Raw genomic sequence first — 144,179 nt, 5'->3', positions numbered from 1 at the left:
CTTTTTGCTCGAATTTATTTAATAATAGATTAAATAAACTTTGCGTGGCAAAAGGCCCATAACCTGTTAAAGAGTGCAGAGCAAACGCGTGTTACCTCGGTGAGAGTACCAAAAGGAAGGAAGCAAGTTTATTAAATATGAACTTAGCTTCTATTAATAATGACATCTGTCAATACTAAGTACTAGAAATACACAGGGCGTGTCGCATATTTAATTATAAAAATTTCTTCTCAACAATTATGAACTACCTGAGCGGTCGACAATCATCGGCATTATTTCGAGGTAAAACATCGAAACTTAGGAAAATTAAACAAAGGGTTCCACAGGGCGGTGTCCTCTCCCCGTTACTGTTTAATTTCTATATCTCCAAACTTCCTCAACCACCAGATGGAATTTCTGTTACCTCCTACGCAGATGATTGTACGATAATGACATCGGGCACTGGCATCGATGACATGTGTTCGAAAGTGAACAGCTACCTCCCCGAACTTTCTCGCTTCTTCTCTGCCAGGAGCCTGGCACTCGCACCCACTAAATCCACGGCGACCCTTTTTACCAATTGGACGAAGGAGTACAGACTAAGTCTTAACATTCATGTCGATGGCACACCAATTCCGACAGTCAATAATCCCAAGATTTTGGGAGTCACATTTGACAGTCTGTACTCCTTCACTGCACACACGACTGCGATAGTCACTAAAGTACAGAGCCGCAACAAAATCTTCAAGTCGCTAGCCGGTAGCACTTGGGGAAAGGACAAAGAAACGTTGCTGGCTACTTACAAGACTATCAGCCGACCGGTCATACATTAAGCAGCACCGGTATGGTCGCCTGGATGCAGTGACACGCAGCAGAGGAAGCTGCAGACGTGCCAGAACGCTGCACTCCGAACAGCAACAGGATGTCTCTTGATGTCACCAATTACAAACCTTCACAGTGAGGCCATTATGCTGCCTATTAAGGAAATCGCCCATGTAGTCACTTGCTGGAAGCAGAACCGCCCCCTAGGTGCATCAAGAGATCATTCCTATAACACGTCGACGAACTCAATCCATATACAGACCAGACTGCGGACGCAAACAGTTTTAGACACGCTCTAAACGCCATTCACAGTGGAATTATCAACACCTTCATTGACTCCCTTCCAGTGAATGGCGTCCTTGGAACCAAACCACCACCTATAGCAGACGAAGAGCTCGGGTTGCCACGTGAAACCAGAGTGACCCTTGCGCAACTTGAATCTGGATATTGTAGCAGGTTAAACTCCTACTTATCCAGACTGAACCCCGACATACAAAATACATGTCCCACACGCAACTAGTCCCTGCATGATTCTAACCACCTCTTTGCATGCCCAACGAACCCTACTCATCTAACACCCCTTTCCCTTTGGTCCAACCCTGTCGAAACAGCACGTTTCCTGGGCCTACCGTTAGATAATTTCGACGACAACTAGATTTATGCTCTTCTTTTCAGGCAGGGATAGATCACCGCTACAACAATAACAGAGACTCGAGAGTGAGAAGCAGCCGACTATTATGTAAAGGATAAATCCGAATGGCATGGATATCCACGGCAGCGTATGGTAGAAGCAGTTATGGGGGGTTACCCTGTAAGGCGTTACGAATAGAAATGCGTTACGAAAGTGAATTGCGTTGCGAAGGTAAATCGGTACTCTGTAAAACTTTCGAATTGTAGATAATATTGTACTGTTTTTTCGTTAACAGAATTCAAAAACAAGAATTATTATTCTTATCAACTGAAGAGCTCTAAAGGCCTAGTGTTGTTGTAAAAAGTAGAAGCTAATGATATCAAAGAAGCCCTTGAAGAATGCGGCTTTGTGGTAAATATCTTCAATAGAAATAAAATCCCACAACCAATGTTTAAAATTCAATTGTTGCCAAACTCTAATCCAATAAAATAGAATGAAACACACCCAATATACAATTTAAAATATTTACTCCATTGTAGAATTACCGTTGAAGAACCTCATAACAGAAATGGTCCGGTACAATGCGCTAACTGCCAAAAGTATGGGCATACCAAATCTTATCGCACTCTATGCAGTGTTTGTGTGGTATGTGGTGATTTACACCCAACATCAAAATGTGCTCTTAAAAAAGAGGATACAAATAAAAAATGCAGTAATTGTGGAGGAAATCACACAGCTAACTACAGGGGCTGCCCTGTATATAAAGACTTGAAATCAAAATTGTCACTGGGAATTCAAGCTCGTCGTAACCAAATGATGAATATCCCTCGTAACGAAAATGTAGAATTTACAGACCAGAGTTCGAAACCTGGTTATTCTAAAAATATCCTTGTCCAGGGAAGCTATGCAAATGTGGTAAAAGGCAACGCTGTGCAAATGCAACAACCGCAAAATCCACCAAAGGGAGGTATTGAAAATAGGATTCTAAATCTAACTCAATGTATGACACAATTCATGTCTACCATGCAAAACATGATCCAAGATTTGATCAAATCTCAAGACCAAATGTTACAAACCTTATTAACCAAAAAATTAGTATACTAAATATTTGTATATGGAATGCCAACGGTGTAAACCAACACAAACTGTAGTTAATACGATTTCTGACTGAAAAAAACATAGATGTTATGCTGCTATCAGAAACTCATTTAACAAATAAAAACAATTTCTTTATAGCGGGATATAGACTTCATGTTACAAATCATCCAGATGGAAACGCGCACGGTGGAACAGCAGTATTGGTTAGAAATTGGCTAAACCACCATGATTTAGAACTTTAGGTGGTGATTACAATGCAAAACACATGTACTGGGTACAAAAAAAGAGACTTGCTGTAGTCAAAAATATAGATAGATCGCTAATAAAAGTAGATACATGTATTGACTTATGTTCTGATCGTTCTCCTGTACTTATAAAGTTATGCGAACAGCCCATGATAGTTGAGCCAAAAGTATCTCTAACACCTTTTAAAACTAACTGGTTGAAATATAGAAAATATATCAGTAGCCACATTAATATCGATTTAAAAGTAAATACAGCTGTCTTGGCAACACCTAAAAGAAACGTTAAGGTTTTTAGAAACATGACTTGTAATGAAATAGAAAAGCTTGTAAATGAGAAAAGGCAAGCGAGACGTGAATGGCAGTTAAGTCGTTAAACTCTGCGTCAACTAAAATCGGCTGTACGTAAGTTAAAAAAGCACTTAAACGCGATGAAGAATACAATACTGAAAGTTATATAAAGACCTGTGTCCAAATTATTATTAACCCAAACGATTACCCTCCTCCCGCCCAACCGACGCGTGGGGCGCAGTCCGCATACGAGCGGAATTTGCCGAGTCTAGAAAGGCAAGAGATTTTTAAGCGTCCGGTTCTCAAACTGCTCAGCTACAGAAAAAACATTTCAACAGCTGAGAATTAAAAATTTATAAAAACAAAAAGTTAAAAATTTCTGAATATTACTTATTAAGAGAAGACAAAATAGTTTTTTTGATGCTAAATATTGAGTCAGATGGATCAAATGTGCTGGAATGCGAATTAAAATCATGACATATTCGGCAGAATGGTTCATTTAACTCAAAATTTGTTCTAGAAGATTTTAGAAATAATGGTCTAAACTGCCTGGATGAATGCAATGGGACATTAAACTTAATATCAGACAAAAGGAATGAACTACAAACTAAACCATTCAGAAGTTTTACTAGGAAAATTATACCTAGCATTTCTCTGCGACTAGTGAGTGTGGGAAGATTTATAAGTTTTAAACGACTAGTATACGGGGGAAGATTCAATCTTGAATCCCAATGTAAGTGGCCTAAAGCAAAAAGTAAAAATTGTTTTTGAACGGACTCAAGCTTATCAGAATGGGATTGATAGCTAGGATTCCATACCACAGAACCATACTCCAATATAGGCCTTACCAATGTTGTAAAAAGAATTTTAGTAATATACGGATCACTAAATTCTTTAGACCAACGTTTAACAAAGCTAAGAGCACCTTTAGCTTTTAAGACAATTGAATTTACATGAGAATTAAAATTTAGTTTAGGGTCCATATTAACTTCTAAATCAACAAAGCTAAAAACTTGCTCTAAACTGAAGTTATTTATTACATAGGGGGAAAGATCAACAGTTCTACGGGAAAAGCACATCGTTTTACATTTTTTAAGATTCAGTGGCATATCATTTTTGTGACACCAAGTAACTAAATTATTTAAATCCGATTGCAACTCAGTCCTTTCGTTATGAGAAGTATATGATTTAAAAAGTTTTACATCATCCGCATATAATAAAATTTCTGAAAACTTAATTACTGAAGGTATATCATTGATGAACAACAAGAACAGAATCGGGCCGAGATGACTACCCTGTGGAACCCCTAAAGTGACACTAATTGAATCGGATAATGTATTATTAAATAAAACTTGTTGTTTTCTGTTAGTAAGATATGAGGATACCCATTCAAGAAGTCTTGGTTGAAAACCAAGAAGATTCAGTTTTTGCAAAAGAATTGAGTGGTTTACTCTATCGAATGCTTTACTAAAGTCTGTATATATAACATCAGTATTCTTATTATCCCTAAAACCCATTGACACATGGTTTACAAATTCAAGCAAGTTTGTTACTGTAGATTTCCCTTTACAAAATCCATGCTGAGAGAATGAAATTAAAGGAGAGATTAAGAATGTTATTTGGTCAGTGACAATAGCTTCAAAAAGTTTGGGTATAGCTGACATTTTAGCTATCCCCCTATAGTTCTCAACAGATGATCTAACTCCACTTTTATGCAAAGGTAATATAAAAGAGTTTTTCCACATTGACGGAAAAATACCTTGTTTAAGAGATAGGTTAAAAGGCTTAGTTAAGGGCAGATAGATATATTTTGCGCAAAAGAAAGCTTGAGGGAATCATATCAGGGCCATATTTAAACGAATTTTTAACGTAACTAAATAATTTAAGACATCTGTGTCAGAAATAATTGGTGTATTAATTACAATACTCGGACATAACACTTGATGATATGGCACATTCATAGGGTAGTTTGAACAATAATTGGATTTGAAGAATTAGAAATAATATATTAGAAATAATATAATTGTCACATGACATTGTTGATTTATATTTCATCGCGGACGGAAAATTTGAAATCCTGCGTTTGGAGTTAACGAAACCATAAAACAATTTCGGATTACGAATAATATTATTTTTTACTTTGATTATGTAGTTTTTATAACATTTTTTGTTAAGTTCCTCAAACACGAGCTTTTTTATTTTTTAATGTACATAGCTCATTCGAATACCACAAATTTGAACTTTTTCTTTTGATAATAAAACATTTCGGAATAAATCTTTTAAAAATATTAAAAATTGTTTCATTAAAATGTGATACATTTAATTCAATATTACCACTATAATCAGGCCAAGTCAATTTAGAAAGTTCACAATTAATCGTTTTGAAGTTAGCTTTCGCAAAGTTGAACCGAGAACAAAGGTCCTTTTTGTTGCATACAAGTAATTCGTCTATGATTTCGATATTAATTTCCAAGGCAGGGTGATAAGAGTCCTCTGGCAAAACTAAAGGATCAGATCGGACCACAGAAACTGTTGAAGTATTATCAACATAGACCAAATCTAAGAATTTACCAAACTTGTTCGGAATTAAGTTAATTTGGTTAAGACCCATCCCAGACATTTCTTCCAAAAACTCATTAAAGCTTAAACGAGTGCAAAAAGGGGTAATGCAATCGTCAACAGATTTCCAAGGTACACACGGTAAATTGAAATCGCCTAGAACAATTATGTAATCAGTATTCTTAGCAATTGAAAAAACATTATTTATTAAAGAAGCATGCTGCGTATATACAGATAAGTCCGATTGAGGCGGAATATAAGATAAAGTTAGATAAATAGAACATTTATTAATACAAATTCGAATGCACTTAAATTCAATAAAGTCCGCATGAGGAACTTCTACTTCTTCAGATGGAATTGAAGAATGTATAGCAACGCCAATCTTGAAAGAAGATATGTTTCTTTCGTATTTAAAGTTAAATTTTCTGACATCAATATCAATATCGTTAATTTTTAATTTCGACGAGATGTAAAACTTTATATCTTCGATTGTGGTATCCGAAGCGAATCTCGAAACGAAAATTGATTTTCGTTGAGGTATTACTACCAAATTTTTTACCACAAACTCAGAGTTAATAGGAGGCGGATCCTGAATAGTTTTCCGCTTAAGGTTATCGTTAATTGTTTTCGGAGGATTAAGCACTTTTGAAGAGGAAGGCTTCTCTCCTTGAGGGCAAGGAGATGAGAGATTAATAAGGTCTAATTTCACCGGTGACATACTTTTTACGGACAAAGTGGCAGGTTCTTCATTAGACGGACGTTTACGTTTTGATGAAGGCTTAGCATTATCATCTTGATCATTTAGGCATTTAAATGATTGAAACAACACTTCATAATGCTTAAATTTTTCTGTAAGGTTTTGATGTTCTCGACCGATTTCTTTAAAATTATTGCGCGCCTGTTTAAAAACTTTAAATAATTCAATATCTGTCGGTCTACACTTTAAGCACGACCAGCGCAGACCCTTTCCATTGAGAATAGAATCTAAGATTCTACCTGTCAATCCAGCACATTTAAGATGGGCAAGCCCGTCACAAAGCCAACAAGAAACAAAACGATCAGAATCGCCTTTAATAGTACAATTCGGAAAATTGCAAGTCATTATGAAAAAAAATTTAAATTGAAGGAAAAAACAAAATAGTAAATAATAATAAAAATTAAAATATGATATAATAGTAAATAGATAGCAAAGATAGTTATACTGAATTAGCCGAGATCACAACCAATATAATAGTGAGCAGTTTGAGAAGCACTGAGCCACTTAAAAATAACACGCAAACAGCTGTGAGCAAAAATGAAAGAAAAAAAGACGAATCAAAAGAAAAAGAGCAAATTAAAACAAAAACAATATGCAATCGCACAAACAATTGCAAAGTAGGAAATAAAATTGATAATTGATAACAACAACAAATGATTTAAAAGACTCGACACCAGAATTTAAGAAAATAGTTAAAATACAATTAAAATTTAAATATAACACAAAAGCAAATTAGCACATATACTTAGCTTTAGACACTTATTAAAAGTAAACTTTATTTAATTATATTAATAAATTTAAGCACAAATTCAAGAACCGAGAAAAAATTAATTTCACAGTTTGACGTGTTGCCAGATCTAGCAAGAAAAACTCCCTTTGGAAAGCCCAAGAGTCTTTTAAGCCACCAGTAGATTCCAACATGCCTATAAGACATTTGAATGGTAATTGGGCGCGTAGTAATGAGGAAAAGGCAAATTGCTTTGCAAATCACCTAGAAAGGGTATTTCAACCCAATGGTCCAAAAAACAATTTTAAGTTGCCAACTTTGCCCAATATCGCAAACGAGTCAAGCGTGTCTATTAGGACGTCTACTTATGAAATTACCAAGATCCTAAAAGAGCTAAATCCGAAAAAGTCTTCAGGACACGATAATATTACTCCGAAAATGTTAATTGAGTTGCCAAATATTGCTATATCAGTGCTCTCTTTGCTCTTTAATGCAATTCTTGGTTTCGGGTACTATCCAATTTCGTGGAAAAAGTCGCAGATCATCATGATAGATAAACCTGGAAAAGACTTAACACAACCGTCTTCCTACAGACCAATAAGTCTCTTACCCTGTCTTTCCAAAATATTCGAAAAAGTTTTACTATCAAAAATGTCTCCTTTCCTCCACGAAAATAATATAATACCAACCCACCAATTCGGGTTTCGTGCTAAACATGGCACAGTAGAGCAAGTGAATAGAATTACAAACGTAATCAGGAAGGCATTCGAGCACAGAGAGTACTGTTCAGCTATTTTTTTCGATGTAGCTCAGGCGTTCGATAAGGTCTGGCATGAAGGCTTTTTATGGAAAATCAAAAACGTTTTACCTTACGATTTGCATAAAACATTGGAGTCATATTTAAGAAATAGGAAATTTACAGTTAGAGTAGCAGATTTCATATCAGAAGAACGAGCAATAAGGGCCGGTGTACCTCAGGGCAGTGAATTAGGCCCTACTCTGTCCACTTATGCGGATAACACAGCCCTAGTAAACCGTAACAAATGCCCCATTAGAGCATGAAGAGTGTTAGACGAGCACTTAACTTTTGTTGAAGAATGGCTAGCCAACTGGCGTATAAATATTAATGAGCTAAAATGCAAGCATGTTACATTTTCTCTAAGACCGGGAACATGTCGGACAGTTAAAATAAACAATGTACTAATACCCTAAGCGAATGAAGTAACTTATCTTGGGATTCACCTGGATCGAAGGCTCACGTGGCGGAAACATAAAGCGAGTAAAGTAACTTGTATGAAGTTATGAGCAGCAAATTTTAATTGGCTTCTAAGCAAAAATTCTAAACTTATCCTAGACAACAAAGTCCTGTTATGCAATCATAACACCGATTTGGATGTATGGTATTCAACTGTGGGGTACGACCTGTGCAACCAATATTGATATAATTCAGAGATTCCAATCTAAATGCTTAGAACAATAACGGGTTCACCATGGTACATGCGTAATGAAAATATCCATAAGGATCTTGATATTCCTATGGTAAAGAAGGAAATAGAGGACAGCAGAAAGAAATATATTTCTAAACTTCGTGAACATCCAAACCCATTGGCAAATGTCTTGGTAATATTGAAATAAAGAAATATTAAAAAAAAAATAGATTTTCAAAACAGTTTACATTACTGACAGAAAAATTAGAATGAAAACAAATTCAAAAGCAGAAAAGTCAAACACGTAAGGAAAGGCAAAGTTTGGGTGTAACCGAACATTTTATGCTATCATGTATGTGATTGGCGTTGCAACCGTTTAGCCGGTTATAGCCGAATCGACGATAGTGCGCCACCTGTCTCTCTCCTTCGCAGTTCGGCGCCAGTTGGAGATCCCAAGTGTAACCAGGTCGCTCTCCACCTGGTCCCTCCAACGGAGTGGAGGCCTTCCCCTTCCTCGGCTTCCTCCGGCGGGTACTGCATCGAACACTTTCAGGGCTGGAGTGTTTTCGTCCATTCGGACAACATGACCTAGCCAGCGTAGCCGCTGTCTTTTTATTCGCTGAACTATGTCTATGTCGTCGTATAACTCGTACAGCTCATCGTTCCATCGTCTGCGGTATTCGCCGTTGCCAATGTTCTGAGGACCATAAATCTTGCGCAAAATTTTCCTCTCGAAAACTCCTAGTGTCGTCTCATCTGATGTTGACATCGTCCAAGCTTCTGCACCGTAAAGCAGGACGGGAATGATAAGCGACTTGTAGAGCTTGATTTTGGTTCGTCGAGAGAGGACTTTACTGTTCAATTGCCTACTCAGTCCAAAGTAGCACCTGTTGGCAAGAGTTATTCTGCGCTGGATTTCGAGGCTGACATTGTTCGTGTTGTTGATACTGGTTCCCAGGTATACGAAATTATCTACGACCTCGAAGTTATGACTGTCAACAGTGACGTGGGAGCCAAGACGCGAATGCGCCGACTGTTTGTTTGATGACAGGAGATATTTCGTCTTGTCCTCATTCACCTCCAGACCCATTCGCTTCGCCTCCTTATCCATGCGGGAAAAAGCAGAACAAACGGCGCGGTTGTTGCTTCCGATGATATCAATATCATCGGCGTACGCCAGGAGCTGTACACTCTTGTAGAAGATTGTACCTTCTCGGTTTAGCTCTGCAGCTCTTATAATTTTTTCCAGTATCAGGTTAAAGAAGTCGCACGATAGAGAGTCACCTTGTCTGAAACCTCGTTTGGTATCGAACGGCTCGGAGAGGTCCTTCCCAATCATGACGGAGCTTTTGGTGTTGCTCAACGTCAATTTACACAGCCGTATTAGTTTTGCGGGGATACCAAATTCAGACATCGCGGCGTAAAGGCAACTCCTTTTCGTGCTGTCGAAAGCAGCTTTAAAATCGACAAAAAGGTGATGTGTGTCGATCCTCTTTTCTCGGGTCTTTTCCAAGATTTGGCGCATGGTGAATATCTGGTCAGTTGTCGATTTTCCAGGTCTAAAGCCACACTGATAAGGTCCAATCAGTTTGTTGACGGTGGGCTTTAGTCTTTCACACAATACGCTCGATAGAACCTTGTATGCGATATTTAGGAGGCTGATCCCACGGTAATTGGCGCAGATTGTGGGATCTCCCTTTTTAGGGATTGGGCAGAGCACACTGAGATTCCAATCGTGAGGCATGCTTTCTTCCGACCATATTCTGCAAAGAAGCTGATGCATGCACCTTATCAGTTCTTCGCCGCCGTATTTGAATAGTTCTGCCGGTAATCTATCGGCCCCCGCTGCTTTGTTGATCCCACGGTAATTGGCGCAGATTGTGGGATCTCGCTTTTTATGGATTGGGCAGAGCACACTGAGATTCCAATCGTCAGGCATGCTTTCTTCCGACCATATTCTGCAGAGAAGCTGATGCTATCATATTATTATATATTGTAAAACTCATAGACTGGGAGATATTGTTTTGGATATAGAATTCAAAATAGTAGGTTAGGTTAGGTTTATAGGCAGATCTCTGCAAAAACAGAAGATCTCACTTAGACAGCCTGGCGCTGTCCATTGTGATACCAATAAAACTCCCTGTGGATCACAGACCTTTAAGATTCAGCAAATCTCTTGGAATCCGTTACAAATTGCTTATGACGTTTAATGTCGATCGTAGATCGGGTTCAACCAGCTGAATGATACCTTGGCCGATCGCTGTAGCTGTGCAGGTATAACGCCGGGGACTTGAAAGGTTTGAAAGAGTTCAACGACCAGGTTAGGTGGCGATCATCCAGAAGGTTTTCGAAGGCATTTTCGCCCCCTTGAAGCTCTCCAAGGGATGCTCTTTCCGCTGATTGGTTTCTTGGGAAATGAACATCCAAAAGTGAAAAAGAGTTTAGTGACTCCTCACTGCTCGATGTCCACTCACCAGCACCATTTCTCAAGTAACCCACGGATATTAGGCTCTTGGACAGAATGCGTCTAAATCTAAAGGACTCCTGGCAGCCCTCCACGCTTTCGCAATAGGCTCTCCAATAAGACCGTTTGGCAAGTCTTCATTTCAGGGTTAAAAATGGCAAGTCCCACCTTATACAAAGCGTCTTCGACTTGAAGATCTGAGCTCCGAAAGTTCCGACGTCCACCAAAGAGGTTTCCCTTTGTCTTTCAGAGATCTCATACAGGAACTTTCAAGGGCCATCCTGCACCCAGAACTGAAAACTTCGACACACTCATCAATCACGTTGGCGGAGAGAACTGAGTCTCGTGGGGGCTCGACCGGAAGATCTGAACGAAGCTTCCTACAATATAGATCCCAATTAGTATTCCTAAGGTTCCTAAAAGGTTTGCGGACTGGACAAGCTCTATCCAGGTTGAAACTGATATACCTATGGTCCGTAAAGGAGTGATCATTGAGAACCTTCCATTCCGAGATCAAAGGTACGATGCCCCAAGATACTAGGGTAAAGTCAAGGACTTCCTCCCTGCCCGCAGTCACGAACGTAGGTGAGTTCCCCCTATTGCATTAAAATAAGTCAACACTAATTACAAAATAAAAGAGCGACTCACCTCTAACGTTTATGTCCGAGCTTCCCCAGACATTATGTCTTGCGTTGGCGTCCGGGCAAATATCTTACATCAATATTTTTAACTATAACAATACTTTGTTAACTGTTATATAATGTTTTAAAGTCATATAAAATCGTTCTTACTATAATTCTTAGATTTTACATTTAACAACGTTTATCTATCGTACATTTATTCTTAAATTACTATTTGATTTCTATGACGTACTTTTACAATTTGTATACCTGCAGTAGTAGTTTAAAGTTCTATATCAAGCAGAGAACTAAAAAATGTTTCTTCGAGAGTATAACTTATTGTAGTCCCTTTAGACTTATCAAATGTTAAAATCTCCAGCGATTACGACATTACATTATACATAATGAAGTTCTGCAATTAAACCTCTTAAAATACAAAAAGAAGTACTAGAAGATTAATGTTGGACCAATTAAACAATCGAAGAGACGACAGAGAGACATCCGGATTTCAACTTTTATCGTCATCCTGGATGCGCTCCGTGATTATTCTCTAAAACCAAAAATTATAAGAAAATACGTAAAAAACAAACAATTTAAAAATTGCATTAAGCCAAGCGTTAGTCAAAACAAAAAAAATCACAAAAAAGAAAGTGTACAAACAATAATAAATACTAAATAACAAATTCTAAGTGGGAGAAAATAAACAATAACATGAGCGCTGCGCAGCCTCACCAACAAAGCCGTAGGCATTCACTGAAGCCTACTTTAGCTTTGTCGAGCCTGCAAAACCAGCTCCTGCCAACAAACAAGACAAAGGCGAGAAGGATGAGTCATCACAGCGATCAACTGAGCAGCACCCGAAGCAGAGCTTAGAAACAACAGAGAACGGCAGTCAACAACAGCCGGCAACAAACATGAACGCACGCAAAAATGTCCATCTGTTCAGATTGGCATTGACCGCTACGTCAATATTAAAAGGAAATTAAGTCCTGTGAAGTCAGCGGTCTCTTCTTCTTCTTGACTGGCGTAGACACCGCTTACGCGGTTATAGCCGAGTCCAAAACAGCGCGCCACGTATCCCTCCTTCTGGCAGTTTGGCGCCAATTGGTTATACCAAGCGTAGCCAGGTCCCTCTCCACCTGGTCCTTCCATCGGAGTGGAGGTCTCCCTCTTCCTCGGCTTCCACCAGCGGGTACTGCATCGAATACTTTCAGAGTTGGAGCACTTTCATCCATTCGAACAACATGACCTAGCCAGCGTAGCCGCTGTTTTTTTATTCGCTGGACTATGTCTATGTCGTCGAATAACACATACAGCTCATCGTTCCATCGTCTGCGGTATTCGCCGAGTCCAAAACAGCGCGCCACGTATCCCTCCTTCTGGCAGTTTGGCGCCAATTGGTTATACCAAGCGTAGCCAGGTCCCTCTCCACCTGGTCCTTCCATCGGAGTGGAGGTCTCCCTCTTCCTCGGCTTCCACCAGCGGGTACTGCATCGAATACTTTCAAAGTTGGAGCACTTTCATCCATTCGAACAACATGACCTAGCCAGCGTCTATGCTGTTGTTTTATTCGCTGGACTATGTCTATGTCGTCGAATAACACATACAGCTCATCGTTCCATCGTCTGCGGTATTCGCCGTTGCCAATGTTTAGAGGACCATAAATCTTGCGCAAAACCTTTCTCTCGAAAACCCCAAGAGTCGTCTCATCGGATGTTGTCATCGTCCACGCTTCTGCACCGCAAAGTAGGACGGGAATGATGAGGGACTTGTAGAGTTTGGTTTTTGTTCGTCGAGAGAGGACTTTATTGTTCAATTGCCTACTTAGTCCATAGTAGCACCTGTTGGCAAGAGTGATTCTGCGTTGGATTTCCAGGCTGACATTGTTATTGCTGTTAATGCTGGTTCCCAGGTAGACGAAATTATCTACAACTTCAAAGTTATGACTGTCAACAGTGACGTGGGAGCCAAGACGTGAATGCGCTGACTGTTTATTTGATGACAGGAGATATTTCGTCTTGTCCTCGTTCACCACCAGACCCATACGCTTCGCTTCCTTATCCAGTCTGGAAAAAGCAGAACTAACGGCGCGGGTTTTGTTTCCAATGATATCGATATCATCGGCGTACGCCAGTAGCTGTACACTCTTGTACAAGATTGTACCTTCTCTATTTAGCTCTGCAGCTCTTATAATTTTTTCCAGCATCAAGTTAAAGAAGTCACACGATAGTGAGTCACCTTGTCTGAAACCTCGTCTGGTATCGAACAGCTCGGAGAGGTCCTTCCCGATCCTGACGGAGCTTTTGGTGTTGCTCAACGTCAGTTTACACAGCCGTATTAGTTTTGCGGGGATACCAAATTCAGACATCGCGGCATAAAGGCAACTCCTTTTCGTGCTGTCGAAAGCAGCTTTAAAGTCGACAAAAAAATGGTGTCTGTCGATCCTATTTTCACGGGTCTTCTCCAAAATTTGGCGCATGGTGATTATCTGGTCTGTTGTTGTTTTTCCAGGTCTAAAGCCACACTGAGAAGGTCCAATCAGTTTGTTGACGGTGGGCTTTAGTCTTTCACACAGTACGCTCGACAGAACCTTATACGCGATGTTGAGGAGGCTTATCCCACGGTAATTGGCGCAAATTGTGGGATCTCCCTTTTTCTGTATTGGGCAGAGTACACTGAGAGTCCAATCGTCAGGCATGCTTTCTTCCGACCATATTCTGCAAAGAAGCTGATGCAAGCACCTTATCAGCTCTTCGCCGCCGTATTTGAATAGCTCGGCCGGTAATCCATCGGCCCCCGCCGCCTTATTGTTCTTCAAGCGGGTAATTGCTATTCGAATTTCTTCACGGTCGGGCAATGGAACATCTGCTACATCATCGTCGATTGGGGAATCGGGTTCGCCATCTCCTGTTGTTGAACTTTCACTGCCATTCAGCAGGCTGGAGAAGTGTTCCCTCCACAAACTCAGTATACTCTGGTCATCAATAACTAGATCACCTCTGGGGGTCCTACAGGAGTGTGCTACGGTCTTGAAACCTTCAGTTAGTCGCCGGATATTTTCGTAAAATTTTCGAGCATTACCCCTGTCGGCCAGCTTGTCAAGCTCTTCATACTCAAGCATTTCGGCCTATTTCTTTTTTTGTCTGCAAATGCGTCTCGCTTCCTTTCTCTCGAAAACCCCAAGAGTCGTCTCATCGGATGTTGACATCGTCCACGCTTCTGCACCGCAAAGTAGGACGGGAATGATGAGGGACTTGTAGAGTTTGATTTTTGTTCGTCGAGAGAGGACTTTACTTTTCAATTGCCTACTACTCTAGTACTTACTTAGTACTAGATTCCAGCATAAGAAAATCCATTAAGCTACTTGGCTGTTCCCGGATCAAATCACTCGCAACCAGATCGATCATGTTGTGATAGATGGACGAGTGTTTCTGATGTGCGTACGCTTCGTGGTCCCAACATCGACTCGGTCCACTATCTTGTAGCAGATAAAATACGCACCCGCCTCTGTGTAGAAAAGAGCACACGTCAACAAACACAAGGAAGGTTCGACATCGAGAAGCTGCAATCACAACCGACAGCCGAACGATTTTCTACTCGACTTGCACTCCTGCTCTCTGAGAGCACTCATCAGCATCTCGGTATAAGGGAGCTGTGGAACGGCATATCAAACTCCTTACGTACAGCTGCAACCGAAACCATTAGTTTTCGGAAAAGCCAAAAAAATAGCTGGTACGATGAGGAGTGCCGTCTCGCAGCGGAGAGAAAACAGACTGCCTACCTCGACCACAACACGTGCGGGATGGGATAGATACCGAGAGCTGAAGAGGGAAGCGAGACGCATCTGCAGACAAAAAAAGAAAGAGGCCGAAATGCGTGAGTACGAAGAGCTTGAGAAGCTGGCAGACGGAGGTAATGCTCGAAAATTTTATGAAAAAATGAAGCGACTTAACGAAGGTTTCAAGACCGGAGCATCCTCATGTAGAGACCAAGGTGGTAATCTGGTAACCGATGTCCAGGGCATACTGGGATTATGGAGGGAACACTTCTCCGACCTGCTGAATGGCAGTGAGAGTACAACACCAGGAGATGGCGAACCCGATCCCCCAATCGATGACGATGGAACAGATGTTCCATTACCCGACCATGAAGAAATTCGAATAGCAATTACCCGCTTGAAGAACAGCAAAGCAGCGGGGGCCGATAGATTACCGGCAGAACTATTCAAATACGGCGGCGAAGAACTGATAAGGTGTATACATCAGTTTCTTTGCAAAATATGGTCGGAAGAAAGCATGCCCGACGATTGGAATCTCAGTGTGCTCTGCCCAATCCATAAAAAGAGAGATCCCACAAACTATGCCAATTACCTTGGGATAAGCTCCTAAATATCGCCTATAAGGTTCTATCGAGCGTACTGTGTGAAAGACTTAAGCCCACCATCAACAAACTGATTGGACCTTATCAGTGTGGCTTTAGACCTGGAAAATCAACAACCGACCAGATATTCACCATGCGCCAAATCTTGGAAAAGACCCGTGAAAATAGGATCGACACACACCACCTTTTGTCTACGAATATATTTTATTTTAATTATTTCTAACCAACTATAAATATTTTTCAGGCATCGGGTGATGTACAACAAATTACATCGTACTTTTGGAGTAGCAGTTTCACTTTGGATCTACACAATGGATAGTTAACAATTAATAGAGCTCAAAAAAACAATATTGAGGCACCGAAGTTGCTCATCTTGCTTCTGATAGTCAACATTAATTATTAAGCTGAACTTACAATTTATCATTTTCAATATTATGATTAGGCGTGTTGTATTTGACCACCACAAGTTAATAGCTAAATCATGGACATATAAAACGCATTTAGCTTATTTCATATCTTCGCTTAAAAATGAGTTGTGTTGGCAATGCGGGCCCGAACTCTCAGCTGAAATGTAATATATTTGAAAAAAAGTTGAATTTATAAATCAAATTCCCTTTTGTTTACCGCTTTTCTATAATATTCTGATCTTTTAAGAAATCTACAATCATTATTAGATCCGGGATGTTAAAAATAAATATGAATAAAGTTCTATAGAATTTAAAATTTTGGTTTGTTTACATTTTTATATGTCAAAATGGGGTTTCTCGCTATTGCCAACTACTTGTTTTTGGAAAAAACCAAACTATTGTGAATGAAAAAAACGATGAACTGGCAATGCCTCTAGTTCAATATACAAGCTATGATAGCTTATGACAAGCCAACATAATTATGATGGCTAAATCTTCCATTTGGTATCCCTGCAAAACTAATACGGCTATGTGAGCTGACGTTGAGCAACACCAAAAGCTCCGTCAGGATCGGGAAGGACCTCTCCGAGCCGTTCGATACCAAACGAGGCTTCAGACAGGGTGACTCACTATTGTGCGTCTTCTTCAATCTCTTGCTGGAAAAAATAATACGAGCTGCAGAACTAAATAGAGAGGCTACAATCTTCTACAAGAGTGTACAGCTCCTGGCGTATGCCGATGATATTGATATCATCGGAAGCAACAACCGCGCCGTTTGTTCTGCGTTTTCCAGACTAGATAAAGAAGCGAAGCGTATGGGTCTGGTGGTGAATGAGGACAAGACGAAATATCTCCTGTCATCAAACAAACAGTCAGCGCACTCGCGTCTTGGCTCCCACGTCACTGTTGACAGTCATAACTTTGAAGTTGTAGATAATTTCGTCTACCTGGGAACCAGCATTAACAACACCAAAAATGTCAGACTTGAAATCCAACGCAGAATCACTCTTGCCAACAGGTGCTACTTTGGCAATTGAAAAGTAAAGTCCTCTCTCGACGAACCAAAATCAAACTCTATAAGTCGCTCATTATTCCCGTCCTGATGTATGGCGCTGAAGCGTGGACGATGACAACATCCGATGAGACGACTCTTGGGGTTTTCGAGAGAAAGGTTTTGCGCAAGATTTATGGTCCTCTAAACATTGGCAACGGCGAATACCGCAGACGATGGAACGATGAGCTGTACGATTTATACGACGACATTGACATAGTTCAGCGAATAAAAAGACAGCGGCTACGCTGGCTAGGTCATGTTGTACGGATGGAAGAAAACACTCCAGCTCTGAAAGTATTCGATGCAGTACCCGCTGGAGGAAGCCGCGGAAGAGGACGACCTCCACTCCGGTGGAAAGGCCAAGTGCAAAGTGACCTGGCTTCACTTGGTGTTTCCAGTTGGCGCCAAAAACCAAAAAGGAGGAATGAGTGGCGCGCTCTGGTGGATTCGGCTATAATCGCTTAAAGCGGTTCCTACGCCAAATATATATATATATAAATCTTCCATACAAAATAAGCTAATAGCTTAATTTGCAGGTCAAATAAAACACGCCTATTGTTAATTTATAAATTTTTAACATTCGCAGTAGCAGTTTATTAATTTAAATGTAGAATATTGTTTAATTAGCGTTTATATACAAATGAATATACGAATATTTGTAACAATCGTAATAGTAGTGAAATTAAATTTGTATTGTATAACAACACAAACATTCAATACTTATAACTTTTGAGAAATTGTAAATTATAAAAATTTAATAATTAATACTAACTTTACATAAATGATAGCACCAAAAAAGTTTGTAAAAATGAAAGTTTGTACTGAGATGCTAATATTTAAAAATTAATCTGTAATATAATAATTATTAAAAATGTAAAATACCATACTAATTTATAAATGTAAATACCTCATACAATTAAATAAATCAAAATAAAAATAAAATAACAATTTAAGCTTTGTCATTTATAAACGAAAAAGTTGGTGACCTATAGAATGAATCTGGGAGACCTTGAACCAAATTTAAGTAACGAGACGGTGACCCAACCAATGACTAATAAAGTTACTTCCTGTGAGTTAGGGGTGACACTGAAAATGGAAAATCAAACAAGATGGCTCATTAAATAAAAAACTTTTACAGAGGACTCTGCTAACCACAGAGTGACATGTGTCTTTCCTAAACAATAGAAAAATTAGAGCAGAAAGACATATGCAGCATTTGCACCAAAATCAATGAGAGAGAGCGAGCAAGATAATTACACCGACATGCAGTAAAAGAGGATAAATGGTAACTTTTTTCCTGCTGCTATAAAAAGAGAGACCAATAAAAATCAGAGGCTTTTTTAACTGATAACCGATGGACCATAAGATAAGTAACTCTACCCGTCTTGCAGGGCTTAAGAACTCTTATTAAAATGTAAATATTTAATAAAATAAAATAAAAACAAGTAAGGAAGGGCTAAATTCGGGTGTCACCTAACATTATATACTCTCGAAATTATTTATTTAAATATAACAAATAATTTGACTCACATATTCGGCATATGTATGGTAGAAAGTCCATTGAAAGTTTGAAAACCCTAATATTAAGTATATGGGAGATAAATGAAGTTATGACTCGATTTCACTCATTGTTGGTACGGAGACATATTATTAGAAGAAACATATTCCCTCAAAATTTCTTCAAAATATTTGAGCGACTTAACTATAATTTCGGCAAAAAAATTTTAAAAGCACTGAGGTCCACATATTCGATATATAGGGTCTTGAAAACTTATGGACCAATTTCGACAATTTTTAGAAGGGCGATGCCACTCTTTAAATATAGTATTTTTTGCAAAGTTCTGTGCCGATAGCTTCACTAGTACTAACTTTATATATTGTAATGTAAAAAATTCAGACCGACTTCAGAGTTCTTGTACAGTATACTCTCGAAAAGTAAATTCTCAGAAAGTAAATAATCGCGGAAAAGTTAATCACCTTTAAGATTACACATGCACCTCGAAAAAGTAAATTTTTTAATTTACTTTTCAGAGAGTGTGATAAAAAATTCGAAACGAAGCAAGCAGCGTTTTTTTTATGATGTTGCAAAAACACTTACTCTCTTGTTTATCGCGTCTTTTTAGTAAATAAACTCTCCTACTTGATCCACTGGTTTAAAAATGAAAACGATGCAAATCAGGTGTCAGACTTTTTGAATTGTCGTACAAAAATGGTCAGAAAATATATTGCAAAAGAAAAAAAACAAAAGAATATTCAAGATTTTTTCTCTTCATAGTAAATACATATGTATGTATGTAAATGTAAATATGTTTTTCATGTAAATCCATATGTTTTATTGAAGCAAATAAATAAATGAATTTTTTAAGTTTAAAAATGCATTTAATATTATAAAAACAGATAATTTATGTCTATATTTGGAAAAGTAAATTATTCGAAAAAGTAAATTACCGAAAATTCCAATCGATTTACTTTTCGAGAGTATACTGTATATAGGAAGTAGGCGTGGTTATGAACCGATTTAGAATATGTTCACAAACATATCTTTGGGAGGCTAGGAAGATATTATGAACCGAATTTCATTGAAATTGGTCGAGTAGTTTCGGAGAAATGGTTTTTGACACATAAGTGGGCGGAACCACGCCCATTTAAAATTTTTTATACCATTTTGAGTGCAGCTCTTCTGTACCTTATTTATAATGCAATTTAAGGGTTCTGGTGGTTTTCCTTACTGAATTAAAGCATTTTTAGTAGTTTTCAACATAACCTTTGTATGGGAGGTGGGCGTGGTTATAATCCGATTTCCCCCATTGTTGGACTGTATAGGGTAGTACCTAACAGAAACGACTCTATTTTCCTTGATATAGCTTAAGTAGTTTGCGAGATATGTACAAAAATCTTAGTAAGGGCGGGGCCACGCCCACTTCCCCAAAAAAATTACATCCACATATGACCCTTCATAGTGCGATCCTTCATACCAAATTCAACAGCTTAATTTATGGCTGAGTTATAGCTTTTTATATGTTTTCGGTTATTGCCATTTTGTGGGCGCGGAAGTGGTTCGATTACTCCCATACTTAACTTAACTTTCTTATGGTGCCAAGAAATACGTCTTCCAAGTTTCATCGAGATATCTCAATTTATACTCAAGTTACAGCTTGCACGGAAGGACGGACAGACAAACATCCGTATTTGGACTTTACTCGTCACCATGATCATTTTGATATATATAACCCGTATCTAACTCGTTTAGTTTTCGGTCTTACAACAAACCCTATAAACAAAACTATGATACTCTCGTAGCAACTTTGTTGCGAGAGTATAATAAACAACATACCTATGTATGTGAACGTTTTTCTGCTCGTATTAGAATGACAAATCTGTAAACCAGTGGTTTATTTATCAATTAAAAGTTTACAAACAGAATAAAAATTCATTCGTACAATCAACGCATTTATGCTGGAAAAACCTTTTTTGTTAAAAAATAAATGTTCGTTTACAAATGGTAAATAGCTGCATGAGGGCCATTAATAGTTACATCCTATCACTCCTGGTATTCCAAATTCTTGCACATAATGAAGTTTTTCTTTTCTGGAATCCACTGCTGATATTTGAAGCTTAATCTACTTCGGACACAAATTATTTTCTAAAACATTAATCATGTCGAATAAAATTTTTTATCCGGTGCTTCTACCCAAACTTACCTCCAATTTTATTAAAGTAGGTATGGATGTTTCTCTGACTAAAGGTATAAATTCATTGATTATTTTTAAAAATGCATGAATTGAATTTCACTTGAATTTCCACACGAAAGAAAAATTCGTATCATGAATTTCGAGTGAATGAAAACTTAAATTCGCACTTAAGCATTCCGTCACAAATGTTTTGCTTTGTTTTTTAATTTATTTGAAGATTCTGTTTATAAAGCCAACTGTTTTAGTATAAAAGCATATCTTTATCCAGTATTATCCACACAAGTTTAAGTGCTGACCAGAATTGCTTACAATTTTTCTTCGATCAGAAGAATCTTGCGGCGACCAGCGCTTGGCCATCTTAGCTCAGCACAACTGTCCATTAGAAAATCATATGAAGATATGTAGCGATCCTACTTGTTCCTATTATACTCTGGTTAAGACTGACGTACCTAGCCTTGTCAACTCATCAGCCTTACAATTTCCTGGAATTTTTCAGAGCATTTGAAAGTAGTAGGCCGGTGTGACGCCATGTTTTTTTTAACCTGTGCTTTGAAATTCGGTGACTAATATTTCTCGGAACTTTTACACAGGCTTCTGAACTATATTTTCTAGTACTTAATCGAAGATTTCTTATTACCGATAATAATTATTTTTATATTTTAACACAATTTTAACAATTATTATATACTCTTCAAAGTTGCCATACTTTTATTTTAGAAGTTTTTTCTGGAAAAAATTTAAATAACTTAATTTTTTGGCCTTCTAACTAGATGTAACCCATTAAATACGACGGTTATAAACTCGTACATATATTTTATGCAACCGAAATATTTCCAATATATACATATAAAATCTGACTTTCGGAAAATATGGAAGAAATAGCGCAAACACCTCATCAAGGCAAGCAAGTTTTGACGATATCAGCGGAGGTAACAGATGATGGAAGGCGAAAAAGACATCGTTGCGGAGTTTACGATTCCGAACAGAAAACTACAAACTCCAGGAAGAAGGCCGAACTTGTAACTACTTATTGCGCACAATGTCCGCGTGGTCCTCTTTCATGTCTCGATAATTTTCAGTAAATACATTGATAGAATACAGTCTTGTTTTTGTTTCTCGAAATGAATTACATTTTCTTATAATAAGTTTTGTATTATTTGTATACTCTCGCAACATGTTGCAAAGAGTTTTGTTCACATAACGTTTGTTTGTAAGTCAGAATTGAAATTCAGATATCTGTCTGTCCGTCCGTCTGACTGTCCGTGCAACGGATAACTTGAGTAAAAATTAAGATATCTTGAAAAAACTTTGTATACATGTTCCTTGGGGCTGTGAGAGGGTTGCTATTGAAAATGTACGAAATCGGTCTATTTACACGTTCACAAAATGAAGAAGAAAACATATTAAATGTAATAACTAAGCCATAAATAAAGTTTTGAAAGTAGTATTTGGCACAGAGGATCGCACTTGGGAATGAGATATTTGTTTTTTTTTTATGTGGAAGTGGCTGCACCTGTAAATAGGTTTATATCTCGCAAACCACTAAAGCTATATAAACCAAACTTTGTGCAGTTATTTCCCTTATGTACCCCATTAAATATTATCAAATTAGTTGGAATCGGATAATAACCACGCCTATCTCCCATATATAGGTTATGTAGAAAATTATTTAAAAAAATGCCAGTTAGAAGCTGCACTCAGTAATTGAAATAAAATTTAAGTGGGCATGGCGTCGCCCATTTTTGCGTAAACACTATATCTCAGAAACTGCTTGTCCGATTTCAATGAGATTCGGTACTTAATATTATTTTGTCATCTTGATATTACAGATAGAAAATGGGTTCACAACCGCGGATGTCGAACATGAAGAATTCAGTGCCTAAGTGTAATCATCCCTCCAGCTCCCGTATACCAAATTATAGGTTTTTAAAAAATACGTTGGGCTTCATTCATTATACATCGGTTGATATTTGAAATAACTTATTCAACTTAAGTGAGCGTATATTCTTGTAGATAATGTAACTTGGTGGTGAAAATTAGTGTAATCGGTTCAGGAATTACTTCAGCGCTTATTTAAAATATATGATTATTTTGGCTATTCTAGTGGACTTTATGACGAATATATGGGTTAAATTATGTTTTGTAGCCTCGACAGACGGCAGCGATAATCTACATTAGCGGACTTGATTTGCTTTAACTTGCGCATATCACTCATTTTAATGCAGATCAGTAATACACAAAAATTTCGTGCATTTAGCTGAATTCTCCAAATTTGAGCTGGCAATGCTGCCTAAAATTACCGACTTTTGCTTTTGTTATTATGAGTGCTTATTGATACAAAGAAGAAGAAGAACGAAATTATTATGTTTTTTTTGCTAATTAAATTATGTGCAAATATATTAACAATAACTAATTTTAATGTTTTTAGATGGCAGAAAGCAAACAGAGAACAGTTTCAACAACAACAACGATAACCAGCGACGAATATGTGCTGATAGATTTTTCAATCAACTGTCTAAACGCACAAGTCTGCCGTCTATTACCATAAAATTTCTATGCGCATCAATAGCCTAGACATACGGCAGAGTTCATTCGGATTAACTGCGCTTTTAATCTGTTCAAAATATGTAGGTGACAGACGGCAGCAAAGCGAGTTATAAACTCCCATAAACAACTGATTGGCAATAATATTTCCATTTTGGTAAAATAAAATTGGATAGAAAGCAAATATTGGGTTGATAGTTGCACTTAGTACAAAATCACTAATTACTAAACAAATATACATAAATACTTTATTATTAGATCTTCCATTTTAGAGAAAATGAACTATTTCATTGTATGCGTATGTTTTTGTTTACATTTAATTGAAAAACAGCTTTCAGTATCTCATATTTTCATTCACAATAGGTTAAAAGCGGCCATGTTTAACAATGTTGCCAACGAAAATGCCACAAACACCCACTAACTCTCTAAAATTTTGAGGATTAAATGGGTGCTATGTTATGTTCCCACAGACGCTAATCACCGAGGTTTAGGTTATTGAGACGTTTAACTCACTAAACCGCTGGATTTAACAAGATTTCGCCATACAAAAATGACACTTCATAATCACTTTACCGAAGCGATTTGAAGCTGAACTACTCTAAATCACCCTATGCGACTCTGATTTTGCGCCATCTGTTGGTCACATTTGTTTAATCGCAGCTGATTTGGACACTACAAACTGTCAAAGTGAAAAAAATAAACACACAATTTTAAAATAAGAGAAAGTAACAGACAAAAGTTAAAATCAAAAAACAAAAAAGTGCAAATAAATATAAATAAAATTATAAAATAAAACAAAATAATGGCAACATGCATAAAAAAGAAACGTGTGGTTTGGAGTGAGGCTGCCGAGGCCGATTTAATTCAGCTGTGGCAAGAAAAAATGCCACAGCTTCGTTCTGCAAGGAAGAACAGCCACATATATGAGGAGATGTCCTGTGCCATGGTATATGTTGGCCATATATATACCGCGCAGGAAATAAAAATAAAATTACATAATTAATTACAAACAAATACAGGTAGGTAATAAATTATGCAGTAAACGTATGTACATCATTGAGTATTATTTTTTATAATTTTAGGCAAGAGAAACAAAAAATTGGACCATCGGGTGGCTCCCCGAGTACATGGAAATTGTACGAAGCGGTACACCAAGCGGTAGGCGGCTACAAGAGCTTTTTTTCCGCCGAGCTTGTGGAGGACAGGGTAAGTTTTAAATGTATTGGAGGTTCCATAATTCGAAATGAAAAACGTTTATGGAATGTTTTTATGCTTTTATTTGTTTGCACAAAGTTTTTAATATGTATGCATATTTTCAGGTGATATGGAGGCGATTTACCTGGAGGAAGAAATAGAAGGGGAGTCGCCGCTCCCGAGCCCTGACGTTGGCCCTTCTACATCGGGTAGCTCGACTCGGCCATCGTCAAATGAGGCTAGTAGGAAGAAAAAAACGGCTGTGATGGTAATGGAGGAGATGCGGGACGATTTCTAAAGGCGACTGAGGCGATGAAGGAAGCCGATGAAAAGCGTCTGGACATGTTACACATGTATGTGAACGATGTCAGAGAAATGAAGGACGCTTTCATCGACTTCCTTCGTCGCCAAAACTAGATTTAAGTAGAAATTAAGTTTTAGTTTTAAGATATGTAAATAAAAAATGTAAATGAATTTAAAAAACTAATATAAATTTAAGTTTTAGTTTTAAGATATGTATATGTGTGAATTTAAAAAATGAAGATAAATTTAAGTTTTAGTTTTAAGATATGTAAATAAAAATGTAAATGAATTTAAAAAATGAAGATAAATTTAAGTTTTAGTTTTAAGATACATACATATGTAAATAAATGAAAATGAATTGTCAATGAATAAATGAATATAATAAAAAGAATGTATGAATTGGAAAATATTAATATAAATAAACTTAAGAAATGTATATATTATATATATGTATATAAAATTTAGAAATATTGGTTTTTTTGTAGTGGAATAAATAAAAAAATAATTTCAAATAATTACTGACCGAAATATGAAACAAACGCTTGTCTTATTTCCTCTGCTCTTGTGTTAACATTTCCACAAACGTAAGAGACGTTTTCTGGGAACTGTCGAGTTTCGTTTTCGATTTGTTGTGATGCAATCCACTTTTCATTAATTTCATCATTTTCAAACGCAGCACGTTTTGATAACAGCTCTCGTGTTGACCATGTGGTTATCCAAGCCTTTGCCAACGCGTCTAAACCTTGCCTTTAAACGACCGAAAGCATTCTCCACCACTCTTCGACATTTCGAGAGAACATAGTTAAATTTTTTTTTTATCCGAAGGTTGGTTTACACAAAAAGGGTAGGGTTTCTTCAAATGTTCATCTAATTTGAACGCAGAGTCGCCCAATAAAACTACTAGAACATTAATTGACGAAATTTGTCTACTCATGTCTTAAAATAAACTAGATTGTGCCAACTGGCGTTTTAAAGATGAACTCTCAAATATTGAAGAGTCATTACAACGGCCTGGACTACCAACGTTGATGTATATAAAGCGGCATCTATAACATTAAAGAAATACATTAGGTGTTAAAAGAGCTTCATGAAAATACTTACCTTGCATCTACTAAAGCCAAAAGAACTGTGGAATACCAGCCTTTGTAATTGTAGTAGTCAACAGCATCTTCTGCTGCTGGGCGAACTCCTATATGACAACCATCTAAAACTTAAAAATATATAAAAAGTCCATCGGTAAAAATTTAACCTATTACCTATAGCTCCTAACACTTGAGGGAAACCCAAAACCATTTATATACTCCCGCACTTGAAATTCGTTCATTGGGAATTTCTTCAAATACAATGGCCACAAACATCGCCAGACTTCATGGCAGAACTCAATTAGAATGGAGCAGACAGTGCTTTTACCAATTCCGAACATATTTCCAATTGTTCGGTATTCTGCAGAAGCGCCAAGAGCATATAAAGCAATAGCAATGCGTTTTTCTAATTGAATTGTTTTCCGGTAGTTCTTCTCCAAGCCTTTCAACATAATGCACAATTTATTGAATGATTTGCGCTTCATTCGCTTTTACAGAATGCATCTGAATTCATCTGACAATCGACTTCCCAAAACATTTGGCCACGAGTGTGAATTATATACACATTATAATTAAACGAATTACATTATAATATGCACATATAATACCAATATTTACATACACATGTATGTACCTTCATCCAAATAGACCTTGCTGAATTTGCTCCATGTAGACTACCCATTTTGAGTATTATGTGTGCATGCAACAAACGTTTCATTGCTAGGCGGTTCAAATCAAACAATTCCTCAATTATTTCCATTGAGTGGAGAATATTTATAAAAAAAAGACAATTTTTATAACAAAGTACGACATTACAATATTTTCCTTTAATAAATATTTGGTGTTTATGCCTGAATGTCAAAAACAGCTGATTCGTAAATCTCCAACGGCAGTGAGAACATTGTATTAATTATTAATTACATTGAGTGTAATTTAATTACTTCAATTTTTCTGTGGGAACATAATATTAGAAAACGGAGTCTGAGAATTAACCCCGATTAAAGCAGTTAATCCAAATTAATGCCGCGGTCTGTCAGGGGTATAGCACTTCTCAATGTCCATTAATTTTGCTCGTATGTGTCTGGTGTGTCTGGTATTATGTCAATAAAATTAATATGTTTGGTTACACTAGAACATAGCCCTGCCTTACTTGTTAAATATAGTGTTTTACTATAGAATAATTTTTTTTTTAAATCTTTTAAAATACCTTTTTTTTAATCTACTTACTAGATTATAGATATTAAAAAATAAATTAAAACTAAGTGCGAAGTAACGAATATCAACTTACTTTGTCGCTAACCACTCTTAAAATACGCGATATTTGGAAAATCGGAAGAGCGGTTCCACTGCTGAAACCTGGGAAACCCGCCAACCAAGGGGAGTCTTATCGCCCAATAACTCTCCTTTCCCCAGTAGTGAAGACACTTGAGGCCTTGCAGAACATCAACATCGTTTCCGTAAAGTGCACAGCACTTAGCGTCATAATCGCCCAGATAGTTCATGGTCTTAATCAAAAACCACCCTGTAAGATAACCGTCCTAATGGCGTTGGACCTGTCAAAAGCTTTTGACACGGTCAACTTAACAACGCTACTAGAAGAACAAACAACACTTTCTCCGGGGCTGAAGAGATGGATTAAGAACTACCTGAGCGGTCGGCAATCATCCGTATTATTTCGAGGTAAAACAGCTAAAGAGCTGAAGAGGGAAGCGAGACGCATTTGCAGACAAACAAAAAGAGGCCGAAATGCGTGAGTAGGAAGAGCTTGACAAGCTGGCCGACAGGGGAAATATTCGAAAATTTTACGAAAAGATACGGCGACTAACTGAAGGTTTCAAGACCGGAGAACACTCCTGTAGGACACCCAGAGGTGATCTAGTTATTGATGACCAGAGTATACTTAGTTTGTGGAAGAGCCTGCTAAATGGCGCTTGAAGAACAAAACAAAGTGGCGGGGGCCGATGGATTGCGGGCCGAGCTATATAAATACGGCGACGAAGAACTGATAGGGTGCATGCATCAGCTTCTTTGCGGAATATGGTCGAAGAAAGCTTGCCCGACGATTGGAATTTCAGTGTACTCTGCCCAATCCACAAAAAGGGAGACCCCACAATCTGCGCCAACTATCGTGGGATAAGCCTCCTTAACATCGCTTATAAGGTTCTATCGAGCATACTGTGTGAAAGACTAAAGCCCACCGTCAACAAACTGGTTGGACCTTTAGGAGCTGCCTTTATGCCGCGATGTCTGAATTTGGTATCCCCACAAAACTAATACGGCTGTATAAGCTGACGTTGAGCAACACCAAAGGCTCCGTCAGGATCGGGAAGGACCTCTCCTCGATACCAAACGAGGTTTCAGACAAGGTGACTCACTCTCGTGTGATTTCTTTAACCTGATGCTGGAAAAAATAGTACGAGCCGCAGAGCTAAATAGAGAAGGTACAATATTCTATAAGAGTGTACAGCTGCTGGCGTACGCCGATGATATCGATATCATTGGAAACAACACCACCGCCGTTAGTTCTGCTTTTTCCCGCCTGGATAGGAAAGAGAAGCGAATGGGTGAACGAGGGCATAACGAAATATCTCCTGTCATTAAACAAACAGTCAGCGCATTTGCGTCTTGGCTTCCACGTCACTGTTGACAGTCATAACTTTGAAGTTGTAGATAATTTCGTATACCTAGGCACCAGCATCAACACCGATAATAATGTCAGCCTTGAAATCCAACGCAGAATCACTCTTGCCAACAGGTGCTACTATGGACTGAGTAGGCAAAAAGTAAAGTCCTCTCTCGATAAACAAAAACTAAACTCTACAAGTCCCTCATCATTCCCGTCCTACTTTATGGTGCAGAAGCGTGGACGATGTCAACATCCGATGAGACGGAACTAGGAGTTTTCGAGAGAAAGGTTTTGCGGAAGATTTATGGTCCCTTAAACATTGGCAACGGCGAATACCGCAGAAGATGGAATGATGAGCTGTATGTGTTTTCCGACGACATAGACGTAGTCCAGCGAATAAAAAGACAGCGGCTACGCTGGCTAGGACATGTTGTTCGAATGGACGAAAGTGCCCCAGCTCTGAAAGTTTTCGATGCAGTACCCACTGGTGAAAGCCGAGGAAGAGGGAGGCCTCCACTCCGATGGAAGGACCAGGTGGAGAAGGACCTGTCTTCACTTGGTATTACCAATTGGCGCCAAACTGCCAAAAGGAGAGATGCGTGGCGCGCTGTTGTGGAGTCGGCTATCACCGAGTAACGGCTGTCTACGCCAGTCAAGAAGAAGAAAACATCTAAACTCAGGAAAATTAAACAGGTGGTTCCACAGGGCAGTGTCCTCTCCCCGTTACTGTTTAATTTCTATATTTTTAAACTTCCTCAACAACCAGAGGTTATTTCAGTTAACTCCTACTCAGATGATTGTACGATAATGACGTCGGGCACTGGCGTCGATGACATGTGTTCGAAAGTGAACAGTTACCTCCTCGAACTTTCTCGCTTCTTCTCTGCGAGGAGCCTGGCACTCGCACCTGCCAAATCCTCGGCGACCATCTTTTCCAACTGGACGAAGGAGTACAGACTAAATCTTAATATTCACGTCGATGGAACACCAATACCGAATGTGAATAATCCCAAGATTTTGGTTGTCACATTTGACAATCTGCACTCCTTCACTCCAAACACGACCGCGATATTCACTTAAGTACAGAGCCGCAACAAAATGCTGAAGTCGCTAGCCGGTAGTACTTGGGGAAAGAGCAAAGAAACGTTGCTGGCCACTTACAAGGCTATCGACCGGCCGGTCGCAAATTACGCAGCACCGGTATGGTCGCCTGGATGCAGTGGCACGCAGCAGAGGAAGATACAGACGTGTCAACGAGAGGCCATTATGCTGGATGGATAATCGTTACTACAACAACAACAACGAATATCAACTTTTACGCTGACGGTGTGACAAAGTTAGTACAATCACTCATAATTTAGTTCAGTTAACTATTCATTTTTTTTTAAACAGTATCGTCCACGACCCCCTGCATATTATATTTCCAATTTATTTTAAAACTTTTCTTTATTGTTCTCATTCCGTTTTTATTTTAATCAAATATAAGTATGAACAATATAAAATATATATCTTAGCATTTATATTTACAAAAGCATCCATATCATAAGAGGATATTTTTCAATTCGCGGTTATTTTCAAACAATTCCTTTACACCAGTTCAATTTCATAGAGAAAATGTTATGGGTAGAAAAAGAACATTTATTTAATCAAACATGTTTGTTTCACTCTACCATTTATGGTAATTACATGTACAAAACGTTCTCTCTATTTCTATAATTAATGTTCTAAAATGTGTTTTGCTTTCCCCCTCCAATAACAAATTATTGCATATAACCTTCAAATATTTATTTAATTATTTATTATTCAATGTAGAAATAAAAGCATACATTTTAACTAGAATTATTTATAAAGTTCTTAGAAAATAAAATCGAAAGCATTTCAATTGTATTAGGCATACTCCACTTAATTTGATCCATACTTTTGTTTGTAGTACCATTGATTAAGTTTTTTTGATCTAAACATACAGGGCACAATTTCTCATTTGAATTGTGTTCTACACATTCTAAATGGAAAGCGTGTTGGCATAAAAAATATATGGAAGGCAAACTCAACTTACATTTACAAATAACACATACACTTTTCCTGATCTCAATGGGACGCAATCTAAAACTAGATAAGAAATCAATAAATCCTCGCAAAGAATTAACCATTACTTTAACTTCATTACGAGATTTTATTTTGTGATCATATATTTTTTTGCGAAAAAGTTGCTTTAAGTGAATTACTTTAAAATTTGTTCGTACTGATATTCCTTGAACTATTAGTAGTATATTTTGTCTATTTTCATTCAGCATTTTACTTGTTATACGATCTATATGATCCTTTGCGATATGGGAGCTACATTTCTCTATTTCTATTGTCTGCAAATTAATATTTTTATTCATAACATATGTTTTCGTCAGATTGAAGGGTATATCTGAATCACAACACTTAATGGAATACTTTAAATGCATTTGTAACAACTTTATATTGTCATTTAAATAAATAACGCCCGGCCAGAACGAATAGTTTACCAAAGTTATTAAAACTTGTTCTGAATATGCGGTAAAATTATTTTGTAAAAAAATTAATATTTCTGAAATATCTTTGCGTTCACTGTACCAATCAATCAAATGCAATTCTAGGAGAACGCCAAATACTACCATTTTGTTACTGAATGTCATAAAGTATTCTAAAAATTCAATACAAATTTCTTGAGTATTAATTAAAGGAGCTATATAACGTACAGGATTTTTAGTCAACTTAATCGACTTAAAAATAGTCTTCCAATGTTTCGAAATTGTCATAGGAGGATTTGTTATTATCTCATAATACAAATCATCCTCATAGGAGTCCGACAATGTAGTTATTGTTAAATCACAAAAATATTTTTTTGAAAATTCATTTTCATAACATATTTCATCCGTAATAGTCTTATATCTTAAATTATTTCTTGTATTACAACTCCTCAAAAGATCCTTTTGTGAACTTGAAGCATTAACAATATTTATCAAATCATTCATATAAAGCGATAAGTGATAACTGTACTTTGAATTTAAGAGTCGTTTTATAATGAAGTAAGAATCTATGTGACCTATTGTTTCTTTGTATTTATTTGTTGCAGATATTATGTCTCCTTTAGAAAGCAAGTAATCCCCAAAATTCAACAAAACACATCCAAAGAAATTTCTTTTTTCCTCATCAATAATGCTTAGAGCAAGATCATAAAAATTACTACTAATTAACACCTGCAATTTGTTTTGAAGACTTCGTTCCTTAGTAATGTATATGGTATTTCCGAATATTATATAGCATGAGATTTCATTGGTTACAAATATATGTTTGTTCGAGTTTGGAATTTCTTTTTGGAAAACAATAGCTCTGTTGTTGATATCTATTATTATAAGATAATTTCGGCAATTGTCTTCAGATTCCATCAACATGACAACATTTTGATTTAGACAACCAATAACTTTTTTCCTTCCCCCAATGGCATAACAGGGACCTCTTCCATCAATTGTGAAACAATAAAGTGCATCCTCTCTCCCAATCAAAAAAAATGAATTTTCAGAGTTATGAAGAATTGAGCAGGAACTGACAGTTGTTGAAAAATATTCTAAATTTTGTTCGACACTAATATTATTACCCAATATATCATATACACAGACTTTTTCTTCCGAGCATACAAACAAGTAAAGGTAATCTTTTTTATGTTGAAATTCAATACCTAAAATGCTACATTTGCCGGTTGAAATGCACAAGAAATTTGGCGTCATATCCTGATTTATAACCGATCTATGAATTAATAAATTTCCATTATCCAATCCAATAGAAATACATAACAAATGATCTTTTAGTAAGCATGTTCGGACTGTAGTTACACGTCCTTTATGGTTTAAAACTGCTGAAGCTACACATGGAGCGCCATCGCGCTTGTTAAGTATTGCTATGTTTAATACATCTACACGAATTTTCCTAGAAGTTTGGTCGTCAGCTACTAAAACCAGGAATTCGTTATTAGTTGTGAGAGCGCAGAATCGAACATCAGAGCATTGATAACGAAAACTTATTGTCCAAGAGTTTCTGAAGCAAACATGAATTACTCCCAACACTTCACAGAAAATATAGATGTTTCCATTGGCACAATGCGCAATTATTTCCGATTGTACGTCAACGTTACAACATCTAGAGAGCAACAAAAAGTCGAAAAACTCACAGCTCTTCCACTCATGTACAATCATAATTTATCGCACTTGGATTTTATTGCAAAACAATTTAGCAAACTTTTTAAGTTTATTTCTTAAACAATACAGAAAAAATTATATTATAATTAAGAAACAGAATTGATTATAAAGAGTGCTTTGTTCTGAAATTTAACCATTCATAATTGAAAAGTCGATATACGAATATAAAATATTCAAAGCGTATACCTAATTCTGCGTCTACAAAGAGCATATAATGGTTAATCAGAAGGGTCGTCTTTAGTATACTATCCCAGGTTTTCGAGGATAATAGTATGTTTACATATTAAAACGATCTCGTTCTAATATTATGTTCCCATATTCGCTAATCACCGAGGTTTAGGCTGTTGAGACGTTTAACTCACTAAACCGCTGGATTTAACAAGATTTCGCCATACAAAACTAACACTTCATAATCACTTTACCGAAGCGATTTGAAGCTGAACTACTCTGAATCACCCTATGCGACTCTTATTTTGCGCCATCTGTTGGTCACATTTGTTCATTCAGAACTGCTTTTCACTACAAACTGTCAAAAAATGTCATAGCTTCGGTCAACAGCTGCGAAGAGTGTTTGTTTACAGTTAGTTGGTGCTGGCTGCTGCAGGCTTTCAGAAGAAGAAGAGTACCAACCGTATTATTTTTTAAAATTTACCAATATAATATGGAATAGATTACTTGGGAAGATATTTAAAACTAAAGTCCCAACAATAAAAATAATTATTTTTAATAATAACTCATAATTTGGGTTTTCATAGTTTCACTAGCTAACAGCACAGAAACACTCTTACGTATATGAGTCAAAAACAGCTGATTTGATAATCTCCAACGGCAGTGAGAACGGTATAGTTTTGTGAAGCGTTTAAATGTAACACTCTTACAATAAGAGTACAACACCAGGAGATGGCGAACCCAATCCCCCAATCGATGACGATGGAACAGATGTTCCATTACCCGACCATGAAGAAATTCGAATAGCAATTACCCGCTTGAAGAACAACAAAGCAACGGGGGCCGATAGATTACCGGCAGAACTATTCAAATACGGCGGCGAAGAACTGATAAGGTGCATGCATCAGCTTCTTTGCAGAATATGGTCGGAAGAAAGAATGCCTGACGATTGGAATCTCAGTGTGCTCTGCCCAATCCGTAAAAAGGGAGATCCCACAATCTGCGCCAATTACCGTGGGATCAGCCTCCTAAATATCGCGTACAAGGTTCTATCGAGGGTACTGTGTGAAAGACTAAAGCCCACCGTCAATAAACTGATTGGACCTTATCAGTGTGGCTTTAGACCTGGAAAATCGACAACTGACCAGATATTCACCATGCGCCAAATCTTGGAGAAGACCCGTGAAAAGAGGATCGACCGTGTCGATTTTAAAGCTGCTTTCGACAGCACGAAAAGGAGTTGCCTTTACGCCGCGATGTCTGAATTTAGTATCCCCGCAAAACTAATACGGCTGTGTAAATTGACGTTGAGCAACACCAAAAGCTCCGTCATGATTGGGAAGGACCTCTCCGAGCCGTTCGATACCAAACGAGGTTTCAGACAAGGTGACTCACTATCGGGCGACTTCTTTAACCTGATGCTGGAAAAAATTATAAGAGCTGCAGAGCTAAACCGAGAAGGTACAATCTTCTACAAGAGTGTACAGCTCCTGGCGTACGCCGATGATATTGATATCATCGGAAGCAGCAACCGCGCCGTTTGTTCTGCTTTTTCCCGCATGGATAAGGAGGCGAAGCGAATGGCTCTGGAGGTGAATGAGGACAAGACGAAATATCTCCTGTCATCAAGCAAACAGTCGGCGCATTCGCGTCTTGGCACCCACGTCACTGTTGACAGTCATAACTTCGAGGTCGTAGATAATTTCGTATACCTGGGAACCAGCATCAACAACACGAACAATGTCAGACTCGAAATCCAGCGCAGAATAAATCTTGCCAACAGGTTCTACTTTGGACTGAGTATGCAATTGAACAGTAAAGTCCTCTCTCGACGAACCAAAATCAAGCTCTACAAGTCGCTTATCATTCCCGTCCTGCTTTACGGTGCAGAAGCTTGGACGATGTCAACATCAGACGAGGCGACACTAGGAGTTTTCGAAAGGAAAATTTTGCGCACGATTTATGGTCCTCAGAACATTGGCAACGGCGAATACCGCAGACGATGGAACGATGAGCTGTACGAGTTATATGACGACATTGACATAGTTCAGCGAATAAGGAGACAGCGGCTACGCTGGCTAGGTCATGTTGTCCGAATGGACGAAAACACTCCTGAAAGTGTTCGATGCAGTACCCGCCGGAGGAAGCCGAGGAAGGGGAAGGCCTCCACTCCGTTGGAGGGACCAGGTGGAGAGCGACCTGGTTACACTTGGGATCTCCAACTGGCGCCGATCTGCGAAGGAGAGACAGAGGTGGCGCACTATCGTCGATTCGGCTATAACCGGCTAAACGGTTGCAACGCCAATCACATACATACATATATGAGTCAAAAACAGCTGATTTGTTAATCTCCAACGGCAGTGAGGACGGTATAGTTTTGTGAAGCGTTTAAATGTAATCTAATCACTTCAAATTTTCTGCCGGAACATGATATAAGCTCGTTTAATAATCTAACCGTTTATACTACGTGCGGAACGACATTGAAAACATAATTTCATTGAAAAATTGGGTTTTCGTTCGTTTTTATCTCTATATATATATTTGGCGTAGGAACCGCTTTAAGCGATTATAGCCGAATCCACCAGAGCGCGCCACTCATTCCTCCTTTTTGCTTTTTGGCGCCAACTGGAAACACCAAGTGAAGCCAGGTCACTTTGCACTTGGTCTTTCCACCGGTCGTCCTCTTCCGCGGCTTCCTCCAGCGGGTACTACATCGAATACTTTCAGAGCTGGAGTGTTTTCTTCCATCCGTACAACATGACCTAGCCAGCGTAGCCGCTGTCTTTTTATTCGCTGAACTATGTCAATGTCGTCGTATAAATCGTACAGCTCATCGTTCCATCGTCTGCGGTATTCGCCGTTGCCAATGTTTAGAGGACCATAAATCTTGCGCAAAACCTTTCTCTCGAAAACCCCAAGAGTCGTCTCATCGGATGTTGTCATCGTCCACGCTTCAGCGCCATACATCAGGACGGGAATAATGAGCGACTTATAGAGTTTGATTTTGGTTCGTCGAGAGAGGACTTTACTTTTTAATTGCCTACTCAGTCCAAAGTTGCACCTGTTGGCAAGAGTGATTCTGCGTTGGATTTCAAGGCTGACATTGTTGTGGTTGTTAACGCTGGTTCCCAGATGAACGAAATTATCTACAACTTCAAAGTTATGACCGTCAACAGTGACGTGGGAGCCAAGACGCGAGTGCGCTGACTGTTTGTTTGATGACAGGAGATATTTCGTCTTGTCCTCATTCACCACCAGACCCATACGCTTCGCTTCTTTATCTAGTCTGGAAAACGCAGAACAAACGGCGCGGTTGTTGCTTCCGATGATATCAATATCATCGGCATACGCCAGGAGCTGTACACTCTTGTAGAAGATTGTACCCTCTCTATTTAGTTCTGCAGCTCGTATTATTTTTTCCAGCAATAGATTGAAGAAGTCGCACGATAGTGAGTCACCCTGTCTGAAGCCTCGTTTGGTATCGAACGGCTCGGAGAGGTCCTTCCCAATCCTGATGGAGCTTTTAGTGTTGCTCAACGTCAGCTTACATAGCCGTATTAGTTTTGCAGGGATACCAAATTCAGTTTTTATCTCTGTTTCTGCATTATTTTGACAAAGTAGTGGAATTTGTTTACGATATCATATGACAATTTAGAGCTGGCAAAATATGTCTTCCAATAATATCGACTAAACTAGAGCAGGCGCCGATTATAATGAGTGGAATGTAAGTTTTCAAGAAGTTTTCAGCGAAAACTGTGATTGCGTTTGACAGATTTTGCATGGATGAAAACACAAGTTTTCGAACGAAAACCCATTTTTTCAATGAAAACATGTTTTCAATGTGGGTCCGAACGTAGTATCCGTTAAAGCCAAAAGAGATTATAAATTGTCAAATGTGTTGTATATGCTGCTGTATTACACATCTTTCTCTCGCAGTCGGCCATTTTTGTTTACATTTTCATTTGACATTTCTCCTCTTCTTGGGGAAACTTTAGTATAGTACTCCCCGATTTCAAGGTAGAAATAGGTATGGTTGGAAAGAGGACGATCTCCAGATTACGAATAGGAAACTTATAGTTTTCGAGATATTCGCATTTAAAGTTGAAATTTTCACAAATTTTATGTGGAGGTTTTTCGATTATTAGTTAACTTTTAATTTATATAAAGCACTTATTATACACTAACACTTTATTACATTGTTTCTACATATTTATTTTATGTCAATTCGTTTAATATTTGCTTTAAATAAGCATTTTAATTTTTGCACAATTTTGTTTATATGCACAATAACCAGGTTGACAGATATCAAGTGGTGCCAAATCTACATATTTTACAAACGGATAAATACGGCAACAATTATATTCCTACAAGACGAAGCTAACTCATACACCACTACACATGCAAAAAAAAGGAAGGTGACGGTGGAATTGGTGGAGGTATGTTTCATATATTTTTAATACATAATACAAATTAGTAATTTTAAATAATTTCAGGTTTTTGGATTTAGCACTGGTGCAATATAGACAACGCAGAAACAATTGAAAATAACATGGTAAATATAAATGCGTAATTGTGCATGTTGAGTTAGTGCGTATTAAGATGTACATACATATGTATGTACATATGTATATATGTACAAGAATGCATCTGTTGCATTGTGTCCAAAATATTTATTTAGAATAATTTTTATTTTGATGTTAAAAAGTTGTTTATTTTTTGTTTAGTTATTACAAGCATTAAGCTCTGTAGATATATATATATACGTTTGTTTTTTAGCATTACTTATATTTTCATTATCCATTTCAGATATTGAAGATACAAAGGCGTTAGGCGTCAATTGGTAATATCAAGTGAAGACAGGTCCTTCTCCACCTGGTCCTTCCATCGGAGTGGAGGTCTCCCTCTCCCTCGGCTTCCACCGGCGGGTACAGCATCGAAAACTTTCAGAGCTGAGGCACTTTCGTCCATTCGAACAACATAACCAAGCCCGCGTAGCCGCTGTCTTTTTATTCGCTGGACTATGCCTATGTCGTCAAACAACACATACAGCTCATCATTTCATCTTATGCGGTATTCGCCGTTGCCAATGTTTAAGGGACCATAAATCCGCAAAACCTTTCTCTCGAAAACTCCTAGTGCCGTCTCATCGGATGTTGACACCGTCCACGCTTCTGTACCATAAAGTAGGACGGGAATGATGAGGGACTTGTAGAGTTTAGTTTTTGCTCATCGAGAGAGGACTTTACTTTTCAATTGCCTACTCAGAAAATAAACACAAATACTTTGTACAAATGGAGGATTACAATAGCTACAACTTTTCTTAGGTTTGTACTACGAATACAAATATATTCATATTTTCTAATCGTTAATAACAATTTCTATTTCTAATATTTTTCAGGCATGATAAACAAGACAACAACAAATCCCATCGGACATTTAGATTAGCAGTTGCACAACCTCTTTCCGACGAGCTGAACCTTTTTATGATGTACATATGGGATAGGAGTGTGTAGAATTGACATCAAACATATTGGTTCATTAGTTTGGTTGGATCCTTACAGGATAGTTATAAGGAAATCGTTCGCGTTTAGTATTAATTTATTCATTTGCTAATTCATAATTTATATGTAAAATATTATTAAATTATACAAATGAATGTTAGAATACTAATAACATTCGTAATAGTAATGGGATTTTATTTGAATTGTATAACAACAACTACAAAAAATAAAAATGTAATAATTAATACTAACTTTATTTTTAAAATATTTAAATTTTGTCAATGTATAAATATAAATATATAAAAAATCAATGTATAAATAGCTGCAAAAACGTTTGTAAAAAGTTCACTTTGTACTGAAATGCTAATATTTAAAAATTAATCTATAATAATTATTAAAAATTTAAAATATTATACAATACTAATTTATAAATGTAAATACACCATTAAATTATAATAAATAAATAAAAATAAAAATAAAACAAAATCAATTTTTCATTTTTAAACGGAAAAGTAGGTGTCCTATAGAATGACCAATGAACCAAATTTAAGTAACGAAACGGTACCCTGAAAATGATAAATAGAACAGTCTCCACTGATAGATGCCTGATTAAAAAAAAACTACTACAGGGGGCTCTGCTAACCACAGAGTGACATATTCCTTTCCAAAACAAAGAAAAATTAGAGCAGAAAGACATATGCAGATTTGGCACCAAAATCAATGAGAGAGAGCGAGCAAGATAATCACACCGACATGCCGTAAAAGAGGAGAAATGGTAACTTTTTTCCTGCTGCTAGAACAAAAGAGACCAAAATAATAATACAAGCTTTCTTTACCGGTAACCAATATTCCATAAGATAAGTAACTCTACTCGTCATGCAGGGATATATTTGAAATCTGGAGATCATTCTCTTTCCAACCGTACCCTTTTCAACACTAAAATCGAGGGATACTATACTAAAGCCGACCCCTCTTCTTCGCAAAATTATCGATAGTACTAGGAATAACACCAAAAATCTAGTTGTATATAACGAGATAATTTTATATTCTCGGATTATCAAGAGAGGAATTTTGTATGAGAAACCCCGTTTGTTAATTACAAATTATCGAGTTAAGCTCGTAAATGGAGATAATCTCGTTATATGTAAACATAGTATAAAATGGGTTCTCCAGACTAGGCACGATTTTAGTTACTGGGGCGCCAAGATTTGAGGCCATTTTTATGTTAATTAGCCAGAAATAAACACTTTTTAATAATATTTGCTGTTGACAATGTATAAGGAACCGTAAATCTCTCATAAAACCTTTCCCTCGAAAACTCCTAGTGCCGTCTCATCGGATGTTGACATCGTCCACGCTTCAGTACCATACAGTAGGACAGGAATGATGAGGGACTTGTAGACTTTGGTTTTTGTTTGTCGAGAGAGGACTTTACATTTCAATTGCCTACTTAGTCCATAGTAGCACCTGTTGGCAAGAGTTATTCTGCGTTGAATTTTAAGGCTTAAATTATTATTGGTGTTGATGCTGATGCCTAGGTATACGAAATTATCTACAACTTCAAAGTTATTACTGTCAACAGTGACGTGGGAGTGACGACCCTGACGGAACTTGTGGTGTTGCCCTAAGTCAGCTTACACAGCTGTATTAGTTTTGCAGAGATAATAAATTCAGGCATAGCGACATAGAGGCAACTCCTTTTCGTGCTGTTAAAAGCAGCTTTAAAAGCGAGAAAGGTTTGGTGTGTGTCGATCCTCTTTTCAAGGGTCTTCTCCAAGATTTCGCGCATGATGAATATCTGGTCAGTTTTGATTTTCCCGGTGTAAAGTATAAGGTCCAATCAGTTTGTTTACGGAGGGCTTCAGCCTTTCACACAGTACGCTCGATAGGACCTTAAAAACGATGTTAAGGAGGCTTATCTCACGGTAATTGGCACAGATTTTGGGGTCCCCCGTTTTGTGAATTGGGCAGAGTACACTTAGATTCCAATCGTCGGGGAAGTAACAAATTATTGCAACTATTACATTATACGATAGCTGCTTGAAGATTGCAAAGCATAGTAAATGACAAAGCATTATAATGACAAAGAAATTAGATATTTCACTGGATAATTCACAGCTTCGTCTTCATTTTTAATATGATCGATCGATGTGTATGACCACAAATCTCCAGGAAGTTGACTTTAAGTCGTATAGATTAAGTCATCATACATGTGGCGGCAAGTTGTTCGTTGAAATTAAGTGTCGTCAAAGACAATTTTAATCAGAATTAAATACTCTTAAAATGCGTGAAAGTTTTCAGCTATGATTACGTCTAAAATTCTTTAATTCCTTATTACAGCCTCTGCAGCTTACTACGAAAACTCTCCTATTGAAGCAAACGGATTATCTATCACATCTTCTTTTTGACTGGGGTAGGCACCGCTTACGCGGTTATAGCCGAGTCAACAACAGCTCGCCACGCAGTTCTCCTTTTGGCAGTTTGGCGCCAATTGGTAATACCAAGTGAAGCCAGGTTCTTCTAAACCTGGTCCTTCCATAAAGTGGAGGTCTCCCTCTTCCTCAGCTTCCACCAGCGGGTAGTGCATCGAACATTCTCAGAGCTGGAGCACTTTCGTCCATTCGAACAACATGACCTAGCCAGCAAAGCCGATGTTTCTTTATTCGCTGAACTATGAATATCCCGTCGAATAACACTCCAAGTGCCGTCTCATCGGATGTTGACATCGTCCACGCTGCTGCACCATGAAGGACGGGAATCATGAGCGACTTGTAGAGTTTGGTTTTTGTTCGTCGAGAGAGCACTTTACTTTTCAATTGCCTTCTCAACCCAAAGTAGCACCTGTTGGCAACAGTGATTCTGCGGTGGATTTGCAGGCTGACATTGTAATTGCTGTTAACGCTGGTTCCCAAATAGACGAAATGATCTTCAACTTGGCAGTTGTGACCATCATTAGTGACTTGGGAACCTATACGCGAATGCGCAAACTGTTTGTTTGATGACAGGAGATATCTCGTCTCGTTCTCGTTCACTACCAGACCCATACGCTTCGCTTCCCTATCCAGTCTGGAAAAAGTAGAACTAACGGCGCGGGTACTGTTTCTAATGATATCAATATCATCGCCATACGCCAGCAGCTGCACACTCTTGTAGAAGATTGTACCTCCTCTATTTAGCTATGCAGCTCGTATTATTTTTCCAGCATCAGGTTGAAGAAATCACACGATAGTGAGTCACCTTGTCTGAAACCTCGGTTTGTATCGAACCACTAGGAGATGTCCTTGCCGATCACACCTGTATTAGTTTTGCAGAGATACCAAATTCAGACATCGCGGCATAGAGGCACCTCCTTTTCATGGTGTCGAAAGCCGCTTTAAAAGCGACAAAGAGATCGTGCGTGTCGATCGTCTTTTCCCGTGTATTTTCCAAGATTTGGCGCATGGTGAATATCTGGTCAGTTGTAGATTTTCCAGGTGTGCAGTAACACAGATAAGGTCCAATCAGTTTGTTTACGGTGGGTTTTAGTCTTTCATATAGTACGCTCGACAGAACCTTATTAGTGATGTTGAGGAGGCTTATCCCACGGTAATTGGCACAGATTGTGGGGTCTCCCTTTTTGTGAATTGGGCAGAGTATACTTAGATTCCAATCGTCGGGCACGCGTTCTTCCGACCATATTCCGCAAAGTAGTTGATGCATGCACCTTATCAGCTCTTCGCCGCCTTGTTTGAATAGCTCAGCCAGCAATCCATCGGCACTCGCCGCCTTGTTGTTCTTCAAGCGGGTAATTGCTATTAAAATTTCTTAACGATCAGGTAATGGAATATCTGTTCTAACGTCGTCGAATGGGTCGATCGCAACGTTGAGAAGTAGGCAGTATATTTTCTCTCCACTGTGACACGCCAAACCTCTTACCAGCTCTTCTTTCGACTTTTCCGAAAGCCAAAAGTTTCGGTTGCAGCTATGCATAAGGAGCTTGAAATGCCGTCGTTGGAAGTTTGTTCGCTCCACTTCATACACGGTTCAAATCTGAATCTTCGTATTGACATTTTCGTAATTATTTTGGATCTCAATTTTCTGTCGAAGTTATTGTCATTAATCTGACATCTATTAGGTCTACAATATTTGCTTCCGCCGTTTTCCAATAGATGTCTATAGGGTCAAGCACTGGTCGATTAAATCGTTTTATATCGATCTTGCACATTTGTGTCAACATTAACCCAACAAAATATTTGTAGAGATCTGTTTGCATCCGAAACTTATTCTCAACTGAAAAAATTTGGGACGCATCGTCGATAATAGGTACTCAGTCCAAGAAAACTCCATAATTCGTGTGTTCGATTGTATTCGATAAGTAGGTTGGGATTTTTGTGTCATTCTCTTTCGTAGCAATTACTCAACTTCTCACACGCATCATTTCCAAACATAAAAATATATTTCATTAGCAAATTTTTTTCGTTATGGTATGTTTATATATGAAAATAATATCATTCTAAGGTCGTTCAATAAATTAACCGTTAACATATAGCTAAATGAGATTATCAAAAGTGTTGTATTTGTTGTTGTATTACACAACTTTATTTCGTTGTCGGCCATTTTTGTTTACATTTACTTTTGACAATTTTCCTCTTCTATGCAAAATTATCGATAAAACCAGGAATAACACCGAAAATCTAGTTGTAAAAAACGAGATAATTTTATAATCTCGGATTATCAAAAGAGGAATTTTGTATGGTAAATCTCGTTTCTTAATTACCGATTATCGCGTTAAGCTTGTAAATGGTGATAATCTCGTTATATGTAAACATATGTAGTGTAACGAAAATCGCACCAGAACAAACTAGAATTGACAATCGAATTCGATAACTTACCAGATGTATCTAGACATCGATATTCGTAGTTGCCAGAATATTCGAGTGGCGATGTATCGCTTTCAATCGACTATATAAGGGCTGCCGGACTGGCAGCAAGACACAGTTCTAATAAGAGAGTTGTCGAGTACGGACAATTCTAAAGTGAAAGTTGTCGAGCAAAGTGTAAACAGGTTTTAAGTTAGAGCTGTAAAGAGAGTGTGATTTTTATTTGACAATCTAGGGACCGAACTCAAGGTAGTTTAAGCGTAAACGACAGATTTTGGAAATCTGTTACAATTGGTGTCAGAAGTGGGATTGGCAAATAAAATTCCATAGGAGAAAATGGTTAAGTTCAACGATTTAAAGATACCACAACTCAAAACGGTGTTGGAACAACAAGCTCGGTTGTTAGAGGCCATGGAAGAAGAAAACATCAACATTGACGAATATGTTTTTGAAGCGGTGTTGGAGGAATCTACAACGAAGATAGAAGAAAAGGAAGAGACTCCATCTTCGTCAGGAGTAATGGACATGAACATGTTTTTGTCTGCAATGTCGCAGATGTCGTCGCAGTTTTGGAAACGCAAGGAGAGATTTTGTCAACGCAGTTGGAAACGAATGAGGAGTCCTTACAGTTGAAAGAGGAGGTGACCTTTAACAGAGAAAAGGTGTCAACACAGCTGGAAGTGCATGGAGAGTGTATACCATCACAGGTTTCGGCACAGGTGTTGACACAGTTGGAGGCACAGGAGGTGCATATATAAATGGACAAAAATTGTGATCTGATGGAAGAAGACTCTCAACAATATGAGGCTCCAGGTGTGAAACGTCCAAAGAAAGAAGAAATGGCTGCAAAACCTCGTGTCGCAAAACCAACAGTGGAACAGTCTTGAGTTGGTGGCTGGTTGCTTATATCGAGTGTGGAAAAGCAAAAATCAGGAAACAGGAGTGTTTTGTTGGTAAGGACAGAGGTGTGCCCAATTCGTGGTAAAGAGACTAACAGGATGGCGGACTTGGACATCAAAAGATGGGAGATGTGCCAGAAGCTATGTGTCCGGAAATCACTTGCATTTATGTTCCATCCACAATTCGAGAGCATGGTATAACTATTCATTTGATATTTGGAAGAGCATTTAAGGAATCTGGTGAACAAGTACCATCACAGGTACGGAGGATATATCGCTGTTCCTGGCTTATTGGCCTGCTGTCCAGGAATCAACGGCGTAGATGACTGAGAGTATAATTTTTGTTACTGAATGATTTAAAGTTTAGGATTAATGCCAATGGTGAAGGGACGTTAAAGAGGATGACAGTGTCCTAGAAGACGAGATTAGGGGAAGAAATGCTACGCATTTGGTTCTGGAAGTATGGCCGATCTAGACATCGATAATCGTAGTTGCCAATCGTGTTAAGTTATAAGGATTTAGAAATAAAGATAAGTGTATAGCCATTAAAGTGCGAACTCAATGTAGAGTTTCAGCGTAAACGACAGTTTTATGTTTAATTAAATTTGAATTATAGTATGCATGTTACTACATATATATACCACTGCGGCCATATAAAGGAGCGCACATTCGGTGTTCGGGCGATGTGATCACAGATGCCTTCTATGAGCGCCTAGAATGTACCTATGAGCGCTGCCCCCGCCACGATGGAAATATGGTCGTCTGTAATACTAGATCCCAGCATAAGGAAATACATCAAACTAATTGGCTGTCCCCCGATCGAATCACGCGCAACAAGATCGATCATGTTGTGATAGATGTGCGTACGCTCCGTGGTTCTAACATCGACTCGGACAACTATCTTGCAGCCAAGATACGCACTCGCCTCTGTGTAGAAAAGGAAAGTTCGACATCGAGAAGCTGCTCCGAAACTATTGGCTTTCGGAAATGTTAAAAAAAATCAGCATCAAATAACCTCGCAATGTTGCGATCGACCGCAACGTGCGGGATGTGATAGATACCGGGAGCTGAAGGGGGAAGCGAAACGCATTTGCAGACAAAAAATAAAAACCTTGTGGGGTTGCACTCCGGGAGTGCAGGCAGAAGTGAAAACTTGAACTTATGTTGGGCACTTTTTTGGGTGAGCATTTTTAGGTGCGCTCGCGACATAAGAATTTGTACATAAAAAATCAAGTTTACCAAAGCAATGTGGGCACTTTTTGAATGGACATGAAGTATGTATAATAATATAGAAACTATATTCGAAGGAAGTGGTTTAATTTAAATGAGTAAACATTTGTAAATAGTAAATACAAAATTTATCAATTCTCATCCAAAATTTCAACAACTCTTACATCATCATTATCTGCATTTTCATCATTATTATCAGGATTTTCATCAAATTCTAAAACTGAAACAATAGGTCTATGGTAACTAAAGTATCAAATGAACAATTTTGATTTAAATCTTACTAATTTTATAAAGCTGAAGAGTTTGTTTGTTTGTTTGAACGCGCTAATCTCCGAAACTACTGGTTCGAATTGAATAATTCTCTTTGTGTTGGATAGTCCTTTTATTGAGGAAGGCTATAGGCTATATAGCATCACGCTGCGACAGAAACAGTGGTAAATGTGTAAAAAACGGGGGAAATTATTTATCTTTGAGGGCTTCCGTTCCTTGCGCTGCGAAAGCGGTTCAAGATACACAAAAGTTATGTATGAAAGAATTATTTCTCTTTTAATGATCTAAAAAAAGTCCGTGAGTACCGTTTTTGTGATAACTAATTTGGTCGAAATTATTTGTTAGAATTAGAATTGTATTAAAATAATAATATTATTAATCTTTATCCAAATAAATGTGTTGTTGGTTAACAAATATCGACATATTGAATTCACTTCTTTTATAATCGAATCCATTTATAACTGGACAAAAATGCGTAGAAAGAAGGATAAGTCAACGTTATTTCAATCTGTGTATGGTTTACTAGATAAGTAAAGTACTAGATAATAAATTGGTTTATAACTTGCTTTTTCCTTACATGATTTTTTTTTATATGATTATATTCTTATTGGTAAAACATGGGGGTTGGATGTAGGGATGAGCGATATTTCACAACCGGGGATTTTTCACTGTGATTGAAAAATCGCATATATGTATCAACTGCGATCATTTGTTGTAAACAGCAATGAACCACAATAGCAGTTTAGTGAATTTAATTGAATCACAGTCGCAATAGGAGTTGAATGATTCTAGTTCGAACGCACTAGCGATAGCAGTTCACTGATTCTTGTTTGACCACAGTGGCAATACCAGTTCTCCGATTTGTGATCGCAATAGCAACAATAAAATCATAGTGATTTAAAAATGGCAAATATCGCTAATCACTAGTTGGATTGGAGAGAACTAAAGCTGAAGCTCTATAGCTCGCGTATGCGAAAGCGAAACAATGCGTTCGACTGCGCATATTTTGAGCACCTCCATAAATGCGCTTTTGAATGCGTTGATTTGCATTAATAGTGGTTATACTTACTTAACGTTATCTTATATACCTCCTCAATCTGACTTATCTGTATATATGCAGCATGCTTCTTTAATAAAAATGTTTTTTCATTTGCTAATAATACTGATTCCATGATTGTTCTGGGCGATTTTAATCTATCTTGCACTCGTTTAAACTTTAATGAGTTTTTGGAAGAAATGTCTGAGTTGGGTCTTAACCAAATTAATTTGATTCCTAAAAAATTCGGTAAATTCTTAGATTTAGTCTATGTTGATAATACTTCAATATTTTCTGTTGTCATCTGATCCTTTAGTTTTGCCTGAGGACTTTTATCATCCTGCTTTGGAAATTAATATCGAAATCAAATCCGATCTTGTTTACAATAAACAGGACCATTGTTTTAGTTTCAACTTTGCGAAAGCTAACTTTAAAAAGATTAATCTGGAACTCTCTAAATTGACTTGGCCCGATTATAGTGGTAATATTGAATTTAATGCCTCACATTTTAATAAAACTATTTTTAATTTATTTGAAATGTTTGTTCCGAAATGTTGTGTTACTCAAAGTAAAAACTCAAATTTGTGGTTTTCGAAAGAGCTATGTAAACTAAAAATAGAAAAGGTCGTGCTTTTAAACTTTAAAAACTGGAATGCTTGGTGACTATTTAAAATATTCTAAGTTACGCCGAGAGTTTGCGGTAGTTAACAAAAAATGTTATAAAAACTACAAAAATAAAGTTAAAAACAAGTAAGGAAAGGCTAAGTTCGGGTGCAACCGAAAATTTTATACTCTCGCAATTTATTGAAGAAACTTACAAACATACAAAATTTGCCCATAAATTCGGCATAAAGATTACTAGAATAACGAAAATAGTAATATATACTATATGAGGGCTGAGGTAACTCTTTCATTTTCACCAGCAGGGTACACTATATCCAATACTATACGCTCACTTAATTTTGCTAAGATATCTCACATATTAACCAATACATATATGCGGAATAAAGCCCACAGTATTTTTAAAAGACCAATAATTTTGTATATGGGAGCTAGGAGATGTTATGACCGGATTTTAATAATTTTTTTTTTTATACATATTTCTTTATTTATTGAATCTGCTTTGTTTAAAGCCTAACAATAAGTAATAAAATCTTAAATCTATTTACAACTAAAAAAGCTCAGGAATGTGGTTGAGCTGTTTTGGTAGAACGGTGCTCTCTAATAGGCTGGTAGATCTCTCCTTTTTAAACGTGTTTGATTGCAGGAATGTACCAAAGCATTAGCCAAAGGGTTTGGATGTTCACGAAGTTTAGAAGTATATTTCTTTCTACTGTCCTCTATTGCACAGGTCGTACCCCACACTTGAATACCATACATCCAAATCGGTTTTATGATTGCATTGTATAACAGGACTTTGTTGTCTAGGCTAAGTTTCGAATTTTTGTTTAAAAGCCAATTTAAATTGGCTGCACTTAACTTCATGCATGTTATTTTACTCGCTATATGTTTCCGCCACGTGAGCCTTCGATCCAGGTGAATCCTAAGATAAGTTACTTCATTCGCTTGGGGTACTAGCAGATTGTTTATTTTAACTGTCCGGCATGTTTCCGATCTTAGCGAGAATGTAACATGCTTGCATTTTTTGCTCATTAATATTTATACGCCAGTTGGCTAGCCATTCTTCGACACAAGTTAAATGCTCCTCTAATACTCTTGATGCTCTTATGGGGCATTTGTTACGGCTTATTAGGGCTGTGTCATCCGCAAAAGTTGATGTCAGTACGTTATTAGCTATTGGAATGTCTGCTGTATATATTATGAACAGAGTAGGGCCTAATACAGTGCCCTGAGGTACACCGGCCCTTATTGCTCGTTCTTCTGATATGAAATCTGCTACTCTAACTGTAAATTTCCTATTTCTTAAATATGACTATGAAAAATAGCTGAACAGTACTCTCTGTGCTCGAATGCCTTCCTGATTTCGTTTGTAATTCTATTTACTTGCTCTACTGTGCCATGTTCAGCACGAAACCCGAATTGGTGGGTTGGTATTATATTATTTTCGTGGAGGAAAGGAGACATTTTTGATAGTAAAATTTTTCGAATATTTTGGAAAGACATGGTAAGAGACTTATTGGTCTATAGGAAGACGGTTGTGTTAAGTCTTTTCCAGGTTTATCTATCATGATGATCTGTGACTTTTTCCACGAAACTGGATAGTACCCGAAACCAAGAATTGCATTAAAGAGCAAAGAGAGCACTGATATAGCAATATTTGGCAACTCAATTAACATTTTTGGAGTAATATTATCGTGTCCAGAAGACTTTTCCAGATTTAGCTCTTTTAGGATCTTGGTAATTTCATAAGTAGACGTCCTAATAGACACGCTTGACTCGTTTGCGTTATTGGGCAAAGTTGGCAACTTAAAATTGTTTTTTGGACCATTGGGTTGAAATACCTTTTCTAGGTGATTTGCAAAGCAATTTGCCTTTTTCTCATTACTACGCGCCCAATTACCATTCGACCGTCTTATAGGAATGTTGGAATCTACTGGTGGCTTAAAAGACTTATGGGCTTTCCAAAGGGGGTTTTTCTTGCTAGAATTTGGACACAGGTGCTTTATATAGTTTTCAGTATTGTATTCTTCATCGCGTTTAAGTGCTTTTTTCAACTTACGTACAGCCGATTTCAGTTGCCGCAGAGTTGAAGGTGAACGACTTAACTGCTATATCTATATATATCTACTTTTATTAGCGATCTATCTATATTTTTGACTACAGCAAAATCTATTAAGTCTGGTATTTTGTTTCTATCACTGGGCCAGTATGTCGGCTTACCAGGAGATATTATATCAAGGTTATTGTGCTTATTTATAATAGTGTAGTACAGCTATCGTCCTTTCGGATTAATAAGACGCCAGTACATGTGTTTTGCATTGTAATCACCACCTGCTAGAAATCTTGGACCTAGCGTTCCAAAAAAATCTTTAAATTCGCAGTCTGTAATTTTAAAACGAGGTGGACAGTATATAGCCGTCAGATTGAGGTCAGAACCTCGATTTTTCAATGATATTGTTGTAGCTTGTAACTGCGCTGTAGCATGCGGTTCTAAAGCATGGTGGTTTAGCCGATTTCTAACCAATACTGCTGTTCCACCGTGCGCCTTTCCATCTGGATGATTTGTAACATAAAGTCTATATCCCGTTATAAAGAAATTGTTTTTATTTGTTAAATGAGTTTCTGACAGTAGCATAACATCTATGCTTTTCCAGGTTTCAAATTCTGGTCTGCAATTTCTACATTTTCATTACGAGGGATATTCACCATTTGGTTACGACGAGCTTGAGTTAACAGTGACAATTTTGATTTCAAGTCTTTATATACAGGGCAGCCCCTGAAGTTAGAAGTGTGATTTCCTCCACAAGTACTGCATTTTTTATTTGTAACCTCTTTTTTAAGAGCACATTTTGAAGTTGGGTGTAAATCACCACATACCACACAAACACTGCGTAGAGTGCAATAAGATTTGGTATGCACATACTCTTGGCAGTTAGTGCATTGTACCGGACCATTTCTTTTATGAGGTTCTTCAACGGTATATTCTACGATGGAGTAAATATTTTAAGTTATGTAATGGGTGTGTTTCATTCTTTATTAATGGATTAGAGTTTGGCAACAATTCGATTTTAAACATTGGTTGTGGTACTTTATTTCTATTGAAGATATTTACCACATATTTAATTCCAAAGCCGCATTCTTCAAGCGCTTCTTACATATCGTTAGATTCTACCGAAGACTCAATGCCTTTTACAACACCAACTAGGCCTTTAGAGCTCTTCAGTTGATAAGAATAATAATTCTTGTTGTTATTTGATAAAAATCTCACTATATCCATAAAACTTTTCTCAGTGTAGGACTGTATTTTAGTTTCATCTATATTGCCTTTTTTCAAAGGCTCTATATGAAAATTATTAGTACCTACAACTTCACTTAATTTAGCAACAAGTGCATTCGAGCTGCGCTCACGCAAATATATTGGCATCGTCTACCAATTCATTGCTTAGTAAGGCAAATCTGTTGCCATTTAAATTTCCAGGCTTATTTGTACTAAGCGAGGCGGGTTGAATTTTTTTGGAATTTACCGCTGTCTTGATAGGACTTAATTTTCTTTTTATGTTGACGTAGCGGTCAATTCCAATCTGGACAGATGGTCCTTTTCTTTGTAGTACATGCTCACCTCGCTTTGTGTTTTCCTTCGGTGTAACATTTGCTGGTACCTGCTTGCTAGTTGGTGTTTGCAGAGTTGTTGTTGTGCACTTGTTTGTTTTTTCTCCTTCTGCTGATCCTCTCTGCTGTTCGGCTGAGCGCTTCGATTACTCATCAGCATCACCGTTGGCTCGTTTATTTGTTGGAGCAGATTTCGCAGGCTCAACAAAGCTGAATTAGGCATTCAAAGAAGACCTTGTTGTTGAGGCTGCGCAGCGCTCATGTTTGTTTTTTTTTGTTTTGCTCACTTTTTTAATAATTTGTTTATTGTTTATTTTTTTAACAGAAAATTATTAGAAGAAAACAATTTCCTCTGAATTACATTAAATTATCTGAGAGATTTACCCATATTTTCGGTAAAAATTTAACCTTAGGCCCTGAGTTCAACATGTTCGATATCTGGGGCCTTGAAAAGTTATAATCCGTGTTCGACAATTTTTTCACAAGTGATGCCACAGATCATATACAGTATTTGTATAAATATTATAAAGTGAAGGAATCAGATGGAATTCAAATTTGAGTTATAAGGAAAGTAGTCGTGGTTGTGAACCGACTTCGCCCATTTTTTATCCGTGTTATCAGAGTCGAGTAGTTCCTAAGATATGGTCCCAAAAAAAAAAAAACTACACCCAAATATGCCCCTTCCTAGTGCGATCCCTTATTCCAAATTTTACTTTTATAACTATATTTATGGCTTAGTTATGACACTATATGTGTTTTTGGTTTTCGCCATTTTGTTTCATTAAGATATCTTAACTTTTACTCAAGTTACAGCTTGCACAGACGGACAGACGGACAGACATCCGGATTTCAAATCTACTCGTCACCCTGATCACTTTGGTATATATGACTCTATATCTAACTCGTATAGTTTTAGGTGTTACAAACAACCGTTATGTGAAAAAAAACTATTATACTCTCGTAGCAACTTTTTTGCGAGAGTATAAAAATAATATTCGCAATCCAAAATCTTTTTATGGTTTCGTTAACTCCAAACGCAGGATTTCCGTCCGCGACGAAATATAATTCAACCATGTCATGTGACAATTATACAATTTCTAATATGTTTGCTGAATTCTTTCAGTCTAATTATTGATCTAACTCCCCTACGAATGTGCCATATCAGCATGTGTCTTGTCCGATTACCGTTATTAATGCACCAATCATTTCTGAATTAGATGTCTTAAACCATCTAGATACATTAAAAAGTTCGTTTAAATATGGCCCCGATATGATTCCCTCATGCTTCCTTAAAAATTGTGCAAAATATATTTATCAACCTTTAACCAAGCTTTTCAACCCATCTCTTAAACAAGGTAAACTCTTTTATAATACCTTTGCATAAAAGCGGTGTTAGATCATCCGTTGAGAACTATAGGGGGATAGTAAAAATGTCAGCTATACCCAAACTTTTTGAAGCTATTATCACTGAACAAATTACATTCTCGATTTCTCCATTGATTTCATTTTCTCAGCAGGGATTCTGTAAAGGGAAATCTACAGCAACAAACTTGCTTGAATTCGTAAGCCATGTGATAATGGGTTTTAGAGACAATAAGAATACCGATGTTATTTATACAGACTTTAGTAAAGCATTCGATAAAGCAAACAACTCTATTCTATTGCAAATATCGGATTATCTTGGTTTTCAACCAAGACTTCTTAATTGGGTATCTTCATATCTTAATAATAGAAAACAACAAGTTATATTTAATAACACTTTATCCGATTCAATTATGGTCCCTTCAGGCGTTCCACAAGGTAGTCACATCGGTCCGATTCTGTTCTTATTGTTTATTAATGATATACCTTCCGTAATTAAGTTTTCAAACATTTTATTATATGCGGATGATGTAAAACTTTTTAAATCATATACTTCTTATAATGATAGAACTGAGTTACAATCGGACTTAAATAATTTAGTTACTTGGTGTCACATAAATGATATGCCACTGAATCTTAAAAAATGTAAAACGATGTGCTTTTCCCGTAGATCCTCTCCTTCTCCTTAGGTAATAAATAACATCAGTTTAGAGCAAGTATCTAGCTTTGTTGATTTAGGAGTTACTATGGACCCTAAACTAAATATTAATTCTCATGTAAATTCAATTGTTTTAAAAGCTAAAGATGTTTGTTAAACGTTGGTCTAAAGAATTTAGTGATCCGTATATTACTAAAACTCTTTTTACAACATTGGTAAGACTTGTATTGGAGTATGGTTCTGTGGTATGGAATCCTAGTTACAATATCCATTCTGATAAGTTAGAGTCCGTTCAAAAACAATTTTTAATTTAGGTCACTTACACTGGGATTCAAGATTGAATCTTCCTCCGTATACTAGTCGTTTAAAACTTATAAATCTACCTACACTCACTAGTCGTAGGGAAATGCTAAGTATAATATTTCTAGTAAAACTTCTGAATGGTTCTGTTTGTAGCTCTGATATCAAGTTTAATGTCCCATTTCGTTCATTTAGGCAGTTTAGACCATTACTTTTAAAATCTTTTTTTTTTCGTATATTTCTTTATTTATTGAATCTGCTCTTTGGAGCCTAACAATAAGTTAAAAAATCTTAATTCTAATTAAAACTAGACAAGCTCAACTAATTGATTGAGTTGTTTTGGTGAAACGTTGCTCCTCAGTGTGCTGGCATATCTCTTCCTTTTAGACGTGATTGATTACAAGAATGTAATAAAGTATTAGCCAATGGGTTTGGGTGATCTCGGAGTTTGGATAAATATTTATTTCTGCTTTTCTCTACTTCTTTCTTTATCATAAGAATACCAAGATCACAGGTCGTGCCCCACAGTTGAATGCCGTACATCTAAATCGGCTTTATGACCGCGTTGTATAATAGAACTTTGTTGTCTAGGCTAAGTTTTGAATTTTTATTTAAAAGCCAATTTAAATGTGCTGCTCTTATCTTCATGCAGGTTATTTTGCTCGATATGTGTTTTCTCCACGTGAGCCTTCTATCCAAGAGAATACCAAGATATGTTACTTCAGCCGCTTGGGGTAATAAAATATTGTTCATTTTAACTCCCGGGCACGTTTTTTGCTTAGAGAACATGTAACATGCTTGCACTTCTGTTCATTTACATTTATACGCCAGTTTGCTAGCCATTTTTCGACAAAAATCAAATGCTCTCCTAATACTTTTGATGCTATAATTGGGCATTTGTTTGGGCTCACTAAAGCTGTGCAAAAGTTGATGTCAAAATATTACTAGCTGTTGGACGGTCTGCTGTATATATTATGCATAGAGTTGCCCCTAAATCACTGCCCTGAGGTACACCAGCTCTTATTGGTCGTTCTTCAGATATGAAGTCTCCTACTTTGACAGTAAACTTTCTATTTTTTAAATAAGACTCTAAGGTTTTATGCATTTCGAGAGGTAAGCTTTTTTAATCTTATATAAAAGCCCGTCATGCCACACTTTATCGAACGCCTGAGCCACATCTAGAAATATAGCAGAACAGTACTCTCAATACTCGAACGCCCTTCTGATTTCGTTAGTAATTCTATTTACTGGTTCTACAGTGCCATGTTTTGCACGAAAACTGAATTGGTGCGTTGGTATTACATTATTTTCATGGAGGAAAGGAGACATCTTTCATAGTAACACCTTTTCAAATATTTTAGAAAGACAAGGTAGAAGACTGATTGGTCTGTATGAAGACGGCTGTGTCAAGTCTTTACCTGGTTTCTCTATCATGATGATCTGAGACTTTTTCCATGAACTTGGATAGTACCCGAAACTGAAAATAGCGTTAAAGAGCAAGGAGTGCACTGTTAAAGCAATATTTGGTAACTCAATTAGCATTTTTGGCGTAATTTTATCGTCTCCTGCCGACTTTTTTGGATTTAGCTCTTTTATGATTTTAATAATTTCAGAAGATGACGTTTGAATAGACCCAAGCGACTCGTTAGCGCTATTGGAGATGAATGGCAGCTTAAAGCTGTTATTTGGGCAATTAGGTTGAAATACTTTTTCTAGGCGATTTGCAAAACAATTTGCCTTATCCTCGTCACTTCGTGCCCAGTTTCCACCCAAGCCTCTTATACGCAGGTTGGAGTCGACTGGAAGCTTCATTGACTTTTGGGCTTTCCAAAGTGAATTTCGTTTGTTTGAATTCGGACACAGTTTCTTTATATAATTGTGAGTGTGGTATTCTTCCTCACGTTTAAGCGCTGTTTTTAGTTTTCGTACAGCATATTTTAGTTGCAGCTGCGTAGAAGGGGAGCGATTTAACTGCCATTCAGGTCTAGCTCGCCTTTTTTCATTTACAAGCTTTTCTATTTCATTATTAGTGATTTTTCTTCGGCTAATCGGTTTATTGTTTCTTTTTGGTGTTGCTATGACAGCTGCATTTGATATTACATAATTAAATTCTCTTATACCTTCATCAATATCTCTTTCTGTATCTATTTTTACGTCAATATTATGCCGGTATTCTGCTTGTCACGTTTGTCTCATGTCTCTATTTGTCACAATTTCGAATATGCTTTCCTGTTAGTCAGGAAGTATCATTTTGGTATTCTGGCTGATACAGTCTCAAAAAAGTTCACCAAATAGTATGGTGAAAAGAAAAGCAAGCTATCAGCTGTTTATTTTAGTTGATTAGAGATGAGTGCATGTTCACAATGATAATTTATGAATTGATTGCACGCAATTAGTTTTTTTTAATCAAATTTCAGCAGAAAAATTTCTTGTAAATAATTGGATAATACTATTATTGAAAATAATACTGAAATAGTTTATAATAAATGCGTAATATATGCATTTTATTTGAATCAATTGTTAAGTAAATATGAAAAATGTTAACAACCTAACAATCGACTAACACATGTTCTCATCCTTACATTTGAGCATAATGGCAATCGAAGGTAAATAATTGTAAAAAATACAAATTCATTATTTTATGATAATTATATATTTTGGATTTTGGATATATATATATACATACATATTTGTGTTTTGGAAATCGAAAGAATTTCCTAAACGTATTTTCTTCATATAAAAAGTGATCTTCCTTGTTGCGCAAAATAGCCAGATTGCGCCTACGAGTGTAGCTAAGCATAGGTACTTTGTTAACCATTATTGCAAAATTACAAATATTAATACATTATCTCTCTTCTTCTCGTTTTCTTTTCATTATAATATATATTAGGCCAATTGCATCAACCATTATTGTGCTCTTGTTTTTCTGTGACCTGGTTTAAAGCACATCACAAATTAGAGACTGATATTGCTCAAATAGAGATGAGACAAACTCGCCAGAATACCAAAAAGTCACTATAGAGATTACACCACAGATTCGTCTCCATTAGAGACTTGAGACTGCTCGCAGAATACCGGCATTAATGTGGCTACTCACATATTTTTTATATTTTAACCAGTTCGTTTTGTGAGATGATAGACCCACTTTTGGCTCAACGAATATGGGTTGTTCACTCAACTTTATTAGTACAGGTGAATGATCAGAAGATAAGTCTGTACATGTATCAGCTGTCACAAGCGATCTATCTATATTTTTGGTTACAGCGAAATCAATTAAATCTGGTATTTTCTTGCGATCACTGGGCCAGTATGTGGGCTTGCCAGGAGATATTATATTAAAGTTAATGTGGTTCATAATGGTTTGGTACAACTGGCGTCCTTTCGGATTAATAAGACGTGACCCCCAGTACACGTGTTTTGCATTATAATCTCCACCAGCTGGAAATCTATGACCTAGCGTTCCAAAAAAGCCTTTAAATTCGCTATCTGTAATATTAATATATAGCCGTTTGATTTAAATCACAACCCCGATTTTTTAACGATATTGTTGTAGCTTGCAACTGGGTTGTAGCATGAGATAAATTGTAAAATCTTCGAGAACAAATTTTGAGTTAAACGACCCATTCCGCCAAATATGTTATGATTTTAATTCTCATTCCAGCACATTTGACCTGTCTGATTCGATCTTTAGCATTAAAACAACTATTTTGTCTTCGCTTAATAAGTAACATTAAACATTTATTTTGTAAATTTTAAATCTTAGCTGTTGGAATTTTTCTTTCTTCAGCGGAGCGGTTTGAGATCTCGACGCTTAAAAACTTTTGCTTTTCATGACTCGGCAAATTCCGCTCGTTTGCGGATTGCGCCCCACGCGTCGGTTGGGCGGGAGGTGGGTAATCGTTTGGGTTTATAATAATAGATAATGGCTCAGTTAACTGAAGAAGACATGGTCATTAGAAATGAAGGAGATGAAAGCCCAAATAAAGGACCAAATGAGAGAGCAAATAACAAAGCTATCAACGCAAATATCAGCTTAATTTTCTTCAAAGTTAAAAGAGCGGAAGTCGGAAGCGAATAGGGTGTCCTCTCAGTTTGAAAAGCAGGAGGATGAGTCAATGGATGTGTAATCAAATAGAGCAGACATGTTAAGACAGCTGGAAGAGCATGGGGAGAATACGTCCACATATTTGGAAGCGAATGAGACGTGTATGGCAAGACCTTTGGAAGCGCATGGAGAGATTTTGTTATTCCAGTTGGAAGTGAATGGGGTGTCCTCACAGTTGAAGGAGGACGAGTCTATGGATATGACCTTAAATAGAGCAGAAGTGTTAACACAGATGGAAGTGCATGGAAAGTGCATACCATCGGAGGTTTCAGCTCAGGTGTCTACACAATTGAAGCAACAGGGGGCACATATATTGACGCAGGTGACACCAATGAAGACAGACGTGTCATGGACAAAAGATTGTGATATGAAGGAACAAGAATCTCAACAATAAGCTTCAGTTGTGAAATGTGTAATGCATGGAGCAGTAGAACGGAACAAACGTCCATAGGAAGAAGAAATGGCTGCAGAACCTCTAGTCGTAAAAGCTCAGTGGAACAGTTTTATGTTGGTGGCTGGTTGCTTATATCGGGTATGGAAAAATAAAGAAGGACAAATCTCCCGATCTTTCATGGTAGGTAGGAATGAAAGATTATATAAAGTTCGCAATGAGACGCACCAAGGTGCCAACCGAGGATTCTTGAGAATCACGAAAGCCTTGGAAAAATTGAAGAATCAATTTTATTGGGTTGGTTGTCGTCAATCAATGAGAGATTGCATTGCAGCTAAAGTGTCGAGTTCCAAGCGTTATAGTCATATGAATCAGTAAGTTCGGGAGCACCATTTGAGCGATTTGCCATGGTTGTAAATGTCCCATTACCTACCATTGAAACAGGAAACAGGAATGTTTTGTTGGTCAGGACAAATATGTGCACAATTCGTAGTAAAGAGACTGACGAGATGACGGACGTGGATATCAAAAGTCGGGAAGTGTACCAGAAGCTATGTGTCCGGAAAATATTTGAAGCTGCATCACATCCACGATCCGATATCATGATGGAAAGATTCATCCGAAATTTGGAAAAGCATGTTAGAAAGCTGGTGGATAGGTATCACCACAGGTACAGAGGATGTACATATATCCATGTTCCTGGGTTATCGGGTGCTGTCCAGGAAACAACGGCGTAGACGACTGCGAGGATAATTTTTGGGTTTTGATTGATTTAAAGTTTAGGATTAATGCCAATGGAGAAAGGAATGCTAAGGAATACTACATTGTCCTAGAAGACGAGATTAAAGGAAGAAATGCTAAGCGTTTGGTTCTGGAAATTTGTCTAATCGGGACGATCAGACTTAAGCGGAGGGCAGTGTAACGAAAATGGGACCAGAACAAACTAGAATTGACAATCGAAATCAATAACTTGCAAGATGTATCTAGACAACGATATTCGTAGTTGCCAGAATGTTCGAGTGCCGATGTATCGCTTACAATCGACTATATAAGCCTGCCGGGCTGGCAGCAAGACACAGTTCTAATAAGAGAGTTGTCGAGTAAAGTGTAAACAAGCTTTAAGTTAGAGTTGTAAAGTAGAGTAATAAGTAATAAATTGTTACGTTATAAAGAATTAGAAATAAAGTTAGTGTATAGCCATTAAAGTGTGACTTTTATTTGACAATCCCGTGATCGAACTCAAGGTAGAGTTTTAGAGTAAACGACAGGTTTTGGAAATCCGTTACAATAGAAATCAGAGGGTAAATTTAAGTGAATGTTTGTGATCATAAAAATTTAAAATGTTCTTGTATGTTTAATTAGGAGGACATTTTTTTATTAATTTTCACCTTATATTGAGGAATCATAAAGCTGGAGAATTTGACATTTGCCACTCTTCCTCCAGCTTTCGTCCGGTAGCAAAATTGTTTAAAAATATTCAATGTGTATATTAACATATGTATATAGGAGGGTGGGATCATGTGTAGAAGTTCACGTAAGTGAGGAAATTTTTTGATTGTCATGGTTACAAACGATTCTTCTTCACATGATTCAAGCAGCTCACGACTTCCGGTTTTAGATCAAGTATTCTTTGGGTAGCTAACAAACATCCGTTTGAAGGCGAGCTAAAGTGAGAAAGCGAACCCGCTTCTGCAGTTGTGCGTAGGGTTTGGAACCAACCACATAAAGTCGAAGTTCCAATGAAAAATCGAAGAAAGCCTCGGATGAGACATCCCCCTTTTGATGACGACCCCTGCAAACGTTTTAAGGATAATGATTTAAGGGCATGCACCTGGAATGTCCGGAACCTTAATTGGGAAGGTGCCTCTGCCCAGCTGGTTGATGTCCTCATACGACTAAAGGCTGATATCACCGCCATCCAAAAAGTGCGATGGACGGGACAAGGACGGAAGAAGGTGGGTCCTTGTGACATCTACTACAGCGGCCATATAAAGGAGCGCAAATTTGGTGTTGGATTTGTGGTGGGAGAAAGACCCCGTCGTCAAGTCCTGGCATTTACTCCAACAGGTGAACGTCTAGCCACAATCCGCATGGAAGCGACGTTCTTCAACATATCGCTTATTTGCGCTCACGCCCCAACGGAAGAGAAGGACGATGTGACCAAAGATACTTTCTATGAGCTCCTAGAACGCACCTACGAGCGCTGCCCCCGCCACGATGGCAAAGTCGTGCTTGCCGATTTCAACGCTAGGGTGGGTAAAGAAGGTGTCTTTAGCACAACAGACGGAAAATTCAGCCTCCATGACGAAACATAGCCAAACGGCCTGAGGCTGCTCGACTTCGCTGGGGCCCGAAATGTGGTTGTCTGTAGTACCAGATTCCAGCATAAGAAAATACATCAAGCTACTTGGCTGTCTCCTGATCGAAGCACGACCAAATCGATCACGTTGTGATAGACGGAAGACATGTCTCCTGTGTTCTAGACGTGCGTACGCTCCGAGGACCAAATATAGACTCAGACCATTATCTGGTTGCAGCGAAGATACGCACTCGCCTCTGTGCAGCAAAGAACGCCCGTCAACAAACACAAGGAAGGTTCGACGTCGAAAAGCTGCAATCGCAACAGAGAGCCACGAAATACTCTACTCGACTTGCACTCCTGCTCTCTGAGAGCACTCAACAGCATCTCGGTATAAGGGAACTGTGGAACGGCATCTCAAATTTGCTGCGTACCGCTGCAGCTGAAACAATTGGATTTCGGCAACAACAAAAAACAAGCTGGTACGAAGCGGATTGCCGTCTCTCAGCGGAGAGAAAACAGACTGCATACCTCGCAACGTTGCAAACGACCACAACACGTGCGGGATAGGATAGATACCGAGAGCTGAAGAGGGAAGCGAGACGCATTTGCAGACAAAAAAAGAAAGATGCCGAAATGCGTGCGTACGAGCTTGAGAAGCTGGCAGACAGATGTAATGCTCGAAAATTTTATGAAAAATGAAGCGGCTTAACGAAGGTTTCAAGACCGGAGCATCATGTAGAGACCAAGGTGGTAATCTGGTAACCGATGTCCAGGGCATACTGTGATTATGGAGGAAACACTTCTCCGAGTTGCTAAATGGCAGCAAAAGTACAACACAAGCAGAAGGCGAACCCGATTCCCCAATCGATGACGATGGAACAGACCATGAAGAAATTCGAATAGCAATCACTCACCTGAAGAACAACAAAGCGGCGGGCGCCGATAGATTACCTGACGAGCTATTGAAATACGGCCGAATACGCCGAGCATCCTCATGTAGAGACCAAGGTGGTAATCTGGTAACCGATGTCCAGGGCATACTGTGATTATGGAGGAAACACTTCTCCGACTTGCTGAATGGCAGCAAAAGTACAACACCAGCAGAAGGCGAACCCGATTCCCCAATCGATGACGATGGAACAGACCATGAAGAAATTCGAATAGCAATCACTCACCTGAAGAACAACAAAGCGGAGGGCGCCGATAGATTACCTGACGAGCTATTGAAATACGGCGGCGAAGAACTTATAAGGTGCATGCATCAGGTTATCAGCCTGACGATAGATTACCTGACGAGCTATTGAAATACGGCGGCGAAGAACTTATAAGGTGCATGCATCAGGTTATCAGCCTGACGATGACGATTGGAATCTCAGTATGCTCTGCCCAATCCATAAAAAGGGAGATCCTACAATCTGTGCCAATTACCGTGGGATAAGCCTCCTAAATATCGCTTATAAGGTTCTATCGATCGTACTGGGTGAAAGACTAAAGCCCACCGTCAACAAACTGATTGGACCTTATCAGTTTGGCCTTAAACCTGGAAAATCCACAACTGACCAGATATTCACCATGCGCCAAACCTTGGAGAAGACCCGTGAAAAGAGGATTATACGATGACATTGACATAGTTCAGCGAATAAAAAGACAGCGGCTACGCTGGCTAGGTCATGTTGTCCGAATGGACGAAAACACTCCAGCTCTGAAAGTGTTCGATGCAGTACGCGCCGGAGGAAGCCGAGGAAGGGGAAGGGTTCCGCTCTGTCGGAGGGACCAGGTGGGTAGCGACGTGGTTACACTTGGAATATCTAACTGGCGCCGAACTGCGAAGGAAAGAGAAGAGTGGTGCGCTCTCATCGATTCGATTATAACCGGCTAAACGGTTCAACGCCAATCACATACATATAAATGTAATAATAAATATCTAAATGTCATGATACATATTTTCAATAAAGGTGTTATGAAATATAAATGATTTTGTTATGAAATTGGCATTAGGGAATTCAATAGAACTACCCGATTATAGCGGGTATAGTTTCGGGGCTTTTGTGGGCCGCAGTACTGAAAGTGCACGTGGAGTTTTGGTTCGTAGTTTTGGGCCTTTCATCCGTAATTGCACCAAGAACATTCACGAAATTGTGCAAGAGGTATATATACAGTGGAACTTCTCTAACTCGAATCACCATAATCCACTTCGAGTTAGAGAGACTCCGAGTTATAGAATTTTCATTAAAACATACAATTTTTTCAAAAAGCTGTAAAATATAGATTTATACACAGTTTTAGTTATTTACTTCGGGTAACGTTTTATTTATATACCTTAAAACTTGTATTCTCTAATTTTGTTTGTTGCACTTTGTTTGTTGTATTTTTTGGCTCTTATGATTTATGCAATGCATAAGTGTAATATCATATTTTTTGTTAGTCTCCATAAGATATAGAGACTCTTTTAAAATACTGCCTCGATAGTAAAATTTTAAATTTTGTATTATAACCTGGTCGAAAAGTTCGATTTACGGAGAGAATTTTGTATGAAATTTTACTTCTATTGCCATTTCAAGAGTTCGAGTTATGGAAAACTTCGAGTTATAAATGTTCGAGTTGTGGAAGAAAATTTGTATGTAATTTGATTTTTTTTTTACTCTTGACGTCTGTATCCCATGCCTTTGTTTCATGATTTATGCAATGCATTAGTGTAATATCATATTTTTTGTTAGTCTCCATACGATATAGAGACTCTTTTAAAATACTGCCTCGATAGTAAAATTTTAAATTTTGTATTATACCCTGGTCGAAAAGTTCGATTTACGGAGAGAATTTTGTATGAAATTTTACTTCTATTGCCATTTCAAGAGTTCGAGTTATGGAAAACTTCGAGTTATAGATGTTCGAGTTGTGGAAGGAAATTTGTATGTAATTTGATTTCTAAACGCTATTGTCATTTCAAAAGTTAGTGTTATGGCGATCCTCGACTTATAGAAGTTCGAGTTATGGAAGTTCCACTATATGTACATTGCTAAATGATGAATGTAATGTGCAAGAAATTTTTTTTTGTTGCCGAAGGGGGAATCTTACATAGATACTGCTACTTTGCAGTAGCAATTCACTTAATTCGGGACCACGCCCAGTCAGTATTACCTACTGTTCTGGTCTTGCGAGACGGTACGCCTACGTACTAAGCCCTAACTCCTTTTCCTGTAGCTATACTGAGGACCTGTGGGACCGCCGTTAGGCATTTCATCACAGGGTAAGCGTATCCTGTGGGCTCACATCATTAACGCGCTATTTGCTACTCTATGATTTTATCTTCTTTGCTGTTCTGCTCTCCTCAAGTCATGGAGTACCATGGCTGACATCTTCTCAATTATATTCCACACATACCTTGATCATGTAAACGCAGAAGCCCGACGACTATGAGAGATTAGAAAGAGCAGGCGTCGACTAATGCGAACAACATTCTACGAACTTATTCGAAAATAAAAAGTATTATACGTAATATCCTGCTACTATAGGCCGTCCGGCTATCCGCGACCTGCCGATCCCCCTGGTAGCTTAGAGCTTAGCTAAGGTGCCTGAACCCGCAGCATCCAAGACAAACGGGAAGAAAGGGATGAACGTACACACGAGTTTCGGGTACTTTTGTCAATTCGCCCTTAAGAATCTCATAGAAACTGCTAGTACCGCTCCCAGGTCTTTCACCGAAGAACTCCCAGGTCTTTCACCGAAGAACGCACCGGTACCTGATTTTTTAAATTATTGTGAAATTTACTTAAATGTAGCACAAAAATTACTGATTATATTAAAACACTTTTTGAAGAAAACAACGACTTTAAAAAGGGTTTTACAAATTACCTAGAAAAGGTATTTTAACCTAATTGCCCAAAAAACAACTGTAAGTTGCTAAATTTGCACAATATCACTAACGAATCGCTCATGTCCAGGGATGGGGACCACTACAATCAAACCAGCATCACAAAATGAGATGGTGTTAGTGCGCTTACTGTGGGACCAATCGAATGAGCGATCAAAAATATTCAGTCTGCTTGAAGAGGTTGAGCGAGCAGGTCTATGCCGCACGATTGCACCATACGAATATGTGTTCGTGCTAATATACGTAAAAAATTAATGGTAATTTATATTTAGTAGAAATTTTATTAAATTTGGGTAATATGATAATTTAATATAAGCATTCTATGATATTTTACAATTAAATAATCGTTTTTATTTCATATATATATTTCAACCTGCTCATTCAACTGCTGATTCCAGCATTGTATAGAGAAATAGAGAAACTCCAAAAACCCACCTCCAGAAACTACTTTTGACATTTAAGCCAAGATGGCCGCCTATGTTGAGCTAATTCATATTCCCCAAATAGGGTTTCACATAATCAAAAATTTGTGTATTATTGTTTATTACCATTCGATTTTTTGGTAGTATTATGTTGTTATTTAGTATTACGAAATTAAATTATATTAATTCTGATAGGGATGAATACCCAACATAATTATTTGTAATGCGGTATGGTACGAAAAGTTGGCAGTAATTTAAATAGTATTTTAATTTAATTATTTTAAAGTTTTTATAGACAAAATTGGGAATGGAAAATACAATTTATACATAAGTAAATATGCATGTGTATATTTTTTATTGTAAATACAAATCGATTTTATGCGCTTCTACAATAAAAGCTCTAGAAACCATGAACCAGCATAGTAATACACATGTAGTATATTGTACTAAGTTTACATTCATCAGCTGATACAAATAAATTCAAGCAAATTGTAATTATGAATAACAGGCAGGAAAATTTATCCTGACTTAGTTATAACTTCAAGCAATCTTAAAATATTATTGTTCAATATAATTATTACATATTACATATTATTACAAACATATTACATATTTTTCACATTTTTTTTCAAATTTTGTTTTTTGATATCAATTAATTTTGAATTTAATTTATTTTCTACATGTCAAAATGTCAAAAAACATATGATTGTGGCAGAAGAGCTTAAAGCTTTCGGTGTGTTCAATGCAATCCATTGTAGTACATTTCACAACACCACAAAATTTCAATGGTTTCTAGAACTCTATTGTAGTACGGAACACCATTTGCTTTCAAACAAAATTCGGAAAACCGGTGATACACATATGGTTTCTGAAGCATACTACAATGTACACTACATGTCTGTCTCAGGTATTAGACAATACATTAGACCTATATACGAAGTTAAGGTTTTTTTTCAAATTGTGTAAATATTTGTCCTTTTTAAACAGCTAACGCTAAATCATATAAATCAAAAAAATTTACACTATATTTAAAAATGAGTACAATACATTATATATTACCTATATTAAATTAAATTCTGTTCATTGTGCCCTTTTCCATAATTAATACGGATGTACTGCCTTTTTATAACTTGTTCGTTTTATTCTTTTGCTACCCTATTCCAATAAAGCTTTAATTATGAAAAGCAAAAAACAACAACTAGAGAAACTGTCAAATAACTTACATGGTTGCTCAATTCTTGCTACCATATTTCTGTGGTGAATAATTATGCCACCACATTCGATAAAATGAAGCCCAAATAAATGCTTTCATTATACTTAAACTTGGAAGTAAAAACGACTACTGTAATATTCAGTGTAAAGAGAAACCCTTTTTATATCGATAAAATATTGAATGCTTTCATGTAATCTTTATTTATTTTTACAACTTTTCATTAAATTTCGCAAAAATTCTACAATGCAACCATTTTCCGGTAAAAAGTCGGCCATCTTGGACGCCAAAAGAAACCTACCCCCGAGGACTACTTGACAGTTCTCCATGAACGTCTCTCAGCTGTGGATTGTTTACGTTTTATCAGCTGATAGTTTCTCTACTTCTCTATACAATGGATTCCAGACTGATTTTATCGTCGTTTATTTATCGTATTGTCTCATAGAAGGTGCTCGATTTACGCTCATTGCTTGTGCGTGTTAATGACAGTCGATGTGTGTGCGTATACGATCACTTACGCTCTTTTAGCACCTGCTAAGATTTGGCCATGCCTGCTCATGTCAATTGAGACTTCTACTATTGAAATACGCAGGATCATAAAAGAGCTAATTCCAAAAAAGGCGTCAGGACACTATAAAATTACTTAAAAAAACAATTCTAAAGTGTTAGTAGAATTAATAAAAACATTGTTATAGTGCTTTTGTATACTATAGGCTACTATATTTTGTATACTTTATTACAACTGCTGCTCGTCATCACGTAAGTAATTTTTTTTTTGTTAAATTTTTGTTACGTACATGATACGTACATAAACAAATGCAACACGTTATTAAATAAAATTATCTAAAAAATGTGAAACATGTGGGGTACATACATACATATATGTTTACAATAGTGTACAATACTATTAGTATACGCATAGGTATATATCAGCTGTCTCTTTCTTCGGCTAGGGAGACAACTTCCTGTTTTAACAAAAGTTACATTACAAGAATATAAGTTTGGCGCTAGCGTTTAAAAAGGCGCTGCATTTAAAGTTGATAAATTTTTACAAACTTACAGAAAATCTCGAAATTTTAGGAAATTAGGAAAATTAGCTCTATGCTCATTTCAGCTAAGAATTAAAAATTATCGGAAAGCCGGAAAAGTGGGAAAACCTGAAAAATCGAAAATATACTCCTTTTTTTAGAGAATTTCACTAGAGACGTGATTCGGTGGTCGGAAAATCGCTAAAAATTATGGGAAAGCCGGAAAAGTAGAAAAACCCGAAAAATCGAAAACATACTCAATTTAGATAATTTCACTAGGGACGTGAATCGACGGTCGGAAAATCGCTAAAAATTATCCCTTTCAGACCGTGATGCATCAATTGTGCGGTCAAGTTTCAATGTCAAGATCTCTACTATTTATGCACGTATGTTAAAAAGGCCGATATGTATCGATTGTGCTGATTATTGTGTACCTTTTCTTTTTGCACTGTTTCGCTATTCGATTTACCGTTATCCACGTGGTGGTGAAATTCTTAAGTCGTATTTCGATTTTTTCAAAGAGAGCTGCGGCAGTAAGTTGTATTTAATATTATTAAAATATTATTAGTGAAAAAATAGTGAAGAGTGCATATTATAACTAAAAAAAAGTAAGTTTTAATATTTAAAATGAATAGGAGTGATTAAATGCAAAGTAAGTATGTTTTAGCCGTACTTTTCAACAAGTGCATCAATTGTGCGTATCAGGTCTTAAGTAACTAAACACAAGTGCTTTGTCTTGCATTTCATTTCAAAGAAATGCTTACAGATGATGATATTTTGGCAGTGACTTAGCGTGTTGCAATGCTTGGATGGAGTATCGTAATTTTTGTCGGGAAATAAGAATGCCACCAATGGCTATACAAAATTTCGGCTTGCGCTAGCAGAAGCTTTGGTAGCAGATCAAACTGAAACGAACGTGGAGTGGTGCTCTGGATCAGAATCAGGCGACGTTGATTTAACTCCACCATCTAATCGATACCGTCCAGCAGACCAACCATGCCCTGAAAAGCGGCTAGATGGTATCAATCACTGGCCAGAAGAATCTGACCTAAAATCAGCCCGTATGTGCCGTCGAAAAGAGTGTAAGTCACGTACGCGCACGCGATGCACCAAGTGCGATGTATATTTATGCTTAAATAAGAAAAATAATTGTTTCACTATTTATCACACGAAAAAATAAATAAAATTTTTAAATAGTTAGCAAGTGTGGGATTGTTTATTTCAAACGAAATCAGACCGAGATGCATCAAATGTGCGGGTCCTCGAAACCCTAGAAGGAAATTGAAACACAAAAATTTAGCTGGCGAATATGTCTTTATATCACATAAAGACTGTATGTTCTAAAAATGGGGGAAAAAATCAGTAGTTTAGTGTCAGGTCTGAAAGGGTTATGATAAAGCCGGAAAAGTAGGAAAACCCGAAAAAATATATATTAAAGCTTTAAAAAAAACTACATTTTTATTTTTGATTATAGATTTGTCTTGAAAATGGATGCGGATGATTCAAATGATGCGCGAGAAAGAAAAAGAAAAAAGATGACTCCACATATGAGGATAAAGTAGAAAAAAGAAAAGAAAATGATTATCGATACAGAGAGAAACACCCACATAAGTCAGACTTCGCGAAACAAGCGAACAAGGATTATTGTAAACGATACAGAGATAAACGAAGAACGTTAAATTTATTATCAACTGACCAAACGTTTGTACAACAAAGTGTACCTCCTCAAATCGCTGGTCTATCTACCAGAGATGTGCCTTATGTACCTCCAACAATAATACATTCATCTCAAATCGCTGGTATATCTACCAGATGTCAAAAATCAATCATTAATTGAATTTTTATATGAAGAATTTGATTTAACGATGTCCAATGATCGCAATATTAGCACAATAAAATACAAAACCCCTATTGATGCAGTATTCACTATATATCTTGTGATTTAAATAGATTTAAATCAAAATTATTCATTTCATACTTTAGTTACCATAGACCTATTGTTTCAGTTTTAGAATTTGATGTAAATCCTGATAATAATGATGAAAATGCTGATAATGATGATGTAAGAGTTGTTGAAATTATGGATGAGAATTGATAAATTTTGTATTTACTATTTACTAATATTTACTCATTTAAATAAAACCACTTCCTTCGAAAGTGCAAAGTGACCTGGCTTCACATGGCGCCTAAAAGCTAGAAGGAGGAACGAGTGGCGCTCTCTGCTGGATTCGGCTATAATCGCTTAAAGCGGTTTCTACACCAAATATATATATATACTTCCTTCGAATATAGTTTCTATATTATTATACTTCATGTCCATTCAAAAAGTGCCCACATTGCTTTTATAAACTTGATTTTCTATGTACAATTTCTCATGTCGCGAGCGCACCTAAAAATGCTCACCCAAAAAAGTGCCCAACGCATGTTTTCACTTCTGCCTGCACTCCGGGAGTGCAACCCCACTAGGTTTTGTTCGTACTGCGTATGCTAAATTAAAAAAGAATCCATTTCGAGACTGACATTGTATCTAAAAAACGCAAAAAATCAAAAAGTTGCAAAAACCTGCAGCTATTTTTTTAACTTGACATACACAATAGATCATACTAACACATAAACTAAACACCAGGGCAAATCCGGTCGAATCCACCTAACTTTTATTCCACCAAATTGGGTTGAATAAGCAAAAACACTTTATACGAAGCACATTTTTCTAAACCAATAAGCACAGATCACAACACAAATTTTACGTAATACGTGCCTAAAAGTTTCAATTAAAATAATAATCCCAATGAAAAGTTTTAAAAATAATATTTTTGTGTAAACAAACTTTGCACAGAAAAAGAGCGCGAAAAATATTAGTGCGCTTTCTGAAACATATGTACGTTAAGCTTTAAAGCTCACAGGAGAGCGAATATTAAGAGGAAAGAAAAACAAGGAAAACCTGTAATCCATTGCTTTGTTAGTTGTCTAAAAAATAAAAAAAAATTGCCGCTAGATTGGCTATTTCTCCCACTGTGCACTTTAGAGCAAGTAAATAGAATTACAAACGAAATCAGGTATAATATAGAGAAGGTTCACGGCGGGCTAATGGCCACACTGGTTTGCTTTTCGAAGGGGTACTCGTTTCTATAAACGATTTTCACCACAGAATTCTATAAGGGAGTTTCACCACTGTTTAACATCAGAGGGCTAGAAAATAGCAGAATTGAGCGTTTGCAGTGTTAAATGAGAAAAATTGTGTTAATTTCTATGTTAGAAATGTACGCTTACAGATTCGCTTATATACAATTAGCAAACGAATCGGTATATAATTTAATTTACATTTACAGCCCTATTCTGTGCACTTGACAAAATAACAAAAATTTGAAAATATTTTCAGATTTTTATCAAGTATGAAATTTTTTGGTATTCTGTGAAAATTTTGATAATATAAAAAGCTTCAGTACGCATAGCTTTTCCTCACACGTGTGGGAAACAAAATAATGTAAACAGAAACAGCTGATTTCTGTCCAATTATATTGGATTGAATTGAAAAATGTATTTGAATTATTCTATAAAGTACGTTTTCACATGCATTTCAATATTAGTTGCAAAATAGTTAATAATTTAACTTCAATTTCAGAATAAATTATTCGCTCTTGGTCTAAACGTGAAGTTTCTGAGAGTGCGCAAATTTTCCATGCTCCGAATCTGTCCCTATTTTTCATGCATAAGATCGTTATTTGCATGAGTGTTTGTTTTAACAGAGCCTTCTTCATTGTGGCTTCGGTAATAAGGTTGGTTTACGATTGACCGGTTATCAGCCTATCTATCCGATTCTGATATCGAGATATCGACTGAAACCTCCCAGACCTGATGCAAAGTATTTGGTTTGGTTTTACAACCCTATTTATTTTATATAGATGATAAGGTTATACCGTCTTTACTCGATCGTCAGAGCTTCGTTAGCCTCCCTAACCAGGCAGGGAGTGCCACGCGCATTGAATACTATATAATATAATACATATACTTACATATACTTAGGTCTTTTGTAATAGATTTAAAATTATTTGGAATGCAATTTTGATTTAGTTGGTTGTTATGTTTAGCTTCAGAAAAGTTCCTTGGGGACTACCATATATAGAAAACAATTTCGTCACTATCTTCATTTTTTTATACAAAAAAGGGAAAACTAAACTTCTTAATATTAAAACGGCTCAATAACGCGAGCCATCAACATGTTCATATTTTTCCTCTTTGTGTAGAAATAACGACAAAAGTAAAATATCTCCATTGCAAAAAATTCACATTCACAACTATCCACAGCAATATATTTTATTTGTCAAGAGCATTTTACTTCTTAACAACTTATAAAGAAAAAAGCTTTTTATTAGACACAGAATACGAAATGCTTGATAAATTTCAATTTTTTACAAATTAGAAATTTGTTGAATTTGTAAAGTGCACAGAATAGGGCTGTTAATATCCAAATACATACGTATATATGCAAAACTTTATGATTTATTCCATAAAGTGCTGTGAAGTATATAATGAAATATTTATTTTATATAAATGTTGTCGCATAAATTGTAATTATGTGTGCATTTAAACAAAATCAAAAGAACCATGCGCATAATGTTCGCAAATTTGTTTTTTTACCGTACCATCAATTATGCACGATTCACTGTACAAAGCTACAGCACCCCCTGGATCACGTGCCTGTACTTCCCCACGGAACTACCTTTCGGCTTTCCTTCGCGGGGCAGGTATTATAAATGATATTGCCCATTAGTAATTGATTACGTCGTCATAAACTTTCCTTGCAGCTTATCGGGGCTGCACTCTCGATCTTACCGCGATTTCGTCTTCTCGAATCCTTTGCATAATGTAAGTTATTATGCCACATACTGTATCCCACGCAATCTGAGACGATAACATAAAACCTACAATGTCCGCGCCACATATTGGTAGGGGTTTTCCTAATTTCCCAGACAGGATTCGCCTTTCATTTCTAAAACGGACACAGTCCACCACCAGATGATCTGTTGTTTCTATACAGTTTTCACAGTACACGCAGTAGGGAGCTTGAATTTGTACAGGTATCCTCGGAAGCAGCCGTGGCCGGATAAAAACTGGGTAAGGTAATAATTCACCTCGCCATGGCCCCGCATTATCCAGTCTCTCATATTGGGTATCAGAGAGTGGGTCCACCTTCCCTTAATTGAGGTATTCCACCTTTTCTGCCATTGACAGATGCATTTCTCATCGACTTTTGCCATTTCTTGAACATGCTGGTTACAAGCTTTGTGGTGTTTTATATCACGGAGTAGTGCGCAACGCTCAGCGGCTATATCTATGGGAAGTCTACCCGAGATAACATTTATTGTATCGTCCGATACGGTTCTGAACGCACAGCAGGTTCTTAGTGATGCCAATCTGTGCGCTTCAGTTTCCATTTTGAGATATTTCGTTTTTTTGGTTCTGGATTATTGTTTTTCCCTTTGTTTTTATTGGTTACCAGTACCCTTTCGGGAGGCTGTCCTTTCGGGCGAGTGATTTCTTCTGCTTCTCGGAGTACTCCGCATTGAGGCGTTTTCGCTTGTGGCGTCTTATCAATGTCGTTTCGCCTCTTACTCTTAGAGGTTTCTTTGCCGCTTTCAAGCTTTCTTTTAGCCTGCATCGCTATCATAAACCACGGCGAAGTTTGAGACGTGTTTTCCCTCCGTTTACATTGCATTGAGTTGGTAATTCGTTCGGAGGCCGCTTGCTCGTATAATGTGGTTAGCCGCCCTATAGTGTCCCTCATAGCTTGATGGATTGATATTCTTTTCCCATCCTCAAGCATAGTTACCAAATTTCCGATTTGTTCGCCAAGTTGGTAGAGTGCTGACATATTTCTTTCAGTAATACACCCAGCGAAATATTTATAAAGCCACCTTCGTTTTGCTCAATAATGAATGAAAAACATATAATTTTGCTATTATTTATTATTTTTTCTTATAAATATTTAATTCAATGAATGTTATAGAAAGTTTTTGGAAAACAAATTAAATTATATAAGTTTTCTGAATAAAATTTAAATTAACAGAGCGAAATAAGTATAAAGCCACTTTGGTTATTCTTCATATTTTTAATACTTAAAAGAAAAATAAAATGTTTAATACGATTATCTTGCTGAAAAACGAAATTCTGTCCAATAAATTCCTCTCCGAAATCAATAAGCACTTCATCAATAAGCTTAATGTAGTATTCCGAATAAATTTTTGTTGTTACAAAGCAAATTGGAGTCTTCCCTCTGTAAGCTATCCCAGCACAAACCATGAGTGATCCTCCACCAAAATTTCGTCGCTTACATTTCTGTTTTGGTGACGCTTTGAGCCTCCAATATTTTTTGAGACCATCTGGGCCATCTAAATTGAACTTCTTTTCGTCAGTAAAAACAACGGTTTTCCATTCGTCATCACAAAAACGATATTTTTCAGCGAATCGAAGCCTGGCTAATTTGTGTTTGTTGGTCAATGATGGTTTGGCGCACTTTTTGTCATAAATACTATCCAATTCGGATCTAAGTATTTGTTGCACTCTTCGTACACCTATTTCCAAGTTAATTTGTTGTTTTATTTGTCTCGCACACATATTTTCTTGCATAATAATACGTTTTATGCTACGTTTTTGCCTTTCGTTTACTTTTGGAGGCCTACCAGATCTCTTATTTTTTCCATAATTGGTCCCTAATTGTAAAAAATTTCTTACAACATCCTTAGACTTATTTAATCGCCTTGAAATTTCCCGGTTTGACAAACCTTCTTCGTGGTATGCCATAATTTTGCCTTTCTCTTCTTCTGTCAACACTTTTCCGTGAGGCATTCTTCACAATTTAGAAAAAAGTTGAAATTTATATGAAATTAATTAGCTAATTAAATTACTTATGCAACATTAATTAAAAACTTACATTTAGTCGTACCTGTCACAGCTAAATAAACAATGCAAGCAGATAAATGCCTTTTGGCTTTATAATTACTTCGTTCAGAGATAACGGTTCTTGTTAAATATTCCCCGCATACACAGATTGAAAAATTAAATGTTCATGAAATAAATCAAATGTCATGAGGTTTATTTAAAATACAGGATTTGTGGACGCTTACACCAATTTTTCCAACAAAATCATGAAAATAGAGGATGGCGTTATATATATTTCGCTGGGTGTATATGCAGTGACCGTAGGAGTATTAGTATCCAGTTTTTCTTGTTCGATACTTCGCACTGCGATATTGCCTTCTCGTCTGTTCTGTAGTGGCGGTGTTCTCATTATAGTTGAGCTTCGCCTAAATGCTGTTGACTCGTTTCCATTTCCGCTTCCGTTATCATACTCACGTTTGTTTTGTGCTGTAGTGTTCATGTAATTGGGTCCCCCCTCAGGGCCGCTATCTCTGTTCGTTATGTGCAATCGCTATGTCGATCCCGTGGTTATCTTTGCATTGCAGGGAGGTCACGCAGGGGTTGACGTAGATCCTTATGGGTACCTACGTTCAGTGCCAGATCAGCGTTAATCGGGAGCAGAGCTCAACCGGAAATTGCAGCGTCAAATCAATGACGACAAACATCGTCAGGCCTAAGGACTTGCCAGGGTTTTAGTGGGGACGGGAGGCATCCGTAGCATTAACCGGCCATTTCAGCAAGATTTCACTCCGCTTACTAAAGTTACCGAATGCCACGTCTGTCAGCGCCGATATAGTACATTTCCGAGAAACGTTTCCAGTGGGGTCTCACCAGGGTCTTACTGGGCGTCCGTTTTGTAACACGTTTGTATGCCAGTCGTTGACCACCAGTCAACTTGAAAGTGTACTGGAAGGTGTTTTCCAGCCGCTCCTACTTTGGAGACAGACGCTCACAGAATTTTTGGGTTTTTTAACACTTACATACACACAGGGACTTCGTCGGGCCGATGTAGCCTTTTAAGCTACAACCTCCATCTCTGCTGCTTTGGTCGGGGACTGCTTATTGGATATTCGCAGCTAACCTACATATCTGGAGGCCGTTCAGCTATCCGCCACCTGCTGACCCGCACAGTAGCCCAAGCTAGCCCTCGCAAATTTGTTTACATGCGTATGTGTGTAAATATGTGCACTTGTAGTACATTTCTTGTAAAATCTTCATTGCCACGGACAACGAATGATCGCAAATAGTAATTTTATGTCACAGACTTGTAATCAGTGTCGCGTTTTCGCAGGCAAATGTCCCCAACTCATATTATTATTTATTGTTTTATGTCTTGATTCTTACAAAAATCAATTGTAGTACATACATCCAATACATATTTTGCGCATTTATAATTACGGAGGGATCACTTGAAACGGCTCTGTAAGGCTCGATGTGTCGAAAAATTGATGGCCGCCTGCGCAATGCCAAAGCGACGAAACATGGCGTTGTTGGTAGAAAATCGGCTTGGCGTAAATATGTATGAATATGTATGAGCATGCAAACATATCGACATAAATTTTTGCGAGCCACAGAATTTTTGCTGAAAAATATTTTAAATCGACTCAAGGGCTATGTTGCCACTTTTATCCCTTTGTTTTTGCGGCGTTGCAACTTTTCCTTCTGGAGTAAACATTAGAAAAATCTTCAACTTATAATTTTTGTCATCGTCGCGAAAAGGCGTTTGTTGGCATGGCATGCGCGGGGAGATGTGTATGGCTCTGCTTTTATGAATGAAGAAAATGTTTTTGCTGTGTTTACTACAATATTTGCCTTTGTCGGTTGGCTGCCATATTGACTTGTGATGCTGCTTATGCGTTTGAGGCGCTTGTTGTTTTTGTAGAACAATGCTTTTGAATTTTTGTGATGGTTGGCAGATTTACGTGCACGCATATGCAAATGTAAGTTTGTATGTTTGTTCAGTGACATACAAACATATGTATCTATGTTATGCATACAGAGCAATGCGCGCACATGTGACATGACCTTCACTGATAAGTGATAATGATACTATTCGAATTTTTGAAGACATATCTACATATGTACACACGTAAATGCTTATGTATATAGATATACATAAATATATGTAAGTTTAACTTACGAAATATGTAGTTCATTTTAGTGTTATACGAAATGTATTTAGTAAATATAAAAATATAAAACATATTTTTATGAAAGTATGTACATATGTATATTATTATAAAATATTACATAAATATGTGGGTACGTTTGAATATTTTTTTTTACAAATATACCTCTGAAATCGAATAATGTTTTCAATTGTGGATGCATTCATAAATATCCGCAAAACGAATTTCATATCAGTTGTATGTATATAGTAAGCATATAAATGAATCAACATATAAACAAAGAGCTCAACATGCGTATATAATAGATATGTAAGCCTCTGAGCATATTTTTCAATTAATACTCAGCTCTGTTACGAGGCACTGTTAATATTTCTCCTTCCGAGCCAGCCGTGGTGAAACTCGCTTGTAGGATTTTGTTAGTTTTTGACAATTCACACGCTGGTCCGCAATTGGACCTTCTCTATATTATACATTCTCTGCACAGAGAGTACTGTCAGCTATTTTTTTAGAAGTAGCTTCTGCGTTCAATAAGGTCTGGCATGAGGACCTTCTCTTGGAAGCTTAAAAACGTTTTATATTGTGAATTGCATAAAACTTTGGAGTCATATTTAAGAAATAGGATATTGAGTGTCAATTGTTGTTAAAGTAGCAGATTTCATACCAGAAGAACGATGGATAAGTGCTGGTATAGCATAGGGCAGTGTTTTAAGCACAACTTTATAAATAATGGTTGCGGATGACACAGCTTTAGTGAGTTGTAAAAAAAATATCCCATTACAGGCGCCTGCTACACGTTCAATATATATCGTGATTTTTCTATCGCGATCTATGTATATTGAATATTGATGGATTGCGAGTGGATACTTCGCGACTGCTACACGTTAAATATAGTTGTGTTTTCCCAAGAAAATATATTTTAAAAATCCCTACAAGACGGAGCTAACTCATACACCACTACACATGCAAAGTTTTTCAGCTTTTAGCAACACATACACAATACTAACTTTTTGTAGTTAAGTGGCAATCTAGGTAGTTAGAATAGCACCATACAAAATGATCCGTTCAAAAAACGCAGCCATGGCCGTCATTCATTAAAAAAATGAAGTCAATGAACGTAAGTGCGTATTAATAATTTGTTACTGATATTATTTTATAATTATAATAAAATTTCCTATAAAAATTCGAACTATTTTTGGCTGGGTGCTGCACAGTATTTTAAAGAAGTATAATTTCTGCAAATGGTTCTCTTAGAAGGCAAAGCGAGCTGCAACGCACATCTAGTGCGTACATGCAAACTCAAAAAAAAAAACAAGTAAGGAAAGGGTGCAACTGAACATTTTATACTCTCGCAATTTATTTATGTAATTTTATAAAGATAACACAATTCGGCCCATATATTCTCAATAAAGTTCAATTGAATAACGAATATCATTATAAATAGTATATGGGGACTGAGGTAATTCCTGAACCCAGTTCACTCGTTTTCACCACCAAGATACTATATATCGAAGACCATCACGAAGACGCTCACTTAATTTTATATTACCTATAATTAGGTAAATGGGATTTAGGGGAAGTTATGACTAGATTTTAACCATTTTTGGAACAGAGACAAACTGTTATAAGAAAAAAAATTCCCTATGAATTACATTACAATATTTGAGAGATTTTCGGTGAAAAATTACCCTTAGGCACTGAGTTCTTCACGTTCGATATCCGGGGCATTGAAGAGTCATGGTCCGATTTTGACAATTTTTCCCCAAGTGATGTCACAGCTCAAATATAGTATTTGTGTAAAGTTTTATTTCGCCATCTTCATTGGTTCCTTATGTATATATTATAAAATGAACGAATCAGATGGAATTCAAAATTGAGTTATATAGGAGGTAAAATCTGAGTGTAGCTTCCATTTGCCATTTCTTATGTAAAATTTAGTGCTTCTGACGTTTTTCATTAGTGAGTTAACGCACTTTTAGTAATTTTCAACATAATCTTTGTATAGGAGGTGGGCGTGGTTATTATCCGATTTCTTTCATTTTTGACTGTATATGGAAATGGTTAAAAGGGTCCATTTTATATATATGTGTTCTAAGTTTCATTAAGATATCTTAATTTTTACTCGCTTGCACGTACAGACATCCGCATTTCAACTCCACTCGTCATCCTGATCATTTACTCGTATATATATAAGCCCAATACTAACTCTTTTATTTCTTGGTGAAACAAACAACCGTTATGTGAACAAAACTATAATACTCTCTTTAGCAACTTTGTTGCGAGAGTATAAAAAGAGAAGCAGAAAACGGATTATGCCACTGGAGGCAGATGGGTGATTTGATAATATTGAAACTTGAATATGTATATACTATCACAAAAAATCAATACTTAAAACCTTTGAGAAATTGTAAATGATAAAAATTTAATAATTAATACTAACTTTATATGTCAAATGAAAATTTTGTCAATGTGTAAATGAAAATGTTAGTAAAAATTAAAGTTTAGTTTGTACTGAGGTGCAAATATTTAGACAGTAAAAAGAGGTAACACAGTACGTTCGATAGGACCTTATAGGTGATATTTAGGAGGCATATCCCATGGTAATTGGCACAGTTGTGGGATCTCCCTTTTTATGGATTATAAACTTCTTTTATATTTCTAAACGAAATAAAAGGTAACCGGTAACATGAACTAAGTGACTACTGAACGAAATTTTAGGAATGAGGCGGTGACCACACAAATGACCACTTCCTATGACATGGAAATGATGAAGCAAACAAACGACATCAGATCGCTCTGCTACCTACAGAGTGACGTGTCCAGAACAATAGAAAAATTAGAGCAATGAGATAGAGCAAGCAAGATAATCACACCGATGTGTTGTAAAAGAGGAGAAGTGGTAACCTGGTAACCACTGGACCGTAAGATAATTATCTCTATCCGACTTGCAGGGAACGTTCCACCTAAACAGCACAATCTTGCTTGAACTTGTCTTGTTTAAAATATGTAGATTTAAGATTTTTAACTCATTATTAGGATTTTTTTTTGTTTTTTTGGAAATGCCGGCAATACAGTTTTGGCTTGACTGATAAGACTTTTAATTTCTTTACTAGTAACTGGAGAAATGCTGACTAGTGGATCCAACTAACCATTTTCACAGTTTAGCTCAAGTCCATCGTTAGGTGTAAATGTGTTTTTCAAATGATTTGCAAATGCTGCAGCTTTTTGTGCATTCGTTTGGCCCATTCAGTTTCGTTTAATTTTATTGGTGTGACGTGTTTTATTTGTTTATTAATATTTCTTGCAGCTTTCCAGAGCGAATAATCGGTGGATTTATCAACAGTGAGTTTGGACAAATACGTTTTGAAGGAATAGTTTTTAAACTGTCTAATTTTTGTTCTTAGTTCCGCTGTACATCTATTAAGCTCTGTTTTGAGAGCAGCCGACCTAGTTTGCTGCCATCTTCGTCGAAGTTTACGTTTTTTATGGATACCATCTAAGATTTATTTTGGTATTTTAATAAAATTAAATAATTTTATAGAATAAAAAACAAACATAAAATAAAACAGATAACAATAAAGAATCACGATGTACATTTTCGTACCATGAAGCCACGTCCACAAAAACACTAAAATGTAAAAATGGGAGAGATTTTAGTTACTGGGGTGCCAAGATTTGAGGGCTATTTCATGTTAATTAGCCCAAAATACACACTTTTTAAAGAATAAAAAAATGATATGTTGCACTGTTTGCGAGATATTTGCACATGAATATCGGATTATAGCGCGCGTGGTATATGTCACAGCGGGCGGGAGAAATAAATATGTCAATTATTTATTGCACAAATTTTTTGCGTCACTAGCAATATTCCTTAGACATATACACATACGGATATTGTTTCTACGCGAAAAAATTGTCATTTCTATCTCTTTGATAATCCCCGGTGTTGACTCGACCAGGGTTATATTATTGAAGGGCAGAAAGTGATCCAACGCTAAAGAATTTATCATTTCCATCTCTTTGATAACCCCCAGTGTTGGCACATGCATCAATGCATAAGTGCGCGCATCGGCTGCTGTCAACACATAACTTCAACGCTCGATATCTCGTAAACGGCAAAGTGTTTATTTTGGGCTAATTAACATGAAACATGCCTCAAATATTGGCGCAACAGTAACTAAAATTCACAAAAAACCGCCAAAAAACGTATTCAAACTGAAATAAACAGCAATGTGTTAAGGCATTCAACGTGTCTTCTAACTCCGACAATAACATCTGCAGCACTTGAGGGTGGTCGGAGTTAGCTTCCCCCGATGCAACTCAGGACTCTGCTGGAAAAGCATTACACAATGTTGTAACTGCTCCTGAGTTTGTACCCGTAAGAGTAAAGTTATTAAATTTGTAAAATTACTTTCTCGGTTATCCAATTCAAATCAGCAGTTTGACAGCAAAATGCTTTTCAACTCACGTGGTGGCTCTTTTAAGCTTTTTCCTTATGAGGTTCGAGCCAGAATAGCTTCACAAAATATGCCTCATAAGAAATCTCTCAAAATTTTCATCTCACCTCAGTTATGAGGTTTTTTCAGAATAGGGCTGTAAATTTTCAAGGGCTGGGAAACCTATTTATTATAGAACAAAATAAATTATTATACATTCACAGATCATATAATTATCTAAAAAAATGTCGTGACAGCATATGTCTAACTATTTTGATTTTGTCAAAATAAATGTTTTTATAAAATAATAAATGGCACCGCTATAATAGATTTTTATTTTTATTTATTTATACTTTGGAACTAATCCTTAAACAAATACTACATATTTAAGTGTGCTTCAATACCATTATATAACTTTTTGAATTATTCAAGTAGGACATTCCATTCGAAAGATATCAAAATTTTTAAAAATATAAGTTATTTGAAAAATGTCGCAAGGTCACCACTCAAGCCGCTAGGTTAGACGGCACCATAACGGTGCAACTTCACAGACTAAAGTCATTTTAACTGTCAAATCGATTGCTATTGCAGTTGGGAAATTCTTTATGTGGACATATGATATCTTGATATTTCATGATCAAAATGACGCCGAACAGGTTCGAGCTCTTGAACCGTTAAAAAATTCCATGACCATGAAAAAAGTGTAGGATTATAATTATTTATTCGAACTACTGCATTTTTAATACAAAATTAGTACTTATTTCAGTAAAAAATATATATACGTACATGTGTATGTATGCCAACAATTCTCATTAAAATATTACCTACTAGCAGACCGCTCCGACCTCGCACGGGTTTAAACAAGCTTTTCAAAAGTTATAAGTTTTTACACACTTATACACACTCTCCTATACATATGCATGTATTTTCCCGTTTCTTGCGTGGGTTCATATAAAAAAAGTAAAATGGGAAAAATTCGAACATGAAATTATATTGTATTTTTAATGAGCTAAAGCTTATAACGACCTCTATTCTTTGATTCCGTTGTATTTCTCTCTGTTTATGAAGGCGTTGGTAACGCTCAGAGTTCGACTCCCTAGTGCGAGCTTGTATATTTCTAATGTTTTGTTCTTCAAGCCGCTGCACACGCTTCATACTTGACCCTCAAGTGCGTACTTGAGAGGTTTTGAAATTTTGTTCAGCAAGCAGCTGCGAGGACTTGTTACTCGACTCTCTGGCAAGGGATTGCGATACGAATAAAGTGACTTGCAAGACGATTTTCATTTTCAGAACAAGATTCTCCATCACGGAGTCTTTTTGATACCCTCACCTGGGAACTATTTCCCCAAATTTGAGATTTTAGCAATAAATATAGCCTATGTAACTCGGGGTGAATGTAGCTTTCCAATAGTGGAAGAATTTTTGAAATCGGCACAGTAGTTTTTGAGTTTATTCATTACAAACATACATACAAATCTCTCCCCTTTATAATAGTAGTATAGATAAACATACATACAAGATGCGCAGATATGCATTTACTTAATATTTTCCAGCCTACCTACATATCGTTACAGTTTTTGTCTTGAATCTCACAACGCTAAATTACAATTTACTCAAAAAAAACATGAAACTATTAGACGCATTAGCCGACGGAATTTCGAACAAGTTGCCGCTTTGAATATTTTGTGGAAATGATAAATGAGGGTTATGCTTTGGGTTTGGAACCCGCCATATAAAAAAAATCCAATGAAACGACAAATAAAGACTCCCTTTTTTGATGACGGCGTAGACTTCGCCAACTCGTCTCCGGATTCACACTCGTGAATGAGAGAATCACCACGATCCGCATAAATGCTCAATTTCACAACATCAGCAACAAATTTCTGCTGCGTAAACAATGGACACATACGCGCTTCACTTACCATCAGAACACAAAGAACTTGTAAATAGAAGTGCTTGAGTAAATCAGTGTTTAGGAGATGATATACAAACCGAACGCTGTCGATCATTTCAATCATTTAAGCATTAGTTTGTATCACTTCGGGTATTTGCTGCTGATGCGAACATTCATAAACAAATCAGGCATAAGCTGATCGCTAGTGATTTAAATTTGTTCTCTATCCTGATTTGAAGTCAAACGGTACGCTTCGTGTACATGAACCGAAGTGACAGAATCAGACAGAGTAACGTATCAGTACTTAAGTATACACAAAGATTTATTACTCGTTGCAGTTCTATGATGCCCAGTGCAAACTAAGGGTTTGGAGGGAAAACTTCTCGAGCTTACTGAACGCTGCAAATAAAGCTATCGATAGCATGGACGAAGAATCCGAACCCACAGTCGTTGACGTATTACCACCTGATCATAACGAGGTTGATATAGCAATTGCTCGGCTTAAAAACAAAAAAGCCGCAGGCTCCGATGACCTACCGGCCGAGCTATTCAAACACGGCGGCGAGGATTTGATTACTCGCATGAATCAACTCCTCTGCCAATTATGGTCAGAAGAACGCGTGCCAAACGACTGGTACCGGAGTGTGCTAAGCCCTATCCACAAGAAAGGTGATACCGCAATTTTCGCCAACTATCGCGGTATCAGTCTTCTAAATATCGCGTACAAGGTCTTATCAAGGGTAGTATGATAAAGACTTAAGCCCATAGTCAACAAACTGATAGGACCTTATCGGTGTGGCTTCCGACCTGGTAAATCAACCATTGACCAGTTATTTACCATACACCAGCTTCTGGAAAATATCCAGCAAAACAGATCGACACGCACCATCTTTTTGTTGATTTCAAAGCTGATAGCACAAAAAGGGATTGCCTCTATGACGCAATGTCTGATTTCGGGGTACCCACAAAACTTATACGGCTATGTAAAATGACGTTGAGCGTAACCAACAGCCCCGAGGCGTTCGATACCAAACGAGGTTTCAGCCAAGGCGACCCTCTATCGAGCGATTTCTTTAACCTAATGCCTGAGAAGATAATTCGCGCTGCATATCTTAATCGTACTGGCCTATGCCGACGACATCGACATTGGGCCATGTGTGCAGCATTTTCAAGCCTGGAAAAAGAAACGAAGCAAATAGGTCTAGTAGTGAACGAGGGCAAAACGAAGTAAGTACCTCCTGTCATCATGCAAAGGGTCTCAGCGGTTAGGAGACCATGTCACTGTGGACAATTACAACTTCGAGGTAGTAAAAGACTTCGTTTATATACTCAAACAACGACGTCAGCCACGAAATCAATTGGGGGATCTCTATCGCAAAACCAAAGTAACGTTCTATAAGTCGCTCATCATACCCTTCCTGATGTATGGTGCGGAAGCATGGACGATGAGCAATAAAGATGAGCACTCCTTAGGAGCTTTCGAGAGAAAAGTCCTCCGAAGGATTTATGGCCCGCTACGCGTAGGCGTAGGTGAGTACCGGGTTCGTTGGAATGACGAGCTGTATGATCTCTTCAGCGATATAGACATAGTGCGGCTCATAAAAATGCAGCGGTTGCACTGGTTTGGACATATCGTCCGAATGGAAGAAAACAGTCCAGCACGAAAAATGTACGATACCGTCCCCACTGGCGGCCGACGAAGAAAAGGACAACCGAAAATCAGGTTGAAGGATCAAGTGACTGACGAAGCTTGAAATCTCCAACTGGCGCCTTCGCAGAGACGACTGGCGAAGGCTGATGGACGCGACCAAAACCGTCACCAGGTTGTAGTGCCAATTGATGAACAGAACTAAACCACAGTTCTTTTCAGAACTGAATCCATAAATAATATGTTGTAATTTTTAACATCCAAACAGATTAGCGACTCGAGTAGTTCTTATTTTTTCAAAGTTGAGCAAGACAAAATCGAAGAGAATACGCATCTCAATCGTGTGCCACCTAGTCGAGTATTGAGCTTGAAGCGCAAAATATTAGAAATATATGTGCTCACACGAGGGAGTCGAGCTCTAAGCCAAGAGCTTCATGATCGTAGAGAAAGACAACAGACATTAAAGACTAGAGGTCGTAAACAAGTTTTTGCTCATAGTAACAGATCGGCTTTCAGATACGATCCACAGTTTGGTTATAATCAACAGTCTTTCGTTCAAAGATCTAAGCTAAGTGTTCTGCCAAAAAATGGGTCACAGAATAAATTAACATTAAATCTCGTTTACAGGGACGCTGGGAGCTGAGAAAGTAAAGTGTGCGGTAAATAATAAGTATAATACAAAAAAAATATGATTTCATGTTCGAATTTTCTTCATTTTACTCTTTTTTAATGACCGCACGCAAAAGTTATGTGTAGTTATTATTTCTTTTGAAAAGTTTTTTTAAATTTTTGTTGTTCTTGTGTTCAATAGTTTTTTTTCGGTCCCACTTAAAGCAAATTAAATCATTTACCCAAGAATCATGAAATAGAAAGTTATAAAATATTTGGGCGCTGCTTGCGCCTTAATTTTCTGTAGGTAAGATGTTCCTTAACTTGTATGTATTTTTGTATACATATTTTTGATTTCTCATTGAAGAGTTTTTCTTAGCTGGAATATGTACATTAAATAGCCACTATATTAAAAATGTATGTGTATATGATTGGCGTTGCAACCGTTTAGCCGGTTATAGCCGAATCGACGATAGTGCGCCACCTCTCTCTCTCCTTCGCAGTTCGGCGCCAGTTGGAGATCCCAAGTGTAACCAGGTCGCTCTCCACTGGTCCCTCCAACGGAGTGGAGGCCTTCCCCTTCCTCGGCTTCCTCCGGCGGGTACTGCATCGAACACTTTCAGGGCTGGAGTGTTTACGTCCATTCGGACAACATGACCTAGCCAGCGTAGCCGCTGTCTTTTTATTCGCTGAACTATGTCAATGTCGTCGTATAACTCGTACAGCTCATCGTTCCATCATCTGATGTTGACATCGTCCAAGCTTCTGCACCGTAGTGCAGGACGGGAATGATAAGCGACTTGTAGAGCTTGATTTTGGTTCGTCGAGAGAGGACTTTACTGGATTTCTAGGCTGACATTGTTATTGGTGTTAATTCTGGTTTCAAGATAAACAAAAATATCTACAACTTTAAAGTTATGACTGTCAACAGAGTCAAGACGTCTCACAGTAGGAAAGTGCCTATTTGGATAATATGTTTTAGGAGAATGGGTGTAGTCACACCCCCTATTAAGTTTTTTGTTTATATATCATAAACTACTAAAATTATATCGTTTAAACTTCTGGAGTCGCTTCCTTTGGCACTTTATTATGCAACATGAAATAAAAATTGGATTATAACCACACCTGTTGCCCAAACAAAGTTTATGTTTAAAACTACCAAAACAGCTTTATGTATGTATGTGATTGGCGTTGCAACCGTTTAGCCGGTTATAGCCGAATCGACGATAGTGCGCCACCTGTCTCTCTCCTTCGCAGTTCGGCGCCAGTTGGAGATCCCAAGTGTAACCAGGTCGCTCTCCACCTGGTCCCTCCAACGGAGTGGAGGCCTTCCCCTTCCTCGGCTTCCTCCGGCGGGTACTGCATCGAACACTTTCATGGCTGGAGTGTTTTCGTCCATTCGGACAACATGACCTAGCCAGCGTAGCCGCTGTCTTTTTATTCGCTGAACTATGTCAATGTCGTCGTATAACTCGTACAGCTCATCGTTCCATCGTCTGCGGTATTCGCCGTTGCCAATGTTCTGAGGACCATAAATCTTGCGCAGAATTTTCCTCTCGAAAACTCCTAGTGTCGTCTCATCTGATGTTGACATCGTCCAAGCTTCTGCACCGTAAAGCAGGACGGGAATGATAAGCGACTTGTAGAGCTTGATTTTGGTTCGTCGAGAGAGGACTTTACTGTTCAATTGCCTACTCAGTCCAAAGTAGCACTTGTTGGCAAGAGTTATTCTGCGCTGGATTTCGAGGCTGACATTGCTCGTGTTGTTGATGCTGGTTCCCAGGTATACGAAATTATCTACGACCTCGAAGTTATGACTGTCAACAGTGACGTGGGAGCCAAGACGCGAATGCGCCGACTGTTTGTTTGATGACAGGAGATATTTCGTCTTGTCCTCATTCACCTCCAGACCCATTCGCTTCGCCTCCTTATCCATGCGGGAAAAAGCAGAACAAACGGCGCGGTTGTTGCTTCCGATGATATCAATATCATCGGCGTACGCCAGGAGCTGTACACTCTTGTAGAAGATTGTACCTTCTCGGTTTAGCTCTGCAGCTCTTATAATTTTTTCCAGCATCAGGTTAAAGAAGTCGCACGATAGTGAGTCACCTTGTCTGAAACCTCGTTTGGTATCGAACGGCTCGGAGAGGTCCTTCCCAATCATGACGGAGCTTTTGGTATTGCTCAACGTCAATTTACACAGCCGTATTAGTTTTGCGGGGATACCAAATTCAGACATCGCGGCGTAAAGGCAACTCCTTTTCGTGCTGTCGAAAGCAGCTTTAAAATCGACAAAAAGGTGGTGTGTGTCGATCCTCTTTTCTCGGGTCTTTTCCAAGATTTGGCGCATGGTGAATATCTGGTCAGTTGTCGATTTTCCAGGTCTAAAGCCACACTGATAAGGTCCAATCAGTTTGTTGACGGTGGGCTTTAGTCTTTCACACAATACGCTCGATAGAACCTTGTATGCGATATTTAGGAGGCTGATCCCACGGTAATTGGCGCAGATTGTGGGATCTCCCTTTTTATGGATTGGGCAGAGCACACTGAGATTCCAATCGTCAGGCATGCTTTCTTCCGACCATATTCTGCAAAGAAGCTGATGCATGCACCTTATCAGTTCTTCGCCGCCGTATTTGAATAGTTCTGCCGGTAATCTATCGGCCCCCGCTGCTTTGTTGTTCTTCAAGCGGGTAATTGCTATTCGAATTTCTTCATGGTCGGGTAATGGAACATCTGTTCCATCGTCATCGATTGGGGGATCGGGTTCGCCATCTCCTGGTGTTGTACTCTCACTGCCATTCAGCAGGTCGGAGAAGAGTTCCCTCCATAATCCCAGTATGCCCTGGACATCGGTTACCAGATTACCACCTTGGTCTTTACATGAGGATGCTTCGGTCTTGAAACCTTCGTTAAGTCGCTTCATTTTTTCATAAAATTTTCGAGCATTCCCTCTGTCTGCCAGCTTCTCAAGCTCTTCGTACTCACGCATTTCGGCCTCTTTCTTTTTTTGTCTGCAAATGCGTCTCGCTTCCCTCTTCAGCTCTCGGTATCTATCCCATCCCGCACGTGTTGTGGTCGTTTGCAATGTTGCGAGGTAGGCAGTCTGTTTTCTCTCCGCTGCGAGACGGCACTCCTCATCGTACCAGCTTGTTTTTTGTCGTTGCCGAAAACCAATTGTTTCGGCTGCAGCGGTACGCAGTGAGTTTGAGATGCCGTTCCACAGTTCCCTTATACCGAGATGCTGATGAGTGCTCTCAGAGAGCAGGAGTGTAAGTCGAGTAGAGTATTTCGTGGCTGTCTGTTGCGATTGCAGCTTTTCGACGTCGAACCTTCCTTGTGTTTGTTGACGGGCATTCTTTGCTGCACAGAGGCGGGTGCGTATCTTCGCTGCGACCAGATAATGGTCCGAGTCTATATTTGGTCCTCGGAGCGTACGCACGTCTAAAACACAGGAGACATGTCTTCCGTCTATCACAACAGTAGCTTGATGTATTTTCTTATGCTGGAATCTGGTACTACAGACGACCATATTTCGGGCCCCAGCGAAGTCGATGAGCCTCAGGCCGTTTGGCGATGTTTCGTCATTGAGGCTGAATTTTCCGACTGTTGTGCCAAAGACACCTTCTTTACCCACCCTGGCGTTAAAATCACCAAGCACGACTTTTACATCGTGGCGGGGGCAGCGCTCATAGGTGCGTTCTAGGCGCTCATAGAAAGCATCTTTGGTCACATCGTCCTTCTCTTCCGTTGGGGCGTGGGCGCAAATCAGCGATATGTTGAAGAGCCTCGCTTTGATGCGGATTGTGGCTAGACGTTCATCCACCGGGGTGAATGCCAGGACTCTGCGACGGAGTCTCTCTCCCACCACAAATCCAACACCAAATTTGCGCTCCTTTATATGGCCGCTGTAGTAGATGTCACAAGGACCCACCTTCTTCCGTCCTTGTCCCGTCCATCGCACTTCTTGGATGGCGGTGATGTCAGCCTTAAGTCGTATGAGGACATCAACCAGCTGGGCAGAGGCACCTCCCCAATTAAGGGTCCGGACATTCCAGGTGCATGCCCTTATATCATTATCCTTAAAACGTTTGCAGGGGTCGTCATCAAAACGGGGGTGTCTCATCCGAGGCTTTCGTAGATTTTGAATTGGGGGGTGTTTTTATGTGGTGGGTCTCAAACCCTACGCACAACCGCATAAGCGGGCTTCGCCTTCTCACTTTAGCTCGCCTTCAAACGGATGTCTGTTGGCTACCCAGAGGATACTTGGTCTAAAACCGGAAGTCGTGAGCTGCTTGAACCATGTGGAGAAGAATCGTTTCTGGCCACTCCCAAGTGAGTGACAATCAAAAACTTTCCTCACTTGCGTGAACTTCTACACATGATCCAATCCTCAATAAAAAAAAGCATCAGCAGTAATGCGACACCGATTGGTATAAAAAATGGATTTACCACTTTTTTGGTACCCTGCATCGAAGAACTGTATCAGGACCAAAACGACGAAATCTTCCAGGACGATTCCGAACTAAGTCACAGGTCCTACATAATCAGTATTTTTTTTTTTGTAATTCTACTATCAGTTATTAATCGCATTCAGAACTAATTTTGACCTCCTTATGGAGGTCCTGAAATGGGAATAAATCGGTTGATGTGACCTGGGCGATTATGAAGAAACAGTTAGTCGCACAGAAGACGAGGAACCAAAAAAACGGCATTCCGTCCTTTTGAATAGGTGGTATGGTGACATATAGGTCGGATTACTACAAAAGGTCATTTCGTCCATACCAGCAAGGATAAGGGCGGTAATTAAGGCAAAAGGAAGCGCAACAAGGTATTGACTGAGATATTTCCTATTAGATGGACTAAAATTAAAAAAATAAAGACAAACGATCACTTTGATATTACCGTTTTTATAAATTTTGTGATTAATTTTGTTGAATATCCCTAATTTTGGTGAAATTTGAAAAAAATCGCTCCTGACATTACTATTTTTTTGCTAATAATTTATTTTATCTCCTATTACAAATACAAACAATCTCTCATTAAATTTTTTTTCTATGATGAATGTTTTAGCTCATAATTCAAATTTTACTACTGCCCGGATTTTTTTGCCCAGCACTACATGTATAAATAAGCATGTAATAATAAGCGAATATATTCTTAAATGCATATTCATTTTGTAATGTAATTTGTATATGTTTCTGTTATGTTATTATATTTGTTTGCTAAAGGAATGAAACAAGGAATCAGCTTTGGCATCGGCATTGGTATATTTAAATTAACATTGGTGCCCCTACAGAAGGCATGATCCGTTCAACTATCACTGTCGAAAAATTTAGGGTGGTTCGAAAACCATTTCGTTAAGGTGAATCCGGCCGAGTGTAATATTTTAATTACCTCACTTCTTAAAAGATCTAGAGACTCACAATTTTCGGATCCTGTTAATAAATCATCAACATAAAAGTCTCTTTTAATGGCCAATGAACCGAATGGATATTTAATTGTATTGGCATCACTGAGCATTTACAAACACCGTGTTGCGAGAAATGGAGCAGGCGCAGTGCCGTAAGTGACGGTGTTAAGTCGAAAAATTTGTATTTGCTCTGAAGGATGCTCTCTCCACACTATGAGTTGACAATTCCTGTCTTCTTCATGCATAATAATTTGTCGGTACATTTTAGTAATGTCCGCTGTTAGTGCATACTTATGTAAGCGTTGAGTACAACTCTTCATGGATGGTTGGACCTACCATCAAAAGTTCATTCAATGCTACTTGAGATGAAGATCGGCTCGAAGCGTCAAAGACAACACGTAATTTGGTTGTAGTGCTTTCGGGCCTTAAAACGCATTGATGCGGAATGAAGTAGTGTGGCTCACTCGTGATCTTATTGTTTGTTGGGCTCATGTGTCCCAGTGCTTTATATTCATTCATAAAGTCCAGATACATTCTACGAAGTTCTGGACTGCGGTTTCATATGAGTGACCGAGTAACTTACGGTCAACTTTAAAGGCCATTCTGTCCTGAAGGTAATACTTGAGTTGTATTAACGAAAAAATTTTCACACTCTTGTTGCTCTGGTGTGAATCTATTGCCATTTGATTCTGAAGGTAATTCTTCTAAGGCCAACATTTTTGGACTACTGAATCTATTGACGTTAAGTCTTCTTCAGCTTGGCATAATGTGCTATGTATTTTGACTAACTTTCGAATAGGCAATAGCGTTTAGATATCAAACTTCTTACTAATTTCCTTCCATAACTCAAACTTCCGACCAGGACATAACACAAAATTTAAAGTTTTACTATCAAGGCATGATTTTCAAAGAGTCCCTATATCGTATGGAGCCAAATAAAAAATATGATATTGCACTTATGGATTGCATAAATCATTTAACAAAGGGATACAACGTTAAGAGTAAACTTCAACAAACAAAATTACTGAATACACGTTTTAACGTATGTACAAAAACTTTATACGAAGTATATATAAAAAAGCTGTGTATAAATCCATATTTTAGAGATTTTGAAAATATGTATGTTTTAATGAAAATTCTATAACTCGAAGTCTCTCTAACTCGAAGTGTGTTTGTGGATTCGAATTAGAGATTCGAATTAGAGAGTTCCACTACAGTGGATAACAATAATTTAAAACAGAACAAGTAGGTGTTTAAAAAAGTACAGCAGTTTTCCGAAATAACGAATATTAGTTTTAACGAAAACAGCTTATAACGAACAAGTAAATTTTACACATTGAGTACCTTAAATAACGAACATCGGGGATTTAAAAGTACTCGGTTTAACGAACAACATGAAGAAGACATATGTCGAAAGAGTTAAAAATCAAATAAAATCGTGGTAAAAACAGAAATAACAAGTAAGGAAGGGCTAAGTTCGGGTATAACCGAACATTTTATACTCTCGCAATTTATTTATTTAACTTTATTTATATTATATACATATTCGTCATATATATTGTATAAAGTCCATTCAAAGTTGGAAACCATAATATTAGGTTAGAAGCACCGAGGTCCTCGTGTTCGATATATGGGGCCTTAAAAACCTATGGTCCGATTTTGACGATTTTTAGAATGGCGCTGCTACACTATTAACGTAGTATTTGTGCAAAATTCTGCATCGATATCTTCACTAGTACTTACTTTATATATTGTAAAATAAACGATTCAGATTGTCTTCAAAGTTCTGGTATATAGGAAGTAGGCGTGCTTGTAAAGCGATTTGGCCTATTTTTACAACATATCATTGGGATGTACGGAAACTATTACAAACCAAGTTTCATTGAAATCGGTCGAGTAGTTCCTGAGATATGGTTTTTGACCCATAAGTGGGCGACGCCACGCCCATTTTCCATTTTGTAAAAATATCTGTGTGCAACTTTCATCTGCCATTTCTTATGTGAAATTTAGTGTTTCTGACGTTTTTCGTTAGTGAGTTAACCCTCCTTTTTGTAATTTTCAACCTAACCTTTGTATGGGAGGGGGGCATGGTTATGATCCAATTTCTTTCATTTTTGGACTGTATTAGGAAGGGGCTAAAAAAACGACTGCAGAAAGTTTGGTTTATATAGCTCTATTGGTTTGCGATATATGTACAAAAAACTTAGTAGGAGGCGGGGCCACGCCCACTTCCCCAAAAAAATTACATCCAAATATGCCCCTTCATAGTGCGATCCTTCATACCAAATTTTATTTCCATAGCTTTATTTATGGCTTAGTTATGGCACTTTATGTGTTTTCGGTTTTCGCCATTTTGTGGGCGTGGCAGTGGTCCGATTTTGCTCATTTTCGAAAGCAACCTTCCTATGGTGCCAAGAAATAAGTGTGCCAAGTTTCATCAAGATATCTTAATTTTTACTCAAGTTACAGCTTGCATAGACGGGCGGACGGACGGACGGACAGACAGACATTCGGATTTGAACTCCACTCTTCACCCTGATCACTTTGGTATATATAACCCTATATCTAACTCGTTTAGTTTTGGGTGTTACAAACAACCGTTATGTGAACAAAACTATAATACTCTCTTTAGCAACATTTGTTGCGAGAGTATAAAAATATATCTTGAAAAAAAAATTAAACATTTCGTAGTGGAGAATTTGCGGAATTGGTCCATTTTGGAAGAATTCAGAGTAGCCGTCCATTTATGTAGCAAATTAAGTGGCACAATTTCAATTCAATTTTAATATCTCAAAACTAATTATATTGATTGAACTTCAGTAAGCCATCAAATAATATAATCGTATTCCTACGAAGCGAACGACGATTGATCAAGTTTTTAAATAGCTATAGATATTTACAAGTATTACTAATGAACAAATATTTTGATCTCGGAGAACGTGAATTTGCTTTTTAAGCACATTACTTCTCTTAAAACAACATTTGGATTGTTCTATTATTGTTTTTCTTTTTTTAACAAATCATTTAATAAACAATTTATTAAAATGCAATTTACTGATATTTAACTCTTTGGTAACTGGTTACACCATCTACGCCACAACATCACGATTAACATAAACTTGCATTTTATTCTAACACTTAACTTTAGAAAATAACTGTATACGTCTCCAACAGTTATGTATATTAAATTGATGATTTGGAATTAACATTGGTGGTCAAATACTATCGAACATATGTCTAACACATGAATAAAAATATTCGTACATATTAGATATATTCGCATTGTATTTCGTTACATATACATAAGTATGTACATATATATAGCATATGGTCTACATTTTAAGTAATTTTTACAATGATCTCCATTTAGATATGGGAAGAATTTGAATATAAATTCGTAAGATCAATATGTTTAATTTTAATATAAATACATAATTTCAAAGTTTACTCGGGTGTATTTATTATTATATTTTTTATTAATATCATATATATTATTATGTTATTGTAGTACAATATTTAAAGTTAACGTAAGATTTGCGGACAGTTTTTTAGTTAGACTGTATATATATACCTAAGTATATTTAGGATTGTATTTACATAAATATACTTATAATTTGTAGGAAGGTAAAAAATATCAGATAGTAAATCGCTAGGTTTAAAACCTTTCGCTTATGTTTTCCATCCCCTAGGGTATGCACATTATAGATCTATTTGCATGTAAGTAAACATTTGTTTATTGATATTAATTGGCGAAACAATTTGTTTGTATTCACAATTATGCAACGCCTACTTAGGCATTGATCGCAAAAAGTTATATTTACGATGCAGTGAACGTAATTGTGCCCATATAATATGTAATTTATAGCCTTAAATTCCTTCCAATAGCAAACGCAATTACAGATAGGTGTGGTTTATAACAGCCAATCGGTGTTAACTAATGCGAACGATAAGGGTAACAATACTTGAAATGACAACATTTACCAAGTGGAAAAAGAAGATAAGGTATTTAGAGAGAAAAGGAGCACTATAAGTATTTCATTTTCTATCTATATTGTTTTGTTAATCTATATAGTCTTTATTCTTATTGGTGGGTATTTCAATGAATGGTAGATGTTAGTGGAATTAAAAATGGCACCTGTAGTTTTAAAGCAGTCAATGGAATATATGTGCTACCTTCTATTGTAATAAACAGTTAATATTGTTTAAGCTTCAAAGAACCTGGCGTATCCACGATTTTAGTTCTCTTTCAATCTATTTGTATAAATTAAACAAATTAATTAATTATTAACTGAATTTTACTTAATCTGATCTTTGTAGTTTACTATGTACATTATTTTTTGTTTTATGAAAGTGTTATTCCATTGAATAGTGATTAAAATAATCGTTTTTGGTGTGACACTGGTGTATAAATTATGCAGTATACATTTAAAAGTTGTCTACATATACGCACATGATAAAAGTAATATAAAAACGTGGCAATTATTATAATATATAATATTAATTGAAACCATATGCAGCTTATTGTGTAAATATTTGAAAACCATTTTTGCGTTAAATAAAAAATGGTTTCATACTACAATCCAATGACTTATTCTCAGAAACATAATTCGACAACTTTGAATTATCCTCCTGCACAACCATGGCAATGGACAGCAAACTATCCTACATCAGCAAATCATCAATTACTGAACGAAATGGAATCATCACATAATCACCATCAAGTATACTATAATACACATCATATGTTTCATCCAACAGGTAGTTCTACCACAGAATGGCATTCCCCATTATCGGCAACTGACAACTTATTACAAAGTACAAATGTGCAACAAATTATCAATGAGTCAAATGATGGCACTGCCATAGGTAACAGTGCAAGTTCTTGTCGAAGCACTAATTCTAGTGGTCCATCTACGATTGAGCTTGCAGCAATAAATGAATCTAGGCGAAGTATTAATGATCATCACATCGCCGACGGGGTACCATCTCCATCTTTAGTGACGTCGGGGAGTAATGCCTCAAGTCCTGAAGTTTCCTTATCGACATCATCAGTTCAAAATCCTTCAAATAATGCTGTGACTGGGATAGTAAATTCCGCCTATAATAACCACACATCTCCCGTAAAGACACAGTACTACGAATGGATGAAAAAACCTTCGTATCCCACTCAACCGGCTCCTGGTAAGTATATTTATATATGTAAACATATATATTAAATAAATTTAGTTTAAAGTTTTAAATGATAATATTTGTATTGTATATTTTGTTTGTTACAAATTTATTTATTTTGCTTATCAATTAATTTTACCCAATGTTGCTACAGCAAAGGATAATTATTTTGTTTTGTTTGATGAATAAAATGTGTATGAAAAAGACAGTTGTGCTAGATATTTGTTATTAGATAAGTGAAACCAAACTTCTGGGTTAGGTTTTAGCCAAACTAATTGAATGCCCAATCTGGCAAGTTCATCTGCTCCGCAGACCCAGGTGTATCGTGCAATATGATGTAGATGTCACTAATAACTTCAAGCATTATTTTACTATCTTCAATTACATTCTGGGAAACTTTAGGGATTACCCGAAAAAAATAAATGTTTCTGGTCGTTAACACTCGTCTTTGTTTAATTGCAATGATCCTGTCTCCGGACGGCGATTTAGGCATCTAATTTTTTTGAAAAGACACCACCTTCTACTCGTTTGTCTAGCATTGATCCGGCTGTATATACATATGTATACTTATCTCTGAATCTTTGTCAACCTTGCCCTTATCCCACTCTTTTCTAGAGGGGGATGTTATGTTTCGAGTGGGAACTTGTAAAATGTCCATATGCTGCGTATTTCTTTTCCATTATTGGCCACCAGAATTATTTGACAACCATAAATTTGAACTTTTTGTTTCTAACAAAAGATTTCTATAGCTTTCAAGTATATTTAAAATATTTTTATTAGAATGCACGATTTTAAATTTATGACATCTAAAACGAGTTAGATATTTAGTCATATAATCCAAAGTAATCTGGATAAAAGGTTTAGTATTGAAGATGGGCGAAATCGAACCATTACCACGCCTACAAAGTAGCGTTAACCAAAAAACTATAAATTTCTATAACTTAGCCACAAATATAGTTATAAAGATGGAATACCCCCAAAAGATGATAAACCCCCAAAAGATGTTTTGACGTATAATAAGAAAGAATTAAACCTATGTAATATTTCATCAAACAATATTTAATAACAGCAATAACGGAAGTAAATGTAAAATATGTCAGTGTGATCAATTTTGTGACTTAATAGAAAGAGGACTAAAAATTAATTAATTAAACCTTTAGCGTATATGGTTTTCGGCGGCCGATTTTTTATTACTTCTGACGTTTTTCTTTACTAAGTTTTAACGGACTTTAAGTAGTTTCCGACATAACCTTTGTATAGAGAGTGGACGATGTTACAGATTTAAAATCAGCTTACAACTACGCTAATTTCTTATATAATACAATATTATAATTCATATGATGCTTTCAATTTAGAATAAATCAAGAACCATTGAAGATATCGCTACAAAACTTAAATTGGAGTGTGGCACTGTCCGTCTAAATATCGGCGAAATCGGAGTACAACCGAACTATACCGAAATTGAGGAACTCTGTGTCTATTTCTGCGTTATTACCGAAAATAGGACTAATATATTTGCTATAAGACTTATTATTTGTTCGAAGGACTTTTTTTAATATTCTTTAATCCAAACAACGTATAAAAGAAAGATTCTTTCTTATATGAGTACTAAAATATGCATACCGTATAATTCAATAAATTGTTTTGAGGCATTTCTCTGGTTTAATCAAATATAATAAAAAGTACATATACTTCAAAGACAAACAAAAAACTAACAGTCCTATTCTTATGCCCTCACAAGAATCCCTACACTCACTATTGTGAGGTTTCTGAATTTTGTGATGGTTACCTTAAGCTGGCGCAAATTCAAAAGCTTAAGGGGGGGTAAGGTTCGACAACTTTTTTTTTTATTTTTTTTTATTTTTTTCTGAATCATCAACATCTCAAGAATATTGTGTTAAAGTTTTAGGTCATTCGGAGAAAAACTAACGAAGTTACAGCAGGTTAAATAACGGTACCTCCAGCTATCTGCGCTGAGTGTACAAAACTTTGAATCGATTTTCCCAAATATGTCATTTTTAAAGTCGGTGACCAGCCTACAGATCGTTTTGAAATTTTGAGCAAATATTCTACATATATATAGCTCTCGAATGACGTCGAGTTTTTCCAAAAATTTTAATTACTAACAATTTTACAATAACAAATAGGTCGATTTTTTCGTCTAAAATCGTCATTTTGGCTTGAAAATGGTACCAAAAATTGAAAAATTAAAAAAACTCGACGTCAATTGAAAAATAAACTAATAAACTACAGAAAGCATTTTGATTGTTTGGTTTCGGATGATCCAGTGATGCTGTAGGCTGGTTACCGCACAAAAACTTTTTTTCGAGGTGCCTGCAGAGATCGACGATAAATCCGTTATTCCTCGCTATTTTTCGATAAAACTTTTAACTTAAGTATCCTTCAAATGTTGTACTTTCATATAATAATAAGTAAAATAAACCGACAACAATAATTTTTTCTAAAAAAATCATGAAAACGGTCTTTTTTCGGCGATCATCGAAGAAACAGAAACGAAAAACGATGTTTAACGCGTTAAACAATTATCACAACCTTTAAAGAAGTCGTATAAGAAGTATAACTTCAAAAACTGTATTTTCTTAGAAGAACGAAAAAAAAACCTGGTAGAAATACACTGAATATAAACTAGCGTACTGTTCTTAAATAAAAACTGATTCGATTATTGCGATAAATAAGTAAATTTTGCCACTTCTCATTAAATTTGTCCTGTCTCATTAAATTTTGTAATGCAAACTTTTGGATCGTAAACAATACGCTTATTCACTATACCGCTTTCGCACAGTTCTTGTTACATATGTATGTTAAAATATACAATTGGAATTATTTTAACCGTAATACATAAATTTTAGTCTATTAACTATTATTACGGTTTGTAACATAACTGTCACACGACCAAATAAAGGGTTAAATCTCTTGCGCAAATGTAAATTTTTCAACATTAATTTTGTGCCTTGATGATAAGGCCTGCAGTAATATTGCAATTTACATTCGTTGCAATCTGGTCGAACTTCTTATATAACATAGACAGGGGCAAAATGTGGGAGCTAAAAATACAAACATAGGTATAAAAACATTACCTAATCTAAAGAAAGAAGGTTCATTTGAGATCGAGAGAGGGATCACAACTTTTTGTATAACTTAAATCGATGTACTATAAAAAAAAAATATACCAATCAACCGGCCACTTGTAAAACAATATTTTTAATTTTAAATTGGAGCAGCTTCGTCATTACCAACAGAAATTATGAGTACCGCTATTGATCAATGACTGAATGGTTTCAGGCTCACTTAGTTATACATTATTAAAGAAATTTAACTTTATAAAATAATGTACGGCCTGAACTTGTAACAGAAGTTATGGCAAGACTAAGAATAATCAGGGATAGGCTGCTTTCGTAAACTTATTCTTCTTCTTGACTGGCGTAGAAACCGCTTACGCGGTTATAGCCGAGTCCACGACAGCGCGCCACGCATCTCTCCTTTTGGCAGTTTGGTGCCAATTGGTAATACCAAGTGAAGACAGGTCCTTGACCACCTGGTTCTTCCATCGGAGTGGAGGTCTCCCTCTTCCTCGGCTTCTACCAGCGGGTACTGCATCGAAAACTTTCAGAGCTGGGGCACTTTCGTCCATTCGAACAACATGACCCAGCCAGCGTAGCCGCTGTCTTTTTATTCGTTGGACTATGTCTATGTCGTAGAACAACACATACAGCTCATCATAACATCTTCTGCGGTATTCGCCGTTGCCAATGTTTAAGGGACCATAAATCTTCCGCAAAACCTTTCTCTCGAAAACTCCTAGTTCCGTCTCATCGGATGTTGACACCGTCCACGCTTCTGCACCATAAAGAAGGACGGGAATGATGAGGGACTTGTAGAGTTTAGTTTTTGTTCGTCGAGAGAGGACTTTACTTTTCAATTGCCTACTCAGTCCATAGTAGCACCTGTTGGCAAGAGTGATTATGCGTTGGATTTCAAGGCTGACATTATTATCGGTGTTAATGCTGATTTCTAGGTATACGAAATTATCTACAACTTCAAAATTATGCTTTCGTAAACGCAATATGCAATACATACATGCAATGCACAATATTCGTAAACGTCATTGCATTATTTTAGGCAAAGTATTGAATTCATAAATGCATAACAGCTCTATTTCATCCGCATGAGTTGTCAAATTGTGCATGAGTTGATATAGGGAAAAATAAATGGTTATCAAAATTGGGGTCTCGGTGATGAATACTACTATATATTAAAATATGTTAATTTAAAAATGTATTATTAAAATTTAATTGTTATTCCATATATTTTTATTTGAAGTAATAAAAAATGGAAGTTTCTTCCAAACAAAGAATTTTCCAACCTACTTAATAACAAATTATCCATTCAAAAAATAATTTAGTATCACAACAAACTGTAACTATTTAGCAGGCTTTGCATGTTGCGTTTACGAAAGCAGCCATAGTTGTCAGAATCAGAATTCAAACCAACAAAAAAAATTGATTGATGTCATGAATATTGTTCGTATATCTAGGTATGTATATGAATAAACCAGCTTTATGAATTAATATATAATACGCATTTTTATTTATTTATTACAAGAAGAACTGAAATTTGATATTTGCCAAAGTTCATTTCTCTGGTAACTTAAATAATAATTAGTACAATAAGACACTTTCATTCAAAGATTCATTAATATCTTTAAGTTTTTTCTATTTAGAAATTTATTTATATCAATATCAAGGTAATAAAATTAATTTGATTAAAGTGTTTCAGTTTAATTTATGAATACTAATTACTTTTGGATATTAATATAAATATGAAATACATATAGAGTTGTTATTACAAAAAGTATTAAAATATTTATGTTATATGTTAAGCGCAGATAACCAAAGTTGAACTTCAAGGAAATTTAAGTAAGATAGAGTCTATGACTCTTTCCTTCTGAAAAAATAACACCCTTTGATGCGTCTGTATCTATAGGATTTTGAGTACAGTGGTTGTTTAGATGCAAATTTAGCTCTTTTATATGCTTGTTCTTGCCTAGCACATGACGAGATGTGTAATCTTTTTATCAACATATTTTGTTATCAACAAAGTGTCACATATTGCTACCATAGCGTTATTCCAATTCAACAATTATTTGACAATCGTTTTAGATGCAAAAATTGAATATTTGCCGCGCCTAAAAACACTTTTAATCATAAAATCAGCTGTCCAATTTGCATTTGGTATAGGTAACATGGATAGGCATATGTATGTGGTTTAAATTTTTTTGATAAAGATTAACAACTTTCTGATAATCTAGTCTAAACTTGCGCTTAGGCTTCAACTCTTTCGAAATCCGTTCAAAAATTATTTCAAATTAATACGGATTAATTGATTGAAAAAATTTCCCGACGCTAACTTCAACAGCGGTATAAGAGATATTTTTACCGACGCTGTTATTTTTAATTAATCGTTAATGATATACATTAAGAATAATATCCACGAATATATGAAAAAATCGTTAAAAATTCGATGAAAAATTTACCGTTAATGAATTGGATTTAAATTACACTCATAGAGTCAGACTCATAGAGTCAGATGGACGCGTCATATGTTATACAATCGAATTTGGTGAAGGATCACTAATGACGTGGGGTTGTTTTCGCGGTAATGAGGTGTATTTGGTGGTGCTTGAGGTGTATGCACATACATATGTATATGCATACAAGTGATTATATTACCATCTTCAAAGCTTCATATCTTTCATGTTTTGACACATTTGGAATCGAACGCAAACAATACGAAATATTTATGTAGGACGATGTCCGGAAATTACATATTATACCTAAAAGACCTTTTTGAGATATCTTAATAAAATTCTATATACAATGATCCCCGCTTAAATGCCTGTAATATTGAAGCTACGATTAAACACATTGTTCGCAATTTTCCTCTTTTAAGTATCTTTTAATATTTTTTGCATTGAATGCGCTGTGTATAGTCAAAAGGAAATGAATATGGCAAAATGAGTTAAATGAGCGCTCTGTGGCAGCAGCTGATTATTACATGCGGGGGCATAAATTCCCATAGTTTCAAGACTGTCATAAAATATAATACATGTAAATAAATATAGTTTAAAAACAAGTAAGGAGGGCTAAGTTCAGGTGTAGTCGAACATTTTATACTCTCGCAATTTATTTATTCAACTTTATTTATATTATATAATACACAATTTGACCCACATATTCGTCATATATATTGTATAAAGTCCATTGAAAGTTGGAAACCATAATATTAGGTTAGAAGCACCGAGGTCCTCGTGTTCGATATATGGGGCCTTAAAAACCTATGGTCCGATTTCGGCGATTTTTAGAATGGGGCTGCCACACTATTAACATAGTATTTGTGCAAAGTTCTGCACCAATATCTTCACTAGTACTTACTTTATATATTGTAAAGTAAACGATTCAGATTGTCTTCAAAGTTCTGGTATATAGGAAGTAGGCGTGGTTGTGAAGCGATTTGGCCTATTTTCACAACATATGTAAGGATGTAAGGAAACTATTACAAACCAAGTTTCATTGAAATCGGTCGAGTAGTTCCTGAGATATGGTTTTTGACCCATAAGTGGGCGACGTCACGCCCATTTTCCATTTTGTAAAAAAATCTGAGTGCAGCTTCCATCTGCTATTTCTTATGTGAAATTTAAAGTTAGTTAAGTTTCTGACGTTTTTCGTTAGTGAGTTAACCCACTTTTAGTAAATTTCAACATAACTTTTGTATGGGAGGTGGGCGTGGTTATTATCCGATTTCTTTAATTTTTGGACTGCATTAGGAAGTGGGTAAAAAAAACGACTGCAGAAAGTTTGGTTTATATAGCTCTATTGGTTTGCGAGATATGTACAAAAAACTTGGTAGGAGGCGGGGCCACGCCCACTTCCCCAAAAAAATTACATCCAAATATGCCCCTTCATAGTGCGATCCTTCATACCAAATTTTATTTCCATAGCTTTATTTATGGCTTAGTTATGGCACTATATGTGTTTTCGGTTTTCGCCATTTTGTGGGCGTGGCAGTAATCCGATTTTGCTCATTTTCGAAAGCAACCTTCCTATGGTGCCAAGAAATAAGTGTGCCAGGTTTCATCAAGATATCTTAATTTTTACTCAAGTTACAGCTTGCACAGACGGACGGACGGACGGACAGACAGACATTCGGATTTGAACTCCACTCTTCACCCTATATAACCCTATATCTAACTCGTTTAGTTTTGGGTGTTACAAACAACCGTTATGTGAACAAAACTATAATACTCTCTTTAGCAACATTTGTTGCTGGAGTAAAAAAACTAAAAAATACGCTTTTAAACCACGTCAAACTAAAAAATTAAAAATAATTCTTAATATATGGTGACAAAAATAATTATCGAAAATCGTGAGTTGCTCAATATGAGAGCACATGCTTTTTAAGCAAAAATACAAATATGTTTCGTTAATTATTTTTGTTAGCATATATTAAGAATTATTTTTAAAGTTTTGGTTTGATATGGTTTAAAAGCGTTACAAATATATATACAAGTAAAGCTAATAAAGTAAATAAAAGCGTATTAAAATGGACAGCATTTTTTACGATGTTGACGCAAGTTCCCGACATTAAATGAGTACCATGAATGTTTCAATGTTGTAATGTTAATCCGTAGTAACAATTGTGGCAATTTATGTATGCCTTTCCAATGCACTAATGTGATGATTATAGTAACTTATGTCAGTTAGATTGATTTTCATATAAATATATCGGGCGTGATGCAAAATGTAGTAATGAAACTAAGTGAATAAACATGTCTGTTTCAAAGTGTCAAAAGGCTAGAGTTAGAGTTCTCCATTGAAAATTGTACGGACACCATAAAAACGAATCAAAATATTAAACCCAACCGGTTCTTGCTAAATTGCGAAAAGAAACTGAAGTAATTATAATCAAATTGCATGTCTGCGCGTTGAATACGAATTGAATCTGTATTTAGAATTGATTTGACTAGTGTGAGTTTCTTATCTGATAATAGTAATCAAATTGAATGAAGAAATTATGTTGGTATGGACCTTCGTTAAGAATGTTTTGCATATGGTGAGTTCTATTCTGTTTCTTCCAGAACTGGAATCTCTGAAAATAAACATAAAAAACAACAATTAAATTATACTCAGCAACGAATTCAGTGATTGTACTTGTCCGAATTTACGTTAATTGCTTCCAGTAAGATCATAATGTTTAAGAATTTTATAAAAATACAAAATTTAAGCAGAAATATCACATTCTATTAAGAATTGTTTTGTGGTTGTATTTTATTACTTAATTCAATTTCCGGCAAATTATTGTTCTTAGAAATCCCGTCCAAATATATACATATATTTTCTAACAGTTTAAAAGTGCGTAGTCTAATCTAATCATTTCCCAATGCCCTTAATGTGCTCTTGGCCACAACTGTTCAGAAAAATGGTTTTATTAGATTTTTCTGATGTTGTATATGTGATTGCTTTAAGAGAAAATTCTTTCCAGCGAATCCCACTGAGATTAAACCGGTTCTCTTATTTACGGTGAGTGAAGATGCAACTTGGTTAAGCGTTTTACACCCTCATTACAAATCTAACACTTTAGTGCTGAAAGTGGAAAAATGCAAAGTGGCGTGAGATGCATGTTTTATTTAATGCATTTATGTGAACTTACACATACAAAAGTCCCATTAAATGAAATTGAATTATATTCTATTACAAATATATATTTTGTACTTTATTTTAAATTTTTATTATATTATGTTTAAAAATTAAGATTTAAACATATTTTTGGCGAGGAATCTACAATGTGTGTTGAAATGTACTGAATATATACTATCTTGATTTTTGAGTGCCGAAAATAATACTCCTGCTTGTCGATTCCTTGTAACATTTCAAAATAAACTATTTATATGGGTAAAGAGTATACATTTAAAAGTGTTCGGAATGAAGGTTTGTCACAACTCAAGTGTGATACTACTTACTTATAACCCTGATCGCTTTGGTATACATAACTCCATATCTAACTCGTTTAGTCTTATGTGTTAAAAACAATCGTTATGTGAAGAGTACTATTATACTCTGTGCAATATATAGCGAGAATTTAGAAGTATATGCAAAGAATTATTATTTTGAAGAATCAGTTCTATTTTTCATTAATGTTTAATAGCTATATAACAGTTTACCTCAGGAATTGTATAATTTTATTGTTATTATATTTTTTATGGAAAACTATTAGTTTGATTAAGGTGGAGATAAAAATATTTACTAATCATATACATACTTATGTAAATGTGTTATGTAGTAATTTCAGCATAAAAGCAAATAATAATATTTGATAGGGAAATGCATATAGACATAAACATTCAGCAAATAATTGTGTTCATATACAATATACAAAACCACCTTTTATACATACATCCATGCATCATTTGTACGAACTTATGTACCTAATTTTCTTCAAACCAGTTTGATAAGAATATTTTCAATGATGTTAAATACAGCTATCTTGTTAACGTTATTCGGTGCTCTTAATTTTTGAATACACTTATTTCTGTTGTATTTGTTATCTAGATAAAATTTTATTTGCTCACGAATGTTGGATTATGAGCGGTATTTCATATTTGTCGGATTTTCTCATTTGTTGACATACATCACGGATTTAAAAAATATAAAAGAAAAAGATAAATGACATTCATTCACACATGTATGTATTCTTTTCTAAGAAGCATATTTAACACATAACCATCTCATTTATATCAAGAGGAAGTATATTGTCTGAGACTAAACTCAGAACAAACAAGTAAGGAAGGGCTAAGTTCGGGTGTAACCGAACATTTTATACTCTCGCAATTTATTTATTTAACTTTATTTATATTATATACTACACATTTTGACCCACATATTCGTCATATATATTGTATAAAGTCCATTCAAAGTTGGAAACCATAATATTAGGTTAGAAGCACCGAGGTCCTCGTGTTCGATATATGGGGCCTTAAAAACCTATGGTCCGATTTTGACGATTTTTAGAATGGCGCTGCTACACTATTAACGTAGTATTTGTGCAAAATTCTGCATCGATATCTTCACTAGTACTTACTTTATATATTGTAAAATAAACGATTCAGATTGTCTTCAAAGTTCTGGTATATAGGAAGTAGGCGTGCTTGTAAAGCGATTTGGCCTATTTTTACAACATATCATTGGGATGTACGGAAACTTTTACCAACCAAGTTTCATTGAAATCGGTCGAGTAGTTCCTGAGATATGGTTTTTGACCCATAAGTGGGCGACGCCACGCCCATTTTCCCTTTTGTAAAAAAATCTGAGTGCAGCTCCTATCTGCCATTGCTTATGTGAAATTAAGTGTTTCTGACGTTTTTCATTAGTGAGTTAACCCACCTTTTTGTAATTTTCAACCTAACCTTTGTATGGGAGGGGGGCGTGGTTATGATCCGATTTCTTTCATTTTTGGACTGTATTAGGAAGTGGCTAAAAAAAACGACTGCAGAAAGTTTGGTTTATATAGCTCTATTGGTTTGCGAGATATGTACAAAAAACTTAGTAGGAGGCGGGGCCACGCCCACTTCCCCAAAAAAATTACATCCAAATATGCCCCTTCATAGTGCGATCCTTCATACCAAATTTTATTTCCATAGCTTTATTTATGGCTTAGTTATGGCACTTTATGTGTTTTCGGTTTTCGACATTTTGTGGGCGTGGCAGTGGTCCGATTTTGCTCATTTTCGAAAGCAACCTTCCTATGGTGCCAAGAAATAAGTATGCCAAGTTTCATCAAGATATCTTAATGTTTACTCAAGTTACAGCTTGCACAGACGGACGGACAGATGGACGGACGGACAGACAGACATTCGGATTTGAACTCCACTCTTCACCCTGATCACTTTGGTATATATAACCCTATATCTAACTCGTTTAGTTTTGGGTGTTACAAACAAAACTATAATACTCTCTTCAGCAACATTTGCGTAATAGTAAATTGTATACTGTGTTCAAACGCAGGGAAATGCTTTTAGGTGTTGTCAAAACTATACATTAAAAAATTTTGCAAATGCTTTCTATATTCGTTTTCCGACGAAATCTTGAATGGGAAATATTATTTTAAATAAAATATATATATTTTTATACTCTCGCAACCTGTTGCACAGAGTATAATAGTTTTGTTCACATAACGGTTGTTTGTGTCACCAAGAAATATAAGAGTTAGATATGGGGTTATATATACATTTATGATCAGGATAACGAGTGGATTTGAAATCCGGATGTCTGTCCGTCCGTCTGTCCGTGCAAGCGATAACTTGAATAAAAATTACGATATCTTAATGAAACTTGGAACATATGTTCCTTGGCACCCTGAGGAGGTTGCTTTCAAAATCGGTCCACTGCCACGCCCACAAAATGGCGGAAACCGAACACCTATACAGTGTCATAACTAAGCCATAAATAAATTTATGAAAATGAAATTTGGAATATAGGATCCCATTAGGGAGGGGCACATTTTTTTGGAAAAGTGGGCGTGACCCCACCCCCAAATAGGTTTTTTGTATATAACTCGTAAACCAATATATAAACCAAACTTTCTGCAGTCGTTTATTTTAGCCATTTCCTTATACAGTCCAAAAATGATGATCGGATAATAACCACGCCCACCTCCCATACAAAGGTTAGGTTGAAAATTACTAAAAGTGCGTTAACTCACTAACGAAAAACGTCAGAAACACCAAAATTTTACATAAAAAATGGCAGAAGGAAGCTGCACTGAGATCTTTTTACAAAATGGAAATTGGGGGTGACGTCGCCCACTTATGGGTCAAAAACCATATCTCAAGAACTATTCGATCGATTTCAATGAAATTCGGTATATAACACTTTCTTGACTCCCTGATGACATGGGTGGTATATGGGCGAAATCGGTTCACAACTACGTCTACTTCCCATATAACTCAATTTTGAATTCTTTTGATTCGTTCACTTTATAATACATATATACATTATACCCGAGACACACATGTAGTAACAATACCATGATAAAAGTATTATGGTATTGTGTTTACTACGTACATTGACACACATCGATTTGTAGTAAACTGAAATACCAACTTTGTTTCACAGGCATTAGATATTTCAAAAAAATGTAAACAATAAATATTTACATATGTGTTTTGGAGAAAGCAATTTTTAAAATTACAAAAAAAATGCCAAAAATATGTATTTTCTGCACAAAAAACAGAAGTAGTTGAAATGTATCTTAAAAGCCTGTCGCTTACGGCCATCAAAATGAGGTGATACATGACCCTGGCGTTTTGAAAAAAAACTTGTGAAATTTTTTTATATTTTCCATTTTATTTATTTATTTTTGAAAAGTCATTTTGACAAAATATTTTAAAAAGCTTTTGTATATAAGCTCTCTCCCAGGTTTCTTACCTATTTTTAGCTGTGTTTTGTGAAATACCACAAAAACAAGTAAGGAAAGGCTAAGTTCGGGTGCAACCGAACATTTTATACTCTCGCAATTTATTGAAGAAATTTAACCAATACATATATGCGGAATAAAGCTCACCGTATTTTTGAAAAACCTATAATTAGGTAAATGGGTGTTAGGAGAAGATACTTTTGAAAAACCTACGATGAGGTATATGGAAATGTTATGACCCGATTTTAATAATTTTTGGAACAGAGACACACTATTAGAAGAAAGCAATTTCCTCTGAATTAAATTGAGATATCTGAGAGATTTATCCATATTTTCGGTTAAAATTTATCCTTAGGCGCTGAGTTCAACATGTTCGATATCTGGGGCCTTGAAAATGTATGGTCCGTTTTCGACAATTTTTTCACAAGTGAAGCCAGAGATGATATGCACTAATTGTGTAAAGTTTTATTCCGTTATCTTCATTGGTTCCTTATGTTTACATTATAAAGTGAAGCAATAAGCTGGATTTCAAAATTGAGTTACATGGGAAGTTGTCGTGGTTGTGAACCGATTTCATCTATTTTCCACACGTGTCATCAGGGTGCCAAGAAAATATTATATACCGAATTTCATTCGAATCGGTCGAGTAGTTCCTGAGATATGGTTTTTGACCCATAAGTAGGTGATGCCACGCCCATTTTACATTTTGTAAAAAAATCTAAGTACAGCTCCCTTCTGCTATTTCTTCTGCAAAATTTAGTGTTTCTGACGTTTTTCGTTAGTTAGTTAACCCACTTTTAGTAATTTTCAACCTAACCTTTGTATGGGAGGTGGGCGTGGTTATTATCCGATTTCAACTATTTTCATGCTGTGTGGTGGGATATGTAAGAGAACCGACTGCAGAAAGTTTGGTTTATATAGCTTTATTAGTTTGCGAGTTAAATACAAATAACCGATTTGTGGGCGGGGCCACGCCCACTTCCCCAAAAAAATTACATTCAAATATGCCCCCTCCTAGTGAGATCCTTTATTCCAAATTTTACTTTTATATCTTCATTTATGGCTTAGTTATGACACTTTATGTGTTTTTGGTTTTCGCCATTTTGTGGGCGTGGCAGTGGTCCGATTCCGCCCATTTTCGAACTTGATCTTCTTATGGTGCCAAGGAATATTTGTGCCAAGTTTCGTCAAGATATCTTAATTTTTACTCAAGTTACAGCTTGCACAGACGGACAGACATCCGGATTTCAAATCTACTCGTCACCCTGATCACTTTGGTATATATGACTCTATATCTAACTCTTTTAGTTTTAGGTGTTACAAACAACCGTTAGGTGAACAAAACTATAATACTCTCGTAGCAACTTTTGTTGCGAGAGTATAAAAATGCTGATATTGTTACCAGCAAAATACTACATTGCTCACATGGTAAAGTGCTAGTATTTGGTGACACACATCTGGTATTTGTACGAACAATAGTATTGTTACTACATGTGTGTCTCGGGTATTAGGAACAAATGAAGATAGCGGAATAAAACATTACACAAATACTGTATTTGAGCTGTGACATCACTTGTGGAAAAATTGTCAAAATCGAATCATGACTTTTCAAGGCCCCCTGATATCGAACATGAAGAACTCGGTGCCTAAGGGTAATTTTTCACCGAAAATATAGGTAAATCCCTCAGATATTTTATGTAATTCATTCCCTCTGAATTTTTTTGTTATAACAGTTTCTCTCTGTACCTGAAATGGTAAAAATCGGGTCATAACTTCCCCCAGATCCCATATACCTAATTATAAGTAATATTAAATTAAGGGAGCGTATAGTCTTCGATACATTGTATCTTGGTGGTGAAAACGAGTGAAATCGGTTACCTCTGTCCCCATATACTATTTATGATGATTTTCGTTATTCTATTGAACTTTATACCGAATATATGGGTCGAATTGTGTTATCTTTATAAAATTACATCAATAAATTGCGAGAGTATAAAATGTTCGGTTACACCCGAACTTAGCCCTTCCTTACTTGTTAATATATTAATATATACAATCATATATTTCATTTAAACAATTCAGCGTATCAATGATACATGTTTAAACAGTATTTTGGGAAATTGTTTATAAAAGTTACGAAAACTCAGCCCTTGGCGTGTCCAAAAAAAGGTCTCCAAAAAAAGGTCTCATGATTGGTTTATCTAAAATCAGTAAACCAAAAATATTTCAATAGTACATAGATAAATCTAGTTAATGAACGAAGGAAAAAAGAAATATTGAAATTTGAATTTTTGCAGAGTTTTAACCAAAAAATTCACATTTTTGGTAAAATTTTCGGCATATATTGGCTCGAAAAAAAAAGTTTTAAAGATATTGCACTATTTAATAAGACAATATTTTGTTTTTTATTTTTTAAACCAAATATCTAACACGACGCTAATAACCCTTATACTCTATATAACTGCTCTGTGTCAGGAAAACTATTTAACTACTCAAAACCTACACAAATTAATGGACTAGTTATATTTAACCAATATTTAAATGCTGAATTAAATATCATATTTTTAATTTTTTTTAATCATATGAGTATGTAGATGAATAAATTTTTACTTTTGATTTCAAGTAGTAAATCTGTTCAGCTAATCTAAGTCTTGTTTTACAAAGTACAGAAGTGTGAAAAATAAAATATGGAGTCAATTTAATACACAAGTTATTTGCTATATTAGACAATCAATTTCGAGAATAATATTATTTGGATATATTGAAATACTCTCTCAAAGTTCGTGTAAAGTAGTTCGAATATTTATAAGCATTTCGATTGGGATGTTTTTGGCTCCCATTTCTGCTAAATTGGTTAATACAAGTTTTAAATATGGGTGGGTTTCAAAATTTTTTCATAAAAAATAGAACATTAATCTAAAATATTATCCAATATCAAATCGATTCGAGTAAAACTTTTAGAGATAGACTCTTTCCGCCCATCAGGCCACGTCTATTTCAATTTAAAACTTAAAAATTTATTTATTTCAAAACTCAATTTTTAAGTCGGTGGACACGATTTCTGAAAAAGTTGTGAAGTTGTATTTGAAATAATATCATCTAGTTAATGATCGAAGGACTTTATTTGTATTTTTTTCCAATTACACAAGTTTACAAATTCAGGTAAACTTTTGGATCTGAGCAGATAAGAACGATTCTTAACTATATTTGATATGCTGAATTCGAATATGCATTTAGTTTTTTAAGATTGATTCTAGATTCCGAATTCTCGCATGATAGCACCATTGTGCTGCTACAAGCACAGTTTGCAAGCACAGTAATTAAATACCGATTGAGGAAAATTCTCCCGATCTTAGTAATCACAAGTTACTGTATACAGAAACAAAAATCAGACACTTCGAAACATAATCATGAGTCATGCTGTCCACGGCAATAGCTTTTTTAATGTACCAGCGGCTGATTTTTATGAATTTTTTATTACAAATTTCACGATGTAAAAGTACCCTTGTTTTCAACCTCTGAAACCCACATAACTCTTTTAGTCAAGCTTTGCCGGAATAACATACCGAAACTTTTTCGTCAAAATATGCGTGAGGCTGTACTTCATTCCGAGTATTTACTGAAATACGAGATTTCACCTAAACTTCAGACCTATTGCCGAGTCGATATAAACTCACTTACATCCGTACTTTCATTACTGTATAATTTGATGCTCCTGACGTTTTTTCATAACTAAAAACATCAAATTCGTTGAATTTATATAATACATACGATGTACATATATATACAGTACTTTTCGCTTAATTGCACATCAAAATTTGCAAAAATTTTCGTTCAATTAACCGGGGAATCAATTAACAGATATTTGAACACTTTGTTCAATTAAAAGAATCCCGTTTTAATTGAACAGTTTGTTCAATTACAGGAATCAGGCTTATTTGGACTATTTGGTGAATTAAGCGATTACGTGGGAATCAAAATTTGTCTTATTAAATAGTACAATATTAAAATATTATCCAAAAGTATGAAATCGATATGATTAAAATTTCAAGAATGTAAAACTTTAAACCGATTTATCTCAAAACTCGAATTTTGAAGTCAGTGGAGACGATTTCTTGAAAAGTTATGAAGCGATTCTGTTGAAAAATTCAACACATCTTTATTACAACTATTTTTCGAGTCAGTATATGGCGAAAATTTGACCAAAAAGTTTTTTGTTCAAAATCTATCAAGAATTCAGTTTTTAATCTTTTCTTTTTTCCTTCTTTCATTAACAACAAATTTTTTTGGTTTGTTGATTTGGATGAACCAATAATGAGTTATGATGTGCACGGCAAGAACCTTTTTATGGACACTTCATGGAAGATGAGGTACTAAGCGCTAAGCTTTCGGAATTTGTAAATATAAATTTCACAATATGTTAATATGCTGAACAAAATATAATATAATATATATAATAAGCAGTGTATATAGAAATCCTCGAATTAAGCAACGGAAGGAAAATTTAAACTGTATACCTTGTTTATTAAATCTTCTTCACCCGTAATCTTTAAAAATTACTTTAAATATTTGATAAATATATTTTTAATAAATATTATATTTCACAAAATACTTATATTGTATCGAAGAAAACAAGCTTAAATAATTAAAACATACAATATTGTAAGTAACATAATGTTGGTTGCTATCTTTAAGAATGTGAAGGTTACTGTGTTAGCGCATGAAAGTTGGAAATTTTCAACGTCTGTGCGTCTTCGAATCCGAGTTCGAATTTCGAAGCGTTGGTTGCGAAAACATGCGAAAGCTCATCTCATAAGAACATGTGTATTCAACTCAACTGTCAAACGTTCGCATTCGCATTCGCGAGCTATGCAGTTTCTGCTTTACCTAGGTATCTATGAATCTATTTATGTACATATGTATATATATTTGTTATTTAAATTTATTAGCAGATTAGTTTTTTCAACAATATTATTTGGTGGTATCCGAGAAAATTTACATGCGTTTTCATATGCTATATTTTTTGCCCGATAACACCCTTCAATTAAACGGGGAAACCAATTAACCATAGGGTCAATTAAACGAAAAGTACTGTATGTACAAACATATATTACCACTGGTTTGTATGTAAATCAAATCGGCACTGCCAATTTTAGGTGAAATTTCGTAAATGAGAAACTACTGGATCAATCAGAATCGGTTGGTCATTTCTTAACAATTACTTGACCAAACAAAATGAAGTAGTTTTTTTTCACTAATATTTAAATTCTGAATCTGTATGATTGTAAATTATGAAACATACGCGTGAAATAAAAGCAACACAAGCAAGCCACTCTCACAGAGAATGGTAAATAATTGGTTGCTTGTTAGTTCAAATAACCAACAGCTGTTCCTTAAGTAAATAATTATATTTCTCAGTATTCAGTTATAAAAATAAAATTTCGTGCCAAAACTCTGACAGCACAACAAAAACATACGTTATTTACGTCTGATGAACTATTGTAGTTTTTATTTCTTAGTAGCAATTGGTAAAAAAAAGTCTTTACCATTTGGCTCTTAGAGTTTTCAATACTTGTTAATTGATCAAAAATTAATAAAAAAAAATAATTAAATAATAATTTGAAAATACTATATATGTATGCAGGAGTAAAATATTAAAAATCATTATTAATCCGTTTAGCCGGTTACAGCTGAATCGATGATAGCGCGCCACTCCTCTCTTTGCCTCGCATTTCGGCGTCAGTTGGATATCCCAAATGTTACCAGGTCGTTCTCCACCTGGTCCCTCCATCGGAGCGGAGGCCTTTCCCTTCCTCGGTTTCCTCCGGAGGGTACTACATCTAACACTTTCAAAGCTGGAGGGTTTTCGTCCATTTGGAACATGACCTAGCCAGCGTAGCCGCTGTCTTTTTATTCGCTGAACTATGTCATGTCATCGTATAACTCGTACAGTTCATCGTTCCATCGTCTGCGGTACTCGCCGTTGCCAATGTTCTGAGGACCATAAATCTTGCGCAAAATTTTCCTCTCGAAAACTCCTAGTGTCGTCTCATCTGATGTTGACATCGTTTACGCTTCTGCACTATAAAGCGAATAATAAGCTTGTAGAGGTTATTTATTTTATTAAAATTACATACATAGGGCAATAAAATGGGGCTTTGTCGCGCCCTCCGGAATTCCGATTTTTTTTTTATGAGTGACTGTTAGTTATAATATATTGGCAAAGATTTCTATTTTGGAGGTTAGCTTTGGAGAAAATAATTTGTTTACTTAGAACTCACTCTCCTGGAAAAATAGTTTTTTCCAATACCCAGGAAAAAAAGAGATTTTGCCGTATAATGTAAACATAGAGAATCCATGGAACAAACATTTAATTTTATTTTAGGGAATTAGTATGAAACTTTTATAATAAATCATCAGACATCTACAACCTGAAGTATGCATAAACATTATTATTTCGCTTCAATTAAAGGACAAGGAATGTTCCGTCAATGGATAAATAATGTTGATTGATTACATAATCTTTCATCGAGAAAGTTACAAAAAGAGCCAAGGTTCCAGATATATTCCCAATTTTCTTCAAGTAAAAAAAATCAAGATATATTCCCAATTTACTTCAAGAAAAAAAAAATAGTTAACACAAATAAGTACCATTGGAACCTAATTAATTAAAAGGGAGTTTTCCCTGTGGTTAAATAGCAAACATTTAGGGTAACTTGGACCGATTATCTACAACAAAAGTTTTATTAGTATTTTTAAACACTTTCAATTCCTTTTGGACTGTAGTTTAGTTTTCTTCAACTTTTGAAATCCATTAAGTGAAGTAAAGAGATCAACAACTCGATATATATAACTGAATAAGATAATTAAAGAAACGGTTACAAGGATTTTACATAAATATTTAAATTCAGCGAACTATTTTTCCATTCACGCTAATATTAATTAAAAATTGTTAAAAAAATAAAATTTAAGCAGTATTGCCTATTGTTAATACTATGTGAACAGTTTTCTGAATATATTTCGAGAAAAGGCTGTTTACTTACAATACATTTATAATTTAATCATAATATACAGCCATAGACAACATTATGTTTTTGTTAGTTGCGTTTTGCTTTTTATCAAATGATGTTTTGGCTGATAATTTTTTCGTTTTTCGGTTTTGTTGCGTTTATAAAATGTATCCTATATCCTGCCCTGGTTTGGAGGTATCCCTATCCTAAGCAAATTTATGCGAAATTGGTTTAGATATTCTTGGGTTATAAGAAGTGCAACTAACACGAATTTCTTTTATACATATACTGCCTTGTTCTGTAAATCGTTTTCGGCTAAATTTTTTTGATTTTCCGTTTTCAAATCGAAAACATGTTCTGAAAAATTTTCCGTTTTTCATTTTTTGAAAATAAACAAACCGTTTTGTAAACCTGTTCTGTAAATCGAAATCGTTAAAATATTTCTGTTTTGCATTCGGGAACAAAAATGAGAGCGGTAATTAATTAAAAAAAAAGTTTTATTACAATAATGTTAATATTATGTAATAATATTGTATATAATGTTGTAAATAATAATCACATTTATTAAAAATGCACATACAATGGAACTTCCATAACTCGAAGATCTCCATAACTCGAACACTTGAATTGGCAATAACGTTTAGAAGCTAAATTGCATACAAATTTCCTTCCATAAATCGAATTTTTTGGTCAGGGCATAGTACAAAATTTTAAATTTTACTATCGAGACAGAATTTTAAAAGAGTCCCTCTTTATTGTACGGATGCGAACAACAAATATGATATTACACTTATGGATTTCATAAATCATCTAACAAAGGCATGGAATATAGACGTCAAGAGCCAAACAATAGCAAAATGTAACAAACGAAATTACAGAATACATATTTTGACGTATGTACATAAAAATTTTGCGAAGTAAATAAATAAAACTGTGTATAACTCTATATTTTACAGCTTTTTGAAAAATGTGTGTTGTAATGAAAATTTATATATAAATATATACTTAATATTATGATTTTCAAACTTCCGGTGGACTTTATACCGTATATATCGCTTAATATATGGCATGTCTTAACAAAACTAAGGGTGACTAAAAAGACACAAAAACGTGTTGTACTCTAACCCACACCAAGCGCAACACAATGCAACGTGGCAACCAATTTAGTCTCTTTGTCTCGCTTGGTGTGCTTTGAAATAAAACAAAATGTAGATATAAAAAAATTCAAAATGTAAAACATTAAATTTTTAAGCTAAATACAAACTACCATGAAAGCATAACTCTGCAGAAAGATTAATTAATTATACACAATATTTTTAATTAATTTATTTATTTATTTAAATTTATTTAAATGATGATTATTTTTATAATTATAAATGGGGCTTCCTGCATAAATTAAAGGGTTAGGTGGGTTCAAAATTTGAAAACAAAATATTTTGTCTTATTAAATAGTGCAAAGGTTTAGAATATTATCCAAAAAAATCAAAACATTCCGAATGATATTCTAAGAAATATACCCTTTGGAAGTTCCGCCCATCAGGCCACGTCAGTATGAATGTAAAACTTTAAACGCGTTTATCTCAAAACTAAATTTTTTAAGTCGGTGAAAACGACATCTCGAAAAGATATAATGTTTTTTTCAAATTTTGCACACATCTTTGACCCAATATATGGCGAAAATTTGACCTAAAAAGTGTGCTTAAAATTTAAAAATTCAATAATTCCTTTTTTCCATCGTTCATTAGATTTATCCATGTACTATCGAACTAGTTTCAGTTTATTGTTTTTTGATGAACCAATCATGGGTTATGATGTCCACCTTTTAGACCTTTTTTGTCATTAGAAATGAGGTGCCAACGGCTGAGTTTTTGGAATTTGTAAATAAAAATGTTACAGAATATTCAATAATTAAATATATGATTTATGAACTGAGGATGCATCCGAAAATATTTCGAAATTTCACAAGGATGCAGGTGTCAACATTTTCGGTATTTTTTGACTTTAATAAAACTTTTAATTTTTAAGTAAAATACAAACTACCGCAAAGCTTAACTCCTGCGGAAAGATTAATTATAACACTATGTATATATTTAATTAATTAATTTATCTAAAATTTATTTAAATTATGCTTTTTTATAATGAATAGCCCCATTCTTGGATCAATTAAAAATACTAGTTTTTCGCATCAATATCTATTTTAAATTATATGCAATGCATGATGGTGCAGTGATAAGCAACGAAACGGGTTTTTCAGTATTGTCTAGGTTTGCTTGTCTTGTTTGATTCGGTGTGGGCTGCGTTACAGTTATGATATTATATGATTATGATAACGAAACGGGTTTTTCAGTCTTGTCTAAGTTTGCTTGTCTTGTTTTATTCGGTGTGGGTTGTGATATAGCCCAGCATGTATTGTTCGACAACAAAAACGGTTTCACACAAATTTGTCGCATTTGGTGTGCGTTGGTTGTATGAACATACATTTTAGAAATAACTTTTGGGTATTTTACATTTCAGACATTAATTTTAAATGCTCTGTTCCTCAGTAGTTCTATTTCTTATATACAACCTTAAATATACTTAGATACTAATTATAAACAAGGTACACATATGATTTTCTTAAATTTCAAGCAACAAAATGTATTTATTTATTAACGCAAAAATATATTTATGATATGTATATATTAATTAGATGCCATTTATAACAAAGAATACTAAAAAAATCAGTTTCCCACAATTTAATTTTATCAGTGTATTTCCCTAAAATTTTATTTCCCACTGATTTTACAATACTTTTACCGGCATTACTCCTGGCATCTCACCTTTTCTGTCAAAAATTCCTTCAACTCGCATTGCTACCAACTAAAAATGAGAGATCAGGGAATTCGGTTTGGGGGAAAATGAGATAGTTTCCTATCATGTCATCTTTGATGTGAAGTCGGTACAATTGTGCCAAGCAGTGCCGACCACTGAATTAGAGGCATTGCCAGTTCATATATTTTTTTTTCATTCACAATAGTTTTGTTTTTTCCAAAAAAAGTAGTTGGCAATAGCGAGAAACCCTATTTTGACAGATAAAAATGTAAGCAAACCTAAATTTTAAATTCTATCGATGTGTAAAATAGAAAATAAAAACTTTATCCATATTTATTTTGACCATCCCAGTCCCATCCCTAATAATGATTGTAGATTCCTTAAAATATCAGATTATTACAGAAAAACGGTAAACAAAAGGAAATTTGATTTATAAAGTCAACCGTTTTTTTTTCAAATAAATTACATTTCAGCTGAGAATTGATGCCTGCATTGCCAACACAATTCATTTAGCTATTGGTGTTCAAATAAAACAACCCTAATATTAATTACTACTGTTTTTATTTCAGTTACAGATTTACAGCCCAATTCTGTGTACTTGACCAATTTATAACATATTTTAATTTGTTTTAAATTTTTATCAACTAAGAAAATTTTTGGTATTCTGTCACAATCTTTATAAAATAAAAAGTTTCAGTACGCATAGCTTTTCTCCATGATTCAATTATAAAAGTTTTGGTAAGTAGTGATCTCATTAATATGATCTCACATATTATAATTTTCAATAGACTCTGCCATTATAGCAAATAAAGTAGCAGTGGAAAGTTATTTTCAAATTCTCAATTTCGTTTGAAATGAAATATGGAAATTTTAAATATAAGTTGACTAAATTAAAATTAACAAAATTAAGTTAGTATTTAAAAGTAAAAAAAATTGATAGCAAACATGATTTCGGACTCCAGACTAATTTTGCGGCTCCTTTGAAGAACTCTAAGAAAAATCTCAAAATGTATTATTATATTATTATCCAATACTTTTATCTTTAATAATATATTTAGATTATTTCTACTAGTCGTATTTCGTGTAATGTATATGAAACCTGTGAAATAAATCCTCAGACACCTGAAATTCGCTTGGTTCTCACATACATACATGTACATATATCTAAACATTACGGTTCCGCTTCAAGAAGAAGGAACATTGAGATGACGGGTCGGCTTTAGTATAGTATCCCCCGATATCAGGGTTAAATTGGTTGGTTGGAAAGAGGACGATCTCCAGATTACGAATATATATAATAGTTGCCGCAGGAGACTTATAGTTTTCGAGATATTCACATTATTAGCACTTATTATACACTAACACTTCACTAAATTGATTTCACATATTTATTTTATGTCAATTAAGTTAAAATTTGCTTTAAATAAGCATTTTAATTTTTGCACAATTTTGTTTATATGAACAATAACCTTGTTGACAGATATCAAGTGTTGACAAATATACATATTTTACATAAGTACATGAATTATAATAATTTTATTCCTTTCTCTTGAAAAACCATTATAACATTATATGTTATTTCCCCAAAGCGCAGCCGAAGGCCGCAATTGTAGAAAAAAGCAATGCGCGAAAGATTATTTTTATACTCTCGCAACAAAGTTGCTACGAGTGTATAATAGTTTTGTCCACATAACGGTTGGTTGTTAGTCCTAAAACTAAACGAGTTAGATATATGGTTATGTATATCAAAAGGATCGGGACGACGAGTAAAGTTCAAGTCCGGATGTCTGTCCGTCTGTCCGTGCAAGCTGTAACTTGAGTAAAAATTGAGATATCTTGGTGAAAGACGTATTTCTTGGCAGGTTAAGTTCGAATATGGGCGTTTTCGGACAACTGGCACGCCCACAAAATGTCTAAAAACGCACTATGAAGGGGCATATGTGTATGTATGTTTTTTTGGGAAAGTGGGCCTTCGCCCCGCCCCGTATTAAGTTTTTTGTACATATCTCGTAAACTCCTAAAGCTATATCAAGGAAACTTTCTAGAGTCGTTTCTTTTAGATACTACCCTATACAGTCCAAAAATGGAGGAAATCGGATTATAACCACGTCCACCTTCCATACAAAGGTTATGTTGAAAACTACTGAAAATACTTTAATTCAGTAAGGAAAACCAACAGAAACCTTAAACTTTATTATAAATAAGGTGCATAAGAGCTGCACTCAAAATGGTACACAAAATTTTAAACGGCCGTGGTTCTGCCCGCTTATGTGTCAAAAACCATATCTCCGAAACTACTCTACCAATTCATTCGGTTCATAATATCTTCCTACCTACCCAGCGATATGTTGTGAAAATAGTCTAAATCGGTTCACAACCACGCCTACTTCCCATATACCAGAACTCTGAAGTCGGTCTGAATAGTTTACTTTACAATATATAAAGTTAGTACTAGTGAAGATATCGGAACAGAACTTCGCTGAAATACTGTATTTAAAGAGTGCCATCACCCTTCGAAAAATCGTCGAAATCGGTCCATAAGTTTTCAAGACCCTATATATCGAATGTGAGGACCTCAGTACTTGCAACAAATTTTTTACCGAAATTATAGTTTCTTCTAATAATATGTCTCCGTGCAAAAAATGAGTGAAATCGGATCATAACTTCATCTATCTCCTATATTCCAAGGACTTTATACGAGGGCTGCTATATATATTTCAGGCCTAATAATGAAAATAGGAATATTTATCAACGAAAATGGTTTTGTTGTTTTTCAAAATATTCTCCATCAAGATTTATACACTTTTGCATGCGCTCAAACCAATTTTCGAAGCACTTTTTTTAGGCTTTTTTTGAGCGATTGTCAAATTGTGCAGGATCCAACGAGAACAAACCTTTTTTACGGCCAGGTTTTTATGCAATATCGAATGTATGCTGGTGGGAGAAATGCATAGGCATGCCTCTATCTGAAGGTATGTTACATGACGGTCTTACATTATCAGTTCACGTACGGCATCGATTTTTTCTGGCACAACTGCTGTTTTTGGACGACCTTCACGGAATTCGTCTTTGAGCGAGCGTCGGCCACGATTGAATTCGTTGTACCCGTTTTTCACAGTGCTATAGGATGGTGCTTCATAGCCATACAAAGATTTTAGTTCATCGATGCACTCTTGTCGCGATAATCGACGTCGAAAGTTGTGAAAAATGATCGCACGAAAATGTTCACGAGTTAATTCCATTTTTTGGCCGAGATGAATTTTTTATTTCCCTGTAAATAAAACAATTCACCATTAAATGACAAAACGTTCTGAGTGATGTTATGCTAAAAAATGTCAAACTTTCCAATGGAAATGTCAGATTGCACCTGGCAACGCTTAGTGTTGCCTAGGCCAGAAATATATATAGCAGCCCTCGTATATATGCGAGAATATGTGAGTCAAATTGTTTGTTATATTAATAAATTTAAATAAATATTTTGCGAATAGTAGAGTAAAATGTTCGGTGACACCCGAACTTAGCCTGCAACTAAAACGTTTTCTTCTTCTAACACATACCGACGCATGCATTTCAGTACGAAAATTTGCACATTTCCATTATTTTTATTCATAATAATTTGCACAACCCACTGCTTGCAACACTTTCGCATCTTTTTATACTCTCGCAACGTTGCTAAGAGAGTATTATAGTTTTGTTCACACAACGGTTGTTTGTAAGTCATAAAACTAAACGAATTAGATATGGGGTTGTATATATCAAAATGATCATGGTGACGAGACGAGTCAAAATCCGAATATCTGTCTGTCCGTCCGTGCAACGAATAACTTGAGTAAAAATTGAGATATAATGAAATTTGGAACAAAAAAAAAATGGTCGAAATCGGACCACTGCCACGACCACAAAATGGCGAAACCTGAAAACACATAAAGTGTCATAACTAAGCCATAATTCGAATAAAATTCGGTATACAATATTTTCTTGACACGCTAATGACACGTGTGGAAAATGCATAAAATCGGTTCACAACCACGACAAATTCCCATGTAACTCCATCTTATTGCTTTACTTTATAATATATACATAAGGAACCAATGAAGATAGCGAAATAAAACAGAAATACTGTATATGATCTGTGGGGTCCAGAAATCGGACTATAACTTTTGAAGGCCTCGAGTATCAAATATGAAGAATTCAGCCCCATGGTAATTTTTCACCGAAAATTTCGGTAAATCTCTCAGATTAATTTAATTCTCAGATTAATTTAATTCAGAGGAAATAGCTTTCTTCTAATAGTGTGTCTCTGTACCAGAAATGGTTACAATCGGGTCATATCTTCCCCTTGCTCTCATATACCTAATTATAGAATTTTCAAATTGGGTCAAATTGTGTGTTATCTTAATAAAAATATATCAATAAATTGCGAGAGTATAAAATGTTCGGTTGCACCCGAACTTAGCCTTTCCTTACTTGTTTTTATTTTCATTTGTGTGGATATGGCAACACTTGATATCTGTCAACATGGTTATTGTGCATATAAACAAAATTGTGCAAAAATTAAAATGCTTAAAATGCAAATACTGAACGAATTGAAAAAAAAAAAATAAATTTGTAGAATTTCCACAAGGAGAGGAAAAAACTCAGACTATAAGGACATTCTTTTGTGAAGTCAGAAAAAAACTTTAATTATATATTAAGACTCAAACAAAGCGCTGTGAACCTACTGCAAATCTGCATAGGCTGTTTACTTCTACAGAAGCCTATTCGCGAGGATGTTCAAAAATTGAGATCCACGGAATTTTATTCTTGAACTGTCCAACTGTCCAGTAGATCACAAGGGCGTAGGTGCTCCTACTTGTTCGCATTCTACTGTAGTTAAGACCGATGTGCCTAGCTTTAAAAGCTCCTTAGACTTACATTATTACCTTGGATTCCTCTGTGACCTGGCACGCAAACTAGTCTAATCGTGAAGATCTAACTGGTATCGACTGAAAGTGAGGGTAGACATTTCTTTACCAGTCTCAGGCGCATAGTCAGCGAGCACTTAATCCTAGAGTGAATCGTCACTTCACTGAATCTTCGAAGCAATACCTACGCTGCTACCTTTATAGCGTACTCCAGCACACAAAGATCCCACCGAATATTAATTTAGCTATGGTTTCATATAGCCAAAGGACTACTTAATATACATAGAACTTAGTACATATTAAAAAAGTTGTTAATATTGATTAAATTGTTAATATTGATACTTATTCCCTACAATTGATTTTGTGAACAAATTTTACTGTTTCACATGAACAAAATTACATTTACAATAAGGGAAAATTTTCCAAGATGTGAGATTTTCCCATGTGAAATTCATGTTACAAAAATGACACGTGTGGGAAACAAAATAATGTAAACAGAACTGATTTCTGTCAAATTATATTGAATTTACATAAATGAAAACAATTCTATAACGTAAATTTTCACATTCTTTTCAAAATTTAATTTAATTTTTGTTGAGTTTATGGATGTATTTGATCTGAATTATATCCGGCAGAGTTACATTTGAATGGAAAGCATCACGTTTTAAGCTCCTGAATTTAGCCCAGCGAGTGACCAACTACAAAGATAATTCTTAAATATGCCAACGACATGGCGAACAAAATAACTAAGGGACAGGTAGTAGACATTATATTTCTACTTCATTTGTTTCACAGCTTGAGCTAGTAGACAAAAATCATAATCTCGAGATTGGGTGAAATGTTGGCTTCAATAAAAACTAAAGTTGAGAATCATATACATAGAAATAAAAAAACGGAAAGTGCAGTCATCGAAGTATTGGAATACTTCAAAGAGGTACAGCGTGAAGAAAATGTTAGACATAAGGAAGTGATTTCGTTGGAAAGATAAAAGTTAGAAGTAATAAAAGAAAATAGTAAAATAATATTTGAGCTTAAAGAATTTCAACCCCATGGTTATAACGTTAAAATTTCTATATTTCAATATTACACAGACTAATAGCCAAATAACAATGCATCTGTGGTAGCGTCATGCCCTGAACACACAGCCAACGACAAGCGACAGTATCTGTCAAAAAATTAAATGTATGTGTTCTTATGGGCACAGTTATTTTGACAACAGCATGACTTGACGGCAGCAGGCTTGAAGTTGTCGCTGTCACCAAATTACAAATGTTTCTAATTTTTCCGAGGACAATGGCCGCGGTAATGTTGCCACTAATATATGAAATGTAAAATTATTCAAAGCTCTAACAAGCACAACGTAACTTTGCCAGCAGAAGCGTAAAATACCTTTGATATATCATTTGTAATAACAATTGATTAATTAAAACAAATAAATCGGCCTATTTATAAATTTTTTGCACAAAAAATTCACATTGAGCTAAATATTATATATAAATTTGATTGAAGAGACAGGTTTTAGTACAATGAAATTGCTGTTTAATATGTCGCCGCCGTCTTTAAAATGTTCAAGACGCTGGCCTCAGGTTGCAGAGTTAAATAATTAATTTTTCTTTTATGTTCTAAAATAACAGCTGATTACTCTCACTGCCGCTGACGCTGCCACTGCTGCATTGTAATTTGGCTATAATGGCTGCTTATCAGCAACAGAGTTGCTGTATAGCGCACCCCAAGCATGCTTGGCAGTGCCGGATTAAGCCAGTGTGGGGCCTGTAGCAAATACTTTGGTTTGCTGTAGGTTCACAAGTTTAGGTTATTAAATACAAAAAGTGTTAGAATTAAACTTTTCTGGATTTTATTTGGCCAAAATTTAGAGATAACACTTTCAATATCGATTTCTTTAAGCAAACCATAGTCTACATTCAACAAAATGAGATGATTTAGACGTTCTAAAAACAGTTTAGCGAACTGCACTAGTTGGTCGCCTAGGATGTTCCTTAAAACATCTTCGTAAGCACTGACCGTACTAGAGGCGTTTCCCAAAATCTCTTCTGTTTCAAGGGGTTGGATGGGTTTCAAAATTAAAAAAGAAATAATTTTCGTATTATTAAATAGTGCAATATGTTTAAAATATTATCCAAAATTTTCAAATCAATTTCAATACTATTCTGAGAGATATACCCTTTTGAAGTTCCACCCATCTGACGTGCAGTATGAACGTAAAATTTTAAAAGCATTTACCTCAAAACTCAATTTTGCACACATCTTTAAAACATTATCTAGCTAATCAACGCATTTTTATTTTTATTAGAACTATTTTTTTCGGGCCAACATATGACAAAATTTTACCAAAAAGTTAGTTTTTTCGTTAAAATTCTGTCAAAAATTCAAATTTCAATATTTTCTTTTTTGTTTCATTCATTAACTAGATTTATCCATGTACTATAGAATTATTTTTGGTTTATTGTTTTTAGATGAACAAATCATAAGTTATGAAGTCCACGGGAAGACCTTTTTTTGGATACATCATGGGAGTTGATGTGCCAACGGCTGATTTTTTGGAATTTGTTAATACAAATTTCATAAAATACTGTTTTAATTCGCATTTTTGATATCTTCTTCTTCTTGACTGGCGAAAACACCGCTTACGCGGTTATAGCCGAGTCCACAACAGCGCGCCACGCATCTCTCCTTTTGCCAGTTTGGCGCCAGTTGGTAATACTAAGTGAAGACAGGTCCTACTCCACCTGGTCCTTCCATCGGAGTGGAGGTCTCCCTCTTCCTCGGCTTTCACCAGCGGGTACTGCATTGAAAACTTTCAGAGCTGGGGCACTTTCGTCCATTCGAACAACATGACCTAGCTAGCGTAGCCGCTGTTTTTTTATTCGCTGGACTATGTCTATGTCGTCGAATAACACATACAGCTCATCGTTCCATCGTCTGCGGTATTCGCCGTCGCCAATTCTTAAGGGACCATAAATCTTCCGCAAAACCTTTCTCTCGAAAACTCCTAGTGCCGTCTCATCGGATGTTGACATCGTCCACGCTTCTGCACTGTAAAGTAGGACGGGAATGATGAGAGACTTGTACAGTTTGGTTTTTGTTCGTCGAGAGAGGACTTCACTTTTCAATTGCTTACTCGGTCCATAGTAGCACCTGTTGGCAAGAGTGATTCTGCGTTGGATTTCAAGGGGGACATTATTATCGGTGTTGATGCTGGTGCCTAATTATACAAAATCATCTACAACTTCAAAGTTATAACTGTCAACAGTGACGTGGGAGTCAAGACGCGAATGCGTTGACTGTTTGTTTGATGACAGGAAATATTTCGTCTTGTCCTCGTTCACCACCAGACCCATTCGCTTCGCTTCCTTATCCAGTCTGGAAAAAGCAGAACTAACGGCGCGGGTGTTGTTTCCAATGATATCGATATCATCGGCGTACGCCAGCAGCTGTACACTCTTATAAAAATTTGTACCTTCTCTGTTTAGCTCTGCGGCTCGAACTATTTTTTCCAGCATCAGGTTAAAGAAGTCACACGATAGCGAGTCACCTTGTTTGAAACCTCGTTTGGTATCGAACGGCTCGGAGAGGTTCTTCCCGATCCTGACGGAGCTTTTGGTGTTGGGTCAGCTTATACAGCCGTATTAGTTTTGCGGAGATACCAAATTCAGACATCGCGGCATAGAGGCAACCCTTTCCGTGCTCTCGAAGGCAGCTTTAAAATCGACTCTTTTCACGGGTCTTCTCCAAGATTTGGCGCATGGTGAATATCTGGTCAGTTGTTGATTTTCCAGGTCTAAAGCCATATTGATAAGGTCCAAACAGTAAGTCTTTCACACAGTACGCTCGATTGAACCTTATAAGCGATGTTAAGGACGCTTATCCCACGATAGTTGGCGCAGATTGTGGGGTCTCCCTTTTTGTGGATTGGGGCGAGTACACTGAGATTCCCTTCGTCGGGCATGCTTTCTTCCGACCATATTCCGCAAAGAAGCTGATGCATGCACCTTATCAGCTCTTCGCCGCCATACTTGAATAGCTCGGCTGGCAATCCATCGGCCTCCGCCGCCTTGTTGTTCTTCAAGCGGGTAATTGCTATTGTAATTTCTTCACGGTCGGGCAATGGAACATCTGTTCCATCGTCGTCGATTGGGGAATAGGGTTCGCCATCTCCTGGTGTTGTACTTTTACTGCCATTCAGCAGGCTGGAAAAGTGTTCCCTCCACAAACACAGTATACTCTGGTCATCAACAATTAGATCACCTATGGGGGTCCCACAGGAGTGTGCTCCGGTCTTGAAACCTTCAGTTAGTCGGCGGATCTTTTCGTAAAATTTTCGAGCATTACCCCTGTCGGCCAGCTTGTCAAGCTCTTCATACTCACGCATTTCGGCCTCTTTCTTTTTTTGTTTGCAAATACGTCTCGCTTCCCTCTTCAGCTCTCGGTATCTTTCCCATCCCGCTCGTGTTGCGGGCGATCGCAACATTGCGAGGTAGGCAGTATGTTTACTCTTCACTGCGAGACGACAATCCTCATCATACCTCTGAGTGCTCTCAGAGAGCAGGAGTGCAAGTCGAGTAGAATTTTTTATATTTTTTTTGTATTATTAGTATTTTTGATATGCTGGATTGTTTTAACTAACATATATTATTGTATGTTAAAATATATATGTTAAAAAACCTCTCAAACCCACCTAACCCATTAAGGGATTTTAGCTGTCGAAATACTCCAGAACACCAGTAATTTTATGATATGCTCCCATATTCCATTTCAAAAAGTTGTCCTGGTGTTTTCAGCAAAGTCGTCGAGTGTTTACTTCGCCTTGAAGCTGATAATCTTCACAGCCGGTCAAATCTTTGGCTTTTTAGCGTTTTAGAATTCTGTTCCATATAATTGTCAATTGAATTAAGCACCAATGAATATTGGTACACAACTTTGTACAAAAAGGAAATAAATCAATTTTCCCGGCCTTAGATATCGAATATTCGGTACCTTTGGCTGATTTGTTGGCAAAAATATCAACTAAGCTTTAGGATATATTAATAATATTCAAAGGATGTAAATCGTAGTAAAAGACTAATGTGCACTGATGTTAAAAATTGATAAAAACAGGTTAATTTAAAAAAATATATAAGCTTCACAAAATAAGTAAAAAACTCAGTTCATAAATACGAAGTTGCGAAACACTCTATCAGCCCTATTCTGTGCACTTTACAAATTCAACAAATTTCTAATTTGTAAAAATTTGAAATTTATCAAGCATTTCGTATTCTGTGTCTAAAATAAAAAGCTTTTTTCTTTATAAGTTGTTAAGAAAAAAAATGCTCTTGACAAATAAAATATCTAGTTGTGGATAGGTGTGAATGTGAATTTGTTGCAATGGAGATATTTTACTTTTGTCGTTATTTCTATACAAAGAGGAAAAATATGAACATGTTGATTGCTCGCGGTATTGAGCGGTTTTTATTTTAAGAAGTTTATTTTTCCCTTTTTTATATAAAAAAAATAAGATAATGAGGGTAACTTTGAGGACATTGTTTTCTCTGTATTACACACGATTACAGCTTAGCAAATTTTTGCCAATAATGAACAAAGATTTCGTAGTCCCCAAAAAACTTTTCTGAAGCTAAACATAACTACCAACTAAATCAAAATTGCATTCCAAATAGTTTTAAATATATTATAAAGGACATATGTACATATGTATATGTATTATATTATATAGTATTCTATGGCTTTGCGGGGGAGCAAAAGATTAGGGGGGATATGGGATGGAAAAGCGAATAGCCTCTGCCATCCGATTATCAATTAACCTCATTTACGCGTGACACTCCCTGTTTGGTTAGTGAGGCTAACGAGGCTCTGGCGACCGAGTAAAGGCGGTATAACCTTATCATCTATATAGAGTAAATGGGGTTGTTAAACCAAACCAAATACTTTTCATCAGGTCCTGGACGCTCCAGTCGATATCTCTACATCAGAACCGTATAGATAGGCTGATAACCGGTAAATCGTAAACCAAACTTATTAATGAAGCCACAATGAAGAAGGCTCGGTTAAAACAAACACTCATACAAATAACGACTTTATGCATGAAAAATAGGGCCAGATTCGGAGCATGGAATATTTGCGCACTCTCAGAAACTTCACGTCTAGACCAAGAGCAAATGATTTATTCTGAAATTGAAGTTAAATTATTAACTATTTTGCAACAAAAATTGAAATGCATGTGAAAACGTACTTTATGGAATAATTCAAATAAATTTTTCAATTCAATTCAATATAATTAGACAGAAATCAGCTGTTTCTGTTTATATTATTTTGTTTCCCACACGTGTGGGGAAAAGCTATGCGTACTCAAGCTTTTTATTTTATCAAAATTGTCACAGAATTCCAAAAAATTTCTTACTTGATAAAAATTTGAAAAATATTTCAATTTTTTTGTTATTTTGTCAAGTGCACAGAATAGGGCTGTATGTATATGTACATTTGTTTGAAGTGTATTAATATTTATTCAAAATTAAAAAAAAAAATATTATTGTAATATATATATGTATATAGAAAAAAATCATTCGCACGAAAGTTGGTACGTCAGCTGTCCTTTCCTTTTTTCAGTTTGGCTGAGCGCTTCGCTTATTTAGTCTACTTACTGTTGGATTGTTTATTTGTTGGACCAGATTTCGCAGGCTCTACAAAAGTGAAAATCGTATTAGAGAGCTGCGGTAAACCGATTGCACACATTCTCGCCATCAAACTACATTACACCGAATTACACTCTTTATTAATAATGCTAATACAGTAGTTTTCCGAAATAACGAACACATTAATTGTTAGGCCTGTTCGTTACATCGAATTTTTCGTTAATTTGAGTACTCACTTAGAGGTATGTTTTTCAATAAAAATTAGTTATATATCCGTAAATTGCAGTTTAATAAATTGTTTTATTAATTATTTGCTAAAAAATTTAAAACCAATACAAAACAATTAAAATCCAACAACTTTTTTCCAAAATTGACCAATTTTGACCCTTATATTTCTATTTGGTGCTGATCAACTATTTTCAGCTTTTTTATAAAATTCATAATTTTTTCAATTTGCACATTTCTTTGGAATTTTTTTAAGTTGTTATAGGACTTTTTCCTCTTTCTTCATATGTCTTCTTCATGTTGTTCGTTAAACCGAGCACTTACAAATCCCCGATGTTCGTTATTTAAGGTACTCAATGTAACAAATTTGCTTGTTCGTTATAAGCGGTTTTCGTTAAAACGAATGCGGTACTTTTCGGTTAATTGCACATCAAAATTTGGAGAATCAATTAACAGATACTCGCTTAAATGAACAGTTTGTTCAATTACAGGAATCGCTATTATTTAGACCACCTGGTGAATTAAGGGATTAGGAATTCAAAATTTGAAATTTTTTTGTCTTATTAATTAGTACAATATTTAAATATTATCCAAAATTATGAAATGGATACGATTAAAATTTCAAGAGATATAAGGAAAATTCTACCACTTCAGTATGATTGTAAAACTTTAAACGGGTTTATCTCAAACTCAATTTTTAGATGTCAGTGGACATAATTTCTTGAAAAGTTATGAAGCGATTTTGTTGAAAAATTTCCAAACATCTTTATTACAACTATTTTTTGAGTCAGTACATGGCGCAAGTTTGACCACTAAAGTTAGTATTTTGTTTAAAATCTATCAAAAATTCAACTTTTAATATTTGCTTTTTTCCTTCGTTCATTCTTCTTCTTCTTGACTGGCGTAGACACCGCTTACGCGGTTATAGCCGAGTCCAAAACAGCGCGCCACGCATCTCTCCTTCTGGCAGTTTGGCGCCAATTGGTTATTCCAAGCGAAGCCAGGTCCCTCTCCACCTGGTCCTTCCATCGGAGTGGAGGTCTCCCTCTTCCTCTGATTCCACCAGCGGGTACTGCATCGAATACTTTCAGAGCTGGAGCACCTTCATCCATTCGAACAACATGTCCTAGCCAGCGTAGCCGCTGTTTTTTTATTCGCTGGACTATGTCTATGTCGTCGAATAACACATACAGCTCATCGTTCCATCGTCTGCGGTATTCGCCGTTGCCAATTCTTAAGGGACCATAAATCTTCCGCAAAACCTTTCTCTCGAAAACTAATAGTGCCGTCTCATCGGATGTTGACATCGTCCACGCTTCTGCACCGTAAAGTAGGACGGGAATGATGAGAGACTTGTAGAGTTTGGTTTTTGTTCGTCGAGAGAGGACTTTACTTTTCAATTGCCTACTTAGTCCATAGTAGCACCTGTTGGCAAGAGTGATTCTGCGTTGGATTTCCAGGCCGACATTGTTATTGCTGTTAATGCTGGTTCCCAGGTAGACGAAATTATCTACAACTTCAAAGTTATGACTGTCAACAGTGACGTGGGAGCCAAGACGCGAATGCGCTGACTGTTTGTTTGACGACAGGAGATATTTCGTCTTGTCCTCGTTCACCACCAGACCCATACGTTTCGCTTCCTTATCCAGTCTGGAGAAAGCAGAACTAACGGCGCGGTTGTTGTTTCCAATGATATCGATATCATCGGCGTACGCCAGTAGCTGTACACTCTTATAGAAGATTGTACCTTCTCTGTTTAGCTCTGCAGCTCGTATTATTTTCTCCAGCATCAGGTTAAAGAAATCACACGAGAGTGAGTCACCTTGTCTGAAACCTCGTCTGGTATCGAACGGCTCGGAGAGGTCCTTCCCGATCCTGACGGAGCTTTTGGTGTTGCTCAACGTCAGCTTACACAGCCGTATTAGTTTTGCGGAGATACCAAATTCAGACATCGCGGCATAAAGGCAGCTCCTTTTCGTGCTGTCGAAAGCAGCTTTAAAGTCGACAAAGAGATGGTGTGTGTCGATCCTATTTTCACGGGTCTTCTCCAAAATTTGGCGCATGGTGAATATCTGGTCCGTTGTTGATTTTCCAGGTCTAAAGCCACACTGATAAGGTCCAATCAATTTGTTGACGGTGGGCTTTAGTCTTTCACACAATACGCTCGACAGAACCTTATACGCGATGTTGAGGAGGCTTATCCCACGGTAATTGGCGCAAATTGTGGGGTCTCCCTTTTTGTGTATTGGGCAGAGTACACTGAGATTCCAATCGTCAGGCATGCTTTCTTCCGACCATATTCTGCAAAGAAGCTGATGCAAGCACCTTATCAGCTCTTCGCCGCCGTATTTGAATAGCTCGGCCGGTAATCCATCGGCACCCGCCGCCTTATTGTTCTTCAAGCGGATAATTGCTATTCGAATTTCTTCACGGTCGGGCAATGGAACATCTGCTCCATCGTCGTCGATTGGGGAATCGGGTTCGCCATCTCCTGGTGTTGTACTTTCACTGCCATTCAGCAGGCTGGAGAAGTGTTCCCTCCACAAACTCAGTATACTCTGGTCATCAATAACTAGATCACCTCTGGGGGTCCTACAGGAGTGCGCTCCGGTCTTGAAACCTTCAGTTAGTCGCCGGATCTTTTCGAAAAATTTTCGAGCATTACCCCTGTCGGCCAGCTTGTCAAGCTCTTCATACTCACGCATTTCGGCCTCTTTCTTTTTTTGTCTGCAAATGCGTCTCGCTTCCCTCTTCAGCTCTCGGTATCTTTCCCATCCCGCTCGTGTTGCGGTCGATCGCAACATTGCGAGGTAGGCAGTCTGTTTTCTCTCCACTGCGAGACGACAATCGTCATCATACCAGCTGTTTTTTTTTCCTTCGTTCATTAACAATAAATATTTTTGGTTTTGGTTTGGCCAATAATGATTTATGATGCCCACGGTAAGAACATTTTTTTGGCCACTTCATGGAAGATGAGGTACCAATGGCTGAGCTTTCGGAATTTGAAAATATAAATTTCACAATATGTTAATATGCTGAACAAAATATTGGGATGTATCTCCTTGTAATTGGAAACCTAATATATGATTGTATACATTAACAAAAAATTGTAAATATACTCATGTTTTCAACCTTTGAAACTCACCTAACCCCTTAAAGGATAATGCATATGTACATAAGTGCACTTAAAGTTTTTTAAATATTTGAATATTTTTTATCCTTAAAGGAAAAAATACAATAACTACATATATTATGTACTATGTAATCTATGTATCTATTAATGTACATACATATGTATATACAGTAGTTTTCCGAAATAACGAATATTCGTTTTAACGAAAACGCTTATAACGAACAAGCAAATTTGTTACATTGAGTACCTTAAATAACGAACATCGGGGATTTGTAAGTACTCGGTTTAACGAACAACATGAAGAAGACATATGAAAAAAGAGAAAAAAATCGAACCAAAAGAAGAAATAAAGCTTTAAAAAATTTAGAAAGAAATGTGAAAATTGAATAAATTTTGAATTTTACAAAAAAACTTAAAATTATTGATTAGCACGAAATAGAAATATAAGTGTCAGAATTGGTCCATTTTGAAAGAATTTATTGGATTTGAATTGTTTTGTTATGGTTTTTCATTTTTTAACAAAAAATTAATAAAATAATTTATTAAACTGCAATTTACGGAAATTTAACTCATTTTGATTGATAAAAATACCTCTAAGTGAGTACTCGAATTAACAAAAAATTCGATATAGCGAACAGTCCTGACAATTAATGTGTTCGTTATTTCGGAAAACTACTATATATTTGTTTTGCAAATTTATTATTAAAAAATTATACAGTGTTGATTAGAAGATTAGTTTCTTTCAGCAATATTATTTGGTGGAATTAACCGGGGAACTTTAAAAGAAAAATTATTTTTGATGACATCTCTTTTGAACCAACTAAGCGGGAAAACCAATTAACCGAGTCCAATTATCCGAGAAAATTTACGTGTGCTTTCATATGTTATATTTTTTGTCCGCTAACACCGTTCAATTACACGGGGAAGCCAATTAACCATAGGGTCAATTAAACGAAACGTATACGTTATTTCGGAAAACTACTGTATTAGGTATTTGAGGGCTAGGGGAAGTTATGACCTTTTTTTTTTAACAGAGAGGCAAATTATTAAAATAAAAAAATCATTCCCAATTTCTATAAAATATATGCATAAGAAATTTATGCAATATACGGTAAAAAAAAGTTAATTAACACACCTTTAGTAGTTTTCTAAATAACCATATTAAGGAGGGTAGGGTGGTTATTATATTTTTTTATGTATAATGGGATACTAAGCCAAATCAGTCTGGTAGCATTGGATTGCCAAGGATAATGTGTACAAAGTTTCACTAGGATTTCTAAAATATTACTAAAGTTATCGCTTGCACGGACAAACGGAAATCAGTTAACTCGCTTCAACTCGTCTCGTCATATGTTCAGTTTTTTATTTATGTCTATTACCCTATATCTAATTCGTTTAATGTTAGGTGTTATAAACAACTTATGTGACTTAAACTATTATACTCTGTACAACATGTTACGAGAATACAAAAAAAAGAGAATCCGGTGCTGACTTAAGGCTTATAGGTTAAGTTAAATCAAATTAAAAAACAAAAATAAATGTAAAAAATCAACAAACAAATTCGTATAGTTACAGCATAAAATTAAAAATCAATTGATAGTTATGGTTATGGTCTTGTTGTTATAGCAACGCACCCCCAATTGGAAACATTGTTGTCGGTAAATTTGGTTCAATCAGCTGTTTTATATGGATATGGTTATGACACGTTTAATTCAACTTTAAAGGCTTGACACACTACAGCGGTAATTTAGGAGTTAGTTAAGGTAACTCCGAACGTAATACCCTTGACAGACAGCGGCGTTAATATAAATAAATTTCTTTGTTGAGGCGAAAGTTTTCATTAAATCGTTTTCATTTCATTCACAAATTTTATATTTTGAAGCAGTTTTAATAACAACGTATTTTTATATACATACTTTAAAAAAAACGGTGTTTTTCTACTAACAGTAGGGCTAACAGATGCAATGTTTGCATTCATATCCATCAAACTGAAAATATTATTAACATGACAATCATTTAAAAATTTTCTGACTAAGTGCGCAGTTAATTCGGATTAACTCTGCCGTCTGTCATAGCTATTAGTTATGCTTATAGTAGCTGTCAGGCAGCACTTATGGTGCAAGCCTGCGCTAAAATGTGCGCTGTCCTTATATTCGCTGAACTATGTTAATGTCGTCGTATAAATCGTACAGCTCATCGTTCCATCGTCTGCGGTATTCGCCGTTGCCAATTTTCAGAGGACCATAAATCTTTCGCAAAACCTTTCTCTCGAAAACCCCAAGAGTCGTCTCATCGGATGTTGTCGTCGTTCACTCTTCGGCGCCATACATCAGGACGGGAAAAATGAACGACTTGCAGAGTTTGATTTTTATCGTCGAGAGAGGACTTTACTTTTCAATTGCCTACTCAGTCCAAAGTAGCACCTGTTGGTGTTGTTAACGCTGGTTCCCAAGTAGACGAAACTATCTACTACTTCAAAGGTATGACTGTCAACAGTGACGTGGGAGCCAAGACGGTAGTGGGCTGACTGTTTGTTTGATGACAGGAGATATTTCGTCTTGTCCTCATACACCACCAGACCCATATGCTTAGCTTCTTTATCTAGTCTGGAAAAAGCAGAACAAACTGCACGGTTGTTGCTTCCAATGATATCAATATCATTGGCATACGCCAGCAGCTGTACACTCTTGTAGAAGATTGTACTTTGTCTATTTAGCTCTGCAGCTCGTATTATTTTCCCAGCAATAGATTGAAGAAGTCACACGATAGTGAGTCACCATATCTGAAGCCTCGCTTGGTATCGAACGGCTCGGAGAGGCCCTTTCCGATCCTGACGGAGCTTTTGATGTTGCTCAACGTCAGTTTACATAGATAAGGTCCAATCAGTTTGTTGACGGTGGGCTTTAGTCTTTCACACGATATTGAGGAGACTTATGTCAACTTTTCATAAAATTTTCGAGCATTACCCATGTCGGCAAGCTTTTAAAGCTTTTCATACTCACGCATTTCGGCCTCTTTCTCTTTACGTCTACAAATGCGTCTCACTTCCCTCTTCAGTTCTTGATATCTATCCCACCCCGAACGAGTTGTGGTCGTTCGCAACGTTGCGAGGTAGGCAGTCTGTTTTCTCTCCACTGCGGAACGACAACTCTCATCGTACTAACTGGTTTTTCGGGGTTGCCGGAGACCAATTGTTTCGGCTGCAGCGGTATGCAATGAGTTTGATGCCGTTCCACAGCTCCCTTATATCGAGATGCTGATGAGTGCTCTCAGAGAGCAGGAGTGCAAGTCGAGTAGAAAATCGTTTTCTACCTTAGGTGGAGAAATATTTAAATCTGCACAAAATATTTTTGTAAATAAATAATTTGTTAATAAATTAAAATGTATTTCGAAGTAAAAACAACAAACATATCTATATGTATTATCATTTTTGTCTAAAATTTGTCCTTTGAGTCGTTTTTACCATTGTGAATAGTATACATATGTAAAACAAAATTTGACAGCACTCAGCAAGCGGTGATAGCAAAGAACGTATAATAATAAGAAGGAGCAAATGTTAACTCGCGACTTTTTGAGTGCGAAATTATAAGGGAACATCGAAAACTCGCCACTTCGAAAGAAAAAAGTACACCACAGCATCAGCGAACTGGGAACAATGATACAAACAGACGCAAGTGATCTGAACAAAACACTGACTAAGGCGCGCGCATTTTCATTTTCTCTATAGCGCAGATTGTAAACGCGAAGGAGTTAACGAAATGCGGTTCCGAGCATTTACGTTCGAATTCTGTAATACTGAAATTTTTTTAATCATCTTTTTTTTTAAAGGATTTTTTGCAGATCTACCTTTATATAGTAATTTCAATAGCATATTTTCTTTATTTTAATAATTATAATATTTCATGAAAATATTTGCTCATCTGCCAAAAATCCAGCAAAACGTTTATGCCAATGAACGCAATTCAGATTCACGCACACATTAATCAATACACATACGCTTGTCGTCACTTTTGCCTTTTACTCGAGTACAGTTGATGGTCGATGGCAAGGAGGGGTCGAGGCGGAGTGGTCCCCTAATGATCCTAATGATATATTTATTACTGGATTAAATTATACAGAATTGATCAAAATTTAAGAATTATTTTGAATTCATATATTCTTAATTAAATGACCCCTTAATATATCAATATTTCGCAATACAAATAGATATCTAGCATTTAAGAAAACCCTGCGTTGAAACGCCTCTGCCCATGGTGTTGTATCGAAGGTGTAACGGCGATTTTGCGCGAAGGCGGCGTGACGCTACATTGTGTTGTTGTAAAGTTGTAGCAAAATGTTGCAAATAAGTAAATGACCGCTTCCCTTACCCCTGACAACTTTGCCTACAAACGTACAGAAGTGCTCACATACATATTGATGTCGAATTGTGCGAGTTGACGAGGAATTGACAAAAATATTTCAAATCGATAATCTAGAGGCAATGTCGGCTATGTTGTCACATTTGTTCCTTTTGCAGGGTTTTGTTCTTGAATTGTGACATACGCTGCTTTTATAGTAATGTAATGTTCGATTTGCCTACGTTTCATGCCGCTGAGTTTCAGCTAAAATAGGCTAAATCGAAAATAAAGGATAAGGGATATGCATTCTTCTGAACATTGAACAACACACACAATTGATTGAAGAATCTTTTATATTTGGAAAGGGCTATGTTGCCACTTTTCACTTCTGATGTGAACAATCTTGATTTTTAGCATCGTCGTGAAGAAATAACTTGTGGGCGGCTTGAATATGCGGCGGTCAATGGTTGGTTGACTCTTAAAATTGAAATAAATTTTTGTCATCCTCGTTAGAAGATTTCGCATTATCATCATAGTAAAACGATTTTTGCTTTACCAGGCGCCCATAAAAAGAAGTGCGACGCTGAGTTGCGAATTCACGCACTTTACTTTTTGGAAGACGCGCGTTCCTTATGAATGAAATTGTTTTTGTTGTAGCATGAATACATATGTAGCGCAAGCGCAAATATTGACAATTGACCAATCATAAAGCACTTGCGCATACGATTGGTTGTTGTTTGTGTAACTTGCGCGTTTTTTATTCATTTTTTGCAAGTAATCGTTAGAAGGAATTGTGAGGAACATATGTATGTGTGTATGCTTGCATGCGTGTACATCTCTTTTGGCATTAGAAAAAATATGGAATTCAGTATAAATTTACATACATACTTAATTATATGAATTTGGTTTGTCATAGACAATCAGAAATTAATGTGATCAGTGGTCCTGCTTGCATAGGACAACTTTATGTTGCAACTTGAAATATTTTGCCGAAGTTCAAATCCTGCCAGAAATTCTACAATTTTATTTTTATTTTTATGTTTTTTTTTTTATTTTATTTTACTTTAAAATTAATCAGAATTACCTTGATTATTTTTACATTCTCCCATAAGTTAATTGCTTTTTATTACAAATGTATCTAATATTCCCTAATTCATATGAGCAAGATCAGCTGCGCAAGCAATCTCTGTTCACATGTTCCTTTATATTGTGGTATACACTTGCTTGGTTCCCTTATCGAGTGGTAAACATATTCGATTTGTTCCAATTTTGAGTGGTGTGTTCATTTATAGTGTTCGAAATTTTTTCGATGTTCCCTAATGTCAAATAACATTTTGGCATAGTTAACATTTGCTCCTTCTTATTATTATACGTTCTTTGCAGTCGATGGCAGCTAGTATAGCATAAAAGAGTACTGTCACACTCAGAATTTGTTCAATAGATTTGGCATGTACGTATGGATTTGATTACCCAAACCAGCACATTAAATTAAAATCTGTTGTTTTTTGATTTACATCATTTGTCGGCACAAGAGGAATTGTGACTGTTTAGGTGAGCACGAAAGAAAGGATACCCAGTGAGAACACTGTAACCTTCCATTTTTAGAATGTTTTCCATTTTTTCATAAAACATGACCCATTTATTCATTTAAGTTATTTTATTATTAAAACAAATATATTAGATCATAAAAGCTTTAGAACTGTGAATAATTTTACATGTCACATATTAGTGGCAGCTCTACATCGGCCATTGTTGTCGGCAAAATAAAGCTCCAGTTGACTTGACCTAGCCAGACGTGAGAACTGTCACATAGAGAATCTGTTTAATGGCTTTGCATTTATTTGATTACCGAACGCTTGTTTTGACTTGAAAGTCTGTTGAATTTAGAAATCTAAATTGCGTTGACATTTGAACTGCTCTCTCTCATTGTTTCTCTTTTCATTCTCATTATGACACTATTCCAGTGTTGCCTGAATGTTTTCGGTTAAAATTAAATATGTTAAAATTCGAATCTTTGATCTTTATAAATCTTCAAATATAGAAAAAAGTTAAGATAATTCAGAAAAAAATACTTTTTTCACAACAATTATTTTATTTATCACAACAATTTTTCTAAGCTGAGTTGAGTCAAGCATGCATAACTGGAGCTTTAGAAACATTTCTAATTTGGCGACAGCGACCACTTCAAGCCTGCCGTAGCGAAGTCATGCTGTTGTCTAAATATCTGTGCACATAAGAACTCGTGTATTTTAATATTTGATAGATGTTGCTCGTCGCTTGTCGTCGTCTATGTGTCAGGCACTTGAGTGATAGAGCGTAAGCGTACGTGTGATGTTAAGGCGGCACAATTGTACCAAGCAGAGCCGATCAATGATGTAAAGAGAAATTGAGATTTGTGAATTGTGTTTGTCGCCATTCTTACTGAGGCTAATTCTGATGTCTATTTTGGAAAATTTTAGTTGTAAACGAGATAAGACTGATAAGAGTGTGGTAGTTTTTGTTTATTTATTTTTACTTTGAATCGAGAAGAATAGCGTTTTATACATATATTTGATATCAGTTGGTAGTTTGGGTTTTAACAAATATTGTCAGCTGTTAATAATCGGGGTGATGAAGAATAAGCCTATTTATAAATATTGGAAATATTCAGGGTGATGAGACGAACAGATTTCTGGATAGCTCTGCAGCGCGTATTATTTTATTATAGATTGAAGAAGTTACACGATAGGCAGACTTTGACTGAAATCTTGTTTGGTATCGAACGGCTCGGTCCGTTCTGTCCGACATCTGTCCCATCGTCACCCATTGTGGTAAAGTGTTCGTCATCTTCTGGTGTTTTGCTTTCATTGCCTTCAGCAGGTTAGAGCATCAACCGCTAGATCACCTCTGGGGATCCTGCAAGGGTACGCTCCAGTCTTGAAATCTTCTGTTCGTCGTCGCATCTTTTTGTAGAAATTGTAACCATAACCCTATGGCATGCGTTCATATTTATGTGAACTCTCATATCTAGCAAACGTTTTAAAACCGTCAATTTTTTGTTCAGTTTTGATCGCGCATATCGATATTAGCGTAAGGTATATCAACAAATTTAAACGGGAATATTTTTTATGCACAAAATTTTAAAATAAGTCGAATCATTTGTTTCAAATTATTAATTGTTATTACAAACCATGTATCAGACCTTTTTCCCTGCTGTTGCTAAAATAACGTCAGACTTATTAAAGCTATTATTAATTTTACATTTCGCATATTAGTAAAAGCATTACAGCAGCCCCATGGGTTCTTTTGTCTTTCAAATCATATTCGAAGAGGAAATATCAAAATATCTATTGTGTCATCGATTCCCAATTTTTGGCGATCAATCAACCAGTTGGTAAAGAAACGATGCCTATGTCGTAGAATTTTGTAAAATTGTGACACTTTAGACAAATTTAATTATTTTTTCACTAAAGTGAAATATAACCTGAATATGATCTTTGTAGAATATATTATACATAAATATAGATTGTTATTGGGGGAGAACCAGTATAATTCATTAGTAAATGCTAAATGTTTTCGGTATATAGTTTATTAACTTTGGACCTACTTCTCTCCTTTTAGAAAGCTTCTTCACGACACAGTGTATAGAATTAATTTAATTTGTATGTTATATTCTAATTTTCATTCACAGTATATCATGAATGAGTTTATACATTAGAAATAAACACACTTTTTCACTTTCCGCAGCAACTTATATATGTACAACATTTTTACCTTAATTTATCGGTTTTTAGTCAATGATGTTTACATGCAGTATTTAAAAAGAATTGGCAAAAATACATACGCAATGCAAAAACAAACCAAAAACAACAGAAAATATGTATCATTCAATTTTATTAATGTCAAGAAACTCTTCACACAATTCGTTTCTACATTATATGCTAAATGAAATTTAAATAGGGAATTGTTATATTAAACATTCTGTTTATAATAATTTTTAACCGTAATAAAAGTTGGGTATTTTAATTTTAATTCCTAAAATTAGTATTTTGTTTAATCCGGCAACAAAGTAAAGTGTTATAAAAAACGATAATTTTGAGGCACTCTCATATTGGAATGAGTTGAACGTCCCTTTATCCCTGATCGTAGCATGGACTGGGAGTTTCATGAGAAACATGAATAACATACTCTTTCATTTCTGATAGTTCTCAAACTTTTTCGCCCAATTAGTGGTTATATAGTCATACAATGTAATATGTTTGGAAGTGATTGACAATTTTGTTAATACGTATAGGTGTAATGTACTATGTACAAATGTATGTAGATATGTAGAAAGATTAAGTAGTTCTAAAAATTCTTAATTGGTAAATATTCAGTTTATTTAGCAACAGATGTATAAATGTTGAAAAAGCTTTGAAGCGGTATACGACCCAATTATTAACATTTGTCATAAATTGCCTATCAATTGTTTGATTTTTGCGTCATAGCAATCTGATAACAATATCGAAATTTCTTTTGATAACACTACATTTTGCCGACTACCTCACTTCTAAAAGTGCTTAGCAAACAATTGAAATATTTTTAAAGTGAGAGTGGCAATGAATAGAAAACTCACCTCTGAAAATTACCAATTCATCCAACTCACACAATTTTCTGTATTTATAAGATATACGATTCGTCAGAACATTTAAAGGGATAAATGTTATCTAACAAGTACAGTTACCAAATAATAATCAATAGTTAACCACAGTTTCCGTCCAACAACTACATAGTTGTGACACTTTTAATAAATTTATTCTTAACTATATAGTGAAGGACTCCCATATTGGAATTCACTCTTTAAGGACAATCAGTGTGTGTTTGACCGAAACAGAGAAAATGTGAAACAACAAAAAATTTAAACTTGTCACGCTTTTATTTTCGCTCAAACGCTCATATAAACCTTGACTGAAATGCATTAAGAGATATTTTGAGACAATCAGCGGATTGAGTTGAAAATTTTTAAAAAGAAATATCATTTACAGATTTGAAATAGAACAACCAATCAATTCATATACCAATTTCTTCATAATGAGCATTTATGTCGAATATATGTACTTATGTATATATGTATTTGGGGCATTATATGCCATTCGAATCTTTTACTCGCAATCAAACACCAAATGGAAATCGCCAGCAGTTTATAAATCTTTAAAATTGACGAATAGGTGATGTGTGTAAATCACTTTTTTTTGGGACTTTTACAAGATTTGGTGCATGGTGAACATCTGTATATAGGAATATCACTGAATATACGAAACTGATAATAGCCAAAATTAGTAAACGAAACTGAATTGTATTTGTCCAGTTCAACATACATACATACATACACATTACAACATTTCAAAAACATTAATTTCTGCATTCTGAAAGGTTAATAACTCCACACAATTATTTATATTACTTGAATAATGTTTAGTAAATTGGTCACATAATCTGAACTAAAATAAAGTTTAAATGAGTTAATTTATTTATCTTTTACCCCTGACAGACGGCGGCGTTAATTCGGATTAACTGCTTTAATCGGGTTAATTCGAGAGTTATCTCAGTTAACTCCGTTTGCGAACTCCCATTTAATCCTCAAAATTTTAGAGAGTTAGTGGGAGTGCGTTGCATTTTCGTTGGCAACATTGCTCAACATGGCCGCCTTTAACCTAATGTAAATGAAAATATGCAATACTGACAGCTGTTTTGCAATTAAATGTAAAAAAAAAACAAACACTTTTTTTCTAAAATGGAAGTTCTAATAATAACGTATTTAATTTTGTAATTTTGTACTAATTGTGCGGCTAACCACCACAATATTTGCTTTCTATCCAATTTTATTTTACCAAAATGGAAATATTATTGCCAATCGGCTGTTTATGGGAGTATATAACTCGCTTTGCTGCCGTCTGTCACCTACATATTTGGAACTGATTAAAAGCGCAGTTATTCCGAATTAACTATGCCGTCTGTCTAGGATATTAGTGTTTACCATTTTAACACATTAATTTACAATAAATAATGTATTGAAATGCTTCGATTTCATTAGGAGACATTAATATAATTACCAAAAAAAAGCAACAACATTTAAGCAATATCTCAATATTGTAATTTATTTTAAGATAATTGTAAACTGTATTTTCTTTTATTTTAGGAAAAACTCGCACAAAGGATAAATATAGAGTGGTATATAACGATTTTCAGCGATTAGAGCTTGAAAAGGAATATTGCACATCACGATACATAACTATACGACGTAAAACTGAGCTGGCTCAAATTCTTTCTCTATCTGAAAGGCAAGTGAAGATTTGGTTTCAAAACAGAAGAGCTAAAGAACGAAAACAAAATAAAAAAAATGCAGATACGTCTTCATTGGCTGGTGCTGCTTCTCAATGTGACCACCCGAATTCAATCGCTCCAAAACCTAAAATAGAACCTGGTCTTCACCTCCAACACACTTTACATTCAATGACGACTATAAATATGCCAACAATGGGATTGCATCGCATAAGTCATCATCATCCATTCGCAGTAGCGACCCATCCATCACATCCTGTACATTCACAACATGCATCATTGTCAGCAGCTGTAGCAAGTGTAACATCAATGCCTCTTTGACAATACTGCACTCACATTTTGAAATAGTCAACTTATTATAATAATATAATTGCAAACATACAATCAGATTTTTGTAATAACTTATGGTGTTAAGCCACCGAAAACAATAAATTAAAAATAAAGGCCTAATTTTAAAAGAATATTATTTTACAACTCACATTGTATTATATATTGATTATGGATTAAATAATTATTCTTGTACAGAAGGCAAAAGTTCAAAGTTATTTGAAAAATTTCGAAATAATCACCTGTACTCGCTTATTTGCGATATACAGCACTTTTCGCTTAATTGCACATCAAAATTTGCATAAATTTTCGTTATTTCAATTAACCGGGCAATCAATTAAAAGAATCCCGTTTAAATTATCAATTTGTTCAATTACAGGTATCATGGACAATCGGACCACTTGGTGGTGTTAAATATTAGTACTAAGTTTTATAAATCTGGGTTTAACTGTGCCCAATCTGGCATCACTATTATCAGGTGATCTGTTTACGCTTCGGTATGTCATACCATTCTACCGTTGTTTGTGTCATGCCATTGGGCCGTTTACAAGAACAACCTTATTACTTATGTTTATTCTCTTTTCTATATAAGCATAGCTTAAACATAAGATCCTTCTTCTTGATTGTTCATTCAGGTGATCGCATGGTACTTACCTAGAGCGTACCTAATAAATTTGTGAATAATTTAAATCGTGTTTCATTTGAGTGTTTAGTGCAATCCTAAACATATTTGGTGCCTCCTGTGAGGAATAGTGTTAAAGTTAATTGTGTTTTTAATATGTCGGCATTAAATTTGCGTACATCAGCGCGCACATCCATTTT

At 36.1% G+C, this 144,179-nt stretch overlaps 2 protein-coding genes and 1 long non-coding RNA gene across 7 annotated transcripts; 2 read left to right on the top strand and 1 right to left on the bottom strand.

Annotated features, from left to right (window-relative positions):
* Window positions 1–21,159: 21,159 nt before the first annotated feature.
* LOC105220111 (vacuolar protein sorting-associated protein 11 homolog) lies at window positions 21,160–33,288 on the bottom strand. Of its 2 annotated transcripts, XM_054226861.1 has the most exons (4): window positions 26,448–33,288; window positions 26,293–26,395; window positions 25,715–26,237; window positions 21,160–25,127 (listed from the first exon to the last, which is right to left on the bottom strand). In XM_054226861.1, exon 1 carries the CDS (start codon window positions 33,117–33,119, stop codon window positions 30,729–30,731), a length of 2,391 nt encoding a protein of 796 aa, XP_054082836.1. In that variant the 5' UTR covers window positions 33,120–33,288; the 3' UTR covers window positions 21,160–25,127; window positions 25,715–26,237; window positions 26,293–26,395; window positions 26,448–30,728. The 2 variants fall into 2 exon arrangements, with proteins under 2 accessions (XP_054082836.1, XP_054082835.1); XM_054226860.1 differs by having other exon boundaries at window positions 21,160–26,237.
* A 4,273-nt stretch (window positions 33,289–37,561) lies between these two features.
* Window positions 37,562–39,024, top strand: LOC128920253 (uncharacterized). The gene is made up of 4 exons (XR_008470362.1): window positions 37,562–37,726; window positions 37,784–37,842; window positions 38,097–38,614; window positions 38,689–39,024. It is a non-coding gene; the product is annotated as an uncharacterized LOC128920253 (long non-coding RNA).
* Window positions 39,025–93,685: 54,661 nt separating this feature from the next.
* LOC105219258 (homeotic protein caudal) lies at window positions 93,686–143,491 on the top strand. 4 transcript variants are annotated; one of them, XM_054227259.1, is made up of 3 exons: window positions 93,686–93,725; window positions 94,767–95,189; window positions 142,888–143,491. In XM_054227259.1, the coding sequence occupies exons 1-3, from the start codon at window positions 93,701–93,703 to the stop codon at window positions 143,349–143,351; spliced, it is 912 nt and encodes a 303-aa protein (XP_054083234.1). In that variant the 5' UTR covers window positions 93,686–93,700; the 3' UTR covers window positions 143,352–143,491. The 4 variants fall into 4 exon arrangements, with proteins under 4 accessions (XP_054083234.1, XP_054083236.1, XP_054083235.1 ...); XM_054227260.1 differs by lacking the exon at window positions 93,686–93,725 and having other exon boundaries at window positions 94,153–95,189; window positions 142,888–143,029; window positions 143,095–143,268; XM_054227261.1 differs by lacking the exons at window positions 93,686–93,725; window positions 142,888–143,491 and adding an exon at window positions 129,010–129,050 and having other exon boundaries at window positions 94,148–95,189.
* The last annotated feature ends 688 nt before the right edge of the window (window positions 143,492–144,179 follow it).

Source organism: Zeugodacus cucurbitae, chromosome 3 (assembly GCF_028554725.1).
Source record: "Zeugodacus cucurbitae isolate PBARC_wt_2022May chromosome 3, idZeuCucr1.2, whole genome shotgun sequence".
Lineage (NCBI taxonomy): Eukaryota > Metazoa > Arthropoda > Insecta > Diptera > Tephritidae > Zeugodacus > Zeugodacus cucurbitae.
The sequence above is the reverse complement of the archived record's forward strand: the minus strand, read 5'-3'. Positions and strand labels throughout refer to the sequence as shown.

Coding starts and splice junctions, on each gene's coding strand:
- LOC105220111 (XM_054226860.1), bottom strand. CDS start 33,119: ATGATTGTACATGAGTGGAAGAGCTGTGAGTTTTTCGACTTTTTGTTG.
- LOC105219258 (XM_011195269.3), top strand. CDS start 94,571: ATGGTTTCATACTACAATCCAATGACTTATTCTCAGAAACATAATTCG. Junction 95,190..142,887: donor TCCCACTCAACCGGCTCCTG/GTAAGTATATTT, acceptor CTTTTATTTTAG/GAAAAACTCGCACAAAGGAT.